The 122,175-nt window shown below is 42.1% G+C and overlaps 3 protein-coding genes and 1 non-coding gene across 7 annotated transcripts; 3 read left to right on the forward strand and 1 right to left on the reverse strand.

Moving 5' to 3' along the window:
• The first annotated feature begins 9,531 nt into the window (after positions 1-9,531).
• On the forward strand, positions 9,532-46,402 carry Cd160 (CD160 molecule). 2 transcript variants are annotated; one of them, XM_085677957.2, is made up of 6 exons: positions 9,532-9,664; positions 9,861-10,029; positions 18,898-19,039; positions 22,503-22,829; positions 26,746-26,865; positions 45,314-46,402. In XM_085677957.2, exons 3-6 carry the CDS (start codon positions 18,961-18,963, stop codon positions 45,331-45,333), a joined length of 546 nt encoding a protein of 181 aa, XP_085534083.2. In that variant the 5' UTR covers positions 9,532-9,664; positions 9,861-10,029; positions 18,898-18,960; the 3' UTR covers positions 45,334-46,402. The 2 variants fall into 2 exon arrangements, with proteins under 2 accessions (XP_085534083.2, XP_048303105.3); XM_048447148.3 differs by lacking the exons at positions 9,532-9,664; positions 45,314-46,402 and adding an exon at positions 28,177-28,679.
• Rnf115 (ring finger protein 115) lies at positions 42,118-101,137 on the reverse strand. Its single transcript, XM_085677956.2, has 9 exons — positions 100,901-101,137; positions 76,201-76,259; positions 72,273-72,330; positions 52,702-52,913; positions 48,584-48,655; positions 47,402-47,474; positions 46,400-46,493; positions 44,170-44,285; positions 42,118-43,347 (listed from the first exon to the last, which is right to left on the reverse strand). The coding sequence occupies exons 1-9, from the start codon at positions 101,000-101,002 to the stop codon at positions 43,216-43,218; spliced, it is 918 nt and encodes a 305-aa protein (XP_085534082.2). The 5' UTR covers positions 101,003-101,137; the 3' UTR covers positions 42,118-43,215.
• Positions 101,138-101,292: 155 nt separating this feature from the next.
• On the forward strand, positions 101,293-120,030 carry Polr3c (RNA polymerase III subunit C). Of its 3 annotated transcripts, none has more exons than XM_085677952.2 (15): positions 101,293-101,466; positions 102,765-102,930; positions 103,930-104,185; positions 104,284-104,469; positions 106,494-106,579; positions 111,862-111,966; positions 112,081-112,173; positions 113,989-114,069; positions 114,277-114,328; positions 115,531-115,591; positions 115,966-116,116; positions 117,262-117,363; positions 117,479-117,528; positions 118,049-118,198; positions 119,507-120,030. In XM_085677952.2, the coding sequence occupies exons 2-15, from the start codon at positions 102,784-102,786 to the stop codon at positions 119,586-119,588; spliced, it is 1,602 nt and encodes a 533-aa protein (XP_085534078.1). In that variant the 5' UTR covers positions 101,293-101,466; positions 102,765-102,783; the 3' UTR covers positions 119,589-120,030. The 3 variants fall into 3 exon arrangements, with proteins under 3 accessions (XP_085534078.1, XP_085534080.1, XP_085534079.1); XM_085677954.2 differs by lacking the exon at positions 101,293-101,466 and adding an exon at positions 101,481-101,741; XM_085677953.2 differs by lacking the exon at positions 101,293-101,466 and adding an exon at positions 101,481-101,684.
• On the forward strand, positions 103,569-103,704 carry LOC125409056 (small nucleolar RNA SNORA5). The gene has a single exon (XR_007234666.1). It is a non-coding gene; the product is annotated as a small nucleolar RNA SNORA5 (small nucleolar RNA).
• Positions 120,031-122,175: the final 2,145 nt, after the last annotated feature.

Below are 122,175 nucleotides of genomic sequence, written 5' to 3' on the forward strand. Positions count from 1 at the left end.
TACGGAAACTGTCACATCTCCTGCCAGCCCCCGGAGCCAGGAGACTCTTCCATCCCTGGTGTGGGAGAATTGTCTGTATTCTGTCAATCGTATTTTAATAAAACGCTGATTGGCCAGGCAGGAAGTATAGGCGGGTCAACCAGACAGGAAGTAGAGGTGGGGCAATGAGAATAGGATAAGGCTAGGGAGGAGGAAACTCCCACCACCGTTCCTGTGCAGACCACTGAAGAGGTAGCATGTAACCTGCCCTGCTGGGAAAGGTACGGAGCCATGTGCTAACATAGATAAGGATAATGGGGTAACATAAGTTATAAGAGCTAATAAGTAGCCTGGCCTAATGGACCAATCAGCTTTATAACTTATAGAGATCTCTGTGTGGTTGATTTTCCTTGGGAGTTGCCGGTTGTGGGGTACCGGGCGGGAACAGAAACCCCAACAAGCCGGCCCTCATGTTACACATCCCCTCTGCCCAGTCTAGCCCATGGACTTCCTCCATAACTGTTCATCACCATCAAAGCAGTACATGGTAGTGGGAGCCCTGCTTGGCGTAGGTGCACAAGCAAACACACAGGCATTACAAGGGAACAACAACATTAAAACCACTGGGCTGTGCCAATGGCTCAAACACGTTCCTGTGCATAAGGCTAGAAGTTCAGTCCCCAGCTCTGAAGAAAACAAAACCACAGGACATAATCTAAAGAACTAGAGAGATTTAACCTCCAAAGAAGAAACATTAGGGAGAATGATCAAGTTCTTACTTTGTTTGGGGTTCATTTCACTTTATAGCCTATGCTGGCCTCAAACTCCAGGTCCTCTTGTATTCACTTGAATAATCTCAGTGCTAAGATTACAGGTGTGTGATACTATGCCTAGGCTGAGAATAATTAACTTTCTTCAGAGATTTGGTTAACTCTAGAGGAAACAATGAAATGAAGTAATTATAATAGCTGACACATGCTGAAGACTTCCCCTGCTGAGGATCAGGCTCACTGGTTCCCAGGCTTTGTCTAAATTATCTGAATATCATTTTTATTATACCAATTCTAAAGGTGAGGGAAATTCAGAAAACTTGGATGACCTGCCCCAAATCATGCAGTGAAGTGCTGAGGGGGACAGAAACCCAGACGGTCTGACCCTTGAGTTTGAGACTTAATCACCAAGCAAGCACAAACGCGGCCTATGAGCCCTCAGCAGAATTAGGACCCATGCTCAGAAGACCAAGGGGGCTAGGAAGTTAACTTGAGGAAGAGTTTTTCAACACTGAGAAATTCATCAAAGGTTATCAGACATGGAAAAAAAATTCAGAGATTCATTAGGTCACATTTTGAAAATCTGTACTTCACAATTTTGGAAACTTAAAGGAAATGGGCGTCTTTCTGGATAAATAATACTTACCAAAATTAAATCAAGACCAGAAAAACAAATTAAACAGATCTGTAAGTGCTAAAAATAGAAACAGTCATCAAAAGTCTCCCAACCCAAAAAAAGCTCAGGGCCTGATGGTTTCAGCGCACAATTCTACAAGATTTTCAAAGAACTAATACCAATACTCTTCAAATTGTTCCACACAATAGAAACAGAAGGAACATTGTCAAACTCTTTTTATCATGCTACAATTACCCTGATACCCAAACCACACAAAGACATTACTAGGAAAGAGAATTACAGACCAATTTCACTCATGAACATTGATGCAAGAAAAAAAACTCAATAAAATACTGACAAACCGAATATGAGAACACATCAGAAAAATCATCCACCACGATCAAGTCGGCTTCATCCCAGAGATGCAGGGATGGTTCAACATACGAAAATCTGTCAATGTTTTCACCATATAAACAACTTGGAAGAGAAAAACACATGATCATCTCATTAGATGCTGAAAAAACCTTCAACAAAATACAATATCCCTTCTTGATAAAGGTCTTGGAGAGAGCTGGGATATAAGGAACATTCCTAAACATAATAAAGGCAATATACAGCAAGCCAACAGCCGACATCAAACTAAATGGAAAGAAACTCACAGCGATCCCACTGAAATCAGGAGCAAAACAAGGTTGTCCACTCTCTCCATATCTAGTCAATATAGTATTTGAGGTCCTAGCTTGAGCAATAAGACACCAAAAGGAGATCAAAGGGATACAAATCAGAAAAGAAGAAGTCAAATCCTCATTATTTGATGATAATATGATAGTTTACACAAGTGACCCCCAAAATTCTACCAAGGAACTTCTAAAACACATAAACACCTTCAGTAATTTAGCAGGATACAAGATAAACAAAAAAAAATCAGTAGCCCTCCTGTACACAGATGATAAATGGGCTGAGAAAGAAATCAGAGAAACATCACCTTTCACAATAGCCACAAATAGCTAAAATATCTCAAAGTAACTCTAACCAAACAAGTGGAAGACCTGTATGACAAGAACACTAAATCTTTGAAGAAAGAAATTGAAGAAGACACCAGAAAATGGAAATATCCCCTATGCTTTGGGGTAGGTAGAATTAACATAGTAAAAATGGCAATCATCCCAAAAGCAATCTACAGATTCAATGCAATGCCCATCAAAATCCCAGAAAAATTCTTCAAAGACCTTGAAAGAACAATACTCAACTTCACATGGAAAAACAAAAAACCCAGGATAGCCAAAACAATCCTGTACAATAAAGGAACTTTTGAGGCATCACAATTCCTGACTTCTAACTCTACTACAGAGCTACAGTACTGAAAACAGCCTGGTATTGGCATAAAAACAGACAAGAGGACCAATGAACCAAATCAAAGACCCAGCTATCAATCCACACACCCATGAATACCTGATTTTTGACAAAGAAGCAAAAAATATAAAATGGAAAAAAGAAAGTATATTCAATGAATGGTGCTGGTGTAATGATATCAACATGTAGAAGAATAAAAATAGACCGATATCTATTGTCGTGCACAAAACTCAAGTCCAAATTGATCAAAGACCTCAACATACAGCCAACCATACTGAACCTCATAGAAGAGAAAGTGGGAAGTACACTTGAATGTATTGGCACAGGAGACTACTTCCTAAATATAACCCCAGTAGCACAGACATTGAGAGAAACAATTAATAAATGGGACATCCTGAAACTGAGAAACTTCTGTAAAGCAAAGGACATGGTCAACAAGACAAAATGGTAGCCTACAGAATGGGAAAAGATCTTCACCAACACCACATCGGACAGAGGACTGATCTCCAAAATATACAAAGAACCCAAGAAACTGGTCATCAAAAGAACAAATAATCCAATAAAAAAAATGGGGTACAGACCTAAACAGAGAACTCTCAACAGAGGAATCTAAAATGGCTGAAAGACACTTAAGGAAATGTTCAACATCCTTAGCCATCAGAGAAATGCAAATCAAAACAACTCAGAAATTCTATCTCACACCTGTAAGAATGACCAAAATCAAAACCACTGATGACAACTTATGCTGGAGAGGTTGTGGAGTAAAGGGAATACTCCTGCATTGCTAGTGGGAGTGCAAACTGGTACAGCCACTTTGGATTTCAGTGTGGCGATTTCTCAGAAAATTAGGAAACAATCTACCTCAAGATCCAGCAATACCACTTTTGGTTCTATACCCAAAGGATGCTCAATCATACCACAAGGACATGTGCTCATCTATGTTCATAGCAGCATTATTTGTCATAGCCAGAACCTAGAAACAACCTAAACCCATTGACCAAAGAATGGATAAGAAAAATGTGGTACATTTACACAATGGAGTATTACACAGCAGAAAAATAACAACATCTTGAAATTTTCAGGCAAATGGATGGAACTGGAAAACATATTGAGTGAGGTAACCCAGACCCAGAAATACAAATAGAGTATGTGCTCACTCATAAGTGGCTTTTAGGCATAAAGCAAAGGAAACCAGCCTATATTTTACAATCCCAGAGAACCTAGACAACCTTGAGAACTCTAAGAGAGACATACATGGATCTAATGTACATGGGAAGTAGAAAAAGACAAGATCTTCTGAGTAAATTGGGAGCATGGGGACTATGTGAGAAGGTAGAAGGGGTGGGGAGAGGAAAAAAGGGGAGTGGAGAAAAATATATAGCTCAACTTAAAAAAGAAATCAAAAAAAGGAATGAGAGACAAAGGGGAAACTAGACTAGGAGGACTGAATAGAGAGGGAATGCGAGGAAGTATGGGGAGGGACAAGTAACAGAAGGCCATTTGAATAACCGTATGGAAACTTACTACTGTAGAAGCATTCTAAAATATATACACATGTAAAAGGAATATTACTAGAGCCACCAAATAATAGGGGAGAGATTGCTCCAACTTAACATCTTATGCCATCAAGTAAAACTTCCAGTAGTAGGAACAAATTACATGTTGTTGAGTCCTTGTCCAAAAGCGTCCCATAGAAATTCCCAAACATCATACACTATTGCCGTGACTCTCTCTTGCTGTCCACACCCTGATGGTAAAGCTCTCTTGCTGAAGAAAATACTTACATCATTGAACATGGAGACGTTGAGTTGGTGCCTAACTAGAAGCTTCACCCCTACTGACTAGTACTCATGGTACTGAAAAGTACCCTGCGTGCTACTGGAGGGGAAAGTAATTATCAATATCACCAAGCTACAAATCCTGCAACCTTCAACAGCGACGTGCCTGCAAGGCATACTGGAGCAATATTGGCATAAATGTTATGGTAGCAACCAACCTCCTTTTAAAAATTGGACTTAAGGCCCACTCCATGAGATGGAGCTCAAAACTGAAACTTCTAAGTTGCCTAGAACCTGAGACTAAATAGGTCATGGTCATAGGAGAAAACCTAATACTATTTATTATTCTGCTAAGGGAACACAGCAATGCAATGACTCCAATTACATACTACTATACCCCATTGATCAGTTCACTCAACCTTCATCAGAGAAGGTTCTTCTTGCAGCAGGTTGGAATTAACACAGAGACCCACAGCTGGACAATATGCAGAGAGTGAGAGACTTTAGAGCACTCAGTCCTAAGTCAGACGTCTTCATCAAACCTCTCTCCTCAGGACTCTGAGAACTATGCAGAAGAGGAGGCAGAATGATTATAAGAGCCAAAGATCACAGACCAAGGAAACATATAAGAGCCAAGGAAACAGTGTATTCCAGATTGAAGAAGACTGTGGTAGCATGCACAGCCTGCATAGACTCAAGCAAGCAGAGGTCCCAGCACTGAGGGGGGAAGTGGACACAGGGTCCCAACCCTAGCCAAGAGCTATCTACAATTGATACCCAAAGACAAAGGGAAAACCTGTTTTCTCTAATGGAGTCTTATTACTAGGTATATCAACCACATTTCAGGGCAGGCCAATGCTCAGGAGAAGGAGGCCAACAAAAAGCAAAGGCAATGGTTTTTTTGTTGATATTTTGTTTCATTTTGCTTTTCTTGGACTTTTTGTTTTTTGTTTCATTTCTTTTTGAGAGAGAGAGAACATGAAGTTGGCAGGTAGGGAGGTGGGGAAGAACTGGGAATGAGAGGGAAAAACATGATTAAAATATATTGTATGAAGATAATCTTTAATCAGAAAAAAAAGAGAAAGAATAGGTGAGCAGGTTGGGGTAATGAGCTATACACCCCTAGAGGGACTGAAACAGGGGTGCAAGATGTGGAGCCACAGTGCTGGCGCATGTCTTTGATCCCAGCACTAGAGATGAGGAAGGCAGATCTCTGTGAGTTCAAGGCCAGCCAAGGCTATGTAGTGAGACCTTATGATGGAGGAAGAGGAGGAGGAGGAGAAAGAGGAGGAGAAGGAGAGTGGTTGGGAGGGAGGGAGGGAGGGAGAGAGGGTGGGTAAGAGGAAGGGAGGGAGGAAAGGAACCATTTACAAACAGTATCACAATAGTGATACCACTATCACTATTAGTGGTGTCACCAGATTTAGGCTCACAGCCTGTACCCCCAAGAAGTCAGTTAAAACAGCCAACTTGATATGAAAATTCAGAAAATGGAGTTTTATTCATTGGGGAAGGGAACAAAGAGATCCAGTGATCTCTTAAAGTTCATCCTTGGGGTCCTGAAGTGAACTTTAAGTTTAAATAGAGGGCCCAGAGACTGGAGAGATGGTTCCATGGTTAAGCACAGTTGTTGTTCCTATAGAACACCTGGGTGTGGGTCCCAGCACTCACCTGGAATCTCACAACTGGCTATAACTCCAGTTCCAGGGATGCTTTCTTCTGACCTTCAGTAGGAACCAGGTACACATGTGGTCTACAAACAGAGAAACACACACACACCCTCATACACGTGAAATAAAAACAAATATATCCTTTAAAAATAATATAAATAGAGGGCCAAAGACATGGGCCTCTAAGCAGTCCCATCAAAGTGTGGTTCTGCCCACCATCGATGCATCCTTGTCTGAGCTTTGGTGGTGTCCCGTAAGATGGTCTGACACCTTATTAGAAGCCTGTGGAATCTTCCTGGGGGACAGATCTCCCCCTTAGGCTGGGCTACTTCTGTTGGGTCCATTGCCTCATAGCCTGATGTTCAACCTGAGAGACAGTGTCTCTTTGGAGTAGCTTTCATTTCTGGCGGACCCATCACAGCAGCAGCTGGAAGCCGAAGAGAAGCAACTGCTTGGTCCACCCAAAGGGTAGAAGCTGCATAGATCTTATGTGTTTCAAGGGCTACAATGAGGCAGACTGTCCTTTAGGTTAAAATTTTGTTTTTCGAGACAGGGTTTTTCTATAACTTTGGAGCCTATCCTGGAACTAGCTCTGTAGACCAGGCTGGCCTCAAACTCACAAAGATCCCCCTGCTTCTGCCTCCCGAGTGCTGGAATTAAAAGTGTGCACCACCACCGCCTGGCTTGATTAAGAAATTTACTAGATGAGTTCTTGATGCTGTAGACATGTAAGCAGACAGGCAGAGACCAGCATAGTCAGGGCTGTGAGGCAAGGTCCATCCCTAGTGTCACTGATGGACAGACAGCACGATGGGGCTCTAATGGCAGATCAGGCCTGTGAGGCAGACTGAACATCCTTCTCTATAAGTTCCAAAGGGAGAAAGTTCCATAGCATGAGTCTGTGGTCAGGCTACAAGAGAAGAGAATTCCAGAGAAGGAAGGTGAAACTCCTAGGATGATGGAGAGGTATGGAGGAGAGGCACTCTAGTTGAAGTGTGATGTCAGGGAGTGTGTTTACTGACTCACAGACAAACTCTTCCATGGGATGACTATCTCTCTACAGCAGCATGGACCCCAGAATCCACATGAGAATTGAGGGTTGCGGATGGACTGTAGTCTCAGCAACATGTCTGGAGACTCTGTTTAAGGATCAGAGCCAGCTCTCAGTGAATTCTCCTCAGTGGCCAAGAGACTGCCGGTGAATGTGAACTGATTAGCCATTGGCATAATCTAACGCCAGGCCAATTATGATGTTTCGTTGCTGTTATTACTGTTGGTTTGAGGCAGAGTCTCTAGCCCAGACTGGCCGTGAATTTCTGATCCTCCTCTGTCCCACCTAATTTATACAATGTATGGATCAAACCTGGGGCTTCGGGCAAGGTGGACAAGCCCTCAGCCAGTGATGTAAAGCTTCCAGAAAGTGGCTGCCCCTGCCTTAACACTGAAACCTGAGCAAGGTGGATTGACAGGTTAGAACTTCAGTAACTGTAGAGCTGGGAATGCTGCAGGTCAACAGACAGTTTGCAGCGCCTCTGGGGTTAGCTTCGGTTCCCCAAATAGCCCTTCTTTGTCCAGCCTCCTATCAGACTGACATTTTAAAGCCTTTTGGAATGAATGAACTCAACAGAACCGGTGGGCTAGCAACAAGGACCACAGGGGATTTCTCCCCTCCTCCCTGCCACTGCCACTAATGTCCTTGAAAAGTGCCCTGGTTTTTGATTTTCTGTCTCTATAAAAGCATCATGAAACATTTTCCACATCAGAACGTGGAACTTGGGGTGGGTGACCTAAATCCATATCCCCAGACTATGGTCACTCATATTTGGTTCCAGAATAAACTCGTATCCTCTTTGTTAGAGCCAGGTTTTTGCACCAATACTGAGCAGAAATTCCAGAGCCTCAACTGTTTTAACAAGCCAGCCTGCTAATTTGGACACGCTTGCCTTTGAGAACCACTAGCACGGACATCTCTGTACATCATTACAGACTGGACTAGCAGACAACTGTGGTTCTTTCTGCCCTTTTGATCATGATGTACTTTGTTTTTAAGGTAGGATCTACTAGCCCAGGCTAACCTTGAACTTCTGCCTCCCAAAGCCTGTGCCAACACACCCAGGTAGTCCTTCCAATTCAGAAACTTTATAATTCTATAAAAAATAGAAATATAGTTTATCATCCACCCAGTTTTTATAACATGAGGGCCAATTTGCTTGTTGGGGTTTCTGTCCTGCCCTATACCCCACAGCCGGAAAGCCCCAAAGAAAATCACACAGAGGACTCCATAAGATTATAAACTGATTGGCCCTTAGCTCAGGTTACTTATTAGCTCTTGTAACTTATGTTTGCCCATTATTTTTATCTATGTTAGCCACACAGCTCAGTACCTTTCTCAGCAGGGCAGCTTACATCTTTTCTCTTCGGTGGTTTGGGCAGAACTGGTGAGGACTGGGCTTCCTCCTTCCTAGCATTCTCCTGTTCTCTTTCCTCCACCTCTACTTACTGTCTGGTTTTACCACCTATACTTCCTGCCTGGCCAATCAGCATTTATTTAAAATATGATTGACAGAATACAGACAATTCTCCCACACCACTTCCCCCTCTTTTTTTTAAAAAAAAAAACACAAAGGAAAATATCCATAATCCATCTGTATTCTGTCAATCGTGTAGCCAATCTGTCTGGCTGTAGGGTACCCGGCAGGACAGAAACCCCAACAAGCCGGCCCTTCATGTTACACAGTTTGCTTCTTTTTACTTTTTCCTCCATTTTTTTTTTTTAAACCAGGCAGAACACTTACTGTTTTTCCCTCGACAACAATGCAACATTGGCAAGAGCATAGAACTGGACTCCAGCGCTTTACCCACTATCACAGGGACACAGCATTAGGATACTGGGACCCCGGAAGTCCGGCTACTTTCGCGGTCCATATCCATGACATCAACTGTGGTGAGAAACATGGAGACGAGGTGGAGAGTCTCCTCCCTAACATGGGCTCTAATCAGCCAAGCTCCTAGAAGTTGCTCATCAAAGAAAGCCAAACACTGACAGACTGATATATTTATGAAGTCTGTCTCCAGGGGCCAAGAAAGCAAGATGGACATGCCGCCACGTGAGGTCTGTCTCATCCAACGATGGCTTCAGGGAGGCAACTGGCGTGAGCACTTTCCTGAGCAGGGTGGCAACGGTGTGAGCGCTCTGCATTAGCCAGGAAGAAGCTTCCCCAGTGCCCTCCTTATGACACTAACTCAAGCTTCTAGCTAGCCTGGCACTAGCTGGCAGTCGCGGCCGGTGTCTCTGAACTACAAAACTTCCTGCTGCATGGGTTCAGAGTGGAACCGGTCTGCTGCGCTCTAAACGGCTCCAAAATCCAAAGGTACCCAACAGGAAAAGACAGAGCGCCCCTATCCCTGAGAGAACGCTCTGTCTTTGCATCTTCTGGTCGTCTCTATTACCAGAGCCACCTTTATCCATTAACAAGTGAGAAATCTTCATTTCCCAAGGTAAAGAAACCTATTTCAAAGGGCGACTTTTCTCAGTCCTCTCAGAACCTTAGTGGATTTCTAATAAGAGGGGCGTGGAAAGAGGAGGAGGTGGTGGGGAGAAGGCAGCGAGGAAAAGTTGTAGGGGTGGAGGAAAAAAGGCAGGAAGACCCCCCCCCCTCCAGTTGCTAAAAACCCATCTTGTGGTTTTTCAAAGCTCACTATAAGACTAACACAGTAGGCGCCAAGACGGAAGTGGGGAGACAGTTTTCAACAAGAGAAAGACATCAGCATAAGAATCACGAGCAACCAGCGTGAGCGCCCAGCTTGAGAGCACCCAGCTTGAGAGCACCCAGCTTGAGAGCGAGGAAGAATTCTGTCCTGAGGTATCTGGGCTCTGGGGAGAGGTGGAATGCTTGGCATAACTGCTCACATGAGGTCAAGCTTTCAGTGAGGCATTGAGAAGCCTGCTTCTCAAAGGGAAATAAATGTTCTCTGCCTTCAGAAGTCTGAGGAAGAGATAGGCTACTTATGGTGGTGGGCTGGCGTGCTCACCCTTCCTTCTCATGGGCTTGGCTGGCTCAGATATGCCTTCAAGGAGAAAGACCACACCCCATCCACGGGAGGGAAGTCTCTCTCGGTGAGCATTTTAGAGTTCAGCCTGTCCAGCTCAACTCAGGCATGCTGGGCCGACTCCTCCAGGTGCTTTCTCTGGTTCTGTGTTCAGGAGAAGATGGTGGGTGAAAGACACATATTTCTATAAATACAAAGATGAAGAATTACCGCAAGAAAGGTACCACAGGTTGTGAAGCCTTTGCTACAGCCCTCGGGTCTGGGCTGGATGTGAGCTGCCTCTGTGAGGCGTCTCTGAGGGACATTCATGTCCGAGGCACCGGAGGTGGCACAAACAAGGGCAGCCTTAGTCGCGGTGTGGTTTGGGCAGAGTAAACCTCTAGATTCCTGGGGATTAAAAAAAGCAATGTTTTGCCCTCAGTTCAGTTCCAGCTGCCTCCTCAGTGGGAAGAAGTCTTAGCCTTTGCCTGTGAGTCAGAGCTGGTTGCTTACCTAGGGCATCTGACCCCACAAGGGGTTTGTGAGTCTGGGGAGAAAATACATCTTCGCTTTTGTCAGCCTTTGCTAGGGAATTGGTATTTGCTTCCATTAAAAATGTAGGTAAGGAGCCAGGTGTGGTGGCAAATGCCTTTAAGACCAGCATTTGGGAGGCAAGCGGATCTCTGTGAGTTCAAGGCCAGCCCGGTCTACAAAACGAGTTCCAGGACAGTCAGAGTTGTTACACAGAGAAACCCTGTCTCGGGGTGGAGGTGGGGTGTTGCAGGCAAGGAGCCACAGGAGAATCTGCCGTTAGCAGAAAGCACAGGTATCTTCGAATCTCTTGGCAGCTGTTATACTTCCTTGGACTAGACAAGGGCTGGAGTGACCGCTCAGTGGCTAAGTGTGCCGGCTGCTCCTGCAGAGGACCAGGTTCCCTCACACGGAGGCTCACGGCCATTTATAACTCCAGTTCCAGGGGATCCAATGCCCTGTTCTGGCCTCCACAGGCACCACAGACCCAAACAGCACACAGGCATACACATAGGTAAAACAACTATACACATAAAATAAAATATTTAAAATTTATATTTTAAATACTTTTTAAAAAATGATGGTCGTTGTCAGATGGACACCGGGTCTGAGGAAGTGTATGTTACTCTATCATGCATTCCTGTAACTGTTCCAACAACCATCTTTATAGAATTTGCTTCCTTTATTATCCTATGCATTTTGTTTTATTAATTCTAGACTGATTTTTATTCCATATATTATGAATGTTTTGCCTTCACACACACACAAGCACATACTCACATGCTCACACACACATGCACCGCATGTGAGCTTGATGCTTACAGAAGCCAGAAGAGGGTGTTGGGTGCCCTCAAACTGGAGTTACAGACAGAGGTGCCACCCTGTGGATGCTGGAACCCAGCCCTGACTTCTGCAAGAGCAACTAGTCATTTCTCCAACCCATCTCATTAATTTCTTATAAAGAGCATTTTAATTAATTTATTCCTTTACACATAACTGAAAGTGATTTGCTACTGTACAGTAACGTGTTGCAAAATAAATCAGAAGGTAGCAAAAGTACATTGTGACTGTATAGAAAACTACAGGTTTGCAGATACGTGCTACAGGATTGTAGGCTCTCTAATGTTTCCACACATTCTCAGCAAGAGAAACAAAATACCCAAGATTAAAGGAAAACTAGACAAATCACGTGGATTTGACTTCGCTAAAAACATCGTGGCTGCCTCCCTGTGAGCACAAGCCTCATGTTCTTCACCAGGTCTTCAAAAGGCTCCTTGGTCCCCTTTAAAATACAGTTTTACTATATTTATTTAGTGTGCATAGATGCGTGTGTATATATGTGCATGCTGTACACGTAAAGGTCAGAGGGCAACTTGCAAGAGTCGGTTACCTCCTTCCATTGTGAATGAACTCAAGTCCTTGGGCTTTGTGGCAAGCACGGCTGAGCCATCTGGCCCTCCACAGTTCCCTTTGAGCCGCGGTTAGGAAGCTGCGCTCCAGCTCAAAGGGACCGGGTTAGAAGGGCAGGCCGAGAACAGCAAGAAAGGGCGCCAAGGCTTCCCCGGAACTCTGGTTTCTCATAAATTAGAGTTGAGGGCGTTTACCGCTTTCCTCCATCTCTTACCAAAGATTTCTGAGAGTCCAAGAAATCCCTGAGGTCAGAGCAGTTCAGGAAAACTCAAATGTGAGGATACCAACCCTATCTGCACCCTTCCCATCCCCTACCCCCAGAGCTCACCGCATTCCACGAGGGAGGCAGGACCTGCGGCTGGGGGCGTAATGGACCCAGAAAGTTCTGCCCTCCCATACCCCACCTCTCTTGATACAAGAGAGCCATTAGCAGCTTCGAGCACAGTCCTTGTCACTGGGCCCACCGGACCCAATCTTGTACTCTCCTCCTCTCCATTCCTAGTTAAGGTTGTTGGCCCCACCTCTGACCTCGGACTCCACCAGTCCCCTGCTCTTCAGCCTGGTGGAGTCCTGGGCTGGACTGAGCCAACGAAGAGGCGAAGGTCACACCCGGGGCTGGGAGGCAGCGCCCTCTAGCGGCGAGAGCTCCAGCCATCTGTGCCTGCCCCCGGGAAGAACCAGGTGCTCCAGAAATCAAGGTCACTTCTGACAAGGGAGTCTTTACCCAAATCGTCCCCGCCTACCCCCAAACCGGCTGAGGAGCCCAAACATACTTACACACGGTGGTCCAGCCAGACTTCATCACCTCGTAGCCACTCCGGCGGAGGGACCGGCGCCTTGCAGCAAGACAGCCTGCCTGTCGTTCTGAAGTTGGAAGCGGGCCCTACTCCGCCCCTCCCATCCCATTGCATCAGTCCCTGAGGACATAATCTTGAAGAAGAGGTAGGACCTTCTGGCATCGCACAGCCAGCAAGTATACAGCATGATTTCAAGCTAAATCATCCAACCGGTCGGTTCTCCTTCGCCACCTTCTTTCTCCCACCGCATCTTTCCGGTACCAATACCTAAAATCAATAAAACGACCAAGACCCAATTCCACTGCCATCCTGCAACCTTCCCAGAGCCCCGGGCCCGCATTCGTCCTTTTCTAACCCTTCTAAACTGCAACCCCAACTATGTTCTTGTCATGGCCCTTTATGCTTCACTGTTTGGGAATGGGGAGAGATGGCTGTAAGGAGAGGTACCAAAGACTGCGAGCGGGTTAGGATCCCAGCTCCCGACCCGGTCTCTGTGACTTTAAGCAAGTCGCACGGCTCCTCTAAGACTTCTGCACCGAACACGTGGTTGATGAGAGCTCAGAGTTTTACAAGCACTAAATACGACTGCGCATGAGCTGCAGCCAGTTGTGCGGCCGTCAGAATCAGCATGGCTGGCATTTTTTGAGCAGTTGCGCTACATCAAGCACCATGCTGTGCTCACAAGGCTGCTAGATTAACCCCCATAATTACCTTGGGGCGAGAACGCTGTTGTCAACATCTTATTCATCAGTAAACTCATTTTCAGAGAGATTAAGAAACTTTTCCAACATTGGACAACTAGCAAGTGTCAAGCCAGACTTCAAACCCGACCTGCCTAGGCGGCGTGGAGCGACACGTAGACCCCTGTTTTAATGATCTCTCTGTCCACCACGTACCTACCCGGCACGTGCTAGATGGGACGTAATGTCAGATATTTTCACTTCTCAAGGGCTTGATTTAGGGCCCAGCACAGAAGTCTAAGAAGCCTGATGTTGTCCCAGAATAGAGTTTTAAAAATGTACCGTATGGTTTTTGACATCTAAGCTAGTTGCACTGAAACAGAGTCTGGCCTTGCAATACTGACAGTCTGAGCTTCGCTTTATTGGCTAGTACACTATCAATTTCCAAACTGTTTGATTTGTTTAGAAGAATATGTGTGCTGCAAAGGATTGTTGGAAAGACTTCTGTAGCTGCATTGGGCTGGTTGTTTCTTTCAATCTTCTATACCTACCTTTTTATCACTTCACAGCTGAGGAAGCTGGGCTGAACTATGGGTATCATTGTAGTTCCCATTTCTTCCAGCAATTTCTCCAAACTTTACTTTATATAGCTAAGGGTTATTACATAGTTTCAGACTATCTTTTTTCATTGCTTTATTTTTATGTGTATGGGTGTTTTGCCTGCAAGCGTGTTTGTGCACCAATGTGTGCAGTGTGTGTAGAGGCCAGCAAAGCATGTCCTTGACCTTGTGTATTTCTTTATAAAACTGTATACTTTTGCCTTATATTAACTTAGTTATGCTGACAATACTTAATACTTAACCACTATTTTTCATCCTTTTAGTTTTGAATTTCCACGTCATTGCTTTTCTTAATGACATTTATTTTTATTTTACTGTATATTTAGGAAGGGTCAGAGGTCAACTTTCTGGAGTCTGCTCTCTCCTACCATTCAGGTCCTGGGGATCACACTCAGGGTGTCAGGGTTGGTGGCGGGCACCTTTACCCTCTGAGCAACCTCTCCAGCCCTCAGTACTCTTCGGCATTCCTCTTGCATGTGGTCTACGACTGGATTTTTTTCCGAGACAGAGTCTCACTGTATAGGCCTGGCTGGCTGGTCTACAACCCTCTGTAGACCAGGCTGGCCTCAAATTCGGAGAGATCTGCCTGCCTCTGCCTCCCGAGTGCTGGGATTATAGGTGTGCGCCACCACTGCCCGGCCATGATGAAATCTTATTCCCCTGGATTGGAAACTGAAGCTCTTTCTTCTCTAAGTTGCTGTTGGTTCTGATGTTTTATCAGAGCAACAGAAAAGAAACTAATACACAACATAGAAATCTATGCTCGGATCTGAAGAATTAATGTCACAAAAATTTTAGTTCTCCCTAAGTTAAAAGATAAATTCAACATTCTAGCTTCTACAGGCACTGCACACATGTGGCTCATGAGTATATATGCAGGCAAAACACCCATGCACAAAAACAAACATGAAAGAAAAGTGATTGATCTTCCTTGGCTTGGAAAGGGTGATAAGGGAAGACAATGGTGGAGGTGACTATGATCACGGTGCTGTGTCTGTGTGTGAAAGAGCAATGAGATCCATAGCTTTATAGAACTGATATGTGACAAAAGTACGGTGTAAGGGATGGAGAGATGGTTCAGTAACGGCGAATCAATCCCACACCAGTTATGTTTTAAGGGGTTATTTATTTTGGGGGGGTAAAACATACACCATAAACCGTCAGGAAGGGAGCCTAGTCGCTGGAGCAGGAGCCGGGAGCAGGAGCCGGAACCAAGCACCGGAACCAAGAGGGCCGAGCCGAGCTCTGTGGCTCTTTTTAAAAGAGAAACATACCACGCCCCAGTGGGCTGGTATTTCAGCGGCTATTGGCTGACGGAGCGGAAGGCGCTCCCACAGCACCGTGGGCTTGTGCTTCAGCGACTATCGGCTGAAGCAGCGGAAGATACTCCCGCAACAGTTCAGTGACTAAGAACACTGACTGCTTTAGCAGGGATCAGGATTCTGTTCCCAGGACCCACAGGGCTGCCCACAACCTCCTGTCACTCAGCTCCAGGGTCAGACGCCCTCTTCTGGACTCCCTGAGCACCTTCACACAGTGCCCAAAGATACAAATAATAAATCTTTAAATATATAACTGAAAAATCAGAAACAGGATTTATAACTATTTCTGATTTTCTCCCTCAAATTTTGGAGCTCAAGTCTGTAATGTACACCAGTGGCGTGTATTTTGAATACTTACTCCCCAGTTCATGGTGCTAAGAGAGCATCTTAAGACAAGGAGCCTGGCTCACCAGAGCCAACCAGCCTCTTCTGGCCCAGTTCTCTGTGCCATGCTTGCTGTCATGTAAACAAACCTGTGCCACAAGCTCCCTCCACCACAAACCATGCCCCTAAGGCTCCCGTGCTATAACAAGCTGGCATCCCTTTGAAGCTATGAGCCAAAGTAGTCCTTCCCTTCCTGAAGCTGCTTCAGTAAACTGCTGTGTCTCATCAGTGAAACAGTGATACAAAACTTGTGAGTATACCTCTTCAAGAAGGTAGAGACTGGAAATATCTAAATGTGTGTGTGTGTGTGTGTGTGTGTGTATAACACAGAAGATTCTTAGAAACCATAGAGGGTATGTATACAAACCAAGATGGCATAGCCTCTGCATACTTTAGCCATCTGGTACAACAAGGCTCTTGGGTTACACACCCACACAGCATTTGACTATGATGAATACTGTAGGCAACTGTAATACAGCAGTAGGTAGTTATATATCCAGACACAGACAATGTACAGTAAATATATAGCCTACATGAAATGAATATATATATATATATCCTACATGATGCACATTTTGACATACTAAATTATGATAGATATAATTTAAGCCCATGTGTATAAAACTAATCGAGTTCAGATTTTAAATAAGTAATAGAGGTTGATTTGACTCCTGATTCTAGACATGGAAACGTCCAAGTGTGTAGCACTAGCATCTGCTGAGGGCCTGCATGCTACATCATAGAAAGGTATATTTTAAAAACAATTTAAGAATAATAAGATAATAAATAATTTAAAATAACGCATCACTAATGATGATGGCACACTGAGAAATACATCACTAGATAATTTCATGACAGTACAACATTGTATTTTGTAGGCAGCCATAATACAACAGTATGTATTTAGACACAATATACAGTAAAAATAGAGTCCGATGGCTTTAAATTGAATGCCTGGATAAAGTACTTTCCGTGCCTGGAGTCTGCAGGTCTGGGAATCTCTTCAGAGCATGAGTGATGGAAGCCTGGGGCATGACTGAGCACTGCTGTGCTCTGCTGTGCTCTGCTGTGCACTGCTGTGCTGTGCTGTGCTGTGCTCTGCTGTGCTGTGCTCTGCTGTGCACTGCTGTGCTCTGCTGTGCACTGCTGTGCTGTGCTGTGCTCTGCTGTGCACTGCTGTGCTGTGCTCTGCTGTGCACTGCTGTGCACTGCACAACAGCCACTCTAAATAGGTCAGACCCCAAATCCTGGTCTGGATCCCCAACACCTCAGAAATAAACTGACTTCAGTCATGAAGTAGCCTTAGCTCACGATAACATTTTACTTTACAGTCTCCTTAATATTTAAATTTAACCTAAAACATAAACATGCCAGTTTGGTTGTCCCATGCATTTTCACAGCTGGGTAGGCTGAGGCAAAAGGCTTATGAGTTTGCGGCCAGTCTGGGGAAAAGTCCCTACAAAGACATTATACACATTATACAGCTGTGTAAGAAATGTGTGTGTGCGTGCATGTGTGTGTACATACATACATATATTCTTATCCTTTAAGCTTTCCTGATTTTTAAACCTTTTCTGTTAAAAATGAACACATTCAATAAAAAAGAAAAACATAACACATGTAACCTATGTCTGCAGAGGTCAAGGTCATCGATGCTCCTGCCTTCCATCTTCAGTATCGCCCCACTAGAAGGCCCTCAAGGCCGTCATCCCCTGAGACACCACCATCTTTTTCTGGCATCCCTCACGAAGGACCTGCCCAAGCTCCTCTTGCGTAGGACCCCTCAGATATACATGCACGCTGGCTTGCTTGGTGTCTCTGCTGATGAGCAGGTGACACACTATTAGGGACCTCAACACTGCGGTCCCTGTCTTCAAAGCTGGCTGAAGTCTGCAAAGTCTGCGAACCCCTTCACCGTGGTTTTCTTGCTATTCTCTTTTCTTCTGGCCTTCTTTTCATTTTCATTTTCCTCCACTCTCTTTTCTTCGGTTCTTTTTTTTCTTGTCCTTCCAGTCGCTCATTTCTGCCCCATTTCGTTATAATCTCTAAGGACCACTGATGTCCGTGCCGTCTGTCACTGACTGAAATGCTGATACACAGCACATGCCCGTGTAATATTCTCTTGTATGAATGAACCAAATTTACCAAATCAGCCTCCTGTTGACTTTTCCCTTTCAATTTGAGTGCTTTTTAAAATGTGGACATAATTTTGCTTAAACAGGATTAGGTTATTTAAACATATTAAAATAAACTAATAAAAATATTAGGAGAAAATAATCTCAACCCAAGGGAAAATTTATTAAAACAATATTGGAAACCCAAACATTTTTTTAAAATTAAAACTGTATTGTAAAAAATTTGCAAATAAAAAAAAATCACACATCAAAATTAGCCAGACCCAAAGTCCTTGCATTTTAGCAAATGCCTACGGAACTGAGACAGGCACTCCGAAGCTTCACATCAGATCTTACGCTTTCACTAGTCAATATATCTTTTGCACTTACCCATCACCAAAATATCCATGGTAGAGCTGAAACTGGAGCAACGTTAACTTTGTATCTGCTTTCAGGACACAGTGCCCTTTACCTGAGTTCAGTCCTTCCCCAGTCCCTTATATTTGCCCTTTCTTCTCTCCTCTTTACGGATTATAGATTTACCCACATGGACATTTGTTTACATATGGACATATATGTATAATATACATGGATGGATGGAGATAACAGGGGCCATTTGCCAAATAAGCCCATGAAAGCTAAGCAACATCTCTCAGCCCAGCCCAGCCCGTTCCTCTCTCCAGTTATACCTCACTTGATCTTCTGATATCACTTCCAAACCCTCTGTGCCCTGGGCACTCTCTTCATCTCCTTCACACTTTGAGTAACTTCAATAAGCGCCTAAAATAGGGAGACAGTCCTAGAGGTCTGGAAGGCTTCAGCTAATGTGTCTCTGTGCTTTCAGGGGTGTGAGGCCACAGACCAGCAAAGCCAACACTTACGTGGAATTCCTGGGGCTGCTGACAACATGCAAATCCTGATGCCACCTGGCCAAAGCTACTGTGCCCTAGCCATCCTGCTGGCAATCGTGGACTTCCAATGTGGTGGTGAGTATAGGTGCCGGGACAGAGACGGCCATTAGGGGAGAATCCGGGGCTCAGGGGAAGGAGTTCCCCGTGCATGTTTTCTTGTAGGAAAAATCGCAACACAAGCGCTGATTTCTCTGTGGAGATTCCCTGGTTCTTCCAGGCACACACGGGAACTCATAAGCTCCCTCAATTATAGTAACTACATAATTTGGTGGCAATTTTTTATTTTGTGGTAATCAATGATAGATAGATAGATAGATAGATAGATAGATAGATAGATAGATAGATAGATAGATAGATAGACTTAAATCTATCAGGGAAGCAATACTTTCCTGTCCACTTTACCCACCCTCATGCTCTGTGGTGCCAGGGGGAGTAGCAACCTGTGGAAGAAAAGATTTGTGCCCAGCTGGTGCCTTCAGACCACGGGGCCTGCAAACTTGAAAAGCTTCCTGAGAAACCCTTAAGGATATATTCATATACTTTGCCAAGTGTCTGTCAAGGTGTAGGAGAACAAGTGCTTGGAGACGTCCCACTAAGGCCATTGAGGCAGTGCTCCCTCACATCCATCTGCTTTTGACCCCGCAGTGCAGGGGTCAGGCTTTCACAGGCATTAACTGGGGCATCCCCAGTCACGTCTTCCTCCGAAACCTGTGAGTCTGACCACACGAAGGGGAAGTAAAAACATCTGACCCGTGAACAAAACAATATAATTAGGATATGAGATTTCTGATAACATAAGACCATCTGCCTAAATCTGGCTTTGGAAACCTGTGTAACACAAACACGAGACTGCAAAGGCATGTAGATAAACTTTTTTAAAATAGCTGAAGGGCTGGAATAATGGCTCAGTGGTTAAGAGCACTGGCTGCTCTTGCAGTGAACCTGGTTCAATTCCCAGTCCCCACATGGTGGCTCACAACCATCCATAACTCCAGTTCCAGAGGTCCATCACCCTCTTCTAACCTCCTTGGACACCAGGCAAGTCCATGGTGTATATAGATATATTCAGGCAAAACACTCATATACATAAAATGAACACATCTATTTTTTAAAAATTAATGCAGCTTAAGTAATTTTCTAAGATTTTACTTTTAAAAAGAAAAATGGGTTTGAAAGAGAGCTTAATCGGTAAAGTGCTGGCCAACCAGACACAAAAACGCCAAGCATGGCAGTAGCAGGTACTTGGAATCCCAGAACCAGCGAGGTGGAGACAGGAGGATCCTTTAGGCTTACTGACCAGCCAATCTAGCCAGAGACCCTGTCTCAAAAGAGGTAAAGTGTTCTTGAAGATGCTACTGAGGCTGTCCTCTGACCTACACACACACACACTACACCACACCATACCACACTCACACATGCACACACACACACCACACTCACATACACACCACACCACACACATACACCCCACACTACACCATACCACACTCACACATACACACACACCACAACACACCACAAACACCACACCACACTCACACACACACCACACTCACACATACCTATACACCACACACACACCACACCACACACTCACCCCACACTCACACACACCACATTTACACACACACACCCCATACCACACTCACACACACGCACCACACACACAAACACATACACACACCACTCATGCATAAAAACGGTCCTTTCTCTTTGAGGGCTTTGTCCTTTGAAGAGGGGAGATGGCTGGGAGGGTAAAGCAATAGTTACTGCTTCATCCGTGGCAGGCTTCCACCCAACCTTGCAGCAGGGCCAGCACTCTGCTGGAAGCCCTCCTGACCGTGCAGTGGCAGGAGGTACCAGGCACGAGGCACACTAGCTCCATCTGGCAGTTCCTACATAGACCCATGGCTCCAGCAGCAGCCATGCCGTAGCTTAGCTGAGATGCTGAAAACAGTACAATACCACGTAGCAACCCATGGAGGGATCTTCTGCATACACAACCCCTCGACTCTTGGTGTCTGTGAACCAGGTGAGGTCCACCGCCACAAAGATGCCCCGAGAGAACGGCTTGGTGGACATCATGCCCCTGTCTTCTCCTTGCCACTCTCAATCAACTCATCTTTTCCTCTCTTCAGACTGCCGCTCAGCCCTGCTCCCCATGGGGTTCCTTTGGACAAGGTAGACACCTACGTTTGCTGCTGTTGCATCCCCCAACCCTTATTTTGGGGGGCCTGTTTGCCCTTGAGTGGCTTCTTCAGGGATTGCCTGGCCACAGCTACATTGGTTGAATCATATCACGAGAGTAGAAGTTTTGTGACTTTATTGTTTCCCATCTTTGGCTTGAAAATACGCCTGAGACACGGCTCTCCTGGCACACGGCTCTCCTGTCCTACCTTCCTGGAGTTCCATCTCATTTCCCTCCTTACTTCCTGTAGATCCCAACTAAGGCTTCCCAGGCATTTGAGTTTATTGTGTACCACTGATTTCTCTCCCCAAGGCAGAAAATATTTCAGAGCACTCGTTTGCATTCATGCAAGAATGAAATTTCACCCTGCGAACGTGTTCTCGCCATTGGCATAGGGCCTCCCCCAACCCACCCACCCTGCCACCTCCAGAACCAGGGACATCACTGCCACTGCCTCTCCCTCTGTCTCTACCAAGTGGCGTTTGCATGCCTTGGCTCTAGCCATGGCTGCTGTTACTGCTGGGAATCTGGAGGGCAGTATTTTGCTAATCTTTTAAAATTCATTTTATTTTTATCTATGTTATCTATTATTGTTATTATTTGGGGGTTTTTGAGACAGGGTTTCTCTGTGTAGATCAGGCAGGCCTTGAACTCAGAGATGCCTGCCTCTGCCTCCCAAGTGCTGGGACTAAAAGTGTGCACCACCACTGCCTGGCTTGTATTTTGCTGATCTTTACATTGGGCTGTACACTTGAGAGCAGAGCTTTGATGGTTTGAATGAGATGTCCTGAATAAGTCTTGGTATTTGACTATTTGGTGCTCAGTTAGTGGCTATTTGGGAAGGATTAAGTTGTATGACCTTGTTGGAGAAGATATGTCACTGTGGGGCAGGCTTGGGGTTTCAAAGTCCTCTTATTCCTCTCAATGTGCTCTCTCTTGCTTATGGGTTCAGATGTGAGCTCTCAGCTATTCCTGCCACCACGCCTTCGCTCTGCGTGGATTCTAACCCTCCCTGAAAAATTAAAGGTTTATTTTTTTAAAGTTGCCTTGGTCATGGTGCTTTGTCACAGCCATAGAAAAGTCACTAAGGCAGTCCCCTGCCCTCCAGCATCGTGAAGTAGAAACTTCACATGGATGTATCTGGTCCCTTAGGTCTCACCTCCCAGGAAAATTAGAGGAGGCAGGCAATGTGCTCATTGCCCCAGGAACAGCTAGAAGCTGTGTTTCCCACCTGCCCGTGTCACTGTCAGACTAGTGTCACACAAGACACTCTGGAGACAAGGACGAGCTAGGTGTGACTTAAGGAACTCTCCCTGGCTTCCCATGGTAACTCCTGCATTCCTATTCCAGGATGCATCCATGCCACCAGCTCTGCATCCCAGAAAGGAGGACAACTGGTCTTCACCTGCACTGTGTGGCACAAGAGAGGCGAAGCCGAGGGGCTAATACTCTTCTGGTGCAAAGACAGGCCGTCGGACTGCTCTCCCGAGACCAGCTTAGAGCAGCTAAGGGTAAAAAGGGATCCGGGGACAGGTGGCAGCAGTGAACAGCAATCTCAGCTGGTGTTCACCATAGAACAAGCCACACCATCGGACAGTGGGACCTACCAGTGCTGTGCCCGAAGCCGGAAGCCAGACATCTACATTCATGGTCATTTTGTCACGGTTCTCGTCACAGGTGAGTCCCTAAGAACCAAATGCAGCCAGAGGAGTAGTGAGCGGGGCTGACAGTGGGAGTTTCAAGTAGTGAGTTGAGGTCCTAAATAGCAATCCCTTGAGCACCCTTCCTCCCTTGAGCATCCCTCCTCCATTGAGCACCCTTCCTCCCTTGAGTATCCCTCCTCCCTTGAGCACCCTTCCTCCCTTGAGCATCCCTCCTCCCTTGAGTATCCTCCCTTCCTTCCTTGAGCATCCTTCTTCCCTTGAGCATCCTTCTTCCCTTGAGCATCCTTCTTCCCTTGAGCATCCTTCTTCCCTTGAGCATCCTTCTTCCCTTGAGCATCCTTCTTCCCTTGAGCATCCTTCCTCCCTTGAGCATCCCTCCTCCCTTGAGCATCCTTCCTTCCCTGAGCATCCTTCCTCCCTTGAGCATCCTTCCTCCCTTGAGCATCCCTCCTCCCTTGAGTATCTTCCCTTCCTTCCTTGAGCATCCTTCCTTCCTATTATCCAGTCCTCTGCCAGCGCCACACTGGTTGATATACCTCATGTTAAACCTTTATTCAAAGTATATGTTAGAAGGTAATCTCATCTTTGTCTTTACTGTTCAGCATCTTTATAGAATGGGCCTTTGATTCTCATTAGAAGACTGAGTCTTCAGGAAGTGCAGGGATTTATTTAATGTCACTCATTGACTGGGCTAGTAACCATAGAAGAGAATGGGGATGTTTATTAAAAGTCACTGCCTTATAATAATAATAGTTAATAATAATAATAATAATAATAATAATAATAATAATAATAATAAACCCAGGCCTTTTGATGACTACTCTGCAGTTCTCTCAGTGAGAGCCTATATTTTCCCCAAATACACAGAGATGGGTTTAAAATAAAATGGGTGATTTCCCGAAGAAGCATTTGACTCTAAGAAATGAACCTACTCCGGCTACTGGATTAGAACAGAACAACAAAGCAGAAAGTGTGGATAGCCCCCACGAGTTAAGTTTTCTAGAATCAGAAGCCAGAAAGCTGAACAGGACCCCAAATAGTCCATCTGGGTCTCAAGCTCACCAGGGGAGCACAGCTTCCGGCCTCTGCCTACATCCTTCATGCTCTATCACCTCCCCAGTGAACCTCAATGTGATGACTCTAGCCAAGCTGTAGAAGGGGCCCATCTGAGACTGAGCCTTCAGACTTCTGTGGAAAACTCACCTTCTACCTACACCCAGCCAAACTACCAATCTATGTGCCCAGAGAGACACTGTTCGATGTACAATGGCTTTAAAAAGCTTGCCATCTGTGTGAATGTTTCTCAATGCAGGAGATTGATCCCAGGACCTAGATCATGCTAAGTCATGCCAAGTCAGTACTTTGTCACTGAGCCACATGCCAGCCTCATACAATTTTTTTTTTAAAGAATCCACCAACCCAGCATGGTGGCTCATACCTATAATCTCAGCACTCAGGAAAATAAGACTGATCGTGAGTTTTGGGCCTGAGCTACATAGCTAGACCATGTCAGCAAACACACAAACAAACATTATCTTAGCCCTCCACCCACAGTAAATAAAAATCTGAGAGGGAGGGCCTTTTAATAAACATTCCTATTCTCTTCTATGGTTACTAATCATTCAAATGGTCCACTTCTCTTCAGTTAGATCTATATTTTCTTCTTTCCTTGTTTGCTGCTACCTACCTAAACGGCCCGTCACTCGGCACTTCTAACTATTCTTCCACCAAAATCCTCTCCCCAGGCTTCTGTGAGTGTTCTCTGGCTTGTTTAATTTCTCGTTTACTTTGCCTCTCTCTCCTCCTCCCATCTATCGAACCTAAGTCCTCACCTAACCTATCTTCCCTCCCTCCCCTGAGTTTGCATCTACCCTGGTTTAAACCTGCACTTCACAAGCGATCCACATGTCACCTTCTCCAGCTCTACCTCCTTCCCAATGCTTTAACCAAATGCCATCAGCTGGACCACCTCCTGGCAGCACCCCATCTCCCCAAACTTGTCTTCTTGAGACTAGCATCTGTCCATGACTGTAAAAGGAGCAGTGGGCCGCTTCCCGCAGGCCCGCCCGGCTAGCTTTACCCGAAATAATTACACGGAAACTGTATTCATTTAAACACTGCCTGGCCCATTATCTGTAGCCTCTTATTGGCTCCCTCTTACATATTGATTAACCCATATCTAATAATCTGTGTAGCACCACGAGGTGGTGGCTTACCAGGAGGATTCTAACCTGCGGCTGTCTCGGAGAGGAGAGTCATGGCGTCTGCCTCACTGCCTTCTTCCTCCCAGCATTCTGTTCTGTTTACTCCGCCTACCTATGTTCTGACCTATCAGGCCAATCCAGTTTTTTTTTATTAACCAATGAAAGTAACACATAGACAGATAACCTTCCTCCATCACATGACTCTCGGTCAAAGTCCTGGTTCCTCATTTTCCTCACCCATCTAGTAAGGTACTACAAGTTTCCCTATGTTTGCTATTTTCTTTTCAAATGATTCCCAAGTTTCTCTCACATCACAGTTAAAACATTCCTCTCAACTTTAACAAGTGAGGTCCTTGAGATTGCCAAAGTTTCCTCTTTCACACTTGCTCCAGTACCTACATTGTTCAATAAATGGACCATCAACCCTATATCGTCCCAATTCACTGAAGGTTGCCACTGACTTATGGAGAAAGTTAGCTTGTATATTCTATGCCATCACTCAGAGAATTAAAGACTTCTCAGTGTCTACAATGTCTAAATCATGTTAGCTTATATGAGGCGCTAGTTCATCAGTTCTCAACCTGTGGGTCACAACCCCTTTGGGGGTCAATATCCCACATATCAGATATTCACATTACAATTCATAACAGTAACAAAGTTACAGTTGTGCACTAGCAATGAAATAATCCTATGGTTGGGGGTCACCACAGCATGAGGAACTGTATTGAAGGGTCGCAGCATTAGGAAGGCTGAGAACCCCTGCTCCAGGCTAGTTCGTTGTATTTATCTGGCCCCTCTGCTCCAGTTAAACTGCAGAAGTGGCTATTCTCCTGCCTCCTCTTCACTCACTTGATGGATACTCACTGTACATCCTGAGCACAATGCCAAGCGTTGGACACAAGAATGGGGTGCAACAGTCCTTGCTCCTTAGAACCCGAAGTTCACAGTTTCCTAATGAGTTTCTACTTGAGTGACAGGGAAGGCTATGTAGACTCTAGCACATACAATCGTCAGCTGTGGGAATAAGGTTCCTTCTGGAAGGTAAGAGCAGACAGGCAGCAGGCGGCACTAACAAACAGTGCCCACCGTGTACTGAGTACTTAGCAGGTAAGGGGCATTGTGCTGATATTTGTCTCCACAGACTTTCAGGAGGTGTTGTTGTTGTCCTGTGACAACAGGTTCTCAGCACTCACTCAGAGGGGCAGCGGCAGACGCTCCAACTCTATTCCAGCGCCCAAGGTTCTGATTTATTTATTTATTTATTTTGGTTTTTCGAGACAAGGTTTCTCATATTATATAGCTTTGGAGCCTGTCCTGGAACTCGCTCTGTAGACCAGGCTGGCCTTGAACTCACAGAGGTCCACTGGCTCGGCCCAAAATTTTAACTTATGCTAAATTGCTCTATCTATTATAGAAGACTGTTTATAATGAATACAGTTGAGGAAACCCAAGTCCCCAAGTATGAGGTGAGCTGTTTTCCCTTCCTGTTAACACTCCAGAGCTCCTCCGAGGTCGACTTGTCTCTGTCTCTGGCGAAGGCCAGGTTCTGTGTTTATCTGCTCAGCTTAAGCCTGTCACCGTAGCCACAGATATCAAAACTGCTTATTCAGGAAGTGAACTGTGCTGCCAGGCATTCTTTGAGATCACGTGGGAAATGCAACAAAAGGAAGTCCTGACCTCTGACCCCCTCTCCTGATCCACGATTCTCTTTTGAACCTGGAACAGGGAACCACACTGAGATAAGATCGAGACAAAGGCAGGACCATATCAACAGCACTCTCAGTTCAGACTTCCTGCAAGTAAAGGCCTGCAGGATGCTGGTCACCATCCTGGTGGCTCTTCAAGGTATGTTCAGAAGAGATTTCAGCGCTCCAAGCTATGAGTTTGTATCCTTGCCAGTTTAATTATTTCCTAGGTGGGAAAGTACAGAAAGGAAGGAGGGGAAAACATGTTCCCCAAGGCTTGGCCATCTACAGAAGAGTGCAAACCAGTATGTGGGGGAAACCAGCTTAAAGTTACTAAAGTCCTCATGCTGTAGCTACGTGGAGACAGACAAGTCAGACTTCCCTCTGGGTAAGAGGTCAGGCCTCTTAGGAAAGGTCTGTGGGAGACAAGAAGCACAGCTGCCCCCACTCACTCAATGAACACAGCAATGCCAGTACAAGCCACAGGTCTCTAAGTATCACATGAAGATGAACAAGGCAGGAGACAGGGTCGGCCTGAGGTGGAGTTTGAACACAGCTCCTCCACAAAAATGATGACCATATTGAGTATTAAAAGACTGAGACGTTTAATAATTTTCCACTAAGATTTTGCATAACAAATAAATGACACAAGATTTTGACTGTCCCTGGCAGCCAAAGGGGCCAGCTTCTACACAGGGGACATGAGGATGGAGCAGTCTGGTCACTTACTCATACTGATTACAAGTTTCCCTAGTGGGTTATGCTATATTCTTGTTAATAAATGCTATTTCTTCAGGCACACTCTGAGTACACACTCAAAGGGAAACGGGGTTCACCTTGCACTATTGCCACTACCTGACTCCAGAGTCACCCCAGAACAGCAAGGCCTCTGCTCCCAGTTCCCTTTTCTAGTGAAGAACAAAGCCTTACATTCAATTGTTTTCTCCTGTACTCAAGGAGCTTTAAAGGTACACAAAAGAAAAAACAACACTAAATCATACACTACTTATGAAGCTGTGTGACTGAGACCTGGTCCCTCCATGCAGCCCAGACTGGTTTCCAACTCAGTAGTACCCCAGGCATCGGACCACTGGGATTACAGGTGTGAACAACCACGCCCAGCTTTTCCTTCTCTTCCTCTTCCTCCAATCCCAGCCTTAGTAGACAGAGGGAAGAGGCAGCATTCAGCAGAAAAACGCACACATTTCGGGGGCCTTAGCGATATCATGGAGACCAAGTTCTAATGTTTTTTTCTTCCATGTCAGGTTAAAGTGAAGGACTGTCCTGATCCCTGTGCCTCCCTCTGTGCCTCCCACACAGCCCAGATACTATGTTCACACATTTCCCCATTCCCTCTCTAATCACGAGAGCCTATCAAACAGCCACAGGACGGGCTCAAATCAGGTGTTCTGTTTCCCAGTTAGTCTAAGTTGTGAGGTAGTGATACAAACCATTCATTTTCTTTCGACAGCTCTATACACCTTGTGACAAAAAAAAAAACAAAAACAAAACAAAAACTTCAAAAGAAGGTACAGCAAGATAAATCTGACAACGCACATGGGAAGAACAGGACAGGGAACAGATGCTGAGTAGACCAAGAATCTGGAAGGCCAGCAAGATGGCTCAGCCAAGAACAGGAGCTTGCCTGCCAAGGTTCAGCTCAAACCTTTGCACCCACATGGTGGAAGGAGAGAACTGACTCCCCCAAGCTGTCCTCTGACCTCCACGGGAGTGCCGTGCTCTGACCCCAATAAATAAAATCATTCCAGGGACCTGGCAGAGCGTTTGGCATACTTCTGGATCTTTCTTCCTTATTGCCAGCACAAGTTTGCCTACTCCCGCCTCATTGCCAAGAAAGAAAACATTTTACAAGTGTGCCTGGTGTGCTGGCCTTAAATACCAGGTATGTTTTATACCACAGAATAATGGTTTGTCTCCCCTGCAACACAGTAAAATAAGCAAGTTCTAATTTTATATGTGTGTGTGATACGTGTGTGCGTGCACGCTGAACACGTGGAGGTCAGAGAACAACTCCTGGGAGCTGGTTCTCTCCTTCCTCTGTGAGGGCTGGAGATCAAACTCAGGTGGCCAGGCTTGTGCAAGTGCTAACAGCTGTCTGTAACTCCAGGCTCTGACACCCTCGCACAGACATACAGGCAGGCAAAACACCAACACATATAAAAATAATAAATAAATCATAAAAGAAAACTGTACTTCTAACTGGGCCAGTGCATGCTTTTAATCCCTGCCTTTGGAAGGCAGAAGCAGGAGAATCTCTGTGAGTTCGAGGCCTGGTCTACAGAGTGAGTTCCAGGACAGCCAGAGCTACACAGAGAAACCTTGTCTCAAAACCAAACCAAACAAAAGACAGCTGTACTTCTGATTAGAAAAAAATGGCCACCACAAGCCACAGCCAGGATCTCAGCAAGAAGGAAAAGCTACAACAGCTACTTTGTTTATATGGATATCATTTAATCTGTCATAAAGCAAATGTAAAAAGAGGAAAAAAAAATCTCAAACCTGAATGTCTACAGTTCCTCTTGTCTGGGACATCTTCTGGCTCAGTTAAGAGCTACACTTGGTCCTGGGACACGCCCCTAGACACGCACACTGTATTCTAATTTCCATTAGAACCCCCAGGACAGTGTCACCTGTGTGCCCAGACAAGGACATTAGTACCAGCCAGAATTTCCTCCCGCAGGAATGACACCATTCCATTAACTCTTCCCCAGATCCATTCATAGAAATTTGGAGACTCACTTTGGAGACTCTAAGAGCAGTCTCTTAGAGCAACTTCCTTTCTTCCTTCCTTCCTTCCTTCCTTCCTTCCTTCCTTCCTTTCTTCCTTCCTTCCTTCCTTCCTTTAAGATTTATTTATTTATTATGTATACAGCATTCTGTCTGGATGTTTGCCTACAGGCCAGAAGAGGGAGCCAGATCTCACGATAGATGGTTGTGAGCCATCATGTGGTTGCTGGGAATTGAACTCAGGACCTCTGGAAGAGCAGCCTGTACTCTCAACTGCTGAGCCATCTCTCCAGATCTCCGTTAATCCCACAACCCTGTATTCATCATCTTGAATAAATATATACACATATATATTCATATAAATAATGTATAATGGTTCATATATATTCATATAATACATTGTGTGTACGTATACAGTTAGAGTGGCGTACAGGCTGAGGCCCGACTGGTCCAGTAATGGCTGTCCAACAGAAGGTCCAAGGATCTAGTAGTTGCACAGTTGTTGCACGGTTGCACAGATGCACAGTTGTTGCACAGTTTACTAGGTTGGATGTCTCAGCTTGTCTGTAGTATTTGCTGGGATCCTGAAGAAGTAGGTGCGACTTTTTCACTTGATGGCAAGTGAGAATGAACTTGCCATCAAAAGCAAAGGCAAGCAGACAAAGAGCAGAAGCTTCCTTCTTCCATGTCCTTTGTAGAGGCTACCACCAGAAGGTGTGGCCCAGATTAAACGTGGATCTTCCCACATCAAAAGATCCAGATCAAAGATGGGTCTTCCTGCATCAAATGGTTTAATTAAAACAAATCCCTCACTGATGTGCTGGTGTGGGCAGTCCTTCTGTCTCTGTGTTGCTTTTATTGGTTAGTGAACAAAGAACTGCTTTGAGCCTATGGCAGGGAAGAACAGAACTAGGTGGGGAAAACTAGGCTGTATGCTGGGAGGAAGAAGGGCGGAGTCGGGAGACACCATGGAGCCACTAGAGACAGATGTGCTGTAACTTTGCTGGTGGCCATGACCTTGTGGTGATGCACAGATTAATGGAGATGGGTTAAATTAATATGTAAGAGTTAGCCAATAAGAAACCACAGCTAATGGGCCAAGCAGTGATTTAAATAATACAATTTCTGTGTGGTTATTTCGGGTCTAAGCTAGCCGGGTGGCCGGGAAGAACAAGCGGCCTCCTCCAACAGTGTGCCCTTCATTTTTGGAGTTTAGTTCATTCCAGATGTTGACAAGTTGACAACCAAGAATAGCCATCACGAAGCCAGACAGTGGTGGAACACACCTTTAATCCCAGTATTCGGGAGGCAGAGGCAAGTGGATCTTTGTGAGTTTGAGGCCAGTCTGGTTTACAGAGCGAGTTTCAGGACAGGCTTCAAAGCTACAGAGAAACCCTCTCTCAAAAATAAATAAATAGATAAATAAATAAATAAAACAAAAAATAAATAAATAGCCATCACAAGCACGTTTATCTTCCCATTTCTTTACCACAGAGGAAAAGGTTTTGCCCTTGATATTTAAGTATCTATTATACAAACCCTGCTTCTACAGTTTGCTTCCTTCACTGACGTGAGTCTCACAGCAGCTTAGCAGACAACTCTGAAGCTTCCCTCACTTCTAAGCCCCTTTGGTGCAATTTAGACGAGGCATACTAAGCTTTTCTTGAGTAATCTTGCTGTCCTTGAGGACCAGTACTTGTAGCCAGACAGAAACTGACGTTTGCAAGAGGTCATGGGAGATTCAAAGTGCTACCAAACATTTATCAATAGTATTAACCCTGGTATGGTACACCTATAGTCCCAGCCCTTGCGAGGCTGCGGGGCAGGAGGACAGTGAGCTCAAGGCCAGCCTGGACTATAGAGCATGACCCTGTGACAAAAAGAAAGTGTGGGGGGGAGGGGGCTAGCATGCAACTGAAGCTTAGCTTTAGTGTGTGCTCTTAGAGCACTTGATGTCCTTGGTTCAATTCCTCAGTCCCCTCAAAACCATAAATACATATAGACAAACAAATAAAACCAATATGAAAATTAATAACCAAGCCAAGCGTGGAAATGCACACCAGTATTCCTAGCCCTGGAGGCTGAGGCAGTAGGGTCTGAGGTTCCAAGCCAGTTTGGGCTATATAGTGAGACACGTTCTCACACTAACCAAGGTAACTGGGGTGTGTGGCTCCCAGTAGAGTGCTTTCCAGCATTTATGAAGTCCTGGGTTCCAACCCCAGCAACACATAAACTGGGCATGGTGGCACACTCATATAATCCCACACTGAAGGGATTCAGAAACCCAAGGTTGTACTAGGTAACAACATGAACCCTTCCCTCCCTCCCCCCTCAAACACACACACACACACACACACACACACACACACGCGTGAGTTCAACTGATTATAATATATGTGTACTAGATAATAAACATCCTTAAGTCATTTGTTCTTGACCCTTGGAGATGACCAAGTTTTACTTTAAGCGGATCTCTGCCATTGACCATGTAATGAGGTACCTACCTATCCAAGCCAAGTGTCCTGTAAGAGAGAAATCCTGAAAAAATGGGGCCTGTTTGTATATGAGAGAAGCAGAATGTGAGATTCCAATCTCCCCGCTGCCTGTTGACTCGGTGGCCACCAGGTCTTTTCTTCCTCCAAGGTGCAATCTGTATATGCACGTGTCTGAGAGTATATATATTATCTAGATATACATACACAGAGAGAAGGAGGAAGGAGTGGAGAGAGGGAAGGAAGAGGGACAGGGGTGTGCACACCTTTAATCCCAGCGCCGGGCGAGGGGGGGGCGGTGGGCAGGTCAATGTCAGTGATTTTCCAGCTTGGTTTACATAGTGAATTCCAGGACAGCCAGGGCTATATAGAGAGACCTTGCCTCAAAAAAGCAAACAAAGAAAAAACCAAATTCTTCCTTTAAATCTCCTAATTTGAGATTCAACTATTGGATTACCAGAGAACTGTTAAAAAAACAGTTATCTGAGAACTTACAAAACTGTCACAGATCAATTGTTAATCAATAAATTTATATTGAGATAAGGAAAGCATTTAATCTACAGTCATTCTTTTTAATTGCATGTATATGTGCATCTTTGTAGGTATTTGCTATATGCATATGGGTGTCCAGGGAGGCCAGAAGAAGTCACCGCATACCCTGGAGCTGCAGCAATGAGCAGCCACGAGCCACTTGACATGGGTGCTGGGAACTGAACTCAAGTCCTAGGCAAGAACATGAAGTCTTCTTTTCTTTTTTTTTTCTTTTTCATTCTTTTTGTTTGTTTTTTTGAGACAGGATTTCTTTGTGTAGCCTTTGGCTGTCCCAGAACTAGCTTTGTAGATCAGGCTGGCCTCAAACTCATGGAGTTCCACCTGCCTGTACCTCTGAGTGTGTGCCACCACTGCTTGGCAAAAGTAGATTCTTTTCTCATACAATATATCCTGATTATAGTTTTCCCTCCCTCCACTCCTTCCAGCTCCTCCCCAACTCCTCTCCTTTCTGTCTCTCATTAGAAAAGAACAGGCTTCCAAGAAACAACGGCAGAACATACAACATAGAATGTAATAAGATGAAGCAAAAACTATCATATCAAAGTTGGACACAGAAACCCAAGAGAAGAAAAAGAGTCCCAAGAGCAGTCACTAGAGTCTGAGGCTCATGGTTAGGAGTCCTGTTGTAGGGAGGCTGCTTGTTTGTTCCTGGCTGCTCAGCCCCGAAATAATCACACAGAACCATATTATTTGCAATATTGTTTGGCCAATAGCTTAAGCGTATTTCTAGCTAACTCCTATCTTAGATTAACCCATCTTCATTAATCTATGTATCGCCACATGGCTGTGGCTTACCGGGTAAAGTTCCAGCCTCTGTCTCAGGTGGGCTACATGGCTTCTCCTGACTTTGCCTTCTTTCTCCCAGTATTCAGCCTAGCTTTCCCCACCTAGTTGTTGTTGTTGTTGTTGTTGTTGTTGTTGTTGTTGTTGTTGTTGTTGTTCTTCTTCTTCTTCTTCTTCTTCTTCTTCTTCTTCTTCTTCTTCTTCCTCCTCCTCCTCCTCCTCCTCCTCCTCCTCCTCCTCATCCTCATCCTTCTTCTTCTCCAGTAGTGTTTGTTTTGCCCTAGGCTATCTAGTCTCTGGTGCTTGGGGCTTAAGTCACATTAGACATTGATTGGCTACTCCCAGAAGCTCTGTGCCTCCATTGCCCTAGCATATTTTGCAGGCAGGACAGATTGTAGGTTAAAGTTGTTGTGACTAGGTTGGTGTCAATGTTTCCCTTTTGGTAGCCTGCAGAGTATCTTCCCGAACCAAACAGACTCAAACATAGGGATGAAGGTTCCATGTAGGTACCAGCTTGACTTTTTCATGTTCAATGAGTTGTGTGGTTATTGTCCTCAGTAATGGGGCCCCTGCTGTCAGTTTTCAGAGAGCAACCCTTTGTCTTAACAACAACAGTCTAGCTTGTCTAGGAATTTCCATGGGATCCCCTTGACCAAAAAGTTAATTGAATGTATCCCAGTTCTGCCATTGGAAACCTTGCCTGGCAACAAGAGATGGCCAGTTGAGACTCCACATCCCACACTGCTAGGAGTCCTCACTAGGATCACCTTCATACATTCCAGGAAGTTTCCACTGTGCTGGGTTTCCACACTACTCCCCAAATGCCCCCTATTTCTAGTCATCACCGTACATACTCTCTACCCTATCTCCCCATCACCTGATCCTACTCCCCCACTCCCATTCCCACCTGCCCCCAGTCCACCAGTAAGATCTATTCTACTTCCTTCTCTCAGAGAGACCTATGCATCCTCCTAGATCCCTTTCTCTTTATCTAACTCTCTGGGTCTACAGATTGTAGCTTGGTTGTCATTTACATAATGGCTGATATCCACTTATAAGTGAATATACACACTAATTAACTTTCTGGGTCTGAGTTACCTCACTTAGGATGATTTTTTTCTAGGTCCATCCATTTGCCTACAAATTTAATGATGTAAATTTAAAAAATAGCTGAGTAATATTGTGCAAATGTACCACATTTTAAAAAAATCCATTCTTCTGTTGAGGGACATCTAGGTTGTTTCCAGTTTCTGGCTATTATGAATAAAACCATAACGAATGTGGTGGAGCAAGTATTCTTGTAGTATGGCAGAGCATCCTTTCGGCATATGCCCAAGAGTGGTATTGGTGTGGGAGAATTGTCTGTATTCTGTCAATCATATTTTAATAAAACAGTGATTGGCCAAACAGGCAGTATAGGCGGGAAAGCCAGACAGGAAGTAGGGGTGGAGCAAAGAGACTGGGAGTATTCTGGGACACAGGAAGCTCCCTCCAGTCACTCCTGCGCAGACCACCGAAGAGGCAGCATGTAACTTGCCCAGCTGAGAAAGGTACGGAGCCATGTGACTAATGTAGATAAGGATAATGGGGTAACATAAGTTATAAGAGTTAACAAGAAGCCTGACCTCATGGGCCAATCAGTTTATAACCTTATTGAGTCCTGTGTGTGATTTCTCTTTGGGATTTGCTGGTTGTGGGGTACTGGGCGGGACGGAAACCCCAACAAGCCGGTCCCCTCATGTTACATGGTATAGCTGGGTTTTGAGGTGGACTGATTCCCAACCTAGTCTAAGGAATCACCATATTGATTTCCATAGTGGCTGTACAAGTTTGCACTCCCAACAACAATGGATGAGTGTTCCCTTTACTCCACATCCTGGCCAACATGAGCTGTCACTTGTTCTTATTGATCTTAGCCACTCTGATGGGTGTAAGATAGAATCTCAAAGTCATTTTGATTTACATTTCTCTGATGGCTAAGGATAATGAACATTGCTTTAAGTGTTTCTCAGTCATTTGAGTTTCTTCTGTTGAGAATCTGTTTAGATCTGTACCCTATTTTTAAATTGAATTGTTTTTCTGATATCTGGTGTGTTGAGTTCTTTATATATTTTGGATATTAATCCTCTATTGAATGTGGAGTTGGTAAAAAAAAATATTTTCCCATTCTGTAGGCTTCTGCTTTGTCCAATTAACGGTGTCCTTTCCCTTACAAAAGCTTCTCAGTTTCATGAGGTCCTACTTGTCAACTGCTGAGCTTAGTTCCAGCACTATCAGTGTTCTGCTCAGGAAGTCATCTCCTGGGCCAATGATCTCAAGGCTATCCCCACTTTCTCTCCTATCAGATTCAGTGTGTCTGGTTTATGTTGAGGTCTTTGATCCACTTGGACTTGAGTTTTGTGCAGGGTGATAGATAGGGATCTATTTGCATTCTTCTATATGCAAACATCCACTTTGACCAACACCATTTGTTGAAGTTGCTGTTTTTTTTCCAGTGTGTATATTTCTGGCTTCCTTATCAAAATCAGGTGTTCATAGGAGTGTGGGTTTATGTCTGGCCTTTGATTCCACTAACCAATGTGTCTGTTTTTAATTCCAGTATCTTGCTGTTTTTATTACTATAGCTCTGTAGTATAACTTGAAATGGGGAATTATGTGACCTTCAGCAGTTCTTTTATTGTTCAGGATTGTTTTAGATATCCTGGGGTTTTTTCTATATGATGTTTAGAATTGTATTGTCAAAGTCTATAAAGAATTGTGTTGGAATTTTGATGGGGATTGCATTGACTCTGTAGATTGCTTTCAGTAGGATATCAGTTTTACTATGTTAATCTATGAGCATGGGAGATCTTTTTCATATTCTGATTATCTTCATCAATTTCTTTCTTTAAAGACTTAAAGTTTTTATCATACATGTCCTTCGCTTGCTTGGTTAGAGTTACCCCAAGATATTTTGTATTATTTGAGGATATTGTGATTCTTTCTCAGTACATTTGTCATTTGTATACAGGAGGGCTATTGATTTTTTAATGTTATTTATTTTTTAGTTAATCTTGTATCCAGCTATTTTGCTGAGAATGCTTATCAGCTGTAGGAATTTTTAGGGTCACTTATGTATACTATCATATCACCTGCAAATGAAGATACTTTGACTTCTCCCTTTTCAATTTGTTCACCTTGATCTCCTTTAGTTGTCATTGCTCTAGCTGAATAGATATGGAGAACATGGACAATCTTGTCTTGTTTCTGATTTTATTGTTTTGATTTTCTCTTTATTTAATTTGATTTTGTCTATAGGCTTGCTATAAATTGTCATTATTATGTTTAGGTATGGCCCTAATATCTCTAATCTTTCCAGAACTTCTATCAAGAAGGGACGTTGGATTTTGTCAAAAAAAAAAAATCTGTATCTAATGAGATGGATCATGTGTTTTTTTTTAAAAAAAATTTATTTATTTATTTATTATGTATACAATATTCTGTCTGTGTGTATGCCTGGAGGCCAGAAGAGGGCACCAGACTTCATTACAGATGGTTGTGAGCCACCATGTGGTTGCTGGGAATTGAACTCAGGACCTTTAGAATAACAGGCAATGCTCTTAACTGCTGAGCCATCTCTCCAGCCCCATGTGGGTTTTTTTTATAACTTAGTTTATATGGTGAATCAAATTTGTTGATTTACATATGTTGAACCATCTCTGCATCTCTGGGATGAAGCCTACTTGATCATGGTGGATTCTTTAATGTGTTCTTGGATTTGGTTTGCAAGTATTTTATTGAGTATTTTTTGTATCTGTGTTCATAAGGGGAATTGTTCTGTAAATTCTCTTTGTTGGGTCTTTACATGGTTTCGGTAAAAGGGTAACTGCGGCCTCATAAAATGAAGAACACAATGTTCCTTCTGTTTCTGTTTTGTGGAATAAATTGAGGAGTATTGGCATTAACTCTTCTTTGAAAGTCTGGTAAAATTCTGCACTAAAACCTGCACTAAAAAAGTCCAGGCTTAGCTAGACAGTGGTGGTGCATGCCTTTAATCCCAGCATTCAGGGAGCAGAGGCAGGAAGATCTCTGAGTTTAAGGCCAGCCTGGTCTACAGAGTGAGTTCCAGGACAGACAGAGATACACAGAAAAACCCTGTCTAGAAAAACAAAAATAAAAACAAAACAAAACAAAAAAAAGGCCTGGGCTTTCTTGGGGGCAGGGGCTGCAATAGTTTTAATGACTGTATCTATTTCACTGGGGATTATAGGTCTATAGGCTTATCTGTTCCTGATTAAACTTTGGTAACTGGTACCAAGAAAATTATCCATTTCCTTTAGATTTTTTTCAATTTTGTGAAATACTGGTTTTTAAAGTATGTCTTTATGATTCTCTGGATTTCTTTGGTGTCTGTTGTTATACCCCCTTTTCATTTCTGATTTTGTCACTGTGAATATTCTCTATCTTTTAGTTTGGATAACGGCTTGTCTATTTTGGTTTCTCAAAGAACCAACTTTTGCTTCATTCATTGTTCTTTGCTTCTGTTTTATCGATTGTGATTATTTCTGGCTATCTACTACCCTTGGGTAAGTTGCTAGTATGAGATCTCTACAATTTTTCAATGTAGGCCTTTAGTGTTATCAACCTTCCTCTCGGCACCACTGTCATTGAGTCCCTAAGTTTGGGTATGCTGCGTATTTGTTTTCACTGAATTCTAGCAAGTCTTTAATTCCTTTATTTCTGTCATGATCCATCTATCATTAAGAAGAGATTTGTTCTGTTTCCATGAATTGAAATGTCATCTTGGTGGATTTTTCTCTTTGATGAATAAATTAGTGTCCTTTTCTATCTCTTTTGATTAATTTTGGTTTGAAGTTTATTTTGTTAGATATTAAATTGGCTACACCAACTTGCTTGTTGGGTCCATTTGTTTAGAATATCTTTCCCAACCCTTTCCTCTGAGGTCATGTCTATCCTGATGTTGTGGTATGTTTCCTGGATAGGGCAGGAGGATGGATCCTGTTTTCACATCCTTTCTAATAATCTGTGTCTTTTTTTCTTTTCTTTTTTTTCTTTTTTTTTTTTTTTTTTGCTTTTTTTGTTTTGTTTTGTTTTTCGAGACAGAGTTTCTCTCTCTATGAGCACTTACCACCATCGGGCTAGTCTGTGTCCTTTTATTGGATAATTGAGACCACTGATAGTGACTGGTGATTCATGTTATTTTGTTGTTGTTGTTTTTTCTGTTGCTGGTGTGTGTGTGTGCATTCAAGTGTGCGCAGATGTGCGCTTCCCTTAAAAATATGGAATGCTTCATAAATTTATGTGTCATTCTTCCACAGGGACAGAACATATAAGGTCTTAACCCCAAGCAATCTCTCCAGCTTAGGAATTACATTTTCTGACAAATTAAGCCATTATTATAAGGAAAGGGTCGAAAAGTTACAAACAGCAACAGAGGCATGTCATCCCGAAGTCTTCCTGGTTCTCAACGTTTCAAAGGATTGGAAATAGGAACTCTGGGGAAAATTAATCTTAAATACCATGTCATTCCTTTTCCTTCCTTGCAGCTCCTAAGCCCTGACACTTTTAAGACTTGGAAAATAAAATTAAGTGTCCATTTCTCTGCACTCCACAACTCCTCCCAAACTCCTCCTGGCCAAACTAACTGTGGTGGTTTGAATGAGAATAGCCCCCACAGGCTTATAAATCTGAATTCTTGGTCCTCAGTTGGTGGAACTTTCAGGAAGGATTAAGAAATATAGCCTTGTTGAAAGTGAGTGTCACAGGTGGGTGGGCTTTTGAGGTTTCAAAACCCCCAGCATTCCCAGCTGGCCCCCTGCCTCCTCCTTTTGGATATGGGCATAAGCTCTCAGCTACTGTTCCAGTGCCACATCTGCTGCTTGCTGCCATGGCACCCACAGTGATGAACTCTCTGAGGAACCATAAGGCCCAAATTAAATGTTTTCTTTTATAAGTTGCATTGGTCACAGTGTTTTGTGAAGGCATCAGGACACTAATCAGTATAAAACTGGATTTGCCTACACTGTCTGAAAACTATGGAGGATAAGTGGTCCTTGCGAGGGCAGCGAGGCTCTAGACGATATCTTTCAAGTCTATCGTGCTCTGACCATACAAATAACTGTTTCAAATCAGCAGATAAAAACATCTGTATACAAGCCGGGCAGTGGTGGCACACGTCTTTAATCTCTGTGAATTCAAGGCCAGCCTGGACTCTAAGAGCCAGTTCCAGTACAGACTCCAAAACTATGGAGAAACCCTGTCTCAGAGAAAAAAAATCTGTATTCAAATATAGAGAAATATGCATTTTTATCCATGCATGGCAGGCAAAATCAGAATAAGGAAAAATCTGCTGAGCTCTGCATAGACTTCAAACGGTAAGGCATTTAATATTAATGTAACAGTCTCGTGATGCTTCATTCTGAACTGTCAACTCTTCACAACCTAGAGTCACCTGAGAAAATCTCAGACAGGGACTGCCTAGATTAGGTTGGCATGTGGACACTCCTGTAAGGAATTTTTTTTTTTTTAATTTCTTGATTGAGGTGAGAAGACCCATCCAGCACATGAATGCCACGTTTCTTGGACTAGACGCTGACCTGAAGAGTGAAGCGGGGGTGGAGAGAACTGGGCAAGTAGGCATGCACGCTGACATTCTCTCTCCACACAACTAAGGATGTGACTAGCTGCTTCAAGCCCTGCCTTGACTTCCCCATACTGACTGCAAGTCAAAATGCAAGCCAAGCAAACCATTCCTCCCCTAGATTGCTTTTTGTGGGGCATTTATCACAGCAATGGAAAGGAAACTAAGATACTACTAGTCCTCTGAAGTGGGCACCGTATCTAAGCTGTTCCACATTTAAGGGTAAAGCATTATGAAAATACGCTTTTAGTCTCAGGTCACACTATGGTGTTCAAAGAATATAAAATGTTCTTCCCTTCTCTTCTAGAATGGTAGGCAGCTCTTACTTCTAGGTTAAACTATGTCAAGATACTATATGCCATCCCACTATAGTCTCTAAGCCAATGTAGACATTTATTTACCAGAAATTAAGTCTTGCTCATGTGGCATGAAAAGCACTCCATGCCACTCCTGTGTTCCCTCCTTGTGATGGTTAAGTCTAAGCACACTCTGAGTAGGCTGCAGGACCCCAAACATTCAGTCAGACATGACTTTTAGTGTTATGTGAAGGTGGTTTTTGAATAAAATTAACATTTGACTCAGTTAGATAAATAGCAGCATATTATTCCGAAGCCCAAATAATTGAGAACCCGAAGTTAAAAAGGCTATTCTCTCTCAAGTTTGGGGTGCTTTAACTCCTTCTGTCCAAATGTCTGAACTGGAAGATCTGTCTTCCCTGCCAGCAGAGCTGGAGTTCATCAGCTCCCGCCTCGGGCCTGCGGGCTTTCAGACCAGATCATACAGGGCTGGCTTTCTGGTGTGCAGGCCTCAGACTTAACTAGAGGTGCACACACTGCTCTCCTGGAACTGCTAAGCCATCATCATTGCACAAGCCAATTTCTTATGGCAAATCTCTTTCTAGATCAGCCAGTTGGTTCTGTTTGTCGAAGAACTCTAATTCCTTAGCATAAACTAACTCAAATGTGTGAGGTGCCACCTATTATAAGAACAATAAAAATTGAGTAGGACAAGTCTGGGGAACCATGAAATACCTTATGTCCTCTCAGAGACCACAAAGAAATGAAAATATGTGGTCTATGTGGTCTATGTGCTAAGCTATGTATCAGACAGGTTGACCAGGGCGGCTGTTTTACTCTCTGATCTGCAGGCAAGCTTTATTTATTAAAACACAAGTGAAACGCCACTACAGATCCCTGCCTAGCATTTTGTTTCCATATTGTGTAAAATGAATTTCTAGTCCCAGCTTCCCAGGTGTAACTGGAAACACAATTGCCGGCCTGTCTTGGCATCTCTGGACACTGAGCAGACGAACAGAGCTGCCGTAAGTTCTGAGACAACTGATAGTGTTTTACTCAAAAACTGCAATGTGCTCCAACTTCAACACAGCTTCCTCCAAGTTAATGATCAAATATTCATAACAGAATTCTTATTTCCTCTTATTCTCATCCCAATCCAAAGTCATTGTGTATTTTCAGGTTGTATTTTATGGCCTCACCACAATAAACAGATCACAAACACACACACAAAGAAACGCCCACATGAAGGCATAGCATATTTTTCATTTCCTCTAAGTTATTTAAATTATGTGTATGTGGATGCAAGTGTACACATGAAGCACACATTTTGGAGAAACTGGGGACTGAACCTAGGTCCTTATACACACCAAGCAAGTGCTCTATGCTAATCAATATCCCCAGCCTCTTTTTATTTTTTTATTTTGAGATGGAATCTCACTAAGTGGTCTAGGAAGACTCTGAATTCACTATGTAGCTCAAGCAAACCTTTAAATGGTGAACCTCCTGCTTCAGCCTTTCAAATAGCTGGGATCACACACCCATACCACCAAAACTGGTTTTTGAACCATACTCTGACCACACCCTTTATAAGCAGGCTATTAGTTCAGCAGGCAGGGAACTCTCTCAATATTTTGTTTTCCCTCCCCAACTTCCTTGTCCTCTAACAAAATACAAAGACATCTTTAACTCACCCACTTACCCCCAAACCAGAGTGTAAGTCATCAAAAACTGAGCAAGGGCTTCTAGCCAAAAAAGAGACACAATCAAACTGTAGTGATCTTGTTCTGACTGCTCTGAACTACGAGAGCTATATGCAGCTGGACACCTTCAGGTCCTGTTTTGGTGCCAACAGCTAATAGCATCTCCATTATGTCCTTCTGAGACACTGAAGCTCAACACCATTCTCACCAATCTCCATTTATTCAGCTTTAAACATGGACAGAACATGTGTATGGGCAGTGTTAGAACTTAAAGCGAGGTCTACCTTTCCCAGAGAAGTTGTTTTGGGCATGATTACATTGATCAGATTGATTCCAAGTATAGGGAGAACTGAACAGAACAGGAAGAGTTTCACACATGAAAAATAGGCTTTACAAACTAAAACAGGCAACATAAAATCCCAATCCCTAAATAACAATTAATTATCAAAAACGTGCCTTGGTATAGAAGCACTAATAAAATAATCCTATTTTTCTGAGGGAAATTATTGTAAGGTCCCAAGTATGAAAGACAGTAAACAAAGAGGTGAGGATCATCAAAAACAGTTCAGTAGTAAGGATTTCCAACATCTGTCCTTCTGTGTCTATTATGTGCTGCCCAACTTAATGCCAAAAAGGAACCAAAATCAGATTTCTTCCAACCCAAGACTAAGACATGCCATGTTGGTTTTTAGGGATACTGTACTTCCTGAATTAAAATAAGAAAATCAAAGTGTAGATGACTTTTCCTTCCCACTGTAATTTCCCTTGCTTGCTCTCTGAAGATCAAGGCAAGTATTATTGTCTCAGACTCCTGAGTTATTCTTACCTTGCTAATGTGGCCAAGAGTAGATACTCTTGCACAATTAAGACAGAACAACTTTATATAGGGCTCTGGCTCCTCTGTATTTGCTGCAAAGTCCACTCCTGGTGGGTCAGAGATTGGAGGAGGAGGTAGAGACATCCATTACAAGACAACATGACAGCAGAACCCTAGCTAGACTTTAAGGAACTGATTCTACTCAGGCAGGAGCAAACTGACATAATTAAGTTTTACACTCAAAAAAGTATCACTGTGAATTCAGGAACAAAAGGCATTTGGTTGTAGATACAATTCCATCTGTAAGTCCTAACCTTAAATTTAGAGAAATACACTCATTGCATTAATATTATGGGTTGGGGTTTCTTACATGATTCCTAAATCCATCTACTACTTTGTTTGCTTGTTTAGTTTTGAAACAATTTATAGCTATGATAAGAAGATTAATACAGGCAGCCCTGGTTCAGGTGTAGTCTTTAGTTTCAGAAAGTCCATCGGTCATGTAGCTGGTTGTCATTGCTAAATCTGTTGCTTGCAGAGGCCTCAGAGCTCTGGGTTTGCCGAGTGGAGTCCTCACCATTTAAGCTCTTCCTACATACTGGGCATGTGTCATGCTGAAACAAAATGATATGAGTCCATGTAAACAGCATGGCCTTGGAAGCTAGGAATACCAAATACTTAAACCCCAAAACCAAGCTGGAGAAATGGCTCAGTCAGTAAAATGTTTACAAACAAATACAGAACAGTGACCTGAATTATGACAAAAAGGTATCTATCAATTACTTCCCCATGTAGTCTAGATGAAGCTAAGCAAACCTTTTTGTTTGTTTGTTTAAGGGATAGAGAGAGGGCTGGAGCAAAGCTCAGTGGCTAAAAGCATGCATTGCTCTTGCAGGGGGCTGAGCTTAGTTGCCAGGACTCATGTGCTACATACACTGTCTGCAACCCAAGCTCCAGAGAATTCGACACCCTCTTCTTGCCTCCAAGGGCATCTGTACTCATGTGTACAAACCCATTCCCTCCACATACATATAAACATGATTAAAAACTAAAAATTAAATCTTCAAGAGGACAAAGAATCAGTGTTCTAGGCTTTGCAGGCTATCCCAACCCCGGCACAACTCTTCAACCCTGCCCAGCTAGCTCAGGAGCAGCCAGTCTGTTTAATGTCTCAGAAACACTGTATTCACAAGACCTGCTGGCATGCCACCGTGGCCTGTTTGATAGAGCACACTATGCTCTGGTTAGAAGCACTGAAGAGGGATAATAATTGAACAAAACAACCTACATGACACTAGGAGCCAGACAAGGAGGCTAAAATTTGATTTGCTTGCCTCTCTGAACTGCAACTTCATCTTTCCTCTGAAGCAGCCTCGTCCCAGCCAATAGGTGACTTGCCAGCTGCCTAGTCCCAGCCCAGAGCCAGCTGTACTCACCAGTTCTAACCACGGCACAATGCAGCTGCTGTGAAAGAAATGGTTGCACGGTAACTGCCGGACTTTCTCGTCAACTATGTAGTCTTCTTTACATACTGGACATTCTAAACCCGTATCTGTTGGAGGAAGATGTGTGTGTTAAAACAACAAGCAAAAGGAAGAAAACAATCAAGAGCCAGGGCCTATGGTGCAGGCCTGACCCCAGCACTGGAGAGCAAGGAGCATAGAAGGTCAAGGTTAACCTGGGCTACAAAGTCTAAATCAAAAACACAAGTTTAAAAAAAAAGAACAAAACCAAACAAGCTGCTTCTTACAACCCAAGAAATGCATTAATAAAGGTGCCCTTCCCCCACACTGGGGAGTTATATCTAAGAGGTAGGCAGATAAAAAGTAAGAATTTTATTCAATATGGAAACAGAAATGGCAGTAGACATAAAAATGGTGGGGGAGAGGTGAAGGGAATGAAAGAAGGAGGGAATGGGAACTGGAATTTGTGTGTAAATGAAAAAGATAGTTTGCTTTCTTTTTTTTTAGAAAAAAAAAACAACGAATGGGGCTAACTCCAATAGACCTAACAGGAATCATATAGTAGACTCAATTCTTAGGATAACTGATTAGAAGAATTAGCAGAGTTGTCCCAGTGAGGTGACTTAGAGAATAAAGGAGCTTGACACCAAGTCTGATGACCTAAGTGCAATCCCTGGGACACACACTAGGAAAAGAGAACCAGCTCCCACACTTTTTTTAGTTTTTAAAACTAAAAAAAAATGAGCAGATGCTGGGCAGTGGTGGCATATGCCTTTAATACCAGCATTCACAAGTAGAGGCAGGCGGAACTCTGAGTTTGAGGCCTGCATGGTCTACAGAGCGAGTTCTAGGACAGCCAAGTCAGGGCTACACAGAGAAACCCTGTCTCAATAAACAAAACAAAACAAACAAAAGAGCAGAAACTTATTTGTCTATTAAATGAAACAGGGAAAACATGCTCCCAAATGTATGACAGCATCTGTCGGCCAGTTTTTGCCTAGAAAACAATGGCAACCTATGATCCGTAACTAAGGGATTCGTCTCAGCAACTCAGTGGTGTCCATTCTGTGTTTTAATCACCTTTATCCTGTTCTTCCCCTTAATGTGCTTTCTTTAGTGTGTCCCAGGGTCCTCTGAAGTTGTTAATTAAAGGCTGTACCAGGAGATGGTGCCACAGAACTACAGAAGACAAGTGCACTCGGGACTCCAAACCAACCAACAAAAGACTTTCCCCTCAGAGAAAATGGCTACAATATTGGAAGTTCTAAGGGTCGAATTCTGAACCGCAGAAATCTGCTTAACAGTATCTAATGGCTGAGCTATGCTCCAGGACTTAACGATGATCAAGGCATCTGAAGGAAGACTTAAAGTTCCCTTAAAAAGTTCCTTCCTTTCTTTCCTTTTTATTTTTTTCTTTTTCTTTCTTTCTTTTCTTTTTTTTTTTTTTTTTTAAGACAGGGAGACAGGGTTTCTCTGTGAAACTTTGGAGCCTGTCCTGTAACTCTCTCTATAGACCAGTTTAGCCTCGAAGTCACAGAGATCCTCTTGCCTCTGCCTCCTGAGTGCTGGGATTAAAGGCGTGTGTCATCACTGCCCAGCTACCACCTTTTTTTGATTCTTCTCTCTTACATTACATACTGACCCAGTTTCCCCTCCCTCAACTCCTCCTAGTCTCCCCCACACTTCCCCTCTCCCCCAGATCCACTCCTTCTCTAATAAACCACTCTTATTAGCTCTGGAGTGGACTCTGATGTGAGAAGCAAAGGGAGTCTGATCAGATAGGGAAAGGAGTGGCTTGTTGCAGAAGACCTTCAGACTGCAAAAGGAAGGAGTTCCAAGATGTTTCAGGGAGAAGAGTTTTCAAACATTATCTCTATTTACCTGACGGCACCTCACATGGGAAACAAATCCCTAGCCTTGTATCTGTCCTCTTCTCCCCATGGTATCATGAACCCAACACCATTTCCAACAGCTTTTTAAATAATTTAGTGAGTTTTGTTTCCAATAGTAAGTTCTTGTACTAATTATAATCAAGTTTTGTACAAATGACTGTATCTCTTTATTTCCAATGGGACCTAGAAAGCAGGCATGCTAACTAGGTTCTCCACAGTCGGTAGTAGGAAACCATAGCTTTAGAATAGAAATGCACTAAATATTAGATCAGATGTTCTAAGATGAAAGAATAAATATGAAAATAACTTACCAACTTGTTCCTGAGTTACTGTCACTGTTGGGAGAGAAGTGATCTTTTCCTTATCCGCTGGAGGGGGACCTGTGTTTTCTAGCTGTCCTAGAAGCTACAAAAAGAAAAAGCAGCAATATTTGTTATCTTAGTAACTGAAGAGGGAGCCATCCAGCTGAGAACAAACAGTGCAAGCATTAAGGATGCTCACTGCTCTTAACTTCTGCCGGACTCCAAGAAGCTGGCCTCCCCTTCCAGGTACTGGAACACACACAGCTGCTTCAAAATGTCAGAGCAACACCGGTGTAAGCCAAGATTTTAAGACAGACTCTTAGCTTAAAGGCTCAGCTTTGGGCACAAAGATGATTTCAGATACCAAGAGTTGTGATATCTTGAATAAATTATAGCTAATACAAAGTAATAGTTAACTGGTTCAAAATTTCATTCGGTCAGAAGGAAGGGGTGGGAGTATGAAAAGCAGCAAAAATCCAAGAAATAGGTATATTACTATCTGTGAGAAGACTGATAATAGACACCGTGCTTTCCATTCTCAGCAGTCCCCAGGGAAATGAAAACCAGTCAAGTTAAGATGAACATAAACAAGTGGAAGCAATTACACACAGCATGGAAAGATCTTGTCTCTGCTTCCTTCCTCTACTTTGCTCCGTCTAGCAGAAATCCCTGCTTTAACATGTGAAACCCTATTTTTCCGTGAAGCATCTGTTCCTCATAGAACTAAATAATAGGACAAAATTACAATATATTGTTTTGTTACAGGAGAAATCTTTACTTCCTCTAGAGGTAAAATCATCTTCTAGAAATTCCCTGCTGCCTAGTAGGAACATGGAAACTAGGCTGGACCAATAGCCCATCCATCCATTTAGTAAACACAGAAACCCAAAGCTCAAAATATCAGTGAAAGCAGAGTGGTTGCCATCTCAGAAAGTAGCAGAAGGAATGCAGGAAGCCTGTGGAACCATGAGACACACTGAACAGACACCCTCTCAAAAGGCAGCTCCTCACCTGGGTTACAATGGCATCAAGCCCTGTCTGACCCCAGGCATAGTCCCCAGGGTTGGAGTGCAGCATCCCGCTCCTATACGTGAGATGAGACAGACAGGATTAGGTGGGGTGGCCGGGCTCTGCCTTATAGCACTGGGGGGGGGGGGGAGGACTAGTAATGGATACTGTTCTCTCAGAGCTGAAAACTCACTAGTCCTCTAGAATTGAGAGGCAAAGAAATTCTCTGTATTTGAAAGGCTGACCAGGTTATCTAGAGATGTGCTTCTATTCTCAATTAAATTTTACCTAACTGGGACAAAATGTAAAGCCATCTAAAATGCCACATAATATCCCAGAATAAAACAGAGCTCACTGCCCATGAGTTAAGAAAGGTGTTTTGGCTGCCCCAAATCTACAGCAGACCTCCCTCATTCAAAGAGGCCGCACGTGTCCTGCACAGTAAGGACTTCCTGGTAGAGAAGCGGTCATAACAGTTCCTGTGATATGACCAACGCTTACAAAGGGACTTGGCCGGACTTCTTTCTTAGTGCTGTTGGTGCAGTACCTTGGATGAAGGCACAGGTTTTAGCTAGATCACATTTACAGTAACCAGAGGCTATAAAATAGAATAAATGTGGGGAAGGACTGAGGTGCCTCTGAACAGAAAACCCTCCTACAGCAACGTTAGAAGTCACAAATAACTAGAGGAAAGACGGTTCTTAGAAGACACTGTCTGTGATTCCTGCCATGCCTAAGTCTCACTCTAACACTAGACTATAAGTGTCTTTGGTTTGTTTTGAGAAACTTTCTTACTTTGAGAAAAGAAAGTAGAATGTTGTCAACTTCAGAAAATTCTTAAAGCACAAAAATCTTCCTGTGCAGTCCATAAGGAAAACTCACAAAGTAGATACCAAGCCTGGGGGGGGGGGCATGTCATTCTCCACCTCGACATTCTCCTCAGACCAAGACAGAAAAGGAACCAGGTATATCCAGACAGTATCTTAAGACCAGGACAGTCGTCCTGAGCATCCACAAGGAAAAGTCAGTTCTGAGTAAGTTTGGGTTCGGCAAACAATGGCAGTGCAACATCCCAGGCACATCCATATACTCACCTATGCAGCTTTTCCTTTCTCTATGATACAGAAACGAGAGCATCTAAAACGGTACTACTCAAGAAGAATAATACAAAGAATGGTCACTCACCAAGAAAAAGGATGTGGGGATCCAGGAATTGCAGAATTTGCAAAGAATCCTGCAAAGATCTGTTGTATGATTCTGTTAAAGGAGGGAAAAACTAATATAAAACACACAGAAATATTCTATAGACAATCATGGCTGACTATTCAACAACAAACACCCTAAACCACAATTGTTTCCAACTAGTCATCACACAAAGATAGCAGCAGAAATCGGTCCACTGCCTGGAGTGTGTGTCCATGACTGCTCTTTGTGAGTTCTTCCATCTTTAAAATTAATACTACTTTTGTGAATTAGGTTAGAAAAATACCTGATGCTATGATGTAGCTCTCAAAACATTTCCTTGTGTCTCTGATACTAATGAGAAAAGGTTCAAAGGATGCTGACCCAGAGGCATTCTGGACCCATTTCCTTCTTAACAAGGGCATTAAGCTAATCAACATAACTTTGACAGTAGTTAATATCAAACTACAGGGCAAATATGTCTACAAATTATTCAGTACTTCTCTCCCTTCAAACTTGGTTAGACTTAGTGATTTACATCTTGCAGACAAGATATGACACAAGTGACTGTGTGGCTTGCAAGATTAGGATACAAAAAGTTACCATGATTTTTTCCCTTCTACCCCTGTCTCTATTGGATCGTTTACTCTAAAAGAGCCAGTTGTCGTGGGGACCATGTAAGAACTCTATGGAAAGACCTGTGTGGTGAAGACACTAAGGACTCCTGCTAACACTCAAGTGAAAGAACCATCTTGGAAGATCTTCCACACTCAGTTCAAGTATTCCAATGATTACACCCACAATGCCACACAGTTTTTATTTCTAATTTGTTTATCTTTATGTATATGGGTGTGTGGCCTGCCTGATGTCTGGGCATGCAGTGTCCATAGAAACCAGAAGAGGGCATCAGATCCCCTGAACTGGAGTTAATCAGAGTCAAGTCATCATATGGGTACTGGAAATTGAACCAGGATCCACTAGAAGAGCAGCCAGTGCACTTAACTGTGGAGCCAGGTCTCCAATCCTGCAATGACTCTTAGTTTTTTAAAGGTATTTAGCAGTAGTTACTCCTGTCTTCTTGATTTTAGTGAGAGTGAATCAGCTTCTTTTTAAAGCAGGTTTGCTTTTGGTTCCCAAGAGGGTTAATCTTGTCGATTTGATGGGATCTAGACTCACCATGGAAACAAATCTCTAGGTTAGGGATTTTCTAGATTCGGTTTATTTAGCTGAGGTAGGAAGGTCCATCCAGGACATTGGTGGCACATCCCATGGGCTGATGGCATGAACTGAATAAAGATAAGAAGAGAACTGGGCAGCAGCACCCATCCCTCTGCCTCCTGCCTGCAGACACAGTGTGCCCAGCTGCCGCAGCTCCTGCCTCCATGACCTCCCACTGTGACGGACTGCACCCTGGAACTGTGAACCAAAGCAAATCCCTTTCCTCCCTTATGTTGCTTTTGTCAAGTATTCTATCCCAGAAATGTACAAAGTAACCAATACAGTTCCTAATATATACCCTATTATTTTTCCAAAGTTCAGTTTTCAGGGTATAGTGGTTCATCCCTATACTAACAGGGAGGTGAGGAAGGTGGATTGAAAGGTCAGTCTGGGCTACATAGGATACTCCAGGCAAGACATGGCAACATTCTGCCTTAAACAAACAAACAACAAAAAAAAACATGTTATGGCAGGAATAATGGTTCCTTTCTTCTTGGAACTTAAGTCTAAGGGGATGAATTCTAAGCAATGAATTCTAGAGACTGAAGTCAATACAGCATGTCCCTCCTCGTCCCCGCACTCTCTTCTCCTTGGCATCAGCCACGCCTTCCACCCATAACCGGAGGGCAGATGACAGCAGTTGAAAGTACAACATCTTTACCAAGTAAAAAACTAGAATTCCCCTTGGCTATTTATAAGCAAGTATGTGTGTGTTGGGAGATGCACAACGGATTCCTTATAGTAGACTTGTAGTGTCCAAACAGTGAAAACTGGTTTCCATGCCAATTCCCTATTTCAATAACCCTCAGAAAGTAATCTGGTATTTTCTGATCTTATTTCAAGAAATGATCTCTACTTGGTAAGAAAAGTAAGTGGGAAAAAAAACCTACTACTGACTATATAGTCAATTATGTTTGAACATCTAAAATCATGCAGGTTCATTTCACAATACAACATCTAACTAAAATTAAAAAGAAGTGGGTTGGGGCTGGAGAGATGGCCCAGTGGTTAAGGGTACTGGCTGCTCTTCCTGAGGACCTGGGTTCAATTCCCACATGGCAGCTCACAGCTGTAACTCCTGTTCCAGGGGACCCAATGCCCTCATACATATATATGCAGGTAAAACACCAATGTACATAAAATAAAAACAAAGAAATACAATCGTAATTATACAAAGGAAAGAATTCATTAAGAAATAATTTAAATGACCAAAATGTACAAAACATTTTGAGAGAACCAAAATCTTAACTTACAACACCTACAATGAGAGTAAAATAAAATAAATAAAAAACTCAAGATTGCTATGCATTGAAAAAATGTTGACTGTACAATACAATTCATCTGACATATGCTTTTTGTTGTTGCTTAGTTTGCTTTTGTTTTTGTTTTGCTTTGTTTTTTAGCTAAAGGCTCATGTAGTCTAGGCTGGTCTCAAAGCCATTATATAGTTTAGGTTAGCCTTGAAGTCCAGATTCTCCTGCCTTCACCTCCCAAGAGCTGGGGTTACAAGTATGTGCCACCACACCCCACTCAAACATATTATTTATTCTATTGTCACTGATTAGCAGACATTGTGGCTGGCTAATCATAAATCCATCCTCAACACCATTCACCTTGGCACCTCTCAGTAGAGAATAAAAAGTTAAATCTATACTCATCCAGCTTTCTTTACATCTGTGAGCAGAAAGCATGTGGTGACACAGGGAATTTTCTTAGCACAGAGTATGAGGTAGTAGAAGAAAAATTCCCTTTCCTTTAACAAAAATGTAATATAAAGCAGGCTTGGTGGCACACTCCTATAATCCCAACAAATGGGAGCCTAAGGCAGGAGGACTGGAGTTCAAAGTCAGCCTGGGCTACTGGGTAGATGTAAGAGCCTATGAAAACTGGTTTTAAGCAGGGAATGACATAGGAATGTCATATTAATCCACTGTTCTCATCTATTTAATTCTGATCTTTGCATTCTGTAGTAGTTTGAATGAGATTAGCCCCCAGTTGGTGGAACTGTTTGGGCAGCAATAGGAGGTGTGACTTTGTTAGAGGAGACGTGTCGCTGGAGGCAGGCTTTGGGATTTCAGCTCAAAGCCTTCCCATCGTACCCTTTCTCTGCCTCCTACTTGCAGATCAAGATGTGAGCTCAGCCACTCCAGGCAACATGGCTACTGTTGCTGCTGTGCTGTCTTGCTATGATGAACTCTAATCATCTGAAATCATAAGCCCAATTAAATACTTTCTTTATAAGTTGCTCTGATCATAGTATTTTATCACAACAATAGAAAATTAACTAAGACAGACCCCAATGTTATGTAATATGCTTACTATGCCTCTTGGTATCTTTCAAACTTTTTCATTTTACTTTTTCTTTTTATTCATTCATCCATTCATCCACCCACCCATCCATCCATCTATGCATCTATCTACCTACCTACCTACCTACCTACCTTGAACTCACTCTGTAGACCAGACTGGCCAAAAAATCATAGAAATCTATCTATCTCTGCCTCCCTTGTGCTGGGAATAAAAGTATGTACCACCACACTGTTTTTTGAGACAATATTTAACCCAGGTTGGTCTTGAACTCATGATCCTCCTCAGACTCCCAAATGCTTATAAGCATGAACTACCAAACCCAGCTTCTTCTAAAATATTGATAAATTCCCTCGGTGTTAATCTGAGAGATTAGTAAAAATGCTAGATGAAGTGTATTAGATATATCACTCTCTACTTAATCACCAATCCTTAACTGATAATACTTGAATATAACATTCAATTTAGTTTCATTTTCATCCTGTCTATACTTCTGTCTTGTTCACAAAAGTAAGTTTGAGAACCTTATAAAGATTAGATTATGCCAGAACGTCCTTCACTGAAACAACCTCTAAGAACTTAGAACAACAACTCACCCTTCAATAGCTGGAGACCGGTCAGGACGAGTACTTCCCCGAGACCTGTATCTTCTTGTCATTGGCAACCTTGGAGGCCGACTTGGTCCCCAAAAGTCAGTGTGAGTTTGGTGACCCCTCTCATTGGCTCTATTATCTTGGTCCAGTGGACTGCTAGTTAGAAATGGTCTAAAATCTTGTAAAATCATTGTGTGATCCAGACGGTCCCAGAGCTAGTAAAAATCAGTTTAAAAAAATAAACAAACAAAACACACATTAGGAAAAAAAAAGTTGTTTTTAACACTGAAATTTCAACAGCTCCAAAACAGTGAAATATATTTCCCCAATTTTACATAAGAGAGCACTTGCCTAGAATGAGGAAGACTCTTGGCTCAATCCCTAGCATTGTTTGATTATAAATAAATAAATAATCAAATAAGTAAATCACTTAAAATTTGAAATAATGAATTTTCTTCATATGTAAGAAAGCAAACAAATTCCTAGGCCCTTTTCTTAACCTGCCTCTGGCCAGTCTCCCCTTCAGAAATATATGAGCTAAAGGTAAGCAAAGACATCCACCCCATGCATAACTAACAATTCAGATCAATAGTATACCTTGGTGTTTTGTCACAAGTGAAGTCTACATTCCCAACAAAGCAAATACATTTCTCCAATTGTAAAGAACACATCATCACCATGAAGTAGAGATAGATGCCTATAAAATAATTCTCTTGACTTGGCACTCACATCAGAGAGGGGCCATGTCAACACTGTGCCAAAGTGTGGCTATATGTGATAAAGGCACTCTGTTGTACACATTTTCATCACTAATATGGGTGGGAGAAAGGCTCTGTTTGGGAGGAGAACCACTAAGCAAATGGGGAAAGGAAAGGTAAAGTAACATTTTAAAAGACTGTTTTCAACTTTGTGTGTCTTTGCATGCATGAGTGCAATGTTCAAGGAGGTTGGAAGAGAGCATGGGATCCCCGGGAGTTAAGGTTACAGGCTGTTGTGCTGGGAACCCCAACACCAGTCCTCTTCAAGAGCATCAGGTGCTCCTAACTACTGAGCCATCTCTTCAGTCCAGAACAAGGTTTTACAGAAAAAGACTCTTCTGACAAGAATTTTATTTTCAAGTAGGAAAATATAGATACCAATCCCAAAAATACCCCTGCCCCAGGAGGGAAAAAGAAACTGCTATGGTTAGAAGCTGAAAAATCCCACAGAGCCTCTTGGGGGACACTGGGGTGGCTGTGGAACCAGCTGGCTCTCTGCTTCCTATTTAGGAGTGAACAGTCTCTGCAACGTGCTCCTACTACCATGGTCTGAGCTGTCCTACAATGCCTTCCCTGTCACAATGAACTACGACACTCTGAAATCATGAACCAGAATAAACCATTCTCCCCTTAAACTGTCTTATAGGAACTGTAGTCGCACAGATAACTAATAAAATTCAGAAGTTCAGTATATACAGAAATTATAATATGTTAGCTAAAGGCTGTCTCAAAGGAGATAAAGACTTGCATTTTCAGGATACTGCCATAGCATTCTTTTCAGTAGCAGTATGTCATGTAAATTTTATGGATTAAGATTACCATCGTACTATATTCAATACATGCAAAATAACATATGAATAAAATGTTAAAAATACATTATAAGTCCATAAACCATCTCTTAGTTTACTGCTCTAAAGCTACTGAAATTCTCTATGTATCCCTCTCACAACCTCCAGAAATAACTGCTATCAAATATTTGTTTACAATTCACTGGCTTTTTAAAACTTTTTTATTTTAAAATGTTTGTTAGTATATATTAATTATACATGTAGATAATGTATTTTTATCATATACACACACTTCCCGTGGTAGTTTGAGTGTAACTGGCCCCTATAATCTCATAGAGAGTGGCACTATTAGGAGGTGTGGCTTTGTTGGAGTAGGTATGGCACTGTGGAGGCAGGCTTTAAGGTTTCTCATGCTTAGAATACTACCCAGTGTTTGTCAACTTCCTGTTGCCTGCAAGATAAAGGACTCTCAGCTATTTCTCCAGCACTGTATCTGCCTGCATGCTGCTGTGTTTCCCACCACAAAGAACCTCTGAAACTGTAAGCTACCCACCCCAGTTAAATGTTAAAGAGTTGTCATGTCATGGTGTCTTTTCACAGTAATAGAAATCCTACCTAAGATTCCCCATTAAATTCTTCTGTCCTTTTTCCACTTCTGCTGTCCTCTTACTCTTCCCAACCAGTCCCCTTCTACTTTAATGCCACTTCTGCTTTGTTTTTTGTTTTTGTTACTGTTTTCTTTTGTATGTGTGTTTTTGGTGACCCACTGAGTTTCTGCATGGTTGCTCACAAGTGAGGCTATCTACAGATTTATCTGCATGGGCACCTTGCCTAGTAGCTACACCACTAAAGAAAACGATTCTCCTCCCTTTACATGGGTTTCTTAGGATCCCAACTCTAGTCTCACTGAGTACTTTAGCCACAGAGCCATCTCCTAGCCTGGTTAACTATACTCTTTAGATTACTGCTAATTGTTATCACAACTAATAAAGTAGAAAACTCAAAGCACCTTCAACATCAGCAGAGGAACTTTGCTACTGGATTGGAAATACAAACTGGTCAAACTGATAGTACTAGTGTATTTCTAGCCTACTTTCCTCCCCAGATGACAGTGTGCCTGAACTGTAGAACAAAGAATAAAAGAGGACCTCTCAGAACTTTATTCCAAAGCAACACTAAGGATAAGAATAGTTTCAGGTCATCTGTCTCAGAGCAGACTTACACAAGCATATGGGGGAGAAAGCTCATTAACAGAACTGGGTCTTCAGGACACAACTTACATAAGTAGAATCTAACAGTGAACAATTACAGTGTCTTAGTAAAACATTCAAAAGAGTCACAGTTTAACAAATTTGGTCTTGAAAAAACAACAAAATAAGTTACTCTCAGTAGAAGTAAAAAGACAAAGCTTCCAGCATCATTATAAACAAGAGAGAGAGTTGGGGCAGCTGAGCACACTTCCCCACAGTGAGGACTGGAGACTGGACGCCAGCACTCAGGTAACAAGCTAGACATCCCAGCAAGCTCGTGTCTCCTGCAGTGAGGGAGGAGACAGCAGGATCACTAGGGCTTGATGGCTTCTGGCGTAGAGAAGAAAACTCTGCCTCAAAGGAAGAGGTAGAGAGTGGCAGGATGACACCTAAAGTCCTCTCTTGGCCTCCACACATGCACACACCCAAACAGAGACACACAAAAATACATAAATAATCTCTTAAAATATAAACAAAATAACCAATAGGGTAGATGGTATCTTCCATTTGGCAGAACTTTCTCTGAGCCAACTACAATCACATCCACATACTTAAAATGTCAAGGTCTGCTCCTCAGAGTTAAGGAGCTAACTCACTGTTATTAAAACCAAGGTAACTATAAATATATTACAAGAAAACTTGTACAAATATGTTAATAGCAGAACTAGTCCTAAGAGTCCCAGAGTAAATGTCCAGTGGCCATCAGCTAATAGACATACAAATCTACATAGTCACAAGGAGCTAGGTAGGCTCAGCTAGCAGCAGACTGCCTGTCTACATATTGAAGCTGGGAGACTCTCAGCACTAAAAGGAAAAAAGTGAGTGCCTAACAATGTATTGTGCAGCCACAACAATGAGGAAGCAGAGATGCATTGTTAAAGCATGATGAAACTTGAAAACATCATGCTAAGTAGAAAAGAGTCCATCGGAAAAGGTCACATATTATGATTTCATTTATAGTTACTGTTCTACACAGAAACAGAAAATGGATTGGTGTTTGGTTAATATGGGGGAACTGTGCAGAAATAATAAGTATAAATTAACGGTTAGAAGATTAGAGACAATGAAAAAGTTCTGGGGACTAGAGAAATCGTTCCTTCCAATCAGTAAGGTACTTTCCAAGCACAGGCCCTAAATTCAATCCTCAGGAAACCACATTAAAAAAAAAAAAAATCGGGCTGGAGAGATGGCTCAGAGGTTAAGAGCACTGCCTGCTCTTCCAAAGGTCCTGAGTTCAATTCCCAGCAACCACATGGTGGCTCACAACCATCTGTAATGGGGTCTGGTGCCCTCTTCTGGCCTGCAGGCATAAACACAGACAGAATATTGTATACATAATAAATAAATAAATAAATATTTTTAAAAAAAAAATCCAAGTGTGGAATTGTGCTAGCACTGGGGAAGTAAAGACAGGCACATCCCTGGGGCCAAATAGCCAGCCTGGCCTATTTGGTAGAAGACCGTCTCAAAAGAAATGTGGACAGTGCCAGTGGAAAAACACATACACAAGAGAGACAGACGACAGAAAGAGAACATGTGTGTAAGAGTGTGATGTGCGAGTGCTCCGGAGTTTGTGGTAATGGTTATACAATGGTGTGAACATACTAAAACTGATGAATTTCATTCTTTAGGAGTGAATTATATTGTGTGTGAATTCCTCTCAGTTTGAAAACACAACTAGATATAAAAAAACACGTAGATCAAGAAACAACACTAATAACTTCATAGCCTACTCCCATCAGACATATTATCTAAACAAATTCAACAAAGAAACTTCAGAGTTAAACTGTACCATAGGGCAAATGCACACATCAAATCTCTACAGAAAGTTCTATCTAACAGTAGCAAAATATATATTATTTTCAGCAGCCATAGAACTTTCTCCAAAGCAGATCACACTTTAAACTATAAAGATATTCTTAACAAATACAAAAGAAATTAAATAATTTCTTATATTTTATCAGATCATAATAGAATAAAAGTAGAAATCAATGGCAAGAAAAACAACACATTCTATAAAAAAGATAGAGATTAACAAGCAATCTTGATTGATCAATGGCTCACTGAAAAAAAATGTTGGAATGTATAAAGTTTCCTACAAACAAATGAAAACACAATTTACTAGAAGCTTTGGTAAACTGTGAAGGCAGTTCTAGGAGGCAAACATATGGTGCTTAGATTAAAAAAATAACTCAAGTAAATAACTTGATGATACACCTCAAGGTCTTAGAAAGAAAGAATAAGAATAAAATAAATGGTGGTACACACCTTTAATCCTAGTGCTTGGGAGGCAGAGGCAGGCAGATCTCTGTGAGTTCAAGGCAGCTTGGTCTACAGAGTGAGTTCCAGGACAGCCATGGGTGTACAGAGAAACCCTGTCTCGAAAACAAACAAACAAACAAACAAAAGCATAAATTCAAAATCACTTCATAGGAAGTCATAATGAAGATCAGGGTAGGAAACAACAAAACAGAAAGTAAGAACAATAAAAAGAATCAATGAAACAGAGTTCTTTGAGAGACAAATAAGACTGACAGACCCTTTGCCAAAGTTGTCAAGAAAGAATACTCAAATAATATTAGAGACAAAATGGGTATATTGCAGCAAATTCCAATGAAACCTTGGGATTCACTGTGAAATATCTGAAAATTTACATCACAATAAATTATAAAACCTAGATGAGATTAATACATTTCTAGATATCTATGGTTAAAAATTAAACCAAAAGGCTATGTAAACTCAGGTGTAACAAGGCCTGTAATATCAGTCTTTGGAAGGCTAAAGTGGCGGGGGAGGGGGATTTCCATGAGTTTGAGGCCAATCGGCCTACAAAGAGAATTCCAGTCCAGTCTGGGATAGAGAGTCCCTGTAGAAAAAAACGAAAAAAGAAGAGAAAGAAAAAGGGAAAAATACTTAATCACTCCTATAACATAATGCTACTGAAATAGTAAGAAAGTGTCTTCAATGAAAAGGCCAGGACCAGACAAATTCATTCAATCATACCAGACCTTTGAAGAACTAAAACCAATGTTCCTCAACCATTCCACAAAATAGGCCTGGAGAGATGGCCCAGCAGTTAAAAGCATTAGTTGTTCTTCCAGAGGTCCTGAGTTTAATTCTCAGCACCCACATGGCAGCTCACAACCATCTGTAACTATAGGATACAATGTCCTCTTCTGATGTGCAAGTGTACATGCAGACAAAACATCCATATATATAAAATAAAATTTAAAAAAGAAATAAAAATGTGATTTTGAAAAAATTCCATAAAATAGAAAGGGAGCATTACCAAATTCGTTCTATGAAGTTAGTATTATACTGTTACCAAACAAGAAAAGGAAAAAAGAAAAACCTCCATAGATCAATCTCCCTGATTAACACAGATGTAAAATTTCTCAATAAAATATGTAAATAAAATTCAAGTACACATTAAGAAGTTCATACATCACTAGGTGGTAGTGGCATGCACATGCCTTTAATCCCAGCACTCAGGAGGCAAAGGTAGGCAGATTTCTACGAGTTCAAGGCTATCCTGGTCTATAGAATGAATTCCAGGAAGCCAGGGCTACATAATAGACAGAACCTGTCTCAGCTGGGGTGGGGGGTGGTGCAGGCCTTTAATCCCAGCACTAGGGAAACAGAGGCAGGCTGATCTCAGTAAGTCTGAGGCTAGCCTGGTCTACAAAGTGAGCTCCAGGATAGCCAGGACACAAGGAAATCCTGTCTTGAAAAAAAAAAATAGATAGAACCTGTCTCAAGGAATAAAAATATTAAAAACAACAACAAAAAGAAATGATAATCCATTTATATTTATTGTGACAAGTCAATGTAGAATCACCCCTGATTTCCATCACAAATAAATGGCTTAAAACAATGTATATATGTACACAAAGTCATTTTATAAAGCCATAAAGAAGAATGAAATGTCATTTACAGCCAAATGGGTAGTAGTGGACACCATCATGTTAAGTCAGACTCAAAGAGACAAATAAATATCACATGCTTTTGTTTATCAGTGGAAATAGTTTAAAGATTAAAGGAGAGGATGGGGAGGTACTTGTCCACAAACCTAATGATCTAAGTTCGACAAGGACTTACATGGTGGATAGAGAAAAAACAACTCTCACAAGTTGTCTTCTGACCTGCACACATGCACAGTAGCATGTGTAAGGTCTCACACATGCAGCACACACACAAATAAATTAATATAACAAAAAATTTTGGGTTGGGCAATGGCAGTACATGGCTTTAATCCCAGAATTGGGAGGCCAGCCTGGTCTACAGAGTTCCAGGAGCCAGGACTACAACACAGAGAAACCTGTCAAGAAAGAAAAAGAAAGAAAGAAAGAAAGAAAGAAGGAAGGAAGGAAGGAAGGAAGGAAGGAAGGAAGGAAAGAAGGAAAGAAAGAAAGAAAGAAAGAAAGAAAGAAAGAAAGAAAGAAAGAAAGAAAGAAAGAAAGGAAAGGAAAGAAAGGGAAAGGAAAGGAAAGGAAAGGAAAGGAAAGGAAAGGAAAGGAAAGGAAAGGAAAGGAAAGGAAAGGAAAGGAAAGGAAAGGAAAGGAAAGGAAAGGAAAGGAAGGGGGAAAGGAAAGGAAAGGGGAAAGGAAAGGAAAGGAAAGGAAAGGAAGGGAAGGGAAGGGAAGGGAAGGGAAGGGAAGGGAAGGGAAGGGAAGGGAAGGGAAGGGAAGGGAAGGGAAGGGAAGGGAAGGGAAGGGAAGGGAAGGGAAGGGAAGGGAAGGGAAGGGAAGGGAAAGGAAAGGAAAGGAAAGGAAAGGAAAAAGGAAAGGAAAGGAAAAAGGAAAGGAAAGGAAAAAGGAAAGGAAAGGAGACAAATTAAGGAGACTGTTTGAAAAGAGGAAAGAGAACAGTAAAAGATCTTGCCATGTAAAAAAACTGGTCTCAAACTCACAGATATCCACCCGCCTCTCCTTCTAAAGTGCTTGAACTAAAGGCATGTGCTACAATGTCAGGATTTATAAATTCTATCTTAAAATTACTACCACTTGAGACATAAATGAGATTTTTCTCCATTTATTTCAATGTTCTTTAATTTCTAAAAGTAATATTTAATAGTTTTCCCACTTGGGATCTTAAATATTTCATACTTTGATACTATTACAAACGATATATTTTTCCTCTGAAACTGGGTCCCACTATGTAGCCCTGGCTGTCCTGGAACTCACTATGTATAGTAGGTTGGCCTTGAATTCAGAGATCCACCTGCTTCTGCCTCCTGAGTGCTAAGATTAAAGGCATGGGCCACTACATATGGCAATAAATAATATATTTTATAATTTCAATTCTCAATTGTTCATTGCTAGTATATAGAATAAATACTGATTTAAATTTTGTATTGTTTATTTATTGGGAAATATGCATGTGCGTGCAAGTGTGTGTATCCCACAGTGTGCACATGGCTGTCAGAAGACAACTTTTAGGAGTTGGCTCTCTCCTTCCTCCATGAGATCCAGGGACTCGGGTAATCAGGTTTTTATGAGAGCATTTTAACTGTTGAGTCATCTAACCAGCCCAAACTTATTTTTCTATCTATCCTACAACCTTGTTAAACACACTCACAGGTACTAATGTCTTTCTTGTAAATTCCATCACATTTTATATACAAAAGCACACTTCAAATCTGGGTGTGGTACTATACAATTGTAATCCTAGCACATGGAAGGAAGGCACAAGGATCAGGAGTTGAAAGCCAGCCCTCAGCTGCACAGGTTCACGGCCAGTGTAGCCTTGAGCTCGTGTCTCAAAAACAAAATAAAGTCAGAACATTTCATTGCAAATCGAGACAGTTTTACTTCTTTCTTTCCAGGAAAGATGTCACTCTGTCTCTGTCCATAGCACTAGCTTGCTACTATTGCACTAGCTACATAAATATGATGTTAAATGAAAGTGTTGGAAGAACGCTCATCTTCTCTATCCTAAAAAAGAAGCACTTAGTCTTTCACCCATAACTGTATTAACAGTAGAGTGTCTTTGTTTGTTTGTTTGTTTTTTGCACTTTGAAAGGCAGTTCTTACTGATTTCTAGTTTACCGAGGTATGCTTGTCCGTATGTGCACGTATGTTTGATTTACATAAGGTCAGAAGTTGAAACAAAGTATCTTAGTTAGGTGTTCTACTATTGCTGTGAAGAGACACCATGACCACAGCAACTCTTTTAAAGGAATAGTGGGGGTGGGTGGCGCACACCTTTCATCTCAGCACCCGGGAGGCGGAGGCAGGTGGACCTCTGTGAGTTCGAGGCCAGCCTGATCTACAAGAGATAGTTCCAAAACAGGCTCCAAAAGTCTGCCTTGAAAAACCAAAATAAAATAAAATAAAATAAAGGAATACACTTAATTGAGGTATGGCTCACAGTCTCAGAGGTTCAGTCCATTATCATGACAACAGAGAGCATGGCAGCTGGGAATTTGGCGGCATGAAGGCAGACATGGCGTTAAAAAATTCTACATCTTTTTTTTTGGTTTTTTTTGTTTGTTTGTTTTTGGTTTTGTTCTCTGCTTCCTGAGTGCTGGGATTAAAGTTATGCAACACCACTGCCCAAACATCTTGATTCAAAGTCAATAGGAAGTGAACTGTCTTACTGGGCATGGCTTGAGCATGTATGAGACCTCAAAGCCCACTTCCACAGTAATAAATACACTTCCTCTAACAACACCGCACCCACTCCAACAAGGCCACACATCCTAACAGTACTACTCCCTTTGGGATTCATTTTCTTTCAAATCACCACATAGAACATCTTTTTTATTATTATACACTCTGTTATGAAACTGAGTGTCTCCACCTCAAATACATATTTTGAGACAATGTTTCTCAATGGACCCCAGAGCTCACCAGCTGTCCAAGGAAGGTTGAGGAGCCACCTGTCTCTGCCTCCCCAACACTGGTTATAGATATATGCCTCCATGTATGTCTGGTTTTTTCCTGCTTAGGATCAAACATGTCTCTTCATACTTGTACATTCAGCACTTTGCAGACTGAGCAGTCTCCTTAGCTATAGAGAGTTTGAAAATCAAGAATGAATGTTAAATTTTGTAGAAAGGTTTTGTTGTAAGTTTTGAAATAAGATAATCTTTTTTAGAGTATTAATATGGTAAATTATATTGGCTTGCTTATTTTTGATTGTTGAACCAACCTTAGATTCTTGGGGTAAATTCTACTTGATCATAATATACTTCTCATTTTATATATTGTTTGGTAAAGTTTTACCTATGTTCTTTACATCTATATTTAAAAAGATACTGGTCTGAACTTTCCTTGCAATGTCTCTTTTAAGAACCAAAATTATCTTTTTATTTTTGAAAAGTACTTAAAGTCCTTTAACATAGTAAAACCATCGTTTTCATCATGTCTATTTCTAATATATATGTAGTAATATGTATGTATATATGTGTGTGTGTTTGTATATATAAAAGAATATATATGCTAACGTGGGTGAATTCACAAGAGCCCAAATTAAAGGGATATTAAAGCCGGGCAGTGGTGGCACACGCCTTTAATCCTAGCACTGGGGAGGCAGAGGCAGGCGGATCTCTGTGAGTTCGAGGCCAGCCTGGACTACAAAGTTAAGTTCCAGGACAGGCTCCAAAGCTACAGAGAAACCCTGACTTGAAAAAAACAAACAAAAAATATATAAAGGGATATTAAATATGTATTAGGGAGCACTTACAAATAACAATAAGGTAGAGAGGTGCTGGAAGCTGTGATCAGATCTCCAAATATCACAAATAAGACCTTTCCTATCCCTATAAGAGATCATGTCCAGACACAGAAGCCACACCCTAAGGCTGGTACCCAAAAAGTTATTGGTAGAAAGGAATTACCAAAATACACATACACACACACACACACACACACACACACACACACACGATAGTGCATCCTTTCACATTCAAACTATCTGTCTTAGTCATTTTTCTATTGCCATGACGAACTACCATAACTAAGGCAACTTATAAAAGAAAGCATTTAATTTGGGGTTTCATTGTTCTAGAAGGTTAAAGTCCTTGACCATCATGGCAAGGGCACAGCAACAGGCAGGAATGATGCTGGAGCGGTAGCTGAGTTCTCACATATGATTCACAAGCACAAGGGAGAAAGAGAAAAAGACTAACTGGGAATGGCATGGCTTTCTTTTAAACCTCAAAGCCCACCCCCTCTGAGTCCATCTCAAACAGTTCTACCAACTGTGGAACAAGCATTCAAATATATGAGCCTATGGGTGCCATTCTCGTCAAACCACCACATTCCACTCCCTGACCCTCATAGGCTTATAGCCAAATCATAACACAAAATGAACTCAGTCCATCTTCAAAAACCTCTACAATCACTGAGTGGTGGTGGCACATACCTTTAATCCCAACAATCTGGGAGGCAGAGGCAGGCAGATTTCTGTGAGTTCGAGACCAGCTTGGTCTACAGAGCGGGTGCCAAGACAGGCTCCAAAGCTACACAGAGAAACCCTGTCTCAAAACAAAAAAGAAAGAAAGAAAGAAAAAAAGAAAGGAAGGAGGGAGGGAGAAAGAGAGACAAAGAAAGAAAAATCTCTACAGTCTTTCAGTTTCAAGACTGTTTAAAAGTCCAAAGTCTCTTTTGAGACACAAGGCAATCTCTTAATTGTAACCCCCTGTAAAATCAAAAGCAAATCACACACAAACTACACATCAACATTCCAAAAGGGAAGAAAGGGGAACATAGTGAGGAAATACTGGACCAAAGCAAGACCGAAAACCAGTAGAGCAAACCCCACTCCTGTAACTCCATGCCGCTCTACCCGCCCAGCTCTGCTCAACACGCTTCTCTATCTTCAGCTGACTACACTCCCTGTTTGCAGTTCTTCTTGTCTATCCCACAGCGCTGGCATCTCTAACATCCTAGGATCGCCAACACAATCCAGGCTTCACTGTCACAGTTTCACACAACAGCCTTTTCAGGCCTCCAGACAGGGACTCACTTCCCTGCCACACGCCCGGCCTCAGCAGCTTTCCATAACCATGGAGGAAGACTCCACAGCCCTGTACCCTTGTATCTCTTATGACTCTAAAACCAGAACTACCATGTGGCAAGTTCATAGTCAGTATAAGCTTTCCTTTGTTGTTGCTCCTTAGGAACAGGTAATTCCTTAGGTCTTTCCTTTCCACAGGCTGCAGACTCTGCTGGGTGGAGTCACTCTGTACACCACTCCCTTTATTTCCAGGTCTCCTTATCTCTTTCAGCATAAACCAAATTCCCTGTTCTTTCTTTCTCCTCAAATTGTACATTTTGTATGTCTTTTTTGCTCTATGTATTCATTTTTTATTGTAGATCTGTGTAAGAGTGGTCACTAATAGCCACATGTTAATATTAGGCTACCTTAAAATCTACCAATGAAATTTGTACAAAGCCCTTCAATCTAGCCTCAGGCAAATTATTCAGATAAGGCAAAATGTAGCCACAGTCTTTGTCAAAATATCAAAGAATGGTCTCTAGGCCAGTTGCTAAAATTGCTCCCCTCTGAAACTTCTTGAGCAGGCCTCCACAGTCCTCACTTCTCTCAGCACTACTGTCCTCTAAACTCCTATTAGGATGGTCCATTGAACCCCACTTACAGGCTTATAGCATTAAATCACTTTCCTAGACCAAAGTGACAAAGTTGTCCACACTTCTCCAAAATATAGCATGGTCATATCTATTACAGCAATATGACACTTCCAAGTACCACTTTGTATCATAACTACACCATGACCAAGGCAACTTATAAAAGAAAGCATTTAATTTGGGGGTTCTGGATCCACAGGATTAGAGTCTTTGACCATCGTGACAGCGAATATAGCAACCAGCAGGTAGGCATGACTTTAGAGCAGCAGCTGATAGACTGTATTTGATCCACAAGCACAAGACAGAGAGAGCACAAACTGGAAATGGTATGAGTTTTGAAACCTCAAAGTCCACCCCCCAGTGACACCTCTCCTCCAAAAAGGTCATACCCTTCCAACAAGGCCATACCTCCTAGTCTTCCCAAACAGTTCCACCAACTATAGATCAAGCTTTCAAATATATGAGCCTATGGAGGTCACTCTCATTCAAACCATCACAGTATCCCAGCTTATTAAATAAATTATATGATTACTATGTCATTATCATGGCCATGGAAGCCATTAGATGACATCATAAGATGAGTTAAATGGCATTAGAACAGCTGCTCTGTAATAGTTAATGCTGACTGTCAGCTTGACAGGACCTAAAAATACCTAGGAGATGGGCTTCTGGGCATCTCTATGAGGCACTATATAGACTAGGTTAATCAAGGAGGGTGGCACCATTTCAAAGGTTGGGGTCCTAGACTGAATGAAAAAGAGAAACTAAACTGAGAAATACCACCTACTTGTCTGTGTGTATCATGTGACCAGTTGCTACCAACAGAAAAGATAAATGGAAGCAAGGTATGCTGTAATCACAATATTTCAGAGAAGAATCATGAGTTCAAGGCTAGCCATTGTACATGGTAAGTTCCACACCAGCCTGAGCCACATGAGACTCCCAACCACACCCATCCCCCTAAAAAGAACATAAATATTAAAATTTTGTAATACCAAAGTAATAAAAAATGGACCCTCAAAAATCTGAAGATTGGTTACCATCATGGAAGACTTTTAAATTTTGCCTATTTTTTTTTTTAATCTAGACAGGGTTTCTCTGTATAGGCATGGCTATCCTAGATCTCACTCTGTAGACCAGGCCAGCCCTCCAACTCAGAGATCCGTCTGCCACTGCCTCCCAAGTGCTGAGATTAAAGATGTGCACTATCACCACCTGACTAATTTTATTTTTTAATAAATATTTATTTATTTTTAATTACATATGTATATGAGCTAAGAATGGGTATGTCTATATAAGAGTATGTGCACATAGAGGCCAGAGAAGTCAGATTCCACTAGGGCTGGAGTTATAGATGGCCATGAGTCACCCAGTATGGGTACTGAATACAAAACTCAGGTCCTCTAGGAGAGCAGCAAGAGTCTAATAATTTAAAACTGTCTTAGATCAAAACAAATGAATATCAGCCTCTCCCAGAACTTGCTCTGTAGACCAGGCTGGCCCAAACTCACAGAGATCCACCTGCCTCTGCCTCCCAGGTGCTGGGATTAAAGGCGTGCACTACCACCGCCCAGCCTTTATATTATTCTTGATCAACTCAGTGCTTTCTGCAGGCAAAAGGTGAGATGCCTACCACAGGTCCCAAGTGCACCCAGAGCATGAACTAGTATGGTGGAAGGTGTTGATGAAAGCAAAAGCAGAACAGTCCCACAGATTATTGCTCTCCTCCCAAACGACCTCATACTACTCCCAGTGCCCTGCTGACGACAGAATGAACTATTAAACCCAAAAGTTAAAAGAGAACCCGACCTCTCATTTCCACTTTTGACCTCTCCTCTCATTCCTAACTCTTCACTACTACAGGAAAGATTACCTGGTTGAAGTGTAGCAAGTGCCTAACCACCACCAATCATTATTTCTCCAGTGGGTGGAGTTATTGTATTAGGAAGCTGCACAAATGAAGGAAAAAAGATGAAAGTGGGTCCGAGCATTTGTGCCTACTCTACAGCCTAATTCTCAGGTGGATCATCATGTATAAATTAGGATAGCTACTTGATCACAGCTCAACTGTGCTGTCCAATTCAGTTCAAGAAAAATAAATTTTTTTAATTGGGAATGATGTTATGTGTATGGGTATTTTGCCTGCATTTATATCTATGCACCATATGTAGGCACTGCCCAAGGACTCCAGAAGAGGACGCCAAATCCCCTTGGAACTAAAGATTCAGATCACTGTCAGCCACTCTATAGGTGCTGGGAATTGAACTCTGGTTTTCTGGAAGAGCAGTCAGTGCTCTTAACAATTAGCCACCTCTCTGGCCCCCCAAAATTATTTCCACCTATCTGGTTGCTATATTTTATTTTCTCAGTATGTTTTAGATTCAGAATGGCAAGAAAGAAGTATAACTAACTCCATGATCAACCATTACATATAATCGAATATATCTACCACAAGATAATAGTTTAATAAACAGAGCGTGAGCACAAAAAGAAAATAAAGACATAAAGTATAGGTTAATATATGATAATTCATAAAATTATATAAATAGGAACACAAGAAAAACAGCACAAGCCTAAGTAAAATTTTAAAGGCAAAATTATAAGAGTAAACTCAGTAGGCAGTGGTGGTGCACACCTTTAATCCCAGCACTCAGGAGGCAGAGGTAAGCAAATCTCTGTAGGTCAGCCAGGGCTATACAGAGAAATCCTATCTTGAACCATCCCCTCCACACACACACACATTCCCTTGAAAGAAAAAAAAAAGGAGTAAACCCCATGATTGCAACTGAAAAATTATGAGGCATGCATAGGAGAGATAGAAAGTATTATGCCAAAGAAAAATTTAAGAATAAAATAATGAGACTATGGGAAATTTTTAATTTTTAGAAAACCTTCTTAGGCTGGGCATGGTAGCTCACTCACACCTTTAATCCCAGCACTCAGGAGGCAGAGGCAGAAGCAGACAGATCTCTGAGTTCAAAGCCAACCTGGTCTATTTACATAGTTCCAGGCCAGCAAGGGATGCACAATAAGACCTGTTTAAAAAACAAAACAAAAACCCAAACCTACTTAATGCTGTTTTATCTTTCGGTACTTATGTCTCAGGAAAAATGTGAAAAAAAAAAATAAAGAAGGAATCTCAAAATAATGCAAATGGAGATATTCTTAATGCTTTTAACACCTTTGTTTATTGCCACTATAATGCATTTTATGTAACAGAACAAATTTCACTTACATAAACTGCTCAGAGCACCCTGTCCTCTTGTATACCTGAAAGCTCTTTTATCTTACTTTCAGCCAATCTGAGGCAGCAGCCATAGTCAATTCACTCTGTGTGTCTTTGAGATTCTCTTCCTTCCCCTCCCTCCCCCCTTCTCTGAGAAAGACAGTGTATGTGAGTGTATTGTGTGTGTGTGTGTGTGTGTGTGTGTGTGTGTGTGTGTGTGTGTGGTGTGTGTTTTGGACACTGAAGTGACCTGTTCTGATAAGTGACCTCACTGTCACCAGGTATTAGTCAGAGACGTTCAAGTAATCAACGAGTCCTCAGGAAACTGTGAGCTCACTTACCAAGTTATCATCAGCAACCTCAGAATAGCAATGTTCTCTCATTCTCCAAACTTCTGCGACATCTTAGACTCACCCTCCTTAGCCCTCACACATTACTCAAGCTCTGTCGCTATGTGACTGGTAAGCCTCTTCGGCCCTCTTCTCATCCAGCTGCCCTCTCCACTCCAGCCTCCCCAGAAGGGAAAATAAACAAATATTAAATATTTGGGATATTTTCTTGGACTTATATTTTTCTAATATATCCATTTAGGGAGGCTAGAGAGATGGGTCAGCAGTTACAAGCACTGTCTTTTCCTCCAGAGGACCCAGGATCAATTCCCAGCACACAGGAGCTCACAATTGTCTGTAACTCCTGTTTCAAGGGGTCTGACACCCGCAAACAGACATACATGCAGACAAACATCAATGAACATGAAACAACAATAAATTTTTGAAAAAAAAATATATATATAACCATTTTGAAATTCAGCTAATTATGAAAAATAATTTAATTGTCTAACCAACACACCAAAGAAAAGCACAGTAAAATCAAGCATAAGCCTTTGGCAAAATAACCCATTAGAAAAGTGAAAGTAAGTGTTGTTGCTCTAGATAATTTTATTTCTAAAAGTTTTTATCTCCAGATACATGGGCATAAAAAAAAAACATAAAGCTTAAGAATACTATTTTGAGACAGATCTTTTTTTTTTAAAAAAAAAAAATCTAAACCCCTTCTCCATGAAGTACACTCATGACTCTAATCTACCAGCCTCTTACCTAGGACAGATATTGGGGTCTACATACCTAGCATGTGTTAATTTACTCAATCTCACAGACAGGCAGAAAGACTGTGAGAACTTTTGCTAGAGTTACACAGTTAGTAGGTTGCACACCCAGGATCTGGAGTCAGGTAACTTGGTTCTAGAGTCTGCTCTTAAGTCACCTGTACACAATCCTTCCTGGAGACTAAAGGCCCATCCTTTGGCTGTACTTTATACATATGCCCCCACAGGAGGCTCAGGACACTCTCTGTATCCTGTCTTCTCACCCACTTTCTGTGTTTAAATTTGTTCTTCAGCTACAGTGTAATGCTGTGCAGGCAAGGAAACCAGACATTGGCTTCTTGCCCCTACTTCTGGAAGAACTGCTACACCAAAACAATTCTCACCTAATTCTTCAAAATCCCTGGGAATTTCTATAATATTATAAAGATATTTTTCCAGATATAAAATGTAAAACATCACTTTAAAGGAAGGAAATTAATTCCAGCAATCAGGAGACAAAGGCAGGTGAATCTCTGGAAATTAGAAGCCAGCCTGGTCTACATAGTGAGTTTCAGGACAGCCAGAGCTAAATAGGGAGACTTTGTCTTCGGAAAGGAAAAAAAAAAAAGGATAAAATTAAATATTGAGAAATAGTGACAAGAGAATTCTACAGAGAGAAAACTGGGCATGATTACATCCTTGCTACAAACTTGTCTGTCACTGATAACTAAGGAACATGAACTCGCAACCATCACTTCTGCAAAATTAACACCTGAAGGATAGCCCACGCCATAGTGGCAGATATAGCGATACTAAAGTTAGAATGCTGACCACACGTATTTATTTTCCCTCTTACTCAATGCATCTCCTCCTCATGAATCATACATACAAAACTGACAGATCTATTTCCATTTCCTAAAAGAGGACAAACACTTAAAGAAAATCAAGTGAAGTTTCTTCTGCATATGCACCATCAGAAACTGACAGTCTGTGTTCCCAGGAATAGCACACCCTGGGAAATGCCGAAATCAAGAAGACTGCTGGCCTCACAGAATATACTTTAAATGCTTCTCAGTCTATCAACAAGAAAATACAAATAAGCGGTCAAATACATGACCTGTCCTGAGTTATACTCACATCAACTCATCTTAAAGCAGTTAAGAGTCAACTAAAAACCACAGAACTAGATGTTAGGAATTACCATAGGCCATAAGCAAAAGGAAATATCCTTAACACAACTCTTGACTATAATGTCATCAACAGGAGAGGAAAACACATACAAGTCTTAAGATAATTTTCGAAAGGAGAAAAATTCAGTGATTTGTGGACTTATTAACTATTGCTCTTCAAACACACTACCAATAAATTTTCAATTTGCACACAGATATCAAAATATTTGGCTGGCTCTCCTGGCACTTCAGTTACATTTAGAAAAAGACTATGATTCTGAAGCAAAAAGAATACATAAATAAAAATTGAAAATCAGGGATTGGAGAGATGGCTCAGAGGTTAAGAGCACTAACTGCTCTTCCAAAGGTCCTACATTCAGTTCCCAGCAACCACATGGTTCACAACCATCTGTAATGAGATCTAGTGCCCTCTTCTGACCTGCAGGCATACATGAATACATAATAAACAAACAAACCTTTTTTAATCCCATAATTCTGACTATGAAATTTAACATTAAAAAGCTGTTTTGGTTATATACCTTCTTTCCATGCCAAGTAACAGAGAGATACACAAGTTAATAGAAGAAAGTAGAAGTATTTGCTATCCAATGAACTGGGTTTTCCCATAGGATCAAAAGTCTCTAAGTGACTAAAAGCATGGAATATGAACACCATTCAACTGTATAATTAAAAACAGCTTAGGAACTAGGCATAAGGGCATATGCCTACCATCCCAGCTTTTCCAAAGGCTAAGGCAGGAGGATCAGCTGAACTCATGAGCTTAAGACAAGCCTAGGCAATAGAGTGAAACCTTATGAACCTCTTCTCAAAAGAAACAAGAGGTACAAATAGTTACAATGAAAAACACGTAAATAATCAAAGTATTCTGAATTAAAAAATAAATGATATTCAAGGACAGAGACTAATGCCCTAGTGTTCTATTTTCACATAGTCCAGAATTTTGTTTTTTGGATTTTTTGGGGTTTTTTTTTTTTTTGGTTTTATTTTTTATTTATTTATTTATTTATTTATTTTTGGCCGGGCTTGTTGCCATACACCTATAATTCTAGTTCCTGGGATTATGGGTTCAATGCTACAAAGTGAGTATGAGGCCTGCCTGGACCATATATGACACCGGCCTCAGGCAGAGGAAGAGAGAAAGAGAAAGAGAGAGAGAGAGAGAGAGAGAGAGAGAACGAGACAGAGACAGAGAGATTCAACATAAGGATGTCACATTATATAAAGAAATAGTAGTTAATTAATCAAAGGTCCCATCTTAGGATCTGAAAGGGCATACTACTGTGTTAGCAAAAGGTAAATGCTAAAGCCTAGTATTGTACAATGTTGAAAACTGCTTTATTAATTTGGATAACAATTCATTCAGGGCTGCCATTGCCACTGAGGCTGCAGCACTACTGTTTTGCAAACAGCACAAGCTTCTAATTCATATACACAAAAAAGCAGCAGGAAAAGAAAACAGAACCCAGTCTGAAATAGGACAGCTTACAGGCTACAACCTTGTCCTCAGAAGAAACATGCCCAATCCCTAGCTACTGAGGACACAGATCTTTCCTGGGTACCCTTGGCCATACTGTTCTTACATGTTCAGTTTATCTTCGATGTGAGGCTGCACTAGGTGATTACCTGTCCTTACTTTAATCCCCACCCGCTTCCTAAGCAATCTCTACAGTCAAAGGAAAACTTACCTCTGCAAAATGTGTTGCTGTGCTATTGTCTATCCGGCTGCCAGCACCACCTAAAAAACTAAAGAGAAACAGCAATGGTGGTGATTCTTTTCCCAGGAATGAGCTCCTTCCCAGAGCTAAATATAGAATGGAAAATGAGAACAAAGCTCAATAAGGAAAAGTAACTCAGCCCACAGGACACCTGCCAAAGACGCTGTGTCTGCAAGAGTATCTTAAATAAAACAGTAACGGATAGGCAAAAGAAAATTGTCATACCAAACAACAAAACCAAGTGCTTTTCAAATGAATTAAACCTACATCAAATGGAGGCCATTCAACAGAAAGAAAAGGTTCACAGCCAGTAACAATTCAAAGTTAGCCTAGCAAGGGAAGAAAAGTAAGTATCCTCAGAGAGTCTAAGAAAACAAAATGTTTCACTATGAAACCATTCAACCAGATATATGATTAAGACTGCTGAGGTTAGTATCCTCTGGAATTATTAAATATGTAATCTAAAGGGCCTGGTATAGATTAGTAGATTGTTAGAGTTTCATATCAATTTCTTCTTTGAGTCAGGTAGTAATAGCACATGCCTTTAATCTCAGCACTCAGGAAAGCAGAAGCAAGTGGATCTCTGTTAGTTGGAGGCCAGCCTGGCCTACAGAGAAAGTTCCAGGACAACCAGAGATGTCTTAAAAAAAAAAAAAAAAAAAAGGAAAGAAAGAAAGAAAAGAAAAAAACAAAACAACAACAAAAAAGAATTTCTTCTTTGAATAGGCTATCCTATTCTTAGATTATCTACCCACCCTTCAAGGCTACACCCTCCATTAACCACTCAGCAACCAAATATGACTCCTCCACATCCTTCTGTACTCTGACTCTGGTTCTAAGTTGTTATGTTATAAATAGCTAGAATTTGCCTCAACAATATCAGCCCTTCCCTCCTTCATAAATATAAACTGAAAGGTCAAAAACTGTGTTTTATTATGAATACCTCATATATATGCATTTATTATTTGTCAGGTGTTACATAATAAAGGCATTCCTCACCTCTGAAAACCTTGTGATGGCATATATCTATAACTTCAAAACAAAAGTTGTTCAATTAATAGCACATGTCTAAGTGATAAAATACCTCTTTTCAAGGACCCAAAAGAATACAAAGAAATTAAATCCCACTGCCCATGAAATTTGCAGAGAAGAAACTGGCTAAACCTTTTGAGAAAGGAGGGTAGACTGAATAACAAAAACTACTAGATAGCTCTTCACGTAATAAATACAAGCATCCATCCTAATAATAAAACCTTTGAACTACTACAAACTACTTTCATTTTCAGGATTACAGTATCAGTCCAGGCATTGTGCTTAGCTCACTAGGAAAACAAACACACCCTAGTTAGTCTAAAACCAAAAGCAAATATTATCCTTTCTGTACTCATTCTCAAACCTTACTCTGATGAGAAACCATTTGATACTGTGTTTCTATCAGAAGTTAAAAATGCTTTTAAAAAATTATTTCGATTGTGCAACAAGGTACTGGTAACATCTAATACTAAATAATTGAACCACCAGATTTCATTGTGCATGAATGCATAAATATTTTATTGTCCAAACCCAACAGGCTTCCAAGATTCATCCTTTCCTGAGTGGTGGAGTGGAGGGTGGGAGTGGGGGGGGGGTGACTGCTCTGTGAGACAGGGCCTTACTACATACTTCAAACTGGTCCTGAACTTACTAAGTAACACAGACTAGTCTCAAACTCATGATCCTGTCTGCCTTAGCCTGCCAAGTGCTGGTGTGTTCCACCATGCCTGGCTTCTTTCCTGTCTTTACTTCCTGATTTCAGAAATTCAATTGTTATCTTGTAGAACTCTGTTCCCCTGAAACTTTTTCAACATTTCTTTAAAAATCTTCTGCACCTTAAGAACAAAAGAACTAAGCATAGAGAAGGGATGATAAAACTAACAATATTCTAATAAATTTTACAAACCTTCAGAAAATGCACAAGCTGTCCTCTAGTATGTGTGGAGGCGGGGTGGGGGGAGCTCTCAGCTTATATTTACATGCAGATTTCCTCACAGGGATTTGTTTTTCTGGGACTAGGGTTGAACCTAGGGCCTCACACGGGGAGGCAAACACTCCTACCAATGAGCTCTATTTTCCTTTTTTACTTTTCCTTTAGAGACCAGGTCTAAGTTGCCCAGACTGGCCTGGGAACTCTATAGCCCAGGCAAAATTTATGGTCCTATGATCCTCCCGCCTCTGCCTCCTGAGTGAATTTCTGGTTTACAGCATCAGGCTCAGCTCATTTTTATCATCTACTACTAATCACTGCAACTGTTAAGTACAAAGTCAGCACATACTTATAAATTTTATAGAAGAGAATAATAATTCATCGCCTGAAAGACTCCAAGTCTAAGAATAAAATTTCTTCCCTCATTAAAAATACTGATTTTGCCAGGCAGTGGTGGCGCACATTTTTAATCCCAGCATTTGGGAGGCAGAGGCAGGTGAATCTATGGGAGTTCTAGGCCAGCCTGATCTATAAAGCGAGTTCCAGAGCAGGCTTCAAAAAGTTGCAGAGAAACCCTGTCTTGAAAAACCAAACCAAAGGGGGGGGGGAGTGGAATTTCATTCAAATTCCAAAAGATTGACATTTGAATAGTTGCCAGTCTTTGACCTATACAGGCACAAATAGAAGAACCGAGTGAAAATAGAATCAATGGAATTCATAGTTCCCAAGTATCCAGCTTGCAGTTAGTCATTATACTCAGGTATAACTGTACTTTGTATAAAAGTTCTCCACGTCTAAAGAAATCTGAATTACTATTTTAAAACTTAGGGGAAACATCCATAAGTTACTCCCCTACAACCAGTATACTCTTTATTCAACACATGCAGAGCATAAGTGCCTTAAATATATATTTGGTGCAATTATAATAGCACAAATAAGAAAAGATCCAAAGTTAACATGCCATTCACACGCTGCTAATTTTGCTGTCATGCTAATCTTACAGGCATAATGCTGGCACTGTTATTTAAAATCAAAACCATTACATCAACATTCAAGTGTTTGTACCAAACTAGACCCCATGCTACACACTGCCCCAGAAGCTCCAACTCATTTACATCCAGAATCATCAACCACTAGTGCAGTAAAACTAACAGTACATACTTTAAAATGTGCAGGGTTTTTCTGGTTGTGGAAGAGACCTTCAACTTTAGATTCTGCCAACAGCAACGTAAAGGAATTATGAACTGGCATAAACCTCCAAAGCCACTCCAAGATTAAGAGACTTCAGATTACAAATTCTTTTTAAGCAGTTGGTATTTCATCAATTGGTCAAATGCTAGAATTAAGTTATTACATGGTTTATTCATAAAAATCAAAAAATATATTATCACTTAGAGAAAATATTTCCTTTTTAATCAATATTATACCTTTACCAAAGCCAAGAGAACAAGCCCATATATTAATATTACAGCAGCAAGATGGCAAAGCTTGACAACACTAATCTTCATCTGAATAAGGACCCATGGCTCAGTTTCCCTGGCTAGAATATACTGTTTGTCTCATTAGAGTCCTTATGAGAAGTCACTCCACAGCCCACCAAATATATGTGACAGCAATTTAACTTCAGGCAACAAAGTAGTCATTAAAAATTAATTAGTAATCCAAGAGGACTCCCAAAGAAATGAAGGAAAACTTAGTGGCTAGAGGCTTCCTAGGTGTGACACGATCAAGGAGTCATGAGTAAAACCCTATCATCACATTGCTTTCCATAATCTCTTCCTTGTGTATATGTGCATGTGCACACACACACTCACGGTCTCTACTCCAGCAGAGGGTAAGCTACAAAATGAATTCCTTCCCATCCACTCAGTCAATACTAGGAGAAAACAGTTTTGATACTAGAATATTTGGTTTACTCGTAAGCTTATACAATACCTGGAATCATCTGTCACTTCTTCAATAAAGCCTGATTCACATCTGGGACATATATATTCCTATAAAAGAAAAGAATAAATAAAAGCTTTTCATTTCATTAGGAACTACATTAGCATGTAGCTTTAGAATATCATGAAGTACAAAAACTGATGATCAGGCTGGCAAGATGACACAGAGGGTAGAGGAACTTTGCTGCCAAGCCTGATGATCTAAGTTTGGCCCATAGGCCCCACACAGCAGTAAAGAACAGACTTCCTACAACTTGTCCTCCTCCTCCATACTTGTGCCATTTCATGCACATACCTACACACACAATAAAACAAACAAACAAACAAAATGTTATAAAAACTTTAAACATTTTTAGATGTATTTACTTATTTTATGTCTATGGGTATTTTACTTGCATATGTATTTGCGCACCAAGTGCATGTCTGGTGCCCATGGAGGTCAGAAGAGGACAGGGGATCCCCTAGTACTGAAGTTATGATGATTGTGAACCATGTGGATGTTAGAAACTGAACCCAGGCCCCTGCAAGAGCAATGTGTGCTATTAACAGCTCAGCCACCATCTCTCCAGCCCCATTTTAAAAAACAAAAACAAAAAAACATTTAAAGCGGGGGCTGGAGAGATGGCTCAGCGGTTAAGAGCATTGCCTGCCCTTCCAAAGGTCTTGAGTTCAAGTCCCAGCAACCACATGGTGGCTTACAACCATCTGTAATGAGGTCTGGTGCCCTCTTCTGGTCTGCAGACAGAATATTGTATACATAATAAGTAAATAAATAAATATTTAAAAAAAACATTTAAAGTTAGCTCTGAAATGTATGTATTTGCTAATTTCCAGGCTGTTTGTTTTCTAATATACTAGGGAAATAAAGGATTTCATAAGATATTTACAAAATGGTTTCACAGCTACCTAAGTCTCATTGAGAGAATAAATGAGAGTGTTAAAATTTTCTTTGGTTGTTCTATTTCATTTTTAATTTAGGATGGTTTGGGTTTACTTTTTTTAGTGTTTTTTGGTTTGTTGTTTAAGGGGGATAATGGCAAAAACTGGATGGTTAAAGTTCTGGTTAGTTTTATGACAACTTGACAAGCTAGACTCATCAGAGAGGAGACTCAACAGAAAATGTCTCTATGGGATTAGGCTGTGGGAAAGCCTATGGAGGCATTTTCTAAATTAGTGATTGATAGAGAGGGTTTGGCTATTGTGGGTGGTGCCACCCCTGGGCTGGTGTTCTTAGGTTCTACAAGAAAGCAATCTGAGCAAGCCAGGAAGAGCAACCCAGGAGGCAGCACCCCTTCATGGCCTCTGCATCAACTCTTGCCTCCAGGTTCCTGCCCCTCTTGAGTTCCAGTCCTGACTTCCTTTGAGGATGAACAGTGACGTGGAAACATTAGCACAATAAACCCTTTCTTCCCCAAGTAGACTGGTCATGTTTCATCACAGCAATAGTAACCCTAAGACAGTTAATTATTTCTTTAACTAGAAAAAAAATCATCTAATTTTTCCTTCAAAGTCGATAAAGAACAGCAGCTCCAACGGTTATATCAAGATAGAAAAAAAAAAAAGGACCAGGTGGTGGTGGCACATGCCTTTAATCCCAGCACTTAGGAGGCAGAGACAATCGGATCTCTGTGAGTTCGAGGCCAGCCTTCTTTACAAAGCGAGTTCCAAGACAGCCAGAGCTGTTACACAGAAACACCCTATTTTGAAAAGCAAAACAAAACAAAGTACAGTATTGATGAATATAGAAACAACTATTTTGTACTATGTATATGTAAGAGATAAACTGAATCACAGTATAAATCAATGTATTGCCTAGTAAATTAAATGAGACTTTAAACATTTCTAATATTTTGGTTTGTGTGTTTGTTTTGAGACAGAGTCTCACCGTGCAGCCCTGGCTGTCCTGGAACTCCCCATTAAGACCATGCTGGCCTCAAACTCATAGAGTTCCTCATTTTTCAGTCTTTCTAGTGCTAGGATTAAACACATGAGCCACAATTCCCAGGTTTTCTAATCGATATTCTGATTAGCAATGGTTCCAAGTAAAATGTTACATTCTCAGCTCTTTTAAGAAATAATCATTCAAATAATTAAAGGCAGTAAGATGGCTCTGCAGGTAAAGGCACTTGCCATGTGTCTTAGTTTTCTATTGCTCTGGCAAAACACCATGACTTATAAAAGAAAGGGTTTAATTGTGTTGATGGTTTCATCAGGTTAGAGGCATCCAGGTTAGAGGCATCCAGGTTAGAGGCATGGCAACAGGCAAAGCTGAGAGCTTACATCTTGATCCACAAACAGAAGACAGAAAATACTAACTCAAAATGTCTTTTGAAACTTTAAAGACACCAGCAGTGACCTGTTCCCTCCAACAAAGCCACATCTTTCAATAAACTGGAGACCAAGTATTCAAACATATGAGTCTATGGGAGCCATTCTCATCCAAACCACAACACCACACAAGCAAGGCAACCCTCAGTGCCATTCCAGAAACCCACATGAAAGTGAAGAGGAGAGTCAACCCCACAAAGGAGCTCTGACCTCCACACATATGCCTCAACACAATAATAATAAATACATATTTCTTAAAGGAATTTAAATAACTGAAACAGCAACACTAATTAGTTTCTGCATCCTTCAATAATAAATCTGTCTTTAAATAACAGCAAAGTGTGGGGTTAAGAAAGAACACACCTGTCAGACTGCTTTACCACAGTTTCCAGTGTGCTTTGTCTATTCAAACAGACCTGAGAAAGACATTTTCAACTAATTTCTTGTTCCAACTACTTCCTGAACACTAAAGTTGGTTATCTTCTATTGATATAGTTATTACTATCTCTAACAAAAAATAGTAACTCAAATATCCAAATGTTTTCTTAAAAGTGACTGAGCTACTCCTCACACCAAGATTAATTTGAGGAGGAGCCAATCAAATCAAGAAACAGTAATATTTTGTAAAATAAATGCCTTAACTTAAATAAGCACTAGAAAAAGAAACAAATTTTAGATTTTGCCTAGAGGACCCAGGGAAGGTATTTCTAAGACAGAATTCTAAGATACTAATCTGTTCAATGATGAAGGAAATTATGTATGTAGGACTGTGGTGACAGAAAAATAGCACCTGGGGGCCAGGCAAGGTGGTGCACCTTTAATCTCAGCACCAGGGAGCCAGAAGCAGGTGGGTCTCTGTGAGTTTGAAGCCACCCTAGTCTATATAGCCAGTTCCAGCTGGAGCTACTAGAGACTCAGTCCCCACTCCAAAAAAAGTAATGAAAGCAGCAAGTTTGAAGGCTAGGAAGAACAAGAATGAAGGTGGATATTCAGGGACTAGATGATGGAAAACTTCAGATGACCATGAACTTCATCCTATGGATCAGCAGGATCCTCCATTAGTCACACTGAGAACGAGACACATCCATAACAGGCATACTGTGAACTACTGTAAAAGTAAAATTAATTAAAGGTCATGTAAATCCTGCATCTCTTCTGCTCTTTTAAGCTACACCCTCCCAGGGACAGTGATTCCACTCCTTTCTCCCTCTTAAAAAACATTTTACATGAATATAAATGATGTTAATTTTAGATAAATTGGGTATGGTGGAGCACACCTTTAATCCCAGCACTTGGAAAGCAGAGGCAGGCAGACCTCTGAGTTAGAGGCCAGCCTGGTCTACAGAGTGACTCCAGAACAGCCAGGGTTACCCAGAGAAACCCAGAAACCCTGTCTTGGAACCCCCCCCCAAAAAAAAAGAGCAAGAGAATTCAACCCACTACCTGCAGACTCTCCCTCCAATTATGAGATGGATTTTCAAGGCCTGATTGTCCTAGGATTGAGTATGATGTAACCGGTCCAAGAGTTTGGTATTCCAGATCTAGATGCTCTAAGCAGTGTTTCTCCAGGTCTGCTGGAAGCAAAGACCTGTATTTTGAGATCTGTATTTTGTTTACAGCCATCTTAAGTTTACAAGTTAAGTAAAATATTCACCTCTCTCACCTCTGCAGGGTAAATTCCGGGCCCAGGAAATTTACCTGGTATCTTAGCTCCTAGTGAGTCAACAGGCTCCAGGCTTTAGAAGCAATTAGGACCTCTTTTGTTAGTTAATATCTCTTTCTCTCCGTCAGAGACCTTCCAGACCTGAATTCCAAAAGACCGGACTTTCCTGACACCCTCCCGCCCCTCTGCCTGTTTGCTATATAACAGCTTCTGAGGAAAAATAAAATTTGCAGCTTGATCAGAAAGCCTGTCTTGCTGTCATTTCTCATGTCTCTTGCCTGTCCAGGTTTATCAGGGACTCCTGTTCGTGTTCCGCTAGCCAGGTCTAGCTGTTTCACGTTGAAAGAGTTCTACACATGTTCACCATGCATTCCCTGGTAACAGAGGCCTGGGTATTCTGTAGCTAAGAAGCCCTTGTGTGTCATACTGCTGGTATTCTTTGGCCAACTGCTTTCTATTGTTTCTTCTTTTTCATTCTGTTTGTAGCTAAGGTTCAAAATGATACAAATTTTTTGCATCTGCTAACGGCATTTCTGTCTCTGATACCAACCACAGTACAGTCAAGTTTGAGAGATCACAACCCTGATCTTCTGTTTCTTGACCTGGACTTTACTATCTTCCTTATCTGCTGTGCTTTTTCAAATGATCTGTTTTTTTTTTTTTATTTTATGTGCACTGGTATCTTGCCTGCATGTATGTCTATGTGAGGGTGTCAGATCTTAGAGTTACAGGCAGATGAGAGCTGCCATGTGAGTGCTGGGAATTGAACACGGGTCCTCTGGAAGAGCAGCCAGTGTTCTAACCACTGAGTCACCTCTTCAGCCTTTCCCTGCTATTCTTTATAGAATCACCCTGAATACATCATGCATGAAGGGAGAAAGGAACAGAAAAAAAAATACCTCTGCATGAGACACGTCAGCAGGTGATATTTGTAAAGATGGGTATTTTCTTCCAGTCCATCAGTCATAGGAAGGCTTGGGAATAAGACTGGCTTTGAGTTCACCATCATGTTATAGATGGGGGAAAGAATCCAAGCACTGGCTCACATATACAGGTTCAAATATTTGAATGCTTAGTCCCTAGCTGGTGGACTGTTTAGGAAGGATTAGAAAGTGTGGCCTTTTGGAGAAGGTGTGTCATTGTGGGTAGACAGCAAGGTTTCAAAAGAACATGCCAGGCCGTGTCTCTATCTGTCTGTCTGCCTGTCTATAATTGTGAATCAGATGCAAGCTCTCAGCTACTGCTCCAACACTATGCATGCCTGCCTGCCTGCCAGTTGCCACCCATCCCAACTCCACCATGATGATCATGAACTTACCCTGATATTATAAGCAAAATATATACTGATATATACATATGCACATATGCACACACAAAAGTAGGAAGGACTATGACGAGGGAGGTAGAAGTCTAAAGTGTAGGGAACAAGAGAGATAATGAGTGAAAAAACAAAACATCTTGTTTTCTCTCATAAGCAAGATCTAATTTAACTATATGTCCACATATATGGGGAAAAATCAGATTATTGGGTGAGATAAAAAAAGATTAGCAAAGTGGCAGAGGAGGACATGGGACAGGAAAGACAGTGGAGGTGAGTAAAAATGAGGTACAATGATACATATGAAAATTCTGAGCCACCAAGATGACTGAGTGTTGTAGGATATTTTGATTGGACTCTGACACTACTGAAACTAACAATAAAATCTGCCTTGAATCAGAGGGTAGAGCTAGCTACTATCGGATCAGAATTAGCCATAGAGGTTCTGGAAAACCCAGGACACATAGAATGACACAGGAAGTAATAGAGAGGGGCTTAAAAAGATTCCCAGGCCCTTTTGGATCCAGAAAGGAGAGAGAGAGGAAGGAGGTCACTGGTAGCTTCTGCTGCTTCTCTGATCAATCAGGTTTTTACTCTGATATATAACTCCCAAGTTTTATTTAATAATAGAACCATATAAGTAATCGCTTCAGTTGAGTAGGTAAGGGTACTCGTTGCCAAAATGACAACCTAAGTTGGATTCTCAGTACACATGGTCAAAAGAGATTGTCCTCACAATCACACACATCATAGCATGCATACATACACACATTTGCATACATACACAGGGAACAATAATAATAATAATCCAGACATTATGGTACATGTCTTTAATCCCCACACTCGGGAGGCAGAGGCAGGCAGATCTCTCTGTGAGTTTGAGACCAGCTTGGTCTGCATAGAGAGTTCAGGCCAATCAGGACTATACAGTGAGACCCTGTCTCAAAAAATAAAGAAATGTAAATGTTTTAAAATAAAATCTCACATTGAAAACCATTATCTTGGACAGGTAAGATGGCTCATGGGGTAAAAGCACTTACTGCTAAGCCTAAAACCCTTTTTGATCCCCAAAACAAATATGGTAGAAGAAAAAAAATCCTATCTGGTTTTCACAATATGCTATGGCACATAGGTATATACACACATAGTATAATGTAATGAAAACCCATTATTTTGCATGTCAGCAAGAAAGTTAATAATAGAAGATACTTAGTATTGGGTATACTCAACTATTTCAGATGTTCATTAGCCATTTAATTCAGAACTGTAACAAGTAGAAATATTTTTCATCATTCATAATCTGAATCAGGAACAGTTCCCTACATACAGTTTAGCCCAAATGTTTACCCAGTTACAAGAACATAATGAGAAGCCACCAAGCACTGGACTCTCGCAAGGAGACAGGGTGACTTGAATATATTACTTTCCTTTGCCTACTACATTTCAAGAATCACTTATCAAAATAAATGGCATTTGATAGGACCTATTTATATCAAGTCCCATATTATGAAATTTACATACTCTAGAACTTTATACAAATTTGTATCAAGGTTCAGTATATCAGTGTGCTGTTATGTCTACATCTAGCAACTCTAAATTGTTTTCTTATATCTAAAATAAAAGGCCTATTTCCTGTCTAGTCTAACAGAAAGTCAAGCTCTAAGATCATAATACATGCAGCACTCATTCTCTTTGAGTATTACAGGGTACAACAGTTAAGAAACTCCTAATTAGAAATCAGGGCCACAAATGTTTTAAACACATCACAGCTCCTAAGCAAATACCTTAATTTCAAACCAACTGATAACTATAGGACAATAGCCCTGTTTTATTCTAGGGTCTGGCTCCATTTTCCCTTGTCAAGCCAGAGTATAATTTTTCCCTTCTCAAGAGCACCAACTGATGGGGCTGAAGAGAAGACTTGGGAGTTAAGAGCACTTAAGCAGAGGACCAGAGTTCAGTTTCTAGCACTTAGGTCAGGCAGTTCACAACCACCTGTAGCTCCAGCTCTAGTAGATATAATACCCCTCTCTGGTCTCGGTCTCTCTCTCTCTCTCTCTCTCTCTCTCTCTCTCTCTCACACACACACACACACACACACACATAAAAGTAAAATAAATTTAAATATATAAATTTAAAGAAAGAACATCAGTTGAATTCCAAAGCAAAGAGCTCCTGAGTTCTGGAGACAGGAAAGACCTGTTTCAACAACATGACACTGTCCTCCAGACTTTGTTTCTCCCAACACTCCCTTGGGAAAAAGGAATAAACTTACCTTTCTCATTCACAGATCCAAACATTCACTTAAAGAAAAGTTTGCATGGTATCTCATGCCTGTAATCCCAGTACTTGGGAGACTGAAGCAGGAGGACTGCCACAAATTTGAAGCTAACCTGGACTACAAAATGAGACCCTATATCAAAAATATAAAAGCCAAAGTTCCAGGTAAGCTCTTTAAAACAGCTCTCTGAATTGAAGATATCTTAAAAGGAAATGTTCTTTTAGCTACTAAGACAAACCAGACAAGCTGAGAGGCTGAGGCTACGGCACAGTAACAGAGTCCTTGCCTGCTGTGCAGGAGGCCCTCAGTGGAAAACAAGAGAGATGAACTACTGTCAGAGCTGTCGTTCCGTTCCAAGCCTTGGTTTTTGGTCTCATACTCTAGAAATAGTGACATTCACAAGCTTCATTTTATTTCTTCATTCCAGGCCATGACTGAACACTGAAATCAGGAACTCCAAATAAAACAGTGTAATCAACCAACCTCCTTTAACTCATTGTGTAGAAAGACAGAAAAGCAGGTCACAGGACAAAGTGTTACCGAATACAAGCTCAGTCAGACAGACAATCAGCCAAACTTTCTTTAAAAAAAATTTAAAAGTTGGGGGCTGGAGAGATGGCTCAGTGGTTAGGAGCATAGGCTGCTCTTCCAGAGGTCCTGAGTTCAATTTCCGGCAACCACATGGTGGCTCACAACCATCTGTAATAAGATCTGGCGCCCTCTTCTGGCGCACGGGCATACATGGAGGCAGAATGTTGTATACATAATAAAAATAAATAAATAAATCTTTTTAAAAAATTTAAAAGTTAAATGGTAAGAACTCAGAGAAGAAAAGTAAACAAAACCCAGGCAGGGTGGCACACATCTCTAACTTCACATGAGAGGACACAAGGGGCAGGCCTGAGAACGAAAAGATGGATCAGTTAGTAAAGTGAAGAGCTGAGTTCAGATCCTTAGCACTCACATAAAACAAAAGAAGCAACAACAACAACAACAACAACAACAACAACAGGATGCAACCCTGTGTCTGTAATCCCAGCGCTGGGGAGACAGACAGAAGGCTTCCTAGAGCTGGCCTCCACCAGTAGGCACACACACCCTCAGAAAAAGTTAACTTCATATAACATGACACTGGCAGGATTTAAGGTTTTTTTAACTTTAATTTATTACAAACTGTGTGTGAGCTCATATGTTATCTACATGAATGGCAGAGAACAAGTCTATGAAGTCAGTCTCCATCCACCTAACATGGGCTCCAGAAACAAACTCAGGTTGTTGGGTAGACACAGCAAGTGTTTCACCCATGGAGCCACCTCACCACTCCCAAGAGTTATAGTATTTTTGCTATAATTACCTTAAAGCAACAACTCAGTAACAAAGAAAATGGCAAATAATCCAAAAAATTACATACCTCAAGTTTTTTAAATTCTGTATTGTCCTGCCTCTACTTTCTAAATACTGAGGTTACTAGTGTGCCACAATGTTCAGCTAAAATATGAATCATTAGCATTGATGTTGTGGAATATTAGTTTAAGATGTGTTACATTTGTTTATGCTGCAGAATATTTTTTAATCATGCAAAGATGTGTTGCATTCTCTTTTGTTATATTTGTTTAACACTGTAAAGCTATGTTACTGTCTAAAACACCTGACTGGTCTAATAAAGACCTGAACGGCCAATAGCTAGGCAGGAGAAAGGGACAGGCAGGGCTGCCAGGCAAAAAGAATAAACAGGAAGAGAAATCTAGGATCAGGAGAAGAGAGAGGATAGGGCTGGGGAAATGGCTCAATGGTTAAGAGCACTGCTTGCAAAGTCCTGAGTTCAATTCCCAACAACCACATGGTGGCTCAGAATAATCTGTAATGAGATCTGGTGTCTTTTCTGGCCTGTAGGCATACATGCATGACATAATAAATCTTGAAGGCAGGGGAGAGAAAGAGAGGGGAGGAGGTGTGAGAAAAGAAAAAGGAGAGGAAGATGCCAGGGGCCAGTCACCCAGCCAGCCATGGAATAAGAAGGAAAGAGAAATATATAGAATAAGAACGTAGTTAAAAAGAAATGGAATAGCAGGGAGGTGGTGGTGCACGCCTTTAATCCCAGCACTAGGGAGGCAGAGGCAGGCGGATCTCTGTGAGTTCAAGGTCAGCCTGGTCTACAAGAGCTAGTTCCAGGACAGGCTCCAAAGCCACAGAGAAACGCTGTCGAGAGAGAGAGAGAGAGAGAGAGAGAGAGAGAGAGAGAGAGAGAGAGAGAGAGAGAAATGGAATAATTTAAATTAGAGAAGCTGGCTAGAAACAAGCCAAGCTAAAGCAGGGCATTCATAGACTAAGTCTCCATACATTTATTTGGGAGTTGGATGGCAGACCCCCAAAGAGTTAAAAAAAAAAAAAACCCTACACATCGATGATGTGCATCATAACAGTCTAGAGACAAAAAGTAACCTGTTTAGACAAAAGGAAACTTCTTTCTGTCAGGCGATGGTGGCGCATGCCTTTAATCCCAGCACTTGGGAAGCAGAGGCAGGTAGACCTCTGTGAGTTCGAGCCAGCCTGGTCTACAAAGCAAGTTCCAGGACAGCCAAGGCTACATAGAGACACCATGTCTCAAAAAAACAAACAAACAAAAAGAACATATATACATACATATACATATATAAATCAACACATACATCAATTCATAAAAGCTGTGACTTCCTGCACAAGATCCAGCCAGTCAAAGTCCTGGCATGGGAGCTGGAATAATGACTCAGTGGTTAAGAGCACTTACTTCTCTTAACCTGGGTTTGGTTCCCAGCACCTACATAGTGGTTCACAACCCTCTATAACTGCAGTTCCAGAGGATCTGACATTCTCTTCAGACCTCAGAAGTATGTTGATATGCATGCAGACAAAACACTGAAACACATTGAAATTTTTAAACAAATGTATCTTTTATTAAATTCCAGCATGAACTGGGAACAACTCCCAAGATCCCACTCTGAGCTGGGGAGCCACTGGCAGTTGATAGCTGCTGAGGAGAGAGTCACTTTTCTTTGGAGATGTAGCTGCTAGTAAGATGCCCATGTCCCAGTGAGTGACCCACACTAATGAGTAGATATATGGTCAGCACTAATTGCACTCTGGGAACTATACCAATAAAATAATAATAATAATAGTAATAATAATAGACATGAAGTCAAGAGGGAGATCAGTTGAAAAGGGCCTGGAGGAAGTAGGAGGGAAGTAGTGGTGGGTGGATAAGATCTAAATACATTATATATGGGAATTGAAGAGATGACTCAGCAGGTAAGAGCACTGATTGCTCTTCCAGAGAACCCAAGTTCAATTTCCAGCACCCACATGAATGATAACAACTCTCTGTAACTCCAGTTCTAGGGATCTGATACCTTCTTTTGACCTCCCTGGACACCAGGCACACAGATGATGCATATACATATATGCAGGCAAGATACCCATACACACACAATAAAGATAAATAAATCTCCCCAAAACACATTGTATACATGTATGAAAGTTTCAAAGAAGAAATTTTACTCTTTAAAGGTGTGGGAACACAGACCTTTGATCCCAGCACTCAGGAGACAAAAGCAGGCAAAGAACGTTCCTAACACATTTCTTTGCTGAGGGGTACAGTGGTAGAGCACTCGCTTAGCATGTACAAGGCTTGGAATTTGATCCCCAATACCACAAAAAGAAGAAACATTTTCAAGATTGCTAGATTGCATAAAATAAAAAGATTGCTAGATTGCTTACTACCATTAACAAGAGAGTATGTATAAATAGTTTCCAACTCAGAAGGAGATAGGTGGAAACACAAAACTTAACAAACAGTAATATTAATTTGGAGATTTTCCATGTGTAAAAACTATAGAATAAAATTCTGTTATACATAATCCAAAAGATACCCAAAAGTTTAAATCATTAATCCACAGATTAATGGAAAGCTAAGTCCTTAACATGTTCAATAATGCATAAGGCATTTAAAGAATAAAAGAAAACTTTCATTTTTTGTTCAAAATTTCTCTAAGTAACCTTGCCAGTGCTGAGATTACATGATTAAGCCACTGTGTCCAACTGCTGGTGGTTAGTGTAGCTAGCATTTCAACTTGTATTTTAATAAATAACGACTGCCTGCAGATAGAGTAAAACAATCCCACTGGTCAGCCTTACAGACCAGGTTATGGTAACATGCACCTTTAATCCCAACAGCCACACTGGTTGTCATAGAAACTGGGCAGGGCATGCCTTTAATCACGGCGGTGCACCAGAGGAAACAGCTCTCAACACACAGTCTCATTCTGAGATTCTTTGAGGTAGGATCACCTGGAGGTAGATTGTAGTCAAGGTAAGAGCCAGTGGCTGGCTATTTTGCTTTTCGGATCTTCAGGTTGAAACCCAATTTCTCTCTCTAAGGTTTTATTAATCCTGCTTCGGGTTAGTGCTTTTTTTCCCCTCCTAAAGTTTTCAGTGCTCAAAGGTCATCCTGCCACTACAGTCATGCAGATTAGGGTGGCCTGCACTGACTGACACCCAGGGCCATGTTGATGTTATCGCTAGGGGTCATTTCTGGCTGGATCCATGGCCCTGCCACAGTCACAGTCTGTATGTGGCTCCTGTTGCCATGTGGGCGGGGGGTGTCATGTGATTGCCCAGGGTCTGAACCACCACATGGGGCCAGGCTGGAGCCTGGGGACCATGCTGCTGCTACTACATCCATCCTGATCTGAGAGGCCTGTATTACCATCCGGGGCCATGGTGACATCTGGCCCCAAGCTGCCACCAATGATCAGGTCTGGAACCGTGAACCTGCAGCAGCTGGAGTCTGTGTGGATGTCCATTGCCCTTGTTGCTAGAAGGATCCATGCAACCATGTTTTGAACCATGCTTGTGCTGAAGTACTGAGGGCCCTACTGAGCTGGCCCCAACACTCAACAGTCAGGAGTGACACTCCCAACCCCCCACCCCTATACACACACACACACACACACACACACACACACACACACACACACACCCTACCTCCTAGGAGAGCTGACCCTGGGATAATGGATACTGATGACTCCAGCATGGGAAAGCTGGCCCCCATGCTGTAGGCCCATATTTCTATAAGATATGGCAGCCAGACTCTAAAGCCATAGGCCACTTATCCTGCCAGACAGGCTGTCACTAACCTAACAAAAGGTCAGGATGTTGTTTCCACTCCTTTCTTTGTAATTTGGAGGAAGCCTGATAGAAATGCTAATTCAAGCCTATGCTAGCATACAGAGCAGACAGGTAGATGCAAAGGTGACTGAAAGTCATTCACCTGGTTACCTAGGAAACAGAATGCTAATGTATTTCCCATCGGTTCAGTTTTGGTATAAAGACTTGTTTGGAGAATAAAATGAGAGGAATTCTTCAGCATGTGAACTCAGGATATCATGAGGGATCACAGAGAATCTCCCTCCTGATAAAGCCATGTGAATTGTATCTTTTTTCTCATGCCTCCACGCCGGTCCAGAGAGAGATAGTTTATGTTGGGGTCTGGTCAAGAGAAATAACTTAGGGTCCAGGCAAGAACCGGACCCCCGACACCACCCTATAGGAGAATCGGCCCCCCACACTTGGGAAAGCTCACCCACCCCATACGATGGGCACCTGAGTGGGACGGTTCCAGTAACCCTGGTCTGACCAACTCAGCTGCCACCCAAGCACACATCCAGGACTTTGGGTTGGCATTCCCCAACATCTACACGATCTACAACCTGCTGGAGTGTGTGAAGGGACTGCGCCTGAGGAAGCATAGCCATAGGATCTCCATGACTGGGGCAACAGCAGGATACTGGAGAGGAATGTGAGTGAGGGTCCAGTATTGATGGTGACCAAAGTCAGAGGCCTTGAACCTGACCAACAACTGGGTCTACTGCACGGTATACAGCAGCAGCTCCCAGTGCATCCCTCTAAGATGAATGAAGAGGGAATGAAGAGTCAGAGACGGAGGAGCAAACTGTTTTTCTTTTTCTTCTTTTTATTATTTACTTTTATTCTTTTTTAGCTTTTCTACAAGAGTGAGGGGTGAATACAGAGAGACTGGGATTGGGGTGCATGATATGAAATTCCCAAAGAACCAATGATAGATAGATAGATAGATAGATAGATAGATAGACAGACAGACAGACAGACAGACAGACAGTTGCAGATTTATACACTAAGTCTGATAGGGTGTGGGTTGTTTTTGTTTTTGGAGGACACACACATCCACACAGTCACTGCTTTTATTTATGGAGTTTAGCACTATGAAGTTAACTTGCGGTTGACAACAACAGTATAGGCACTACTAAACTCACAGTAGTAAAGCAGTTTCTGCCTTTTTTCAGTGACTTTATTAGAGCCTGCTGTATTCCAGGCTTATTCTGATACATGAGCTCACAAGGATTCACAACTCCAGTTCCCGAGGTCCAGTTTCCTTCTGACCTCTGAGAGCAGCATAAACATGGTGCACATGCATACATTACACTCATACATATAAAATAGATAAATCTATGATAAAAAAGGGTACCTACCACACAAACACACACACACACACACACACACACACGGGGCGGGAGGAATGTAGGCATTCTAGGTCAGCCAGGTAAATAGCAAGGTATATCTCAAAACCAAAGATAACTCTATACATCGTAGTGTCAATGAGCAGTGCTGTATCTGTCTAGACAGAGCATTTGTTTTACTGGTCTTTTGTTTGGTTTTGATGATTTGGTTTATTGTAACAGGGTCTCCTTATGTAACCCAGGCTGACCTCAAATTCTTAGTCCTCCAACTTACGCATCTGTGTTACTCAGCGTTCTCCCATCACACCCTCCAAAGTACCAGGGCTTTAGTGCTGGGACTGACAGACATGTGCCACTGCATTTAGTTATAATATGTTTTCAAGAAAGACTAGTTGGTCCCTTTGGGGAGTAAAAGGCCCAAAGATATACTTCACATAAGAAAAATATTTCTGATTTAAAATCAGGAAAGCTGACAAACTTCAGGCTCATACATATGTATCCAAGGACCACTAAGTAACTTGAACTATTGAGCTGGTGAGATGGCTCATGGGTAAAAACACTTGCCACCAAATCACATGATGTGAGTTCTACTCCTGGGCCCCACATGGTGAAAGAAGAGAACCAACTCCTCCCACAAGTTATCCTCAGACTGCAATATTTGTGCCACGACACGCATTTGTGTGCGCGCACATGTGGACATGCACTTTTGTGTGTGTGTTTAAATTTTTTATTGATATTTATTGAGCTCTACATTTTTCTCTGCTCCTCTCCCTACTTTTCCCCTCCCCCTCATCAGCCCTCCCCCAAGGTCCCCATGCTCCCAATTTACTCAGAAGATCTTGTCTTTTTCTACTTCCCATGTAGATTATATCTATGTAAATCTCTCTTAGTGTCCTCATTGTTGTCTAAGTTCTCTGGGATTGTGGTTTCTAGGCTGGCTTTCTTTGCTTTATGGTTAAAAACCACCTATGAGTGAGTACATGTGATAATTGTCTTTCTGTGTCTGGGTTATCTCACTCAAAATAATGTTCTCTAGCTCCATCCATTTGCCTGCAAAAACAACAAAAGCTGTTGTTGTTGTTTTTTTTTTCTGCTGTGTAGTACTCCATTGTGTAAATGTACCACATTTTTTTTATCCATTCTTTGATCGAGGGGCATTTAGGTTGCTTCCAGGTTCAGGTTATGACAAACAAAGCTGCTATGAACATAGTTGAGCACGTGTCCTTGTGGCACGATTGAGCATCCTTTGGATATATACCCAAAAGTGGTATTATTGGGTCTTGAGAAAGGTTGTTTCCTAATTTTCTGAGAAATTGCCACACTGACATCCAAAGGGATTGTACCAGCTTGCATTCCCACCAGCAAGGCAGAAGTGTTCCCTTTTCCCCACAACCTCTCCAGCATAAGTTGTCATCAGTGTTTTAGATCTTGGCCATTCTTACAGGTATAAGATGGAATCTCAGAGTTGTTTTGATTTGCATTTCTCTGATGACTAAGGATGTTGAATATTTCCTTAAGTGTCTTTCAGCCATTTTAGATTCCTCTGTTGAGAGATCTCTGTTTAGGTCTGTAATCCATTTTTTATTGGATTATGTGATCTTTTGGCATCCAATTTCTTGAATTCTTTGTATATATTGGAGATCAGACCTCTGTCTGATGTGAACACATACCTTTATATGTATAAAAGTAAATGTAATTTTAAAAGCTGAATTACTAACAAATTAAGAAATAAATTAACTTTTTTTGGTTTTTGCTTGTTTGTTTTTCAAGATAAAGTTTTTCTGTGTAACAGTCCTGGTTGTCCTAGAACTCTCTCTGTAGACCAGGCTGGCCTCGAACTTAGATCCTCCTGCCTCTGCCTCCCAAAGTGCTAGGATTAAAAGTGTGCACCACCACCACCCAGCAAAGAAAAAAATTTAAATAAAATTTTCAGCAGCTAACTTAAACTTAAATATATGATTTGCCTTTTGTTTTTTGTTTGTTTGTTTTGAGGGGAGCTTGGGTTTTGTTTTTTTTTTTTTAATTTTGAGACAGGGTTTCTCTGTGTAGCTTTGAAGCCAGACCTCCTAGAACTCGCTCTGTAGACTAACCTCAAACTCACAAAGATCTGCCTGCCTCTGCCTCCTGATTGCTGGGATTAAAGGCATGTGCCAACAACACCCAGCAAACTTAAATATTTGAAACTCCAAAAAACAATCTAAAGTATTTCTACCTTAATAAAGGTCCTCTCTCTTTTTCTTTCCTTTTAAAGTTCTCTTTATCTACAATGTTCATGTACTGCCTTTCAATCAGGATTACACTGTTCCATTCCTAAGAGACCCTTCTCTCTGGGCACTGGGCAGATACACAGCACTTTTAAGTGCTTTCTACCTCTGTTAGGATTGCTTCTAGAATTTGTAAGTTCTGTAAGTTCTTATGTTTGATTTCCTGCAAATGCGATAACACTAGGGAGAGGACAACCTCATTCACTAATTAGTCATTCTTACTACTCTTACTGCCCAAATTGCCTTGAGCACTGTCAGTTAAACAGTACTTTGATGATTGGGTCAAAACGTAGGCATTAATGACTGTGATCCGTGCTGAAAGAAAGGTGAGATCTGCCAAACAAACAGCTGTGACTGGAAAAACCATTTCCTAGACTACATACAAGCTCACTCTAGTGTTCCAATATTAGATCTAAAAATTAGCTCTATTGATTGGTGCAAGCTCAGCCGCAAATGGGAAAGCAGCAGAGACAAGCAGCAATGGACAAAACCAATCGCTGGGTACAGTAAGAGCTGCCTAGTGCTTGGCAGCTGCACCAACACAACTGGCACCAAGACTGAAGAACAGCTTGTACCTATGTGCTGCCTGTACTCCCAGGTTGACCTTGACCTTAACCTCTGATCTCCAAGCAGCTTCTGATCTCCAAAGCTGGGTTCCTATACAAGCTGCTTGTAATAGGGCCACATCTGGTTTCTAAGCAGACTGAGTCTGGCTCTCCAGTGCAAAGCACCCAAAACCACTTGATGGCTGAAGAAACAAAAGAGACAGAGGCCCTGGCAAAGAACTGCCTGCTTGTGGAGATATCAGAGCCATCCACTAGCTATACCCACAGACCTGCATCCATACTGCGCTGCCCATGGGATTCTGTCTGGAATCCCATTCACCTACTAGGATCCTGCCCTGACAGGAGGGTATACCTGCACCTAAACAATCTTGTTTGTACCAGGTTCCTAGACAGAGCCTCCATATATATCCAGGGCTTCCTTCATGTACCCTGCCTACCTAATGCTATCTCAACAGAAGCTAGTGCCTGAAGTCCTTCCGGCAACAGTCACTGGCAACTGAACAATTTAAGAGCAGTCAAGGCAGAAGGAAGGAAAGACGAAGATCACAGGAGATTAGGAAGCAGCAATGTTATTAAGGAACCAGAGAAAAACTAGCAGAAAAGTTCTAGAGAGCTGGGAAAGCAGTCAGGGCCAGGGTCTTGGACCCCAACCTGATTTCTACAACAATTGATTTCCGCTAAGAGCCAAGGATTCCAGTACCCAAACCAGCATGGGGACCTGTAGTAATGGTGGTACGACTTGCCAGTGCTTCTGTCTAAGGACTACCACCACTTGCTTCTATCTATCAGTCACTTTGGGAATGCAAAAGCTGCTGGAGCTGCTTGCCTCTCACATTACCATCCAGGTGGAGGAAAGACCCCCTCAGCAGCTTCTAACTCCAGCTTCTAATGGGTATCTTTAAATTTACTTTATATCCCAGAAAGGATAAGTGTCAGAAGGAACACTGATAACTTCAATTCGCTCACTCAGTGAAGAGTTTAAAGAAACTAACAGCTCATGAATGTGATCATCTATGCATATGAAACACTTCAAAAGTGTGCAAGAGAGACAAAAGAGAACAATACCAAGGTGAGTTACAGGAAAAGTTAGGATTGTTATATCTTTCCTTTTGTTTTTAGACTGAAATCCCAACTGTTTTTACTAAATTACATACACTGTTACTAAATTTCCAACCAACAAAAAAATTGGATACTTTTAGGTTACAGTGTGTAACCTTAGGTGAGTAATCTAATGCCTGTGGTCTCACTAACCACAGAGAAAGTGAGCCCCAAAGATCTGCTCTGATGAAATGGCAGCCACCAGCTACCCAACTCTAGTCCCTCTTCTAAACAATCCTTTCCCATGAGGGCTTTGGCTAAAATTATACTGCCTCAATTATCTTCCTGAAAATTCTCAGATCAAGATCCCAAAGTTAGAAATTAAAAATTACCCTGGAACAAAACCTTAAGCACCACTAGCACACAAAGACAATGCCCATGTATTCATCCTTTTGTTCATTACCAGGGTTTTTCACAACCTCAGCATTCTTGACATTGGGCCTATAGCAGGTTTACCAGCAGCTGTCTGCTACTTACCAAATGACAGCTGTCCTCCCTCAGCCCCCAGCTATAAAATCAAAAATGTCTACAGATTGCTAAATGATCCCTGAAGAGCAAAATGACCCCCAAACTCCTCTGCACTACATCTTTCTTTTGTTTCTTAGAACTAAGCTGTGAAAGGACAAAATGCACACTTATTAAGTTCCTTTTAATTTGACAATCCAGAAAAAGAAATAACCCAGCTCTCCTCACAAGCTGGCTGCATGAACCTGAACAAAAATAAAGGTCATGAAAAAGTCACCTAAACATAAAGAAACACAAAGTATTAGTTAGCATCCTGTCAGCATTTATGCTCCCAAAGAAACTTTGCCTGCAATAAGCTTAAGGGTTTTTTTCCTTCCTCATACTGAGAAAGTCCTACAAAATTCCCTAATATGTACATATGTGCTAATCTGAATTTTGAGGCTATAACTAACCTCCCACCCTTAAAAATACAAATTTGCTAGGCATGGCAGTTCATACCTGTAATCCTAACACAAGAGTTCAAGGTGGTCTAAGATCCATACTGAGATAAGTTCTGGACCAACCTGGACTACAGAGTCAAACACTGTCTGAAATAAGTAGAATGTATCTCACACCTATAATTCCAACACCCAGCACTAGGACCTGAAGGTCAAGGTTATGCTGAGTTACACAGTCAGTTTGAAGCCACATTTCAGAATTCAATCCCTGAAAACCACAGTAGCTCCCGAAAGTTGTCTGCAAACCTTCATACAGGTGCCAAGATGTGTATACCCATATACAGATCTCTCTCTCTCTCTCTCTCTCTCTCTCTCTCTCTCTCTCTCTCTCATACACACAAGATAAATACATTTCTAAATAAAATAAAACAATGTTATTTTTTGATCTTACATGAAACACTCGCTGACACTTTATGGTCAAGCACAGTACTGAATTTTATATCACTAGAACCTTTTTTTTTTTTTTTTGGACAGGATCACCAGTCCCAGGCTGGCCTTGAACTCATATTAGCAGAGAATGACCTTGATTTCATAATCTTCCTGTTCTACCTCCAAGTGCTGGGATTACAGACGGGTGCAGCACAAAACCCAACTAAAGTTACCAGGGATTGAACCCAAAGCCTGTCACAAGCAAGGCAGAAGCTCTGCCACTGAGCCACATCCCTAGACCCCATTATAGCTTCTTAAAGATCTCAAAAAAGCAGGTGTGGTAGTGGTGGTAGTACTTCTCTAATCCAAGCAGGAGATAAGAGAATCAGGAGTTCCAAGCCACCCTCCACCACACAGTGAATTTGGAAGCAGCCTAGCTACATGAAACCCTCTCTCAAAAAAACAAAATATGGGTCAGCAAGATTGTTCAAAGTACAAAGGCACTTGCCACCAAGCCTGACAACCTGAGATCAATCCCCAGGACCTGTAAAACAGAAGGAGAAAACCAACTCCTACAAGGTGTCCTTTGATCTCCACACATGTGTCACGGCATAAGCACAGATAGACACACACACACACACACACACACACACACACACACGGCATGAGTACACTGATACACACACATACAGAAAATAAACAAATTTAAAGCAATTTTTAAACAAAACATAAAAAAGCTCTCAGAACATCATTATCCCTCATTCAGTCAAAATTATTTAGCTGATAGATACTAATCATCTAGACATTAAACAGATATTAAGTCAGAGATAACAGAGTAAGGTAATTTACTGATTAGCATTTTTGAAACATCTCAAATCGCTAATTTTTCCTCCAGTTTAGTAGTATAAACTCTTGAAGAAATCTACCACTTAGCTACCTTTATTACAAGATGATCAAAATGTTTTCCTATACTGGAACTATTATAAATACACACAATGATTAATACCTGCCCTGCGTAAGTAGCTGGTAAAGAGTCAAATGAGATAACATTACTTACTTAAAAGAAGGAAATTTATTAGATCAAAGAAGAGGATATAACAAAGAACTAGGAAGTGAGAAACCCACCAGTCCCTTTTGGCTGAGCCAGGGCTAAGCAGTCTTTAACCAGACTTGTCTGTCATCTGGATTTGAGAAATGCCCTGATTTCCAAGAAACACTTAAGAACAACACAAGTCTTATCAATATCCAAAGCAGGCTACTCTACTATATAATTATCACTACCAGAGTCAACCTTATAAAACTTCTATTTAAAGGAAACTGGGGGAGGGTGGTAGCACGTGTGGACAGAGCATACAGCCTTCTGTTAGATTCTATCTAGTCATATTTCTTCTCTTTTTTTTAAATTTATTTTATGTGCACTGGTGTAAAGGTGTCAGATCCCCTGGAATTGGAGCCACAGACAGGTGTGAGCATGTGGGTGCTGGAAACTGAACCCAAGTCCTCTGGAAGAGCATCCAATGATTGCAACCACTGAGCCATCTCTCCAGCCCATTATCCTTTCAATGTAGTATAACTGTCATTAGTTTCAGCCCCACATTGTCTCTTGAGAGAACAGTCAGATGAAGTAAAAACTTCTGGAAGCTGGACAGTAGTGGTACACGCCTTTAATCCCAGCACTAGGGAGGCAGAGACACATCATATCGTATCTGTGAGTTCAAGGCCAGCATGGTCTAACGAGGAAGTTCCCAGACAGGTTAAAAAGCTACAGGGAGGGGCTGGAGAGATGGCTCAAAGGTTAAGAGCACTGGCTGGTCTTGTAGAGGTCCTGAGTTCAATTCCCAGCAACCACATGGTGGCTCACAGCCATCTCATAATGAGATCTGATGCCCTCTTCTGGCATGCAGGCATACATAGAGGCAGAATGTTGTATACATAATAAATAAATAAATCTTTAAGAAAAAAATCTACAGAGAAACCCAGTAGAGGGGGAAAGCTTCTTCTAGAAATTTCCTTCATGAGGTGGAAGGAGAGGACTGGCTGACAAAAGTTGTCCTCTGATCTTCAACCTGGCACCATGATGCCCATTCATGAACATGGACACACACAATAAGCAAGATAATAAAAACTGAAAAGTGTGAGGTACTTTTCTATGTTAAACTCAATTAATAATTTGATTTAGCCATTCCATGATGTATATCAAACATCATGTACCTCATAACTACAATTTTGTCAGCTAAAGACAACAAAGATTTACTCAATAGTCTCCTTTCTTCCTCAACCCATACTTTCATGTGTTATCTTCCAGTCTTGCATATTCTCAAGCTGAATTTGACCTGTCCTTCAAAACTCGTTCAACTCCACCTCATCTGTATTAGTACTTCAATGACACCAATGCAACCTTATCTTCCTCTCTAAAACTGAAACCACATAGTATCTGTCCTCGTTTGCTTTGCTGTCATGCATTATATGACCTTTACGTGAATTCCTGACTTCAGATAGACAATACAAGATAGTTCCATTAAGGAACACGTTGCGGCCGGGCGGTGGTGGCGCACGCCTTTAATCCCAGCACTTGGGAGGCAGAGGCAGGCGGATCTTTGTGAGTTTGAGGCCAGCCTAGTCTACAAGAGCTAGTTCCAGGACAGGCTCCAAAGCTACAGAGAAACTCTGTCTTGAAAAACTAAAAAAAAGAAACATGTTGCTAGCCTGGTGGTGGCACATGACTTTAAACCCATGACTCAGGAGGCAGAGGCAGGTGGATCTCTGAGTTAGAGGATACCTAGGTCTACAGAGAAAGTTCCAAGACAGCCAGAGCTACACAGAGAAACCTTGTCTCCAAAAACAAAAATGAAAACAACAACAACAAAAGAATCATGTTGCTGAGATGGGGGTGAAAGGGAGTTGCCTGTAATCCCAGTAACAGGAGGCTTAGGCAGGAAGTTCTTGCGTTCAAAACTAGCCAGAGCTATCTATATAAGAAGAAATAAATAAAGACCGTAAGACAGTTCAGTAGTAAACACTTCCCTGCCTGGCATGTGTAAAGGTCTGATTCAGCCCTCAAGACCACAATGCACTTTAGTTTATCTAAGTAAACTCCGCAAAGGCTACACATGCATGAAAACACTCTAATTCTCAGAATGTGTCCCCATCCTTAAGCTATGCATGACTGCTAATATTTCCATGTTTGCCTTGGCTTTCAGAACAAAAAACAAAACAAAACAAAACAAAACTGTGGTCCTTAAGAACAAGAACCATATATGCTTTCACCTCAACTCTAGGGCATCCAGCAGAGAACACTGTGTGCAGGCAGCATTTGGATATATTAAACACTGATAAGCTTCAATTTACAAGTCAGGTCTAACAAGCAATAAATCAGAGTAAAAAGACCAACAAACATGATCATGCATCTAACTAATGATTAGAAAAAAATACCTAAAAAGCTTTTAAATCATCTCTTTGAAGTAAAGACTTCGAGTAATCAAAAGAAAGACATCTAGATAGTATGTCTTCTCACTCTGAAAGGCAAATTGGTGAATGCACTTACAGATCCAAAGGCTAACGTCGTAATGTCTTAACAAGGCATCAATCACATTCAATAACATGTCATCAGTATTACACACACAGTGGCTGAATTCCAGACCCCCTCTCTGGAGTAAGAGTTCTAGTATCTGCCGGGAAAAATAAGATTTCCATTCTTTCCCAAACTGAAATATGGCAGACAGCACATCAGCATACAGCAAAGGCAGCAAGTGAAACCAGTCAGCATTAGACATAGCTAATTATGAAGTTGGGGGTAGAACAAACAGGACAGGAAATGTCTTCATTGCCTCAATAGCACAACTTTTAAGTGAAGTCCTTATTCACTGAACTTCATTTGTGCTAAGAAATAAGACAGAAACATAAACTTAATAAAGTCAGGTGCAGTGGTGCACACTTTTAATCCCAGCAGTTGGTGGGCAGAGACAGGTGGCTCCCTGGGAGTTAGAGGCCAGCCTGGTCTGAATAGCAAGTTCCAGGGCAGCAAGAACTACATGGTAAAACCCTGATGCAAAAAGCAAACAAACAAAGAGTGTACTCAAGACACCATAAATATAAAATAAATTATAACATAGCCACCCGTTTTAAGAAGGAACCTCGACAACCCCCAAGAAAAAACAACTATAATTCTACAAAGACACTTAGTCAAAAGCATAATTAACACCTAGCCAATCTCTCCACAGTACTACACTCCAACTCAAAGGAGCTTCTGGTTTGTTCGGGCTAGCATGCTGCCCGAACCGTAGCCTGACCTCTCCATTGGCTGGCAGCCTGGCAGAAACCAGTGAGAACCAGGTTTTTTGTTTGTTTGTTTGTCTGTTTTAATTTTTCAAGACAGGGTTTCTCTGTAGCACTGGAGCCTGTCTTAGAACTCTCTGTAGACCAGGCTGGCCTCGAACTCACAGAGATCCGTCTGCCTCTGCCTCCCGAGTGCTGGGATTAAAGGCGTGCGCCACCACCGCCCGGCTGAGAACCAATTTTAAAGCAGAGGAAAGCAGCCCCCAACATTATGTTCTGTATTTTTTTTTTCTGAACAGAAAGAATGAAGAGGTGGGCAGGGGATGTGGAGCTAAAGACACTGGCAGCGTGACATCTAAAATAAACTAAGTTGAAACAGTACGTCCTGCTTTCTTCCTAAAGCCATTTCCTTCAATAGCAACAGGGAGCGCAGACGGTCTGCAAGTCATTAGTACACCGCTATTTTCACTTTCATAAGAACCCACAGAACCATTGAAGAACACAATCTCCCTCTTCCCTGCTCCCTTCCAAACCTCCTCTTTCCGCACTTCGCCGCCACCTATTAGGGAGTCCTCGGCAGTCCGCTATTTTGTCTCACTGAGGATGCGGAAGGGGGAGGATCTGGTAGAGAAGTAGTGGGGAAAGAGAGAGGAAGGTGAGACGCAACCGCGAAAAGAGTGCCGTGGGGGATAGGTCATCGCGGAAAGGAGACAGGGAAGGGGACCGCAAGCAAACGGAGCGGAGACTTAACGGAGAATTCACCCGGGAAGACAAAAAGATGGGGGTGGTGTTGAAGGGCGGAAGCGAAATGAGGGGCAGGTTGGAGCGGCCGCGGAAATGAGGGCTAGGCAGGAGTGACCGACCGGGGCCCTGACGCCTAGCATTTGCTGCCAGTGCAGGGCGACAGCGGGCAGCAGGTACCGAGGACACCGGTGTCAGGGGAATCACGGGTCTGCAAGGCAGCCCGAGACCCAGTTTCCAGCCTACGGGGCCAAGGATCTATGCGGTGCCCGCGGGCGGGACACACGGGGATCTTACCGGTAGTTTGGGGCTGACCTCGCCCTTACAAAAGTGGCAGAAGAAACGGTGCGCGGCGACAGCGGAGCCCGCGTCCGCCCCCGCCGCCGAAGCCTCCGCCATGTTTCGACTCCGCCGCGGATGTCCGAAAGGGCGGCCGGCGGTCCCTCCCCAGGCCGCTACCTCCCGGGCTGCGGTCGCCGCCGCCGCCGTCGCCGCCTCCTCTGTGCGGCCGGCCGCTCCAGGGCCCGCAAGGGTCACGTGAGTCCGCCCGGCCCCGAGAGACCCGCCCGCCAGCGGCCGCGCGACCCGAGGCCCGCCTCCCGGCACCAGAGGCAGAGGAGAGCCCGCCCGCCGGCACCTCAGACAGCCCCTGGCCGGTCCTCCAGCCTTCCACCGAGAGGAAGGAGAGAGCGTCCCCGGAAACCACCGACACTGTCGGCTAGAGCGACCCGTGCGCGCAGCCCTTCCGCGTCCGCCTCAATGGTGCTGTACTTTGGAGAAGGGTCGGCTGGCTGGCCCCGAGCTTAGGCTGCTGGTCTCCGGAGGATAACATTTGGAGCTTCTAAATTAGCACTGACCCTGAGGTTAGTGAAAAACGCCGCCGGAATGTGGAGGCCCTGACTCAGGGCCAAGAAGCGAAGTCCGGAACAGGAACTCGCATGAAGGGAAAGGAGCCAGGCGCCTTGGAAACGCTTTTCAAGGAAGTCAACTAATGTAGTAGTCAACTAATGTACTCCAAAGACGGGTAGATAAGTAAAATAGCCTCCTCTGCGACAACGTGGCAAGAGGGACAAAGACTTAGGTACTAAAGCGTTGGAGAAATACATGAATAATGGCAGGAAGAACTTGTGATAGGGAGGTAATTTATAAATCAGCTCCATCCTTTTCTGCTTGTGTCCCATTTGTCACGGAGTAGAAATTTAATATGGTTCTCAAGGGAACGTAACTTCTCCTAATTGAAACACCCTGTTGAAAAGCTTTACTTCCTGGCTTCTAAATTGAAGTTTATGGCTAGGGAATGATACTTTGTACTCCCACGGAGCCATGGACCGTGGTTATTTGTATCTATGACAGATTGCAAGTCATTTGCACACTTTTTTTTTTTAAGAGGTCTCACTCTCTGGACCAAGTTTGTTTGGTATACATTATGTAGCCCCGGTGGGCCTTGGTTACAAATGTGCGTCCCCATACCTAGATAAATAGGTAAATCCAGTCTTTAAAGATTATTGAAACCACATATAATCCCATAAAAGTAAACAGAATATAGAGGAAAATGACTTTTCTTTTTGAGACAGGGTCTCACGTAGCCAGGCTGGCACTGAACTCAATGTGTAACGTTGAACCCCTGACCCTCCTACCTTCACCTCTCAAGCTATAACTACAGGCATGCACCACCATACCTGACTTTAGAAAATACATTTGATGTTTAGTTTCCACCAGAGTCTCACTGACCAACACGGGCTGGCTTTGAACTCACTTTGTACCCCAGGTTGGCCTGGAACTATTGATCCTTTCGTTTCTGTCTCCTGAGTGCTAGAATTGCATACAGTGTACACCATCATACCCAGCCATATCAATTGTTTCTACTACTACACATTCTAAGTAATGTTTTGCTAATTATAGTGTGCAAAGTCATTTTAAATATTGGCGTAGTGCATACTCATTTAATTTACTGACAGATGCTGGACTGTTTTAGTATACAGAGCCAGTATTATGAAGAGAACAAATGGCATGTTTTTTTATTATTATTTCCATGGAATAAAGGATCCAAAATTAAAGTATTAAAGCAAATATATGCAAGATTTTAAGGTTTTGGTGTGCATTGTCAAGTTGCCTTCTAGAAAAAAAAAATATGTGAATTTATATCGTTGTTCTTTCCTAGTTCTGAGGCTCCAGGCACAATGACTCAAGCAGAAATTAAACTTTGCTCTTTATTGCTGCAAGAGCATTTTGGTGAGATTGTGGAAAAAATTGGAGTCCACCTAATCAGAACTGGCAGCCAGCCTCTTAGAATAATTGTCCGTGACACAAAAACATCCCTGGACCAGGTATGTTTAGATAATACCAGTTTGCTCTCTTTTGCTTCTTTAGTTCATTTCCTTCAGCCACCTTTTAACAGTGGTACTCCTTCCCCTAGAAAATAAAAATAAAGAAGCCTGCCCTATGATCAGAACCACCATGGGGTGGGGTGGGGGTGTGGAATTGTACTTAGGCCCCAGCGTGCTGCTCCTCAGAGTGTCCTTAGCTCGTCTTTGCTGTCTCCATGCCATACTCATTCATTCACAGTAAGTCTGCTAATCTGGCACTGCCTTTGAGGAATAAAAATGATAGGCAAAACAGGTCAGTTGTGACGTGAAAGATTTTTGTTGTAGTCCTGACTGAGGAGGTAGCTCAGTTGGGGGAGTGACTTCATAGCATGTAGAATGTTCTGGTTTGATCTCCAACACTTCATAAAACTGGGTGTGGTGATTTCTGTTTATGATCCCAGCACTTGAAAGGTGAAAGCTCGAAGTTCAAGGTCATTCTCAGCTACGGAACAAGTATAGGGCTACCTTGGGCTCCGTGAGACCCTGATTCAAAATGGAAAACTAGAAGAAAGACAGATCAAGGATATTCTCTTGATCTCTTCCACTGACATTTGATTCTTATTAACTACACTAATACAAAGAGGAAGTAAGAGCCTATGTGCAGTCAAGTCAAATTCAGTCCCTGTCCTGTCATGGCGGGAACTGGCCCAGGTGGCTGCCACAACAAGTTCTGCTGTTCATGGGCCCTGGGTCCCCTGCCCTGGGACCTGGGGATAAGTTTGGCTGCAGACATTGTACTCTAGGCACAGGAGTCCTTGGTGCAGACAAGAGGCAGGTCCTGTTGGGATGGGTCTGTGTTGTTTCAACTCAGACCCAGTTTAAAAATAAGTGCAAAAAGATTCAGAAAACTCTTGGCTAGTGATCGGATGCTTCCTAAGCTGTCGGGGGTGGGCAGTATTGCCATCAGTCATGAGCCACGTAGCTCCAGGTCTTTCTTCTCTTTCTTTGGGTCCCATCTAGGTGAAAAAAGCCCTTTGTGTCCTCATCCACCATAACCTGGTGATCTATCGTGTGCATAAGCGCAGTGTGGTGGAATATGAAGCCCAGTGTAGCCGGGTGTTGCGAATGCTTCGGTATCCCCGGTACATCTATACTACCAAAACGCTGTACAGTGACACCGGCGAGCTGATTGTTGAGGAGCTCCTGTTGAATGGCAAAATGACAATGTCGGCTGTGGTGAAGAAAGTAGCAGACCGACTCACGGAGACCATGGAGGGTCAGTACTGGGTCTACAGCTCTGAGCGAAAGCCTAGGTTGGCTGGCAACGCTGTTCTCTTAGGCCCTCTCACCTGCCTCTTTCCTCCTGTCGTACAGATGGCAAGACCATGGACTACGCTGAGGTATCAAATGCATTTATGCGACTGGCAGACACACACTTTGTACAGCGCTGTCCTCTGGTTCCTGCCCCTGGCAGTTCTGACCCTGAGCCACCACCACTTGCCCCGACCCTTGTCATTAATGAAAGGGACATGTACCTAGTTCCTAAACTGAACTTGATAGGTAAGGAATTTTCATCCTTGAACTGTGTTTTGCCCTAATTGTGGATTCTTCTTGACTGATTTTTTTTTATGTGAATGAACATGTGATTGTTGACCAGGTACTTGCTGTGTGCCAGTCACTGTAGTTTGTAATATGGAAATAATGGAAAACCCGTGTTCCCTTCCTAGAAGACATTATCAGTCACAGAGATAGGTTATACACCATGATAAGGGCTGTGGAGAAGTTAGGTATGGAGGAACTGATTTGTGAAGTGAGTGAAGGCTTATGCTTTTCTAAGAAAGTGAAATTTGATCTGGATCTTGATGAAGAAGTAAGCGATAGAAGATGATTTTAGTTTGGTTTTTGTTTAGTTTGGTTTGGTTTGGTTTTTCGAGACAGGGTTTCTCTCTGTCGCTTTGCAGCCTGTCCTGGAACTGTTTCTGTAGACCAGGCTAGCCTCAAACTCAGAGAGATCCACCTGCCTCTGCCTCTGCCTCCCAAGTGCTGGGATTAAAGGTGTGTGTCACCACCACCCAGCAAAGATGAGGTTTTGTTTTGTTTTTTTTTTTGCGGCGGGGGTGGGGGGGGTTGTTTTGTTTGTTTGTTTGTTTGGGTTTTTTTGTTTGGGTTTATTTTCTTTTCTTTTTTGGTTTTTTTTCAAGATAAGGTTTCTCTGTAGCTTTGGGAACCTGTCCTAGAACTAGCTCTTGTAGACCAGGCTGGCCTCAAACTCACAGAGATCCACTTGCCCCTGCCTCCAAAGTACTAGTATTAAAGGTGTGTGTCTCCACTGCCTAGCCAAGATGAGTATTTTTAAGACTAGTGTATAATAAGAAAAAGAAACTGAGCATTAAAGAAAGTGAAAGGTCATTGTTGAAGCAAAGCGAGCAAAGTTCAGAGAAACTTGAAAGAAGGCGAGAACATGGAGGAACTAGATAAACACGGCATTGTAGAGTATCTGTTCTTTAACCTAAGAGCAAAGGGAGACTACTCAGGTTTTAAGCAGGAACGTGACATGATCTGACTTACATTGTAAACTGTCTCATAAAGGCTGAAAGGATAGGGCAAAGGTAAGTGAGACAGACTAACGAGAAAGTAGATATAGAAGCTGTAAGAAGACAAGTATTGCTGGGCAGTGGTGGCACATGCCCTTAATTCCAGCACCCAGGAAACAGAGGCAGGCGAATCTCTGTGTGGTCAAGGCCAGTTCCAGGACAGCCAGGGTTGTTACACAAAGAAACCCTGTCTCCAAAAACAAAAATAAGAAAAGTATCAAGAATGACGTCTGTGTGTCTGACCTGCACCCATGGGATCGTAATGGTGCCTTTCACTGAAAGGACACATAGGAGGGCAGGCAGTTTGATGGCGAGGGCTATGCTTTTTATTCCTTCCTTCCTTCCTTCCTTCCTTTCTTCCTTTTTTCTTTATTTTTTCTTTGAATAATTTATTTTTATTTTATATGCATTGATGTTTTACCTGCATGTGTGTCTGTGTGAGGGTGTCGGATCCCCTGGAACAGAAGTTAGATGCAAACAATCGTGAGCTCCTGTGTGGGAACTGAGAAACCCAGATTTTCTGAAACAACAGCCAGTGCTCTTAAGCACTGAGCCATTTCTCTAGCCCCAGGATTTTTTCCTGATTTTTTATTTTATTTTCTTTGGTTTTGGTTTTTGGCTTTTGGTTTTTTTTTCCCCCCTCAGTTTTTCAAGAGAAGTTCTCACTATGTAGCTCCAGCTATCATAGAACTCACTTTGTAGACCAGGCTGGCCTGGAACTCACTCTGTAGACCAGGCTGGCCTGAAACTCAGAGATCCACCTGCCTCTGCCTCCCCAATACTGGGATTACCCAACTTTAAGACTGGATTTTTTAAAACATCCTGAGTTTTAGATGATACCCTCATTGATTTGAGTTTCTTACAGCTCCTTGGTCTCCTAAACAGCTCTAACTTGAGGCAGCTACATACGTCTCTGGGATAAAAGGCACTGGCTTCATTTCTTGTCATCACATGATATATAATCTAATCGTGCAGTATTTTATTTGGCAGGAAAAGGTAAGAGAAGGAGATCATCTGATGAAGATGCTGCTGGAGAGCCCAAGGCCAAGAAACCAAAATGCCCAGATGACAAAGAGGTAATAATGGGGCTTTCTGATTAGTGGTCCTCACCCTGGAGCCACCCAGAAACAGCCCTTGGATAACAAGCGCCAACAGAACCTAAATGTTTCTGGCTAAGAAGGAATAGGATTATGAGCTTCAGTAAATGTTGGTCAGGAATAGACCAATGGAAATGGAATTCTATTACCTCCTCTGCTTATTTCTACCCTGCCCTCTTTTTACCAAGGAACAGTGAGAACGCCTGAGAGCGGGAGGGACTTCGTGGAAGAAATGTCCCATTCCCTTCTGAGGCTAACTTATTTCACTGTAAAATGGGACCAACTTACACAAAAGAGGAAGCAGGGCTAGTGTGGTATTGCATCCCTTTAGCCCCAGCACTTGGGATGCAGAGCCAGGAAGATCTCTGTGAGTTCAAGGCCAGCCTGGTCTACATAGTGAGTTCCAGAGCAGTCAAGGCTACCCAGGGAGACCTTGTCTCAAAAAGAGAAGAGAGACTTTGGCCAGGAATGCAGCCCAACTGTTAGTTAGCTTGCCTGGCATGAGTGAGGTCTGAATTTGATTCCCCAGTACCAAATAAAACCAGAAGTGGTCCCCATTGTGATAACCCACGCCTTTAATCACAGCACTTGGAGGAGAGACCAGCAGATCTCTGTGAATTAGAAGCCAGTCTGGTCAACATAATAAGTTCCAGAACAGCCAGAGCTACACAGTGAGACCCTGTCTCAAACAAAACAAACCATAAGTGGGTGATGCACAACTATAATTCCAGCACTCAGAAGGTAGAGGCAAGAGAATCAGAAGTTTAGGGTTATCCTTGGCTACAAAGTAAGTCTAAGGCCATCCTGGGTTACATGAAACCCTACCCCCACCAAAAAGAAAAAAGAAAGAAACTTAGATAAAGTTCAAGATTTCAGTATGGCAGGAACACATAGACCTATGAGGATTAGTGGTGAGGCCTAAGTCTAGAAAAATGTGTTTAAGCCTGAACTGTTATGTGCACCCCTATAAAGATGGCTAATGAACATCTCAAACCAAGTATGGTGGTGCATGCTTTGTATCCCAGTACTAGAGAGACTGATACAGGAGGATTGCTGCAAATTCAAGACCAGCCTATTACATAAGAAGACCCTATTTTTAAACAAATTAAAATAAAATAAAATAAAAAAGCATTTCAAAAACATGGCCAGGAGCTGGGGCAATAATTCGGAAGGTAAATCAGCTGCTGCACAGGCATGAGAAACTAGAACCCACTTAGAGCCAGGTGTGGTAGCTCACATCTCTAATCCAGGTGTTCCTGAGATGAGACAGGAGCCAGTGAATCTCCTGAAGCTCACAGGCCAGCTGTCCTGCTATATAAAGAATCAAAGAGACCCTGTCTCAGAGCAAGATAGAATTTGAAGACTGACCCCTGAAGTTGTTCTTTGCTCTCCACACACACGCTATGGCACACATAGTACCATACATGCATACACACACCGTCCACCCATACCTAGATGTAGAATTAATCACATATACTCCCAACAGAAAAAGAAATTAGCATAACCAACACAGAATAATTGATTTCCCATTCCCATATACCTGCCCCTCCTAAGCCTCCTTTTGTTTTTAAATAACAGATACTACCATAAGTTTAGGCAAATCCTTGAAATTCTTATATCTCACTAATACATATCAGCCCAATTTCCAAAATTTTCTTTTATCCAGCTAATTCTTACCTTTGCTGTTCTCTCCCTAGTCTAAGCGACTATATTATCTCTTTGTGTGTGTTTAGAGGGGGATTATATGTACATGTGTTGGTACACATGCCTGTGCAGATACACACTGGAGCCACAGGAGAGCATCAGATGGTCTCTAGCAATCCCTACTTATCCTTTGAGGCATGTTCTCTCCCTGAACCTGGGTCTTGTGGGTTCGTTGTTGTTTGTTTGTTTTTCTTGACCCCAACAACCCTTTGCTCTTACAGTGCTGAAATTACAGGCATGTATGAGATCACGTCTGACTTGTTATGTGGGTGCTGGGGTTCAAACTCAGGTACTAATGGTTGTACAACAAATGCTTTTATCTACTGAGCCATCTCCCTAGCCCCCAAGACTATCATCTCTTGTCAGCACTTCTCCAGACTCTTCCCAGTGTTCTCCCTCCTTGCATTCTTACCCATTTAATGACCAGAAGTACTTTTTAGCTAGGTGTAGTGGTAAATGCCTGTAATCCTAGCACTTGGGAGATAGAGGCAAGAAGATCTAGAGTTCATGGTCACCCTCAGTTATGTAGTAAGTTCAGTGCTAGCCTGAGCTACATGAGACCCTGGCTAAAAAAAAGAAGAAAAAAGCCAAGCTAAGGGCTATTAAAAGCTACAAATTTGATCTACAAATGTTAGTCTTCAGGCTATGGATATGGCCCAACCCAAAATCACAGGAAGGTCCCTGGGGCTCACTAGCCATCCTGGCCTACTTGGTAAGTTCAAACTTCAGGAGAGACACTATCTCAGAAAACAACAAAAGTAGATGTCTATGGTCTAGAAAGATCTTCACTGTTAAGAGCACCTCCTATTCTTCCAGAAGACCAGAACTAGATTCCTAACACCTGTGTCTGTAATTCATCACCTTCTGGCCACCTTGGACCCCCACACACATGCGGCAGACGCACATAGAAAGAAATCTTGAGGGGCTGGAGAGATAGTTCAGCAGTTAAGCGCACTTGCCTTTGCAGAGGACCCAGGTTTGGTTCCTATCACCCACATGATAGCTTAAAACTATCTGTAACTCCAGTCCCAGGGGATCTAATATCCACTTCTGGAGTACACAGACACCAAGCATGCACTTGCTACAGATACATACATGTATGTTTGAGGGTAATGGACAAGAATTAACAGGAAACAAGAGGAAAGTGAGTTCGGGAACTTGAGTTAGAATTTACCAGGGCACACTAACCCATACTCTTGAATTCTTTTTCTCTAACCCATTTATTTGCCACAGTATATCAAAACAAATGGAACTTTAAAAATCTAAAATCTTTTTTTTGGGGGGGGGAGTTTTTTTTATTATATTTAATGAGCTCTACATTTTTCTCTGCTCCCCTCCCTACCTCTCCACCTCCCCTCTTCAATCCTCCCCAAAGGTCCCCATGCTCCCAATTTACTCAGGAGATCTTGTCTTTTTCTGCTTTCTACTTCCCATGTAGATTAGATCTATGTGAGTCTCTCTTAGTGTCCATATTGTTGTCTAAGTTCTCTGGGGTTGTGGCTTATAGGCTGACTTTCTTTGCTTTATGGTTAAAAACCACCTATGAGTGAGTACATGTGATAATTGTCTTCCTGTGTCTGGGTTACCTCACTCAAAATAATGTTCTCTAGCTCCATCCATTTTCCTGCAAAATTCAAGCTGTTGTTATTTTTTTCTGCTGTGTAATACTCCATTGTGTAAATGTACCACATTTTTTTTATCCATTCTTTGATCGAGGGGCATTTAGGTTGCTTCCAGGTTCAGGTTATGAGTTTTGTGCATGGTGATATATATGGGTCTATTTTCATTTTTCTACATGTTGATATCCAGTTATGCCAGCATCACTTATTAAATATGCTTTCTTTTTTCCATTTGATATTTTTTGCTTCTTTATCAAATATCAGGTGTTCAAAGATGTGTGGATTGATATCTGGGTCTTCTATTCAGTTCCATTGGTCCTTCTGTCTGTTCTTATGCCAATACCAGGCTGTTTTCAGTACTGTAATTCTGTAGTAGAGTTTGAAGTCAAGGATTGTGATGCCTCCAGAAGTTCTTTTATTGCCCAGGATTGTTTTGGCTACCCTGGGTTTTTTACTTCTCCAAATGAAGTTGAGTACCGTTCTTTCGAGGTCTTTGAAGAATTTTGCTAGGATTTTGATGGGCATTGTGTTGAATCTGTAAATTGCGTTTGGTAAGATTGCCATTTTTACTATATTGATTCTGCTTACCCAAGAGCATGGGAGGTCTTTCCACTTTCTGGTATTTTCTTCAATTTCTTTCTTCAAAGATTTAAAGTTCTTGTCATACAAGTCTTCCACTCTTTTTATTAGAGTTACTCCAAGATATTTTATGCTATTTGTGGCTATTGTGAAGGGTGTTGATTCTCTGATTTCTTCCTCAGCCCTTTTATCATCTGTGTACAGGAGGGCTACTGATTTTTTTTTAATTAATCTTGTGTCCTGCTACATTGCTGAAAGTATTTATGAGTTGTAGAAGTTCCTTGGTAGAATTTTCGGGATCATTTATGTAAACTATCATATCATCAGCAAACAGTGAGCGTTCAATTCTTCTTTTTCAATTTGTATCCCCTTGATTTTCTTTTTGTGTCTTATTGCTCTAGCTAGGACCTCAAGAACTATATTGAATAGATATGGAGAGCGTGGACAATCTTGTTCCTGATTTCAGTGGAATCGCTGGGAGTTTCTCTCCATTTATTTTGATGTTGCTGTTGGCTTGCTGTATATTGCCTTAATTATGTTTAGGTATGTTCCTTGTATCCCTGCTCTTTCCAAGACCTTTATAATGAAGGGATGTTGTATTTTGTCAAATGCTTTTTTGGCATCTAATGAGATGATCATGTGGTTTTTATTTTTCAACTTGTTTATATGGTGAATTACGTTGACAGATTTTCGTATGTTGAACCATCCCTGCATCTGTGGGATAAAGCCGACTTGGTCATGGTGGATGATGGTTCTGATGTGTTCTTGGATTCAATTTGCTAATATTTTATTTAGTATTTTTGCATCAATGTTCATGAGTGAGATTGGTCTGTAATTCTCTTTCTTAGTATTGTCTTTCTGTGGTTTGGGTATCAGGGTAATTGTAGCCTTATAAAAAGAGTTTGACAATGTTCCCTCTGTTTCTATTGTGTGGAATAATTTGAGGAGTATTGGTATTAGTTCTCTTTGAAAGTTCTGTAGAATTCTGAGCTGAAACCATCTGGTCTTGGGCTTTTTTTGGTTGGGAGGCTTTTGATGACAGTTTCTATTTCTTCAGCAGTTATAGGTCTGTTTAATTTGCTTGTGTGGTCTTGATTTAATTTTGGTAAGTGATATTTATCCAGAAAGTTGTCCATTTCCTTTAATTTTTTTTCCAATTTTGTGGAGTACAGGTTTTCAAAATATGACCCAATGATCCTCTGTATTCCCTTCGTGTCTGTTCTTTTCATTTCTGATTTTGTTAATTTGGATAATCTCTCTCTGCCTTTTGGTTAGTTTGGATAAAAGTTTATCTATTTTGTTGAAAAATCTAAAATTTTACATTGTGTTTTAATGTTTCTTCTCCTTTTCTCTTCTCAGCCCATTCCAGATGATGGGATTTATTGGCAAGTCAACCTTGAGAGATTCCACCAACACTTCTGTAACCAAGCAATTGTGAGTGCAGTTGCAAACCGAATGGACCAGGTAATGGACCAGTGTTCAGCAAGGAGTAAGGTCGATCATCCAGGTGGTTGTCAGATGTGGCCCCTGGTTCAGAGGCAGCGACAGTGAATTCTGAATTCTAGTTTATTTTTTCAGACAAGCAGTGAGATTGTGCGGACAATGCTGCGGATGAGTGAGATCACCACCCCCTCTAGTGCCCCGTATACCCAGCCACTGTCCTCTCATGAGGTATACTTCAATTTTCTTTTTTCAGTTTTTGTTTTGTTGTTGTGTTTGGGGTTTTGTTTTGTTTTGGTCTTTCTATGTAGCCCTGGATATCCTGGAACTTCCTGTGTTGCCCTGCTGTCACTGAAATCAGAGATTTACCTGCCTCTGCCTCCCCAGTGCTGAGTTCAGGGTCTGCACCAGCACTCCTGGTTCAGCTTCCCATCTCCGTGTTGGCTTCCTGATAGACACAGGTACTATAGCAGTTATTAGACACAGGTACTATAGCAGTTATTAGACACAGGTACTATAGCAGTTATTAGACACAGGTACTATAGCAGTTATTAGACACAGGTACTATAGCAGTTATTAGACACAGGTACTATAGCAGTTATTAGACACAGGTACTATAGCAGTTATTAGACGTAGCTTGTAGGCTTGTGTTGGTGCCTGTGCCTTAGGGCAAAGGGGTTTTCTCTTGTTTGGAGTGGAGCAAGAATTTCTTGGAAATGGTAAGACTAAAACGTTTAACCACTTAAGATCCAACTTTTTAAAATGTCAAGTCATTGGATCTGGAGATGTGGCTCAGTGTTTGAGGGCACTGGCTGCTTCTCCAGAGGACTCGGGCTCAGTTCTCAGCACACAAAGGCAGCGCCCAGGAGTCTGTAACTCCGACTCAAAGGGATCTTATTCCCACTTCTGGCTTCCCTGGGCACTGCACACATGATATACATACATTCATGCAGGCAAAGCATATACATGTAAGAAAATTTTTAAATAAAACCAGGCACGGTAGCACATGTCTTTAATCCCAGCATTCAGGACACAGAGGCAAGTGGATCTCTAAATTCAAGGCCAGACTGGTTTATAAAGTAACAGCCAGAGCTACACAAAGAAACTTTGTCTCAAAAAAACAAATGAGTAAATCTCCAAAAAAAAATCCTTAAGTCAAGTTAAATAACTGTCAAGTACAATTTATTTCTCATTGTTTTAAGATACTAGTAGCCAGGTGTGTTGACATCCCTGGACTCCTACCTATTCAGAAGGCTGCTGAGGATTGCTTGAGCTCAGGAGTTCAAAGCTAGGCTGGACAGCAGCAGGGAAAGCTGTCTTACCGTTATATATCTATATATGGGTTCTGATGAAAGCCTTGGCGGTTGAAACATTACATTTCTATTACTTTTATAATTATACTTATTTAAATGTTGTTACTATAATTTATATTGTTTCTAAATTTTTGTAATTGGTTAGTTTGAGGCAGGGTCTCTGCTGACATAGAACTTGCTCTGTAGACAAGGCTGGCCTCTGTCTCCCTGGTGCTATGATTAAAGGCCCTACTTCCTGAGTTCGTAACCCTTGTAAATTTCATGAGTTTCCTGAGCCTTGTAAGTTTTAGCTTCTAGAGTCTTAAGAGCCTCCCTGCAGAATGAAAGGTTTAACTTTGGAGGCTATGGCTACACAACAACCCATAATCTCCTAACCCAACCTTTGGGGTAGCCAGGATTAATTACAGGCACACAGCACTGTACTTGGTTAGTCTAATCATTCATCACTGGACATTTGGGTTGTTTCTATCAGAGTCTGACTATGTAGTGCTGGCTGTTTAGAATGCACTATGTAGATTAGCCCCAAACTCAGAGATCTGCCTGCCTCTGTTTCCCCAGTTCTGAGATTAAAGGCATGTGTCCCTCTCGGCCTTTCTTTTACTCTTATAAACAGTAATATATGAATTTTTTAGACATTTTTATGTTTTGAAATCTGAATTAGGACAGCTGGAGTGACATGTTAACAGTTCTGCATTCCCAGGCCCCACTTCCAGCATCCCCTTCTGTTCCACAGATCTTCAAGTCCCTGCCTGTTGGCTATAACATCTCTAAGCAAGTCCTCGATCAATACCTTACGCTGTTGGCAGATGACCCAGTAAGTCTTCCCCACCCACTTGGTCTGTTTATAATTTATCTCTGCCACTGAATCCTAATATTTCACTAGAGTCCTTTTGTCTGCTTAGCTGTCCCAGACAAAGTCGTCATTGTCTGGCAGGAGCTGTTTGCTTCAGAGTTGGTCTATAGGAAAGAATTAATCACTAGACTTTACATTCAATTAACACCATTCGCTCTCTTTTAACAGCTAGAGTTTATTGGAAAGTCTGGCGACAGCGGTGGAGGAATGTATGTCATCAGTATCCTTCCCAGCTGCCTGTTCTGTCAGGACCCCTGAGTTAGGAAACAGGGGTAACCTAGGAAAAATTGGTGGGGGTGTTCTTGGTTTTGTTGTTGTTGTTATTGAAACAGTCTCATGTTGCCTAGGCTGGTCTCGAACCCACTGCGTAGCTTAAATGTTAGCGCTGAAGCCCTGATCCTCTTGCCTCACTTCCCAAGTGCTGGAAGCAGAGGCGTGTGCCACCACAGGAAAGGAATTCGTCAATCCTAATATACTAAACAAGTTCAAAAATTGAAATAACTTTCTTAATTTTTCTGTGAATTTTCAGTGAGTTTTATTAATTAAAATATAAAAGCCTGGGACTGTCTGTAGTGATATTCATTTGTATTTTAATAAATAAAACTTGACTGAAGATCAGAATGCAAAACAGCTACACTAGTCAGCCATCCAGGCCCAGTGGTGGTGGTGCACACCTTTAATCCCAGCGCTAGAGAGGAATAGAAGGTGGGCTAAGACAGGAACTCGCTCTTCTTTCAATCTGAAAATTTCATAGAGGCAAGAGCTCTCTAGTGGCTGACTGCTTTGCTTTTCTGACCTTCAAGTTGAACCCCAGTATCTGTCTCTGGGTTTTTATTACTTGTGCTACAACTGTCGTTGCTTATAGCACCTCACACACATTGTGCAAAGCGCTGGACCAGATCACCAGCTCTGCAAGAGAGGAAGAAGGAAGTTGGTAGAGCTGAGGCAGAGAGCTAGGAAAGGGGAGAGTTGTGCTAACTGCTTACAGTTGGAGCAGTTTGGAGCCGAGGCAGAAAAGTCAAATGTTTCAAGTCAATCTGGGCTACATAGCAAGACCCTGTCTCACAAGAAGAAGAGAGGGGCTGGAGAGATGACTCAGTAGTTAAGAGCACTGATTGCTCTTCCAGGGGACCCAGGTTCAATCCCCAACACTCACATGGCAGCTAACAGCTGTCTGTAACTCCAAAATCTAATACCCTCAGACATACAGGCAAAACACTTATGCACATAAAGTAAAAATAAAAAATAAGTTTACTTAAGCAAAATCCTTCCAAATGTTAATATACTTATATATCATACATGAAATGTAAAAGGCAAAGTATTATTTAATTTTTAGTTATAAATTAGGAGTTTAGTCATGAAGCTAAGTTCATGATGATGAGGCCAAAACATTACTGAATGCCCTTAATCCTCTACATAAAGACCTCCATAAGGCATTAGCATCCCTGGCCACTGCGACTCTGGAGTCTGTCATCCAGGAGAGGTAAGAGGGCCACTGATTGGGGTTGGGCTCAGACACTTCCTCTCCACACCCCATTGGACAGGTAATTTGGTTTTGATGGCATACCCTGCCACACTTGGTCTCTTCTTTCCAGTAGAACTATTCTTCACTATAAAACTAATTCCTAGCTAGGCAAATTAACCAGCACCCAAAACTCTGTAATACAAGATCTGTGACACACAAAGTAGTTGGCATTTGGTGACAAGTTATGATTAACAGTACTATTACCAACTTCTGGAGCTGTAAAAGAACTCTGAGCACTGTTCCTCTCTACTCCTGACCCCACATGTGGATTAGTAAGTCCGTACTCTGAGACCAGGAGCTAAAGTATACCCTGTGGTTCTCTGTTCTTCCAGATTTGGGTCTCGCTGTGCCAGAATATTTCGTCTGGTATTGCAGAAGAAATACCTGGAGCAGAAGCAGGTGGAGGACTTTGCAATGATTCCTGCAAAGGAGGCAAAGGATATGTTGTATAAGATGCTCTCAGAAAACTTCATATCTCTCCAGGTAGCCACGGCTTTAGTAGAGAACTCCCACTATCACTCTAGGTGGCCACGGCTTTAGTAGAGAACTCCCACTATCACTCTAGGTGGCCACGGCTTTAGTAGCTGCTGTTCAGCATGGCTGGCCATGGCAGGAGAAACTCCTGAGGAAATTACTCTGGGTCCCCAGGCGGATACTATAGCCACCTCTGAAACAGAAGAAAAGAAAAAGATTAACACAGGCGTGGCAAACCCATATAGGATCGTGTAGAGTTTAACTGACTTGATAAGAGACAGATGACACTCAAGAAATCAGCTCACAGCTCTAACTCCCCTGCCCTATCCAGCCCATTATTCCTGAGAGCTTTAAATCTGTAATGGAGTAAGTAACTCATTCAACATATCTTGATTCTTGTAGAACTATGTTGGGGACCCTTTGAGGAAGCAGGTTGAATGGATTTTGGAGTCACTTCAAGCAGGTCAACCGCCGTCATTTTGTATCTGTAAAATGGCAGTGGATGATGCTGTAAGGACAGTGGTTTGGACCGGCTGTGGTAGTGTGTACCTATAATCCCTGTACAGGGCTGGAGAGTTGGCTCAGTGGTTAATAGCATTGCCTGTTCTTTTCAAAAGTCCTGAGTTCAATTCCTGGCAACCACATGGTGGCTCACAACCATCTGTAATGACGTCTGGTGCCCTCTTCTGGCCTGCAGACATAAACACAGACAGAATATTGTATACATAATAAATAAATAAATAAATAAATAAATATTTAAAAAATTAAAAATAAAAAGATGCCTATAATCCCAGTACAGTACAGAGGAGGCTGAGGCTGAAGGATTAAAAATTTGAGGCCAGCATATGCTTAACAGTATCATACTGTCTCAATTATTAATAAATAAAGTCTATTATGAAAATCAAATACAATCCACCTGGCCTGTGTAGAGTTTCCTCAGTAAATATTAATTGCTTTCTCTTTTATTCAGGATGCTGATAGAAAAATGGAAAGCTAGGTACCCTGCTTCATGTAGCTGATTATGTCATAAACAGAGTCACTACTGATTGGCCAGGAAAGCAAAGTATTAGAAATGAGGACTGACAGTGCCAGGTGGGTGGGGGTTTGCTTTACCAGTTCCAAAGAACAGTCTCTTTATCTCTGCGGACAAACAGGAAATTCCTAAAACCCCAGACCACGCGCCATCCAGGACCTTCTATTTGTACACCGTGAATGTGCTGTCGGCTGCCAGGATGCTGTTGCACAGGTGTTATAAGGTAACCCTGCGGGTTTTCTCCCATCCCTCGTAGATGGCCTCGCCCTTTTCCCTCACCACTCCACACCACTTAAACAGAACCATTGGCATTTCTTACCTGTCTTCTCTTTCCTCAGAGCATAGCCAACTTGATAGAAAGGCGGCAGTTTGAAACGAAGGAGAACAAGTGAGTGCGTCTCCATTGAATCTCCGCATTTCTCTTTTCCTCTCTCTCTGTCAGACATAGCTTGGTTTTTTTATTATTTTTCCACTGAACCAATAACTAAAACACTTATACATGGTGACAGTTCTCCTTTACCCGGTACCTCTGTGCCCCAGCACATTTTCACTTACATTCTTCAAGGTCCAAGCCTGAGGGAAACTTGCTCTAGAAATGGCAACAGTAGCCCAATACACAGTGAGTGGCATTGAGTCATAGGTTTGGGTTGGCATAGCCATGCCTTAGTTTACACTTGTTGACTATACCCCCAATTAAATACTTTCGCAAATTATGAGGCATGTGCTTGACCCCAGAGTTTAAGTGCAACTAAGAGGCAATAAATGTTTCAGGAACAAAGTTATGTTTGTGATTAAGTTATGGGCAGAGTCTGTAGCTGAAACATGGAAGGAAGGAACTGGCCTCTGAGATAGAGGGCAGGAGAATCTCAGAGATAAGGAAATACATCAAAGCTCTGTCTGTCTGATAGGCGGCTACTAGAAAAGTCTCAGAGGGTAGAAGCCATCATTGCATCAATGCAGGCCACGGGTGCAGAGGAGGTGCAGCTGCAGGAGATAGAGGAGATGATCACAGCCCCTGAGCGGCAGCAGCTGGAGACGCTGAAACGCAACGTTAACAAGTAAGTGGTGGGATCCAGACTCTGCTTGACGATGCCTTTCAAGCAAATACAATTCGCCGCCTAATCTCCTTCAGTTTAGTGAGCATACCTAAGTGTAGGGTCGCTTTCCTAGCCTAATTAAAAGAATTGAGCCTACCAGACTTGGTGGCACACGCCTTTAATCCCAACACTCCAGAGGCATAGATCTCTATGAGTTCGAGGCCAGCCTGATCCAGGACAGCCAGGGCTGTACTCTGTCATTCACCAAGTACTGAAAAATTTTACTTCAGCCTCAAGTCTGGCATTTCATCTTGGTTCTTCATTACCTCTTACCTAGAGCTTTGCAATAACTTTATCTTACAAACCATGTGTCACAATGCTCTTATGGCGTGTGTGTGTGTGTGGCTTTGTGTGTATTCTGGGACTCCAGCCTCAGTTCCTCCCTCACACTTGGATGGCAGGCAATTTACCCTCCAGTCCATCTCCCCAACCTTCAGGCTATTTATTGCCTTTAAAGTGGTTGACCGCATCCCTCTGCTAGTTGAAATGATTTGTTGGCTTCCTTGCTTGTGCACATGTTTGCCCATCCTTTGGTTTGGAAGGGTTATGTTTCCTGACTAAAGGTCTCATGTAGCCATACTAGCCTTGAACTGATTCTGCTGCTTCTACCACCTCCACCTCCAAAGTGCTGGGATTAACAAGTGTATGTCACCACACCTGGCTGAGATGATTTATTGATTTTTTTTTTTACAGTATAAAATCCAAATGCATTGCTGGGCCATGAGACCTTTCATAGTTTCATAGCAATATGCTTCCATCTTCATTTCCTTTTATTCATTAAGAGGGGTTGTATAAATTTATTAGTTCTAGTAATTTTTTTTTCTTTGTAACTTGCCTAATTGTCTTGACTATCACCTCCAGCAGAAGACTGGAAAGGACACTTTGGCATTGTTCCTGATCTAAGGAAGGAAACTTGAGTTCTTACCATTAAGTGTGGTGTTAGCTGTGGTTTTATCAGATTGGGGAAGTCCCTCACTCTTGTTGATTAACACTAACTCTTCACTTTCTCATGGTTTTAAAGCACACAGCTCTTAGAAGTGCTGTTCGTTCTCATGGTTGTAAGGAAAAGTAAGATGCTGCCTGTGGGGCTTCAGCAGCTGCACAGTGTCTGATGTGGGAGAAATATAGATGGAGGAAGGCTCTCCTGGTTCTCTTCTTTCCACACGCTCAGGAATGAGCAAGTAATTCTGCATGGCCGCACCCATGCCTCTAATCATGAATATACTAATGAGCATTAACCCCTGGCAAATGTCTCACTTTTTCACTCAGGTTGGATGCCAGTGAGATCCAGGTGGATGAAACCATCTTCTTGCTGGAGTCATACATCGAGAGCACCATGAAGAGACCGTGACCCAGAGGAAGCAGCGCTAGGATCAAACTCAGGGCCTTTCACATGCTAGTCAAGTGCTGTACCACTGAGCTACATCCCCAACCAGAAACCAACTTCCTTCTCAAAGATCTAGGAGACAGAACAACAAGAAGGTGCTTGGATGCATTCTTTCTTTAACCCTGATTGTCCTGGAACTTGCTCTGTAGACCAATCTGGCCTCAAACTCATTGGCAATCCGTCTTCCTCTGCCTCCTGAGTGCTGGAATTAAAAGAGTGTGCCATATCACCCAGCTAAGTTTCAGATTCTGAGCCCCCGTTTCTGTCTTTCCCTACTGTTCATGATACACCAAAAAGAGATTGACATATTTTGTAAAATTTGTTAATAGACTTATACCCATCACTATATTCTCTCACCAAATTCTTGCAATGGGAAGAACCTTAAATAAATTAGATTAATCATAAATTATATATGTCAGTTTTTATCAGGAAGTCATTGAGGGGCCAACAAGATGACTTACGGGGGTGACACACTTGCTGCTCAAGCATGAGGCCCTGACTCAGGAAGCTCAGTACCCATGTGAAATCTAGGTGTGATGCCTGTCACCCTAGACCTGGAGATGGACACATCTCTGGGATTCATTGGCTAGCGAGTCGAGACAAATTGATGAGCTTCGGGTTCAGTGAAAGACCCGGCTCAACAAATAAGGTGGAGGCCCAGCAAGATGGTGACTTGGTGGATAAGGGAGCTTGCCACCAAGGCTGATGACCTAGCTCCAGAACCATATGGTAGAAGAGAACAAACTCCCACAAACTGTCCTCTAACCTCTACTTGGACAGTGTGGCCACATACATACACACGTGCACACAAATGTAAAAATAAGATAGGAAGCAATCCAGGAAGGCACCCAATCATCAACTTCTGATCTGGACACACATGCACATACCTGTACAACACGTGCACACACCACACATACAAAAAAGTCCACCGAAGCCAGGCACGAAGGGACACACCTGTGATCCCACCAATAAGGAAGCTGAGATGGGGGATTTCTGCAAGTTCAAGGTCAGCCTGGCTCTTTTGATAAGTTTCAGGCTAGTGTGGACAATAGAGTGAGAGCCTGTCTTAAGAAAACAAAACAAAAATTAAGTCAATCAAGCTCATGTTGAAACATCCCTGAATTGTTACCTTTCTATTGTGATAAAACACAATGACCAAGGGTCTTGCAGAAGAAGACTCTTACCTGGGCTTTAAGTTCCAGAGGGTCAGAGTCCAAGATGGCAGAATGAAGGCATGGTGGCTGGAGCTGGAAGCCTGCCCCAGTGGGGTGGTTTGACAAAAAATGGGCCCCAAAGAGTGGCACTCTTAGGTGTGGCTTTGTTAAAGTTGATGTGGCCTTATTGGAGGAAGTGTGTCACTGTGGAGGTGGTCTTTGAGGTCTCATATATGCTCAAGTCATGCCCAATGTCTCAGACCACTTCCTGTTGTCTGTAGGATTAAGGTAGCAGCTCCTCTTTCAGCACCATGTCTGCCTGCACACTACCATGCTCCCTGTCATGATGATAATGGACTAAATCTCTGAACTGTAAGCTGCCACCTCTATTAAGTGTTTCTTTTATAAATAAGAGTTGCTGTGGTCATGGTGTCTCCTCACAGCAATAAAACCCTAACTGAGACACCCTATAACATCCTCCAAAAAGGCCACACTTTCTAAATTTCCCAAACAGTGCCACCAGTCAGGGACCAAGTATTCAAATCCCCAAAGGAAACTGGGACATATTCAAACCATCACAGTCCCTGAAATTTCTTCCCAAGTAGTTATTTCCATTTATAAAAGTCTACACCTATCTCACTGAGTTGTAACATTTAACACATGCACACAGTGTGCAGAATGTCAAAGGCTGCTGTGGGAAAATGAAAAGAAGTTTTTGGGGCTTTTTTGTTGTTGGTTTTGGTTTTGAGACAGGGTCTTGCTATATAGCTAGGCTGGCCTGGAACTCGCTGTGTAGACCAAGCTAACCTGAAACTTCCAGCAATCTTCCAGCTTCTGCTTTACAAATACTAGGATTAAAACATGCTCTGCATACTCTGCAAGGAAACCTGTTTACAGAACTGGCAGGTAAAATGATCCAAGCAGTTATACGGAATATATAAGCAAAAGACATATTTACCAGGTCTAGGCTCCTAGCACAGCTGAAATTATATGTGTGGAACACGTATAATAATATAATGTCTGGGACATGGTAAACACAAAAGTTACCCCTTTCCTCCTTTCTGTGGTCCACTCTAGATGGTGTCAGTATCTTGGGTACAGTTTGTCCCGGTAGCTTGCATTCACTTAATGCAGCTAAATGTTGCTTACAAGGCTTTTAGTTTCTTCTTAGTTATGTTGCAATTCTTTCAACATTTGTGTATCAATATAGATTCTTTTTAGCCAGGCAGTAGTAACGTGCGCCTTTTATCCCTTCACTTGGGAGGAAGAGGCAAGTGAATCTCTGAGTTTGAGACTACAAGAGTGAGTCCCAGGACAGCCAGAGCTACACCCTGTCTCAAATAAATAAGTAAGATGAGCCAGTTCCTCCCAGATCCTCCCCACTTCTCTACCAACCC

This window comes from Myodes glareolus, chromosome 17 (genome assembly GCF_982192425.1).
Source record: "Myodes glareolus chromosome 17, mMyoGla1.1, whole genome shotgun sequence".
Taxonomy (NCBI): Eukaryota; Metazoa; Chordata; class Mammalia; order Rodentia; family Cricetidae; genus Myodes; species Myodes glareolus.

What these genes read in the sequence shown, in the direction of transcription:
- Rnf115 (XM_085677956.2), bottom strand. Translation starts at nt 101,002, where the DNA reads ATGGCGGAGGCTTCGGCGGCGGGGGCGGACGCGGGCTCCGCTGTCGCC. An exon ending in AGGTCAGCCCCAAACTACCG is followed by an intron (nt 76,260 to 100,900) that starts GTAAGATCCCCG and finishes TTTCTTTTATAG; the next exon opens with GAATATATATGTCCCAGATG. An exon ending in GAAGTGACAGATGATTCCAG is followed by an intron (nt 72,331 to 76,200) that starts GTATTGTATAAG and finishes GTTTCTCTTTAG; the next exon opens with TTTTTTAGGTGGTGCTGGCA.
- Cd160 (XM_085677957.2), top strand. Translation starts at nt 18,961, where the DNA reads ATGCAAATCCTGATGCCACCTGGCCAAAGCTACTGTGCCCTAGCCATC. An exon ending in CGTGGACTTCCAATGTGGTG is followed by an intron (nt 19,040 to 22,502) that starts GTGAGTATAGGT and finishes TTCCTATTCCAG; the next exon opens with GATGCATCCATGCCACCAGC. An exon ending in CATCCTGGTGGCTCTTCAAG is followed by an intron (nt 26,866 to 45,313) that starts GTATGTTCAGAA and finishes TGCTTTCTTTAG; the next exon opens with TGTGTCCCAGGGTCCTCTGA.
- Polr3c (XM_085677952.2), top strand. Translation starts at nt 102,784, where the DNA reads ATGACTCAAGCAGAAATTAAACTTTGCTCTTTATTGCTGCAAGAGCAT. An exon ending in ACTCACGGAGACCATGGAGG is followed by an intron (nt 104,186 to 104,283) that starts GTCAGTACTGGG and finishes CCTGTCGTACAG; the next exon opens with ATGGCAAGACCATGGACTAC. An exon ending in CTGAAACGCAACGTTAACAA is followed by an intron (nt 118,199 to 119,506) that starts GTAAGTGGTGGG and finishes TTTTTCACTCAG; the next exon opens with GTTGGATGCCAGTGAGATCC.